At 42.3% G+C, this 115,739-nt stretch overlaps 1 protein-coding gene across 3 annotated transcripts; it reads left to right on the top strand.

Annotated features, from left to right (window-relative positions):
- The first annotated feature begins 9,513 nt into the window (after window positions 1-9,513).
- On the top strand, window positions 9,514-99,127 carry CLMN (calmin). Of its 3 annotated transcripts, none has more exons than XM_072986622.2 (13): window positions 9,514-9,821; window positions 60,256-60,317; window positions 65,495-65,590; window positions 68,840-68,923; window positions 74,924-75,016; window positions 78,841-79,031; window positions 82,693-82,886; window positions 84,769-84,851; window positions 88,145-89,401; window positions 91,463-91,650; window positions 92,614-92,674; window positions 97,188-97,249; window positions 98,924-99,127. In XM_072986622.2, the coding sequence occupies exons 1-13, from the start codon at window positions 9,740-9,742 to the stop codon at window positions 99,084-99,086; spliced, it is 2,616 nt and encodes an 871-aa protein (XP_072842723.2). In that variant the 5' UTR covers window positions 9,514-9,739; the 3' UTR covers window positions 99,087-99,127. The 3 variants fall into 3 exon arrangements, with proteins under 3 accessions (XP_072842723.2, XP_072842725.2, XP_072842724.2); XM_072986624.2 differs by having other exon boundaries at window positions 9,571-9,821; window positions 65,500-65,590; XM_072986623.2 differs by lacking the exons at window positions 9,514-9,821; window positions 60,256-60,317 and adding an exon at window positions 65,200-65,305.
- The last annotated feature ends 16,612 nt before the right edge of the window (window positions 99,128-115,739 follow it).

The following is a 115,739-nucleotide window of genomic DNA, read 5'->3' as shown; positions in this document are numbered from 1 at the left end:
CTCTTTAAATTCAGAGGCAGGGAAGGAACAATTGATTAGTCCTGGATAGACTGATAGTCACCCCAGCCAAACCTTCTAAAGGCAGCTTGGGAGACTTGCAATAACTCCAATGCATATCCCTGCATGAAGGGACTGCATGGAGCTCCTTCCTGGAAAAGGTTATCTTGGCTCACTCCTCATTTGGAACTCTACTTCTGTATGTCCCTGTGCACATGATGGCCCTTCTCATGCCTGGAAGCAGAGAGTAGGACAAAGTTGCTCTTGCTTAAAGTTATTAAGGATTTTTGTCCAAATTCTGTCTACACTCTATGCAGCATGACTGCATTCCATGTAGCCCTCCCGGATCATAAGAGCTGTATTAGTTAGAGAACAAACAGTACTCAGGTAGCACCAATACAGTCTGCAAACAATCTCCATTCTACGTATATTTGACAACAAACAGGTTATTTGGAAAAGTCCTTCAGGCTGTTCTGTTCCACAACTCTCTGGCAATTCCACACATTTCTGCTTAGAAATGATGTTCCTCTGAATATATGAGCTTAGGATTGCATCCAAAAATTATATAGCTAAATACACTAAAGAGTCTCTCTCACTGAATTTGACAGGGACTCCCTTCAAAGTGAACATCATTAGAACGACGCTGCGCCATTGCTTTCCATGAGGCTTTCATGGAACTCATTCCTAGCAGTCCCTTTTGTTGTGGCATCAGTAAAGTAGCAAGGAATCACACCCCCAAAGAATGTGACAGACTCCAGCCCATGCAAACTAACTAAGCATTAAGCCACATTAATCTTGATGGGTCTTACGTCCAAATGCATTCACACAGAAGCATGGTGCACATGGGCCTCTGATGCACTTGATCATGCATTAAGCACACACAGTCAAGACAGAAAAGCTTTAAACTGCACAATGAAATATTTATTTCAATTGCTACTGGGCATTACTTATTTAGCAGCGCTCAAGAAAAATCTTTTCCGCCCCCACCCCATGTGCTGTCCTCCACCACATTTGCAAAAGGATAGGGCTGCTTCTGAGGAACATTCCCCTTAAATCATAATTAGAAGCAATCTATATAATCTTATTCGCTCACTTGAGCTTCTCCCTCTGTTGTAACCACTCGGCTCCCTGGCTGGGATGTGTTGCCAGCAAAATGAATAAATAAATACATCCATAAATGAAGCAGACCACTTTAAGGAACTTTCTCATCTCCTGCCCTTGCCTGAAGTTAACACTGGACATTATGGGATCTGTGGTGCTAAGAAGATGCTGGGGCTGTCAACCACTGGGACAGGATACACATCAAATATGGTAGACATGCTTTTCGTTCATTTCTCTTTTGATTTATTTATTTGGCTTATATAATCATGTGCCTTCAAATCAACCTTTTCAAGTTTTTTCCAGGTAGAGAATTCTCAGACATGATTTACCATTCTATTCTTCTGGGGACTACACAGCTTGCCCAAGGCCACACAGGCTGACTCTACTCACAGGACACACCATGGGGAACTGAACTCCCCACCTCTGGCTCCACTGCCTCATTAGTGAACACCAACTACTCTGGGCACCTTACAAAATAAAACACAACAACCCCAACATGCTCTCTCAGCTTCCTTCCTTCTTTCTTTTTTATCCCACCTTTCTCCCAACAAAGGGTGTCAAGTCTGCTTACAAAATACTCGAAAGACAAACGCTGCTACAACAACAATGTATTAAAAGATTTAAGAAGCCATGAAACTTGTTGCATTAAAACAACTAAGGAACAACAACAACAAAAGTCTTAAATGCAAATTATGCAAAGGTTAAAAAGTAGATTGCCCCCAACCCACACCCACAAAAAAAGACCCTTTCTCTCTAGGCGGTTGAATCGTCCTCATCTGGGAGCAGCTACTGAAAATACCCTTCTTTGTGACCACCCACCAAGTCTGTGAGGGTGGCGGGACTGAGAGAGAGGCCTCCTCCAAAGATCTCAAAATCCAGGGAGGCTAACATGGGGAGATAGGGTGCTTTAGACAGCCTGGATCAAAGCTGTCTGAAGATGGCTTTATAGGTCATATCCAACACTTTCAATTGCGCCTGGAATGGAGTGGTCCTTGGTGAAGCAGTGGTAACAAGGAACGTTGGATCAACCGTGGTCAGCAGGCTAGCCAGAGCATCTTAGACCTGCTGAGGTTTCCAAACGCTTTCCAAAAGCAGTGTTTGGCAACAAATATGATGTTACAATAATCCAGTCAAGATGTACTGTAGCTAAGACAGTATTGCCTGTGTAACTATGTCAGATACCTCCTGGAATGGGCGCAGCTGGCACAGTTGCTTTAACTTTGCATACATTTTCCCAGACACTGCCAGCTTTAACTTTGCATACACTTTCCCAGACACTGCCAAGACTTGAGCACCCAGGCTTAGGGCTAAACCCAGGAGTACACCCAAGCAGTAAACCTGAGTGTTCAGAAAGAATATTTGTCTTACTGAGCAAAAACCACTGTCCAGCACGTTGCCAGGAAAGGAAGTATTCATCACCCTCCTTACCTCCTTAGCCAGTTCCCTACTGGCTGCTTTTACAAGCAAGGATTGACAAGGATCCAATCCAAATTTGATGGTTCTCACCTCTCAAGAATCTCATCCAACTGGAATTGATCCATTATAGCAGGGCAAACAACTGCCAAAGTTACATCCACAGGACCTGTGTCAATCACGGTATCTAAGTCAGAGCAATTTTCTCTGCAAAGTGTCATGTAGTTTTGCTGCAGATTTTTAACTTTTTGATTAAATTCCTTTAGCTGCACAACAGTGCAAGGATTCACAGAGCAGAATAGCTTCAAATTCCCCAGAGTAGTCAACTCCTTTTCTTATCATTTGGCCCTTACAAACATGACTGCTTTCAGCAACAGACTTCAGCAGACTCAAGAGAGGAAAAAAAGCACTGAGCAGAGAGGTGGGGATCTCTTTGAATTCAGAGGCATGAGGGAAGTATTTGGTTAGTGCTGTATAAATTTGAGTCACCTGGGTCCAGAGAGGTTCCTCTCAACCACACCTGCTCCAGGCATCATGCCAGGTTGTAAAAACATCAAGTTTCTTCACAGTGAGCGGTCCTGTAGTCTTGCATTATGAGCTTGTGGAGCAGAATGTGATATACCCTCAACCATTCAAAACAGCTCTGGTGGATGACTCTGTAGCCTTTCCTCATAAGGAAGGTGCCCCAGTCCAGTCATCATTTTAGTCTCTATCCTCTGCACCTTTTCCAGCTGCACTATGTCTTTTTTGAGGTGCAGCGACCAGAACTGTACACAATAGTCCAAGTGCAGCCTTATCATTAGAGAAGAATGATTTGTTTACTGCCAGGAAGTAAGCCTTCCAAAGGGTCTACTTGGTGTTTAGCAGCACCTAACTGATAGCCTGATCAGGCCTATCAAAAGAACCCAAGTTATACCGATTTCACAATTTTGTTTTATTTTGTACCAATGAGGAATCACTTTATTTCTTATCGCTTCAGCCTGTGTGAATGTTCCTCTTGAATTATTTCCTTTAAAAAAGAGTTGGGTTTCTGGGCTTGTACCCTTTTTAATTTAATTTTTATTTTAAAGATATATCGAAAAATCAGCATTAATGTATTGCTCAGAAGGAGACAGCTCGAAGGACACTGCCTTCTCCCCTCCCTTGCAGGTGAAATAAGGCTTGAGCAGAGACATTCCCTGATTTAAATTACAAAGAAAGGGGTCGGGTAAAGGAGGGAAGGGAAAGGTGGGGAGGGGAGAAGGCTCCAACCTCTCTATAGCATTGTCAATGTATCACTTTTGTTATTATTTTTAAAAGGGACAAGGGGAAGCTGACTGCCCCAAGAAACAATAGAAAAAATTAATCAATACAAAATTAAGAGCAGTGTATCCTCCCAACCTAGCAGTCTCCTGCCAACCTGGGAGTTCGAAAGCATGTAAAATGCAAGTAGATAAATAGGTACCAGCATGGTGGGAAGGCAACGGCGGTCCATGTCTAGTCACGCTGGCCACATGACCACGGAAAGCATCTATGGACAAACGCTAGCTCTACGTCTTGGCAATGGAGATGAGCACCACCCCCTAGAGTCGGACATGACTGGACAAATTGTCAAGGGGAACCTTTACCTTTACCTATCCTGCTATAATTATTCAAATAGGAAAAAATGAATCGATTCATGAATTGCCCAGAGTGGTCATATAGACCAGATGGGCAGGATACAAATCAAATCAAATCAAAAAATAAATACATAAAATTAAAAACAATCTGAATGCTCTTCCTGGCATATATGCCATGTGACTGGGAAAATAAATGTATGAGTACAACAGGTATGGAAAGAATTGGTATAACTGGAGTTCTTTTGGCAGGTGTGATTAAGCCGTGAGCTGCTACCCTGGACACTGATCTTGTCTCAGACTAAGCATGGACATCATCAGGACTCTCTTGATAGGCCTAGGAAATTCTACTTGAAATTTCAGGCAGCTGTTGCCAGTCAGAGTTGACAATACTGAGTTAGATGGACCCAAGTCCTGACTAAGGGTAAAGTTAGCCTCCTATGGTTCTAGGTAATGGCAGTGAATGAAACACACTGTTTGCTACATCAACAATTCTGTGCATCAACATGTCAGTCTGAAAGAGGCATGGAGAGATAGGGTGTACAACTGCCTCCTCCTCTGGCTAGCTCCCATACGGGCACAAAGGAAAGCACGGAAGGAGTGTTCAATATTGTTGACAGCAGGCAAGGCGAACTCAAGAATGGTCAGCTTGAATATGAACCTGAATGGAGTGCTGAGTTAGGTTCAATGGCTTAGGTTTTGTTGTGTGTGTTGTCTATAAAGCAAGTGGGGGATCTTTGGCCCCCCAAATGCTTGCACTACAATGCCCATAATTCCTCACCACCAGCTATACTAGTTGGGTTTTCAGAGAACTGAGGTCCAAACCATTTGCAGGGCTGTGATTGGGTTCTTTCTGTGTGGGGGGCGGACCCAGGGATTCGGCGGGAATAACCGCAGGAGTCGATGTAACGGTCAAAAACGGGTTTGTTTTATTAACTTTTTCATCAAGTAACTCTGGACCAAACGGGTCCGGCAACTCTTCATTCGTTAACAAGTTATATTTCTTGGGTTTTACCCCAGGCATTACATCTTTGGTTTTCACTATTTCTTCCCCCCAAAACGAGCGATTGCGTTCAGACTCGCGGCCGACGCAGTCAGAACTGAGCAGGAAGTCCTGCAACAAGGATGGACCACTACAGACCCCTCCAGCCTGGGTAGGAAAGGGCTGGCTCCACCAAGGGTTTCTCTGTCCATCATTGGGCGAGAAGCCGAACCCACTCCCGGTCTCCATCCCTTTGAGAACTCACAAGCTTCAACTTTGCTTATTTCTTTCGGTAGAGGCAACAGGCCATCTTCCTTCATTAAGTTTGGAAAATTCTTTACTAATGTTGCAATCTTCTCTCTCTCTACTCCCGTCTCTCTTGTTTGCGTACTCTTCTCTTCCTTTTCCCCCTCTGCCCCTTTCTCTCCCTTCTCCTCCTTTATAACCTCGTCCCATCTCCAGTCTCCTGACTCCTCCCCCCAGTCCTTTGTCCTCTCCGCTAAAAACACCTCTATCGCTCTATTAGTGCCTCCTTCTTCATCGTCCAGTTTGATCAATTCGCCCACAGCGCATCCCTCACTTTCTTCTTCTTTAGATGTCTGTGAGGACAGCTCACTTTCCTTCCTTCGCTCACAAGGGCAAGTCCTGGTCTATGGTAGTGTAACAATAACAACAGTGTTTGAACTGCAGAGCTCAAAGCGACTCTATGAATCACAGAGTCCAACCCCTGTCAAGGAGGCACAGGGGGAACTGAAATCTCAACCTTTGGCTCCACAGCCAGAGACCTAAGCCACTGAAATATCCAGCAGTTCATGTCTTGGGGAATAGTATATTCTACAGGTGATTTTGGTATTAACTATGAAAACGAACCCCCACCATTTAGTTTTAATATATGTTTCTTTTTCAGTGTCCAGTGTGAGATCATCTGTTCTTGACAAAAATCAGTGACACAGAGCTTTATTTTGCCAGGTTGTGATGTTCTGCACATGCTGCATATCTTGGCAGCAACACCCAACCAACCGGCAGGAAAGAGTGAACAGGGGCACCCAAGGCATTTCTAGCTATGTGTTCTAGAATTGGCTCTGTCAAGAGAGGCTGATCTCACCAGGCCACCCAGCTCACAGTCTCCGTTCCTGCCTTCTTCCCCATCCTCATGCATGTTTACATATGCTCATCCCAAACAGTAAAGGTAAAGGTAAAGGTTCCCCTTGACAATTTTTGTCCAGGCGTGTTCGACTCTAGGGGGCGGTGCTCATCCCTGTTTTCAAGCCATAGAGCCAGCGTTTTGTCCGAAGACAATCTTCCGTGGTCACATGGCCAGTGCGACTTAGACACGGAACACTGTTACCTTCCCACCGAAGTGGTCCCTATTTATCTACTCGCATTTGCATGCTTTCGAACCGCTAGGTTGGCGGGAGCTGGGACAAGTGACGGGCGCTCACTCCGTTGCGTGGATTCGATCTTACGACTGCTTGGTCTTCTGACCCTGCAGCACAGGCTTCTGCGGTTTAGCCCATAGCGCCACCACGTCCCTCCAAACAGAGCTAGGACATATTCCATTTTTGGTACACAACTCCCAGAAATCCCCAGGTTTGGGGATTATGGGAGCTGTCGTTCAAATAGTAATTTTTCCAAGGCCTGCACCCAAATATACATGCTTAAAAATGACTCGGATGCCATTTCCTTCCCCTGCTTTCCAGAAATTTAGCTTCTTCCCCTGATGACCCTGAGGAAGGAAGAAGAAAACGTCTGAAAACTTTGGGTCAAATTGAGGCTACCAGCAGCACTTAGCATGCATGCGGAAAGGGGAAGTGTGTTATCTGCTCTCTGTGATATCACAGATAATTCTGGGTTAATGCCCCCAATGCTCTCATGACATTCCACCCAGTGCTCCAAATAGGAACAAGAGTGCTACTGTGGGGAAATCTGCAAAGCAGCAAAATGTTGCACTTTGGATGCTGCTGAGAAATGATAATTGCTATTTTCTTGTTGCTCTCGGCAGTGATGGAATTTGGATTGCTTGCAAAAAATGATGTACGACAGCACATTCCTATAAGATAACAAAATCGTCATTTGGAAAAGCCTGAAGTCTTAAGAGGTCCCAGAACAGCACAAGTGATCTTCTCAATTAACAGTCATTTGATTGGGCCCTATAGAATTTGTGCTGAGCTTTAGATAGTGAGGATGGTTATGCTAGCAAAAGAAAATGGGGAAAAGAAAAGAAAAAAGAGTGACAGGAAGGCAAAATATTGTAGTACTTGCAAGACTAGCCAATTTATTTCAGTGTGAGTTTTCCTGCATCACAATCCACTTCTTTAGATACAGGAGTACAAATATGTATCACCTATATTTATTACCTAGTTGTGAGATTAATGTTTGTGTGAGGATGTACATACTACAGTGGACCCTCTACTTACGGAATTAATCCATATTGGAATGGTGGCTGCAAGTCGAAAAGTCTGTAGGTCGAATCTCCATTGACCTACAATGCATTGAAAACCGATTAATCCCATAACTGGCAGTTTTTATTCTAATTTTGTTCCATTTTGGTTTTTTTCTGGTCTGTAAGTCGATTCTCTGGCTGCAAGTCGAATCTAAATTTTGCGGCCAGAGAAGTCTGTAACTCGAAAAGTCTGTAAGTCGAGCCGTCTGTAAGTCGAGGGTCCACTGTAGTCAAGGTGACAATGGTTCCTTAACACATGGTGTTATCAAACTGTTAATTAGCAGATGCAAGATGGGGCTATTGCTGGTGAACTGGGGGCTAGAGGTTGGGAGTTCAGTTCTCCATTGTGCATCCTAGAAGGAGCCAGTCTGTGTAGCCTTGGGCAAGCCGCACAGTCCACAGATGCGTCCAGAAAAAAATGGTAAACCATTTCTGAGTACTGTCTGCCTAGAAAACCCTGAAAAAGATAGCCTTAAGTCAGAATTGACTTGACTGCACACTATTATTATTATTATTATCATCATCATCTAGGGTGATAAGGCAGGCAGACTTGGACGAAATCCAAGAGTTGCTTATGGAACAAAGATCAAGGTCTGCCAAGGGAGGCAACTATTTTATAACCATAAAATAGTGTAAAAAGATGAGTTATTGATGTATGTACTGATGATGATATTGCACGTTTATAAGGCTTATTATACCTGTGTACTGTATTTCATGGCTTACTGGGGGACTACGAGGCGATTCTCCCTGCAGAACCCATTAAACCGCTTCTGTCCTGTCACTGAATGCGCCCTAATAACCAGATCTGAAACTTTACATATGCTTCATACAAACGGCATGAAAAAGCAACAGATGATTAGAAATGAAACCGAGAAATGAAGGCAGTTAAGTAACAGAGGCCATCATCTCCCTCGCGCTACTTGTTAAAGGAAGGAGGGAGGCCCAGAACACGTCGTTCTGGAATTACCCAATGCACTCGAAGTCTTCTTCCGGGCATTTTTAGATATTCATTTTTTCCCTTCCTTTCCTCGTCTTTCTTTAACCCTGGACGCTCTCAGAGCCTACAGGTTGGAGCATTTAAAAAAAAAATCCTTTTTTTGCTCTTTCGCCCGAGCTGCCCGCTTCTTTTTCTCCTCCCTCTCTTCCCCACCCCCACCGGGTGGTTTTGTTGTCTTCTCTCCGTTCGATTCCAAGTCCCCACGCGGGAATATAGAGATCCTCCATCATCATCATCATCATCATCCTTTTCATGAGGCGCTCCTCCTCCTGATGTGTGTGTGTGGTGGGCTGATCATGTTAATCAGCGTTTCCGCTTGGCTTTAATTTATTTTTCGGCGCTTCCTCCTTCCCTCCCGTTCACCCACCTACCTCACAATTAGCACCTGAAAAACGATTAGTCAGATTATTATTTTTTATCTCCTAGCGTGTGGGGGGGGAAGGAAGGGCTGGCGGAGGCGAGGCTGGGCAGGCGAGGGAGGCGTGCGAAGGAGTGCCTGGTGGGAGCGTTACGCGCCCTGCTTCCCGGTAAACATTAACCCAGGTGCTGTTCGTGTGTGTGTGTGTGTGTGTGTGTGTACAGTACACGGGAGCCTCGTCGTCTCTCTCTGTGTAGGAGTCCCCTCCCCGGCGATCCCTACACAAACCTGCGCGGCGGCTGCGTCAGATCACAAGATGCAACTTCGCAACCGCCGGCTTCCCCTCCGCCCTTGCAAAACTTGAGCCCACCAAGAAAAGGGGGGGGCGGGTTCCCAGAAGCGTCCTGAGCTGTTCCCTCACCCTTTTAACTTTTTCATCTCCCCCCCCCCCTCGCACGCCTTCAGCCCTGTGCTGCTGTGTGAGTGTGGGGTGTTGCTTTTTTGACCCACCCTCCTCCTCCTACCATCCCTCCGTGCGCTCAGTGGCTCCGAGCGCGCAACCCCCCCCCCCCGCAGCCGCCGCCACCACCACCTTCTATCCTTAACGGCCAACTCTCCGCTCCCTCCGGCGGCTGGGCAAAGCCGTGCCTGACCTCCCTCCCTCCCAACCTCCCGCCCGCACCCCCTCCCCGCCTTGGCTGCTGTTTGGGTCTCTCTCTCGTCCGTGCGCTCTCCTACTGCTCCCCACGTCTGAGTGTATTCCGGAGTTGGGGGCGCGGAGGACTCCCCCCCCTTTTTTTTGCAGCCCTGGTCTTCCTGATCCCTTCCCCGCCACCTCTCTGCCCGATCCTTCATGGCTGGGAGCGAATGGGACTGGTTTCAGCGGGAGGAGCTGATCGGGCAGATTACGGATCTCCGAGTCCAAAATCTCCAAGGTAAAATAAAAATAAGATTGTATATGTAGGTTTATTTCTCTTTCTCTCCCCCCCCCTTTCCTGGTGTGTGTGTGTGTGTGTGTGTGTGTGTGTGTGTGTGTATGCGCGCGCGCCCTTATGTGCGCCTGGGGTACCCCCGACGAGCGCTCCTAACCCCCCTCCCGTTGGCTTCCAGATGGATTCGATTTGGGGACTTTAAACTCCGGCCTCTTTCCCTCCCTCCCCCCCCCCCTTGTCTTTTAATTCCGTCTGCATTTGAGCGCTGTTTCCTTTTCACTTGCTACTTTGATCTCTTGGGCTTGGAAGACCAAAAAAAAAAAAGTATGCCTTTTTTATATTTGTAGACTTAAGGATAAAATAGCTGCCACTGAAGCATGCAGAGGAATTACTGGAGGCATGATGTGTGTGTGTGTGTGTGTGGGGGAGCTGGTTCCATTGGCTGGAGATCTGTGGAGGCCAAAGATTTTGTTTCAGGTGACTTGCATTAATACATATATAAATACATGCATTTCAGTGATACTTAACTTGAAATATCTGTCCAAGATCTCCAGCTAATCCATCTCTCTCTCTCTCTCCCCCCTTGCTGTTACTCTTTGCAAGACTTCAGCATAGATCAGAGCATATTTGTGTACTGATCTGAGTTTTTTTTTAACTTAGAGAAGTTGAATCTGTTAAAAGCGAAGAGTAGCTAAAGCACAACATGAAAATTCTCCAAAGTGGTATAATGGATAGAAAGTAGATCAGAAAGTACTGTACCCATGGGTGCCAAGCAGTATAGCTATTTAAGGGATGAAGGCCACATATTCTCCACCCCTAAGGTGAGGCACTGGGCAATTTTGCACTGACCACCTGATGCCAAGTGGTTGCTGGGATATATTCGTGAAGGCTTTCACGGCCGGGATCTAATGGTTGTTGTGAGTTTTTCGGGCTCTTTGGCCGTGTTCTGAAGGTTGTTCTTCCTAACGTTTCGCCAGTCTCTGTGGCCGGCATCTTCAGAGGACAGCACTCTGTTGCTGGGATTCTTGAAAAGCATGCTGAACTACTTCTGATCAAGGTTGGTGCTCAAGCAGGGCATCACACTGATCCCTGGTGCATCGCTGCCCCATATCGCATTGAATCCAAGTTTCAGCACATATGATTAAACTGTGTCTTATGCTGTCTGTTTCTCTCCCCCATATGCTTTTTTACTTCTTGGACAAACTGTACATTGCTAAGTTCCTTGTAGGCAGGGAACCTGCATATAATTTGTAAATTCTTACTCATACAGATGATGCTCTATAATCAGTGATAATAATCAAGCTGGACTGTACATCATAGGTTTGTAAATTAAACATGTTGATTTGTGTGGTTTTTTAACACAAGACTGAAGTTCCTTGGCTCCTAGTGTAGCTGATCCACAAGTCTCAAATCTGTGATTTCAGTGGGGGTACCTGTCACAGAAAAGGCAGCAAAGGGTTCTGTAGCACCTTTAAGGTGACCATGTTTTGTTTTGGCATATGCGTCTGTGGACTAAAGCTCACTTCATCAGATACAACTAAAGGATGCCTCTCCAGAGGTTCTTCAGATGTTGCTTCGGAAGAAGTGCAGTGTCCAAAAGTTTATGCCAAATAAAACTTGGCAGTCTTACAGGTAGCACAAGACTCTTCAGAGATTCTTTTGATAGTCAGTCTCCTTTCCTCTCTTCTTTCTAAATGCCATCACAAATGTTAATATTTTCACTGGGTTAATAAAATAAATGTGCCAGTGGAGTTATGGAGAAAAAGCAAAGTTTTCTAAGATGTGATGGATTGTTCCTTACAGTCGAGGCCTTGTTTCTTCCTCCGCAGTCACATTGCTGAAGCATAATTTTGCATGCCTTTGTCTGGACGAGGAGAAAAATCCATTAAAAGTGCACCAACAGAAAACTCACTGTAGCATCAAGAGCCAGCATGGTGATAAGTGGATATGTATAGGCTGATTTCTGGCATGAATTCACACAAGTTGTTGTTCATGGAATGGCTGCAGAAGGGCTTAAAAACGCAAAACCATTTAATGCTGCATTCCTATTATACCTTTTAAAAGAGGCCTTTGTTGGAGGATGAGTGGAAGTCAGAATTAGTAACTTCTGGAAAATGGTTGTTTTGAACATGAATGGGAGAAGTAATGTGAAGACTGCAAATAGGAACATACAAATGGCATGTGCATATGTTTGTATCCATCCATGCCTTGCTTTCTGCAATATCTTTATTCCTGGATAGGAAGATAGGTGTGTGTGTGTGTGTGGGGGGGACTTACAGCTCCCAGAATCCCTTATGATTGTCCTTGTTGGCTGTGCCTTTTGCAATGTGAAGTTCAAAATGAATGAGGGAGCAAAAAGTTAGAACTATTTAGTTCTAACTTCGCAGCATTCCCCAGACTCACATTGTTCCTCATAAGGCTTGATTTCTATACCCTTTATCATCTTGGTTGCCAGTATCCTCCTCGGGGATTACTTCCAAGCTTGCAATGCATAGGATTGCACTGTAAGATGTTGGCCAACATCCAATTGCTTAGCATAATTGTGAGCCGCCCAGAGTAGACTATGTCTAGATGGGCGGCATATAAATGCAATAAATAAATGCAATAAATAAATATATATTGCATATAAATGCAATAAATAAATAAATAAAATAATAAATAAATAATAAATCACACTATTTATTTATTTATTTATTTATTTATTTATTTATTTATTTATTTATTTATTTAATTTATATGCCGCCCACTCTACCCAAAGGTCTACTAGAGTAGGTCCACTGAATCAATGAAGATTTTGTGAGGTTTCCATAAGTTCCATTAATTCAAATAAGCCTACTCTTAACTGCAACTTACTGTGCTAAAGTAAGTTGCAATTAGAGTAAGCCTATTTAAATCAACTGAATTTGTAGAGGAGTTGACTCACCAAAACGCCATTGATTCAGGGGGCGTACTCTATTGTGATTTACTACATTAAGCCACAGGGTTTTGACCATTCATTTATATAGTTCCTTTTCCTGAAAAAAGGAGAAGCCAGAACTGCATGGTAGAGCCCATCCTTTGCAAGTTTGCATACAGAGACACCTTGCTTCAGTCATTAGCTTCTCAAGATAGAATGGACCTGGAGAGTTGCTTGCTATTGTAGGCATCCTTCAGTCTTGAGAGACTATGGTAACGTGCTCTGGAACAGCGTCTGTGTGGCTAAGAAGGCCAATTCAAGAGTGACAATCCCTTCCACACTGAAGAGAAATACAATCTGTCCCCTCTCCAGCTCCCTGATTTTGCTGGTTTCGGGACTGCCTCTTTGCCTCGGCCTGCTGGACAAGTCGTGAATGGTGAATGGTGCTCATGGGGGTGGGGTGGGGAGGGTAGGAGATCTGTGTCCATGGCTCAGTCCTGGATAGGCCGCGGACTGCTGCCGGGTCGTGGACCGGGGGTTGGGGACCTGTGGTCTAGAGCAGTGATCCCCAACCTTGGGCCTCTAGATGTTCTTGGACTATAACTCCCAGAAGCCTTCACCACCACCTCTGCTGGCCAGGATTTCTGGGAGTTGAAGTCCAAGAACATCTGGAGGCCCAAGGTTGGGGACCACTGGTCTAGAGCAGTGGTCCCCAACCTTGGGCCTCCAGATGTTCTTGAACTCCAACTCCCAGAAATCCTGGCCCAACAGAGGGGGTAGTGAAGGCTTCTGGGAGTTGTAGTCCAAGAACATCTGGAGGCCCAAGGTTGGGGACCACTGGTCTAGAGAACATGGTAGCTGCTTTGCCAATGCATTTATCCAGCTCGATATCTTGAGAGAGTGTCAGAAATTGTTGAGCCAAGGTACACAAAATCATGAACAACCTCCAATTCTTGTGTAGAGATGGTAACAGAGGGAGGTGAGTCCACACCCTGGCCCATAACTTGTGTTTTCTTCAGGCTGATTGTTAATCCAAAATCTTGACAGGCCTTGCTAAAACGATTCATAAGATAGTTGCTTGCAGTCACTGTGGATATGGGGTGGGGAACATAGGGTCATCCAAATGTTGCTGGACTACAACTCCCATTGGCTCAAGTCAGCATGAGGGATGATGGAAGTTATCGTTCACCAAAATCTGGAATGGCGCACATTTCTGAATCCTGTTGTAGGTAATACTGAGCTGCACAATCAACAGTCTGACTCAGTGAAGGGAGTATCCTATATTCACATTTCTTTAGGATGTCCTTCTTTTAAGATTGAAAACTATTCAGACATGGTTGTTAACTGAAGGTATTTATATATCTTCAGGTGTAAAGGTGGCTTTTTGACCTTTGATCTAGTGCATGATGTAGTTTGACTTAAAGACTGGTGCTCCTCTATAAAATCTTTTGCTACATAAAAAGATAATCCTTATTTATGTAAGTACGGAACTGGAGGTCGCTTTACTCACATAATTACATGAATAATTCTTCCTCATTCATAGCTCAGTATTTTAAACAAATTTGGACATGATTATGGTTCTTGTTATTGCTGTTACTGTTTTATTTGATCATCTGGAGAAAAAGGAGGCAAGTTGAAAGCCTGTGATTTATTTATTTATTTTAATGAGGGGTATAGTTTAGAGCTACTTTCAGTTTTCTTCAAAAGCCTAAGCAAGTCAGATATTGTTCAGACATAACCATCCTGCTGTTGTTGTTATGTACTGTCTGATTTATGGCAACCTTAAAAGAGGTTTCAATGTTTGCGATAATTTTAAGGAGTAGGTTACCATTACATTCCCCTCCAGTGAATTTTAGGCCAAGCGGGGATTTGAACCGAGGTCTCCTCAGTCTTAGTCTAATACATCATAAATAATACATATAATACATCCTCAGTCATCCTAGGACAGTGGTTCCCAATCATGGGTTTCCAGATGTTCTTGGGCTAAGATTTCCAGAAGCCTTTGAAGCCATTATCACTGCCGTGCTGGCCAGGATTTCTGGGAGTTGTAATCTTAGAACATCTGGGGACCCAAAGTTGGAAACCACTGCCCTAGGATAATGGTTAAATAAATGGAAGCTTTATGTATCTCACAGGTCTTCTGAGGAATCTTGCTGATAATCCTGCTTAGTTCTAGATCAGAATTGTTTAATACAAATACATCAAAATTATTTGGCTTCATGGTTTTGTGGGGTTAGCAGTTTAAGAGTTCCTGTCTCAAATCTTGTTTTCCTACCCTAGTAGGCTGTTAGTTTGTTTCCTGAAAAGGCTGAAATATTTGTAAGTAAAAATAGATAAAGTTCTCGAAATAGATAAAAGTTGTCCTAGAGGAACAGGAAGTTGAGCAGCTTTCAACTTGAAATGTACTTACTTGAAGACAGGACCTACTGAATTGAGTGTGATCTCTTCCCAATGGCCATGTACTATATAGGGTTGGGCTATGGCTCTGAAATGTTAAAGATAATATTGACCTAATTGTTCTAATAGAACTAAGTTATTGAATTTATAAAATTAGATGTCCTTATCAAGCTGCATGCTAGCAACGCTGGGTATAATCTCAAAGACTCTTTCAAAGGTAAGGTAGGTGAGAGATTAAAGCAGTACTGTAATACCAAACCTTGGGTAACCCAAGTGTTCTTGGACTGCAATTCCAGAAGCCTTTTTTGCCACTAGCTGTGCTGGCTGGAGTTTCTGGGAGTTGCAGTACAGAACACCCGGGCTACGCAAGGTTGGGAACCAGTGGATTACTGGACCATATCCAGTGATATATGTGCATAATGCCAATACTGGAATAGATTTTTCCTCTCAAGTTCCCACCCCACACACCCCAAATTTGCTGTGGAGGGCTGGTGGACCCTGTAGAACAGATTGGGAGAAGCAATGTACAGAGTGAAGAAGAGAAAGCAGTGCTGTTGTATAAATATCATTTCCCAGATATATCGTTTTTCAGAATCATTCAGTCATCATGTTCCCTTGCTCTGCTGCCTAGGGAATTCTTGACTTATATTCAAAAAAATAAACCAAAAACCCCTACAAAACCTTGATATATAGAAGTTCCAGTCAGATGTCTAGTGACATGACACTGGGTAGAATCTGTATGAAAATAAATAGACATGGAGTTGTACACTGCCATGTACAAATCTTTTACCATCCTTCTCCTAGGCTTCCTTACAGGTGCTCATAACATCTTAAAAGATCTGAAACCAATCCAAGTTAAAATAACAGTAATCTATATAATTAAAAATGTAAAATAGGTAACAACAATACTTTAAAAACTGTATTAAAAACACAACTGAGAAAACCAACCAGTAAAATAATACTTATGAACCAAAAAGCAACCAAACACACGCTGGCAGAACACCAATAAAGTTGAAGATTATTTTAGTTCTTCCCTTAGAGGCTGATGGTTGAGGATAACATAAGAGCAACTCCAGGAAAAACAAATGTGGCGATTAGTTATGAACCATCAAACTGTTAACTGAGTGCAACCTACAGCTGGCCCAGAGCATCTGTTGGTTGGGCTTAGGATGCAAAATGCAAGTCATAATAGCAGACTTTGATTCAGGAAGTGGCTTGCTCAGAACTGGCAGTCCCGTTCCATGTTTGTTTGTTCAGACATTCCATTGAATTAACAGGGTTTGCCTGGGGCTATAGTCTTAACAGGCAGGGGTAGGGAATCTGCAGCCTTAAAAAGCAGGGGTAGGGAGTCTCTCCAGACCCCTCAGTTTTTGTCAGTCCAAGCTTAAACATGGTAAATAGGGATAGAGTTCATCAGGGATGGGAACTTGAGTCATGGGACTTGCTGTCAAGTAGGACTTCACTTGCACCAGTGACTCAACTTGGATTTGACTTGGGTTTTGACTTGGGTTCAACTTCTGACTCGGAAACCACCAACTCCTCCTTTTTTTTCTGGGGAAAAAAGCTTGTTTTTAATAGGGACTTGGACTTGGGACTTGGTATGAAAACTTGGACTTGGTACCAAGGACTTGGATGCAGACTTGGGACTCAGATCCAAAGACTTGCCTACATCTCTGGAGTTCATAGTCCAGCAATATCAGATGCACTAGAAGACGTGCTTGTTGAGCTTGGCCATCTAGGTGTGAAGTCAAACCATTAGACATAAAGCAAGCAAGCATTCATTCATTCATTCATTCATTCATTCATTCATTCATTCATTCATTTATTTATTTATTTATTTATTTATTTATTTATTTATTTATTTATTTATTAGATTTTTACCCCGCTCCTCTAGACAATGTCTACTCGGGGCAGCTTACATGGATAAAAGCACAACAGCCTTAAACAGTTTGGGACCTCGATACCTGGCAGATCGCCTTCTCCCATCCAGGTCTACTCGAATCACCCGACAAAGCTAGCAGGGACGGCTGAGGGACCTTACGCCAAGAGAGGTCTGGAAAGAAAGAACAAGAAACCGGGCCTTCTCGGCAGCGGCCCCTTGGCTGTGGAATACTCTACCAACAGAAATCCGCCTGGCTCCCTCGCTGGGTGTTTTTAAAAGCCATTTAAAAACTTGGCTCTTTATGCAGGCCTTCCCTCCAGTCAATTAACTGTTTCGTTCCTTTAATTTCCCATCTTGATAATGTATATATCCACTAGTTAGCTGGTTGTATTATTAGGTTTTAGTAAGTATATTATTCTATTGTATTTTATCATTTTTGTAAGCCGCCCCGAGTAGACTTTGTCTAGAGGGGCGGGGTATAAGTCTAAATAAAGTAAAGTAAAAGTGAAGTATAACATGTATAAAATCATTCGAAATACAGTTGTAACAATTAGTTCCAAACAACACATTACCAAGATAGCATGACTCAAGGAGAAAAGAGAAAAAATATAAAGAAATCACTTAATTGACTGGAGGGGAGGCCTGCTTGAATAGCCAAGTTTTTAACTGGCTTTTGGAAACACCCAGTGAGAGTGCCAGCCGAATTTCAGTTGGGAGGGTGTTCCACAGCATGGGAAGGTTACTTTTTTTGGTCCTCAGTCAGGATGGCTTGTGGGATTTTGTTTCCTCTGGGATTCTGAGCATTTGGTTTAGAGTAGCCTGAGCAAAATTTGGCTCATGATGTGATGAAAACAGGTGTCGTTTTAATGAATGGCTGTGGAGTGAATTGGGATTCCCAGTGTGATGTAGTGGGTAGAGTGGTAGACTAGGACTCTGGAGAACAGGCCTTGAATTCCTGCTCAGCCATGGAAACTCACTGGGGGAATGGAACTGGTAAAACCACTCCTTAAATATCTCACTTATCTTGAAATCCCTGTTAGGGTCGCTATAATTTGGTTCCAGCTTGAGGGCACAGAACGCACATGTACATGGAGTGACTCAAGGGAGAAAAGACATATTGATTGTACTCATTGCCTAGGCCTATACATTACCAAATACAAAAGCAAATTTGCATTGACTTCCATTATCATGTGTTTAGTACAAATAAAATATTTCCAGAAGAGTTATGTTTGCTTATATTCAACAAATCTGATTTGGCAGGGCCTGTGCCAACTAATGAAAAGGAAAGCATTGGTGTGTAGGGATGGAAAACCAATTTATTTAATGTTCCCTATCCTGTCTTTTTGTAATCAACAGTTGACATTAAGCTGAAGGATAGCCGTACCTTGAATTAAAATAATAAGGTTGGGATTATGTGCCATTATCATTAGGCACAGGGAATAAATGCTAATACGATGAGAAGGCATGCAAAGAAAATTGTTCCAACTGAGGTTATGCAATTTCTGCTTCCTAACAATTTCCACCGTTCTGAAGAATAAAACAAAGGTAGTTTTGTTTTATACTCACACCAATCCTGAACACACTTAACCAGGAAATAAGTCCCATTGAACTCAGTATAACTTGTTTAGGACGTTGCTACACAGAGACATGTGACTTGAAGAATCAATTCTTTGCACTCTTACTTGGGAGTAAGCCCTTCTGAATATAGTGTGACAGATTTCTGAATAAATATGCATAAGACGGTTTGGTTAATAGAGGAACGAACAGTCCTGTTTCTAAGGTGTCTAAATTTGAAAATGCAGTATCCTTCTCTAGTTATATGGTATAAACATGTACAGTATGGTGCAGAAGAATACAAAAAGACAACAGGTGCTAGCCAAGATGTGACACTGAGGCCACATTTCTAGTAGGGGATCATCAAGACACTCAGAGAATGGCTTATGTTACCAGTCAGATCATGTGGATTTTGCTTTGCCCCCATGTACAGCACTAAGCTTTTGCTTGCTAGCTTCTCTAAGACTTACACAGGAACCTGGATTCATACAAGACAAATACTAATATTTTCCAGGTTCTGATGGAACCAAGGAGCGTGTACCAGCACACTGCTCATTATGGGAAAGTTGGAATTCTCTATGGGTACTCACACTTTGGTCACTAGAAAGTAAGAGAATGTTGAACATGCTGTGTGGAATATTAGCATGTGAGTAAGTCTCTATTTTTTTTATTTGCAAGTTAGTGTGCAGGACCCCAGTTTGGATCTTCACTTCCTGTGGGCTGGGGACATTTCAGACCCCACAATCACTCTACACCTTAGCAACCCAACTTCAAGGAGCACCCCTCCCGCATTTGTAGCTACTGTATAAGAAGTGGAAGCAAATTTAGGGGATAAAACAACTTTGGAGTGTGCCTTAAACTCCCTGTATCTGTCCATAGTGTTCCTGATCTGGATCGAGGCCACACATGCTTTCATTTAGGTTAAAATGCTTGAGAAACTTGGTTTCACATTCTGTTTTTAACATAGTAGGTAGAGCTTGGCTGAAAGGAAGGAATGATAGAAAGGGCAAAACCAAGCTGCTGAATCAGTTACAGCAGTGGTAACTGACCAGCAGAATCAGGGTGTTAAAAAACAGGGCACTGGAAGAAGCTGAAGGGGGCCAGGGAGCAAAGTGCTGGGGGTGCTGGGGGTGGGGGGGAAATGGAGTTAGGACAAAACTGTACATGGCCAGAACCTGAGGTGGCCAGGAAAACTGAATACTGTATTACACTGATTTGAGATAACAGAATCATAGAGTGATTGTGCTGGAAGGGTCCAACTCCCTGCTCACTACAGGAATCTAAATCAAAGCAGATCTGATAGATCAGTGGTCCCCAACCTTGGGCCTCCAGATGTTCTTGGACTACAACTCCCAGAAGCCTTCACCACCACCTCCGCTGGCCAGGATTTCTGGGAGTTGAAGTCCAAGAACATCTGGAGGCCCAAGGTTGGGGACCACTGTGATAGATGGTTGTCTAGTTTTCTTTTGAATGTTTCCAGTGTCATTCAAGATAATAGGGTGGATTTGATTTAAATCACAATTTCAATTTTAAGAGTCCGATTTTTTGGATGATTTAAATTAAAAATGACTTTTTAATTTAAATTATCATTTAAATTGTGATTTAAATCAATTTGATTTTTTTTTAAAAAAAGCATTGGTTTTTATCCATCCTGCAGCAATATCATTTCATGCAGGCTTATCTGTTGCAGTGGTTTTCAAACTGTGTTCCTGGATTGGTTGGATGACATCCTGAAAACTTCAATGAGAAGCTTTCTAAATCAGAGTCCTGCTCTCAAGACCTTCTTACTTTGTTAATCTTCCCCATTCACCAAGTTTGGCTACAGGGCAGTGCTTGGTATACTCTAGGAGGTAATATTTACAGGTCAAGTGTCATGAAAGTGAGGTAAAATTCATCCTCCTCATTTTTGTAAGGAGACATTCCAAATACAGTATCTGCAACATTTGCTTCCTGTGACTTTTTCTTCGTTTAGCCTAATGGTAGGGCTGGTGCTAGGAGGAAGACTATCTTGAAAGTTTGCCCCAAATGTATAGGATTTGGATCTCAACTTGTAGGTATAGATAGAAAAAGACAAAACAGAGACATGATTTCAAACTCATGGGCTTACCTTAAATTGTTCTATCTATTTTGAAGAAACAGGATGTAACTCACTATTACCCTGGGTTTATATTTAGTGGGACAACCGAATGCTGCTCATTTATATCCTTGATATATTTGCCATGTTTGTGACCTCTGTGTTGTTTTGTGCCACTCAAGCCAGGAGTGATGAGCACATTAAAAATATTCTGCTGCATGCAACACTTCACACGGAAGGTCTTCTCGCAGATTTAGCAATTGCTTTTTCAGTCAAGGGGTGAGATTGGTATGCTTGGTTTTGTGAAGAGCAACCTTATAATACCAAGAAGGAAAAAAAGGAAACAAACAGTAAAACGGGAATATTACGAAGACTTTTGAAAGGAAATATTGATGCTAGTAGTGTGTGAGGCAGATTCCCCCTGTCTGTGCTGGCTTGTACATGAGGTGTTTACACTGGATCCCGCAAGTACCCACTGAACATGAGTTCAGTTTGCAGTGTTACTACTTTTAATTAAGCATCTTCTCACACAGCAACAGCTAGACTGTTTGCTATGGGTGTGTGTGTGTAATTCAGGGCTTGCAGCCTGGCAAGAAGGGGCTGTTTCTGCTGGAAAGGGTGATGACAGAAAGACTTAAAAGGCAAGTGAGAGCTTAGTGCAAGCCATTGATGCATTGTCTTTTGTTCAGTGGTTCTCAACCTTGGGTCCCCTGACGTTCTTGAGCTACAACCCCCAGAAACACTGACCAGCACCTCTGGTGGTGAAGTCTCCTTTAGTCCAAGAACATCTGGAGACTCAAGGTTGGGAATCACTATCCTAAATTATTGATTCCCAGATATATCGGTGTCTGCAAGTGCACACATGTGCATTTTGTCCCTAGAGTGTGCAAAAAAGCTCTTAAGGGTGGCTCAAGGCAGCAATTTTCGACTCAAGAAAGTTTTCTTAATGCGCTGGGGGAAAATTATGTGATTAGATACTGTACTAAAATGTAGAATTTCTCCATGTTTACATGTACTGTAAATTTTAAATTCTAAATTGAATTTTTTAAATGTTTAATTTTAAATTTAGAATTGGATTTTTTGAAAAATGGGACGATGGTAAAGAGACGTAGAGAAGTACAGGAGTTTCTTTAAAATAAAAAAAAGGGGGCATGCCACCAAGCAGCTTGGGGACCACTGCCTTAAATTGATGGTATCATATGATGTTCTCCTTTAGAGGGGATGCAATTAATTTGGCTGGATTTAATTCTGAACAGAGATGAGAAAAAAGTTACTTGTTTGGACTACAAGTCTGAGAATCATGCTGGCTGGGAAATGTTGAGAACTGTAGTTCACAAAGCTGACTCCCCCCTCCCCGATTCTTAATTATATACGGTATGTGTTGCTATTTACTCTCACGTTTCTTTGGTAACATTTTAGAAATTGATGCCTAAACTAAGGGAAGTGTTACTGTTCACATAAATCTGTGGGGCTGTAGATTCTTATTTAGGGATTTCCCAGTAGTATGTTATACACTGTTCTTCTTTAAATTCTGCCGTCTGCCATGAAGTCTTCTCTGTCCCTGTTGAAACTATACAGTGTATGTATAATAGCATTTGGGCTATTCTCTGTAATGCTTGCCTCCTCCCATCCTCTGTTTAAATTGAGATCGTAAGCACATTGGGGCAGGGCCCTGTGTCATACATTCAGTGGCAGCAGCGGCGGCGGCAGCTCCTTCCTGACCCAACTCAAGTGTGCTGGCTAATAAGATGACCCCCCCACTTGGAGGCATGTTTTTTGGGCCAAAAAAGTCATCTTATACACCGGCAAATACGGTAACTCTTCCCTAACTCCTGACTAACTGTCCTATATCATCACTAACTGAAGCCCTTATCTCCTGGCTAACTGAAATCCTAACTCTTAACTGATTTTAACTGTCCTCCATTCTCTTCTTATATTTCCTTGGTTCCGCCCTCCTGCTCATCCATTGGTTACTAAATCAGTGTTCCATTGTGATGGACAGGTGTGGTTTCTGGCCTGTCCATCACAGAGACTACTTACTCTCTTATGAGAGAAATCCTGCACTTGAAAAAATATGTGAAGTTTCCTTTTTTAAAAAAAGCTTTAATTTTTGTAAGTACATAATAGATTCAGGGTTGGGAAGTACATTTGTTCCATTTTCTTTTAACAAGTTTGGTCTTTAAAAACTTCTGCTGCATGTGGCTGCAAAATTACAGTAATTGCCTGTTTGAATAAAACATACACAGAAGGAAATGATTGATGAACGTGAAAAAGAAAAAAAAGCCTCTGTTAGTGGAAAAGTCTCTCTTTTCCTTTTTCAGAAATTGTATTGTTAAAGAAGAACCAAATTGAAAAAGGAGCTGCTTAGCTGCCTGCCATTTCATTTGGTATTTGTTTTATTCAGACACACCTGTGGCATGGCCAGCTCTGCTGAGATGCCTAGATACGCTTTTAGGGGAAGAACCAAACAAATCATCCCAGCTTTCTATGGCACAGAGGCTATTGGGTTCATTCAGAGAACCTTATTTTTTCAAATATTATTCATGGCTGACTTTTTTTTAAAAAACTGAGTTGGGCACAATGGAGTAGCAAGACTTAATGAAACTTACTTTGCTTAGGTGTGTACTTTCAGACAGTCCTTATTATGGTGTTATGCTAGAGAGCTATAATTAGGAATGACCTATTAGAGTTGTTTTTTAACAGTGCAGTGGTTCACAATCTTGGAGTCTTGATAGTCTTAGACCACTGGTTCTTAACCTTGGGTTACTCAGGAGTTTTGGACTGCAACTCCCAGAAGCCTTCACCACCAGCTGTCCTGACTGGGGTTTCTGGGAGTTGCAGTTCAAAAGCATCCGAGTAACAAAGGTTAAGAACCACTGGTCTTAGACTGTCATTTCCAGAAGTCCCCAAAAATGCCATCGGTTCCTTGCAAGTGTAACTAAGGGTCCTGAGTATTATAGTCCAAATACGCTTATTAGAGCCAAGGTTAGGCTATCCGATATAAATCTAGTTTTCGAATTGCGATGGAGACCTTTTTTCTTTTTCAAATTGGGAATGGATGTGTGTCCTCTGGAAAGGGAATGTCCCAAACTCAAGATCAAAACTCTTCTTAACATTACTTCTCAAAATATCAAATTTTAATAACCTTTTTCTGGGTCCAGAAATGAATGGTTTATGTTGCACTTGAAGCTAGTAACTTTTCTCAATAGGCACAAGGCAACACCTTGCTGCAGCCTCGTAGCATCTGCTACCTGAGTCATCTGCCTCACCTTGCCTCAAAATGGGGCCACCTTTGATGGTAAGGAAAGCAGAAGATAATGATTAAAAAAAAATCAGATATGTATTCTGATCATTGTGATTTTCTGTTACTATCCTGAGAAATATAAAAACTATGCTCACCAACTTCATATAATCTCAGTACTTTTCTAATGAAGCTTTTCAAGGTGGAAGAATTTAAATATAATGGAAGGGTTTATATTGACATGGAGATGTGAGGAATAAGTGTCCCGGGTGGATTGTAATTATTATGCCCTTTATAACCAGATTTTTGTAATCATTGATGGAATGTTGAGGCAGTTTCTCCCCTCATCCCACCCCGTCCGCCTTACTTTTTTAATAAGTGTGCTAGCCGTGGTCAATAGCAGTGAATTGAAAATTACTTTGAGGCCAATTAATGTTGCTGGCAAGCTAACAGGCATTTATTTTTAGACTTCTTTTCTGACCTATTTCAGGAATTTAGGACAAGCTGCAATATGCCCCTAAATACACGGGACTTGGAGAGGGCAGGCAATTAAACTTGTTCCTTAAAAAAAAAAAAAACTTACTGAAGTTTGTGATGATGGAGGTATTCCAAACCTATGGAGAAAATACTAAGGTACCTAGCTGAGATGACTGACGGAGATATAACCAGAATGCTGGTTATATCTCAGTCTGGAACCTTCCAGAAGTTTTGGCCTTCAACTTCATCCTTAGTCAAAATAATCAATAGGATTATAGGAGTTTCAGATGATGCCGCAAAGATGTTGAAGAATGTGTGCAGAGGAGGGTAACTGACCAGGATCATAAAAGCTCTGGAAACCAAGTCCTATGAAGAATGGTCGAGACAATGGACATGTTTAGTTTACAGAAGAAGGGCCTAGGAGGAACATCATATGGAAGATTATAGCAGGTTTGCTTGGCCCAGCTTCAGAGGTTAAGAGTCAAAGTAATGGGTCCAAGTTACAAGAGTGGTATTTTTGACTTAAAATTAGGAAGAACTTCCTGATTGTAAGAGCTATTCAACAGGAGAACAGACAGATTTGGGAAGTGGCAGATTCTGCTTCATTGAAGGTTCTTAAGTGAAGGCTGGATGGCCATCTGTCAAGCTTGCTTTAGTGGCAGATTTCCTGTTCCTACACAGAGGTGGACTCAGTGATGCTTGAGGCCTCTTCCACACCTACAGTTCTGTGATTTATGCCTTTCACCATATTTTATCCTTTTTGTTGCCTGAGTCAAACTTGGTGCAGTAGTAACTCCTGATCCCCTGTTGGGACCTTAGTATGACCGTCATGAGTCTTTTCAATGTTCACTGTGGTCCCGACCCAGTTAGCAAAAGAGTGAAATAGTTTCCCAAGAAATAGCTACATTCACCTATTTCAGCCTGGATAATAATAAAATAAAGTAAAATAAGAAGAGTTGTGGCACTTTTAAGAGTAACAGGTATTTAAGTGGTCGTATTGACCAGATAGGCGGGATATAAATTGAATGAATGAATGAATGAATGAATGAATGAATGAATGAATGAATGAATGAATGAATAAATAAATAAATAAATAAATAAATAAATAAATAAATAAATAAATAAATAAATAAATGTGATATATTAATGGACAACAATTCACATTCTCATAGAAATGTCAATTCACTGACGTTTCACACCAAAATAGAGGATCACAGATTTAATCTTCCTGAAATTAGTCTTCAGTGGAGGACTTGTGCTTTAGGACTATAAATCCCAGAATTCCCCATGGCCACCTCTTCAACTTGTCACAACTCTTTTGGATTTTTAAAATTATTATTATTTTTGCTGTACTTTAACAAGTCATTATTTTTCAGTGTAAGTTTTAGTCTAAAAAGGCTTAATCAAGATCAGGGGTATAGATCACAGGGGTGGATTAAAACCTCCTTACCCCTTCCATGATTCCAGTCTGGATTGGTCCCCTTGCTGCTCGTTATCTCTTTGAAATAATATTTGCTTTGTCTCTCAGTCTGAAACATCTGTAGGACACCGGATTCTAGTAAACACAGAACTTGCATGTCTAAGACCAGCAGTGGAAGAATGCCAGTTTTGGGGGGGGGGATTCAGAGAGTTGTAGCAAAAAAAGGAACTTCCCCAAGCTCTGGGTGAGAGTCGGGTTGTGACTAGATGCTTGTAGCCAGTATGCTCACCATCTCTGCTCCATGTCCCTTCCCTTCTCTTGTTGTATTTGTGCCCTTGATCCCTAGCATATGCCGCAGTGGATGAATGGACATCTGTAGAGATGGGCACGAACCAAACTAGGAACCGAAAAAACCCACCAACAGGGCTGGTTTGTGGTTTGGTGCAAGTCATTTTGCCACCTGCCTTGCTCCTGGCACCTCCCAACCTGGTCCTTCCACCTCCTCTTCCTCTGCCACTGCCATCTTCAGAGACAACTGGCTCAGCATTAGGTTCCCCTACCCCCAAGCACAAACTGGAAAAGCAAACCATCGGGTGGTTTGTTTTTCTGGGGGTGATTCATGTTCCATGGGTAACCATGAACTACCCTGATTCATTGTTTTTCCAGTTCGTGCCCATCTCTTGGCATCTGCTCAGCTTCTCTGTGAAAGTGCAGGGACGGGCAAAGCATGAGCAGCTGCTCCCTTCCCAAATGGGTAAAGCATGATTAATCCCCACAGATTCAGAAATCTTTTGCTGTTCACTTATGCAGCAGAAGTACAGAAGCATCAGCTGCCCACACACCACATGTATATATTATTAAAGGGCGCACATTTTGTTGTTCATTTTACTGAACTGACGAGTGGTGAGTTCTTCTAAAAATATCAGCTGTAGCTGCTAAAAAAACGGTGGTTGTCAAGGAGTAATGCATAAAACTCGTGACTCATGGTGGACTTTCCCCAGCATTTTCATATATAATTTAAGAACGGTGATGCACTTCATGCTTTACCCTATCATTGCAAAACTGAGAGATGATGCTTTTAGCAACATGGCCGCAAGTGTGCTTGTAGAGCACAATTAATTATCCCAGAAGAATGACTGTGCCCAGTTAGTTGACTTCATCCTGTCCTTAGTGTAAGTTCAAGGAGAGATGGAGACCATCTTTTAGAGTAAAATCAGTTGAACCCATAAGGAATGCTGTAAGACTATTAAAACGGACTGTCTTAAGTCTTGATAATGGCCATGACCTGTTATGACCTGGCAGATACTTGTTGTGATCATGCTGGATTGTCATTTTTGTGAGGAACATTTAATGCTACAATATGGAACAAAAGCTAGCTAAGATTTTGGTCATACCTTAACTAGGTTGGATGGTGGTTATTGCCAGTAGATGCCCTCCACACTGCTTCAGTAACATATCACATGGCAAAATTGCACTAGAGAATGGATTGCATGGCAAATCAATTGCATGTTATTTGCCATACAATCCGTGGTTGCCAGTAGTGGTGACAAGGGAGACAGCCTACCTGTCATGGCAATAATGTGAAGAACAGGTATCTGCGTATGTACACACCAGGGTGTTTGGATCAGTGATGGCTGGTGTTCCTTGTGAATGTTGAGGTGGAAGGCAGAGCAGCCAGCAGTTGGCAAAGTACTGCGTACTTTTTGCAGTTGGTTATATTGATTTAGCTTGCTGAAAGACTTGCCCACTAATCTGAGATCAGAGATGGACAGATTGTTTTTTTGGTTTTGGTTGTTTAAGTTGCAATACCAAGTTCCTCTGAGTTGGAGACTTATGTGAGAGACATGCATTTAAAGAATTCTGGTGTCTGGAGTGCGTTTTGAACAGAACTAAGAGTTGTTTTAGACAAGAGTCTGCTTCTAGTTACCCCACTGTCCCTTTACTTCAGAACACTTTGGGGCAAGTGAAAGGAGCCATTGTTTTGCTGCTGACATACAGCTGGAAGCAAGAAGTCCTTTCTGGGCAACTGCAAATCACCCAGATTTTGTTGTTGTTGTTTAGTCGGGTCCGACTCTTTGTGATCCCCGTGGACCAGAGCCCACCAGGCCCTCCTGTCTTCCACCGCCTCCTGAAGTTGGGTCATACTTAACAGTAGGTTCAGGTTCACTTTCTACATGCCAGCCCATCCTATATTCTGTAGCTAGCTGTAGTGTCTTCATTAGGAGCCCAGGTAGATCATGGGGAAAGTTATAGGTCAGTGAAAGTGCACATGCTTTTCAGGCTAAGGATCCCAAATCCATTCTATGGCAGGAGGCTGTCAGGGGCTTATCAGAGACTTTGGAAAGCTGCAGTCATTCAGCGTAGCTGACATTGTGCTGGATGGGCGGCCAGTTGAAGGCAGGAGTACACTTAGCACATCATGAGAAGCAGATCACCCTGAAGAGGTAAAAAGTCCTTACTTTTCCCTGAATAAGCTTGCCTTATCACCACACGTTGAAAATTATCTTGCTTTTGTTCTGTGGTCGGTCATTAGGAGGTAAGCACAGACTACGTTTCCAAGTTGTACAATTCCTTGTTTTTGAGTTCCCACTCACGCGTTTCCTTAACATTCTTTTTTCCACTACTTTCACTGCAAGAATATATTTATGCTCTGATTTTATTTAACAAAACGCATAGCGTTCTATGACAAAGACTCTTACAACTCAGGTTCTTTACAGTCATTAACACTTCTTAAGAGTGTTAAGATCTAGCCAGGGGGCCCTTTTGAAAGAGCCGTCCCTCAAGGAGGTAAGAGGGACGGCTTGCAGACAAAGGGCCTTTTCGGCAGCTGCCCCCAGACTATGGAATGCCCTCCCGACTGAAATTTGTCTGGCGCCGACACTGATGACATTTCGGCGCCAGGTCAAAACCTTCCTGTTCCAGAAGGCTTTTAACTGAAATAATATTAGCTGTGGGTCCGGTGGCAATTTTATATATATATTAATTGTATTTTAATTGTACATATCTTTATTGTATTTTAAATTCTGTAAGCCGCCCAGAGACCTTTGGGTAGTGTGGGCGGCATATAAATTAAACAAACAAATAAATAAATAAATAAATAATTGTGGTATAATCATAAAAGATTATAATCCGCCACAAAACAATTTTCCACAGTTCATGTAATTCCTACATACATTGCTTACACAATTTGTTTTCCAAATATTTCCAAAGGCTGATAGTTTGTGGCATTATAGTTGCCCTCAAAGGGCTGGTTGTATCTGTAAGACTATATAAATGTAAGAATGGGAGTGGGCAATAGCGAGGACTAGGTGTTGTATGCTGCTGAAGCGACTGAACTTTCTGACTCTTCGCTGCTTGGAATGCTGGGGTTAGAAGTCCTTCTGGGCAAATTCCCAGCATCCTTGCAGAGCATTGCAGATGACTGAGTAAGCACCTGCATATTCTATACTGCACAGTAGCAGGCAACACTGCGAGGGCCACATGAAATGGCTCAGCGGGCCGGATTCAGCCCATGGGCCTTGAGTTTGACACATATGCCTTATAGTGATCATGCCCGTTTCACAATCTTTCTTTGGAAACAATTTTTCAGATTGTAAATCTGCCCATTGGAGCCGTAATACAAGCCCAGTGCCAATATTTCAGTCTAACTAAAAACTTTATCAGACCAGAAATTGTGGCTCAAAAATTGGTACATACTCAGAAATATATTTCTGAAATATGTTTCAGTTGAAGTGAGAACTTAAAAATTGTATGGTCATGCATGGAGTTTTCTATATTTGTAAATTTCCTTGCTGTGGCCCCTGTATTGTGGATACATTTCCAAGTCAGGTTTGAAAGAATCTTGTTCCTGGAGGGAAAACGTTGTACATAATAGGAAGAAACAGGTCATATGTGGTTTGACCCTCACTTAGAGCAAGTCACGTTTGTATGTGTGTGAGTAAACTCATCTCTTCTCTGATCTTCTTGGCACAATGAATTGCTAATGTTAAACATGGTTGGCAGCTTTGATCCTTGAAGTAGGGGTTGGGAAACCTGTTTTGACCCATGGAACAAATGAGCTGTGGAAAAGCACATGGAGCATCAGAGTCTGAATCATTCAAGGCTGTATAACTGTGAGCATGTCTTCCCCTCGTGTGCTGTTTGGCTCCCACTCTCCCTCTCCTTCTGAACTTATGGGTTCTTGCTGCTGGCATTCCAGCCAGCATAACTACTGACCAGGTTGGCTAGGGAATTCTGGAAGTTGTAGTCTTAAAAAATAAAAAGCTCTCATTGCTCTGTATCACACATCAGCAAACACACGGTGAGCTTTGTCACACTTTCTGAATTGGAGAAGGCTAATGGTAGTTGAGATGGATAGCTCAGTGAGTTAAGAATCTGGCCGCAAAGCCAGAGGTTGGGAATCTCCATAATGCCTCTTGCAAGTAGGGCCAGCATTTCTGACCCTGGGCAAGCTGCACATCCCCAGAAGGGGATGATATACCACTTCTGAGTATTCTCTACCTAGACAGTCCTGAAAAGAGTTGTCTAGGGAGTCAGAATTGACTCATACATGTCATCATCCTCAATGATAGTTGAAGCCCTCTCAGCTGGTACCTTGAGGAACCAAAAGGCAAAACAGGATGGGCGTGCTGCCATTTATTTGGTTTCCTTATTAAGCAATATTGTACACGTGTTGTAGCAACAGAATTTCTTACACAGAGGATGGGGAGAAGGAAAGGTCTCAGCTGGAAGCTAGCCGGCAGGGCAATTAGCATGTAAACAGTTTGGAGCATTGCTGTTCATCTGGTTACTGCTCTAGAAGAGGAAACTGTGCTGCTTTTATTGTGGTTTGAGGCGATAACAGATAAATTACGATGAAGCCATAAATCAAAATAGTGGGAGAGGAGAGGGGGAGAAGAGTCTGGCACTTGCATGTTTAATTTTTTGTTTGTTTGTTTGTTTTCAACAAGACATGGAATTCCCCGACAGTCTAATCCCTTCTTAGCCACTTGGAGGTCCGAGAATAGCTGACATCTGGACACATCTGGAATCAGTTGATCTAGAAGGGGATACAAAAGGTTATCTAATCCCTCTTCTTATGCACAGAGAAAAGATCTAACTGACTAAAATTATCCCTCTGACATTGGCCCATATTATCATAGAAAAATGCAGCACACTAAAAATAAAAGCAGACTCAAGGGGACCGTGAGTGGAAAGCTGGGATAATCCAAGGTGAATCTGTGGCAGATTGACTTGTTAGGCATGCTACAAATAATGGATTGAATCCTGACCAAGTTAGTTCCACTTAAGTAATTTTTTTAATTCATTGAAAGTATTTCTTAATCACTTTTTTTTTGCTCACAGCTGATGTGATATACAATGAAATAAATTACTTTTCAAAAAGTCACTTCAAAAATAAATTTTAAAGTTGGTTTAAAAAAACTAAAGGCCCTGTGGATTAATTGTTTTGGCCATCTGCCTGAAGCTCTGCTTGAGAATGGAGCCAGCCTGACTTTTTATAGGAGGAAATTCTCCAGTTAGGATGCTGATATTGGCAAAGCCCTGCCTTGAATAACTTTTAGCAGAGCCTCTTGGAGTGATGGGACATGCTACCTGGCTTCTGCTGAAGAACTCAACTTCTGGAGAGATTCACACATGAGAACATGATACTGTATTCCAGATGGCCTGCCCCAAGTTGTTTAGGGCTTTGTAGATCAAAGTTTGTTTGTTCAGTCTTTTAGCCGTCAGACTCTTCGTGACCCCATGGACCAGAGCATGCCAGGCCCTCCTATCTTCCACCACCTTCCGGAGTTGTGTCAAATTCATGTTGGTTGCTTCGATGACACTGTCCAACCATCTCATCCTCGGTCGTCCCCTTCTCCTCTTGCCTTCACACTTTCCCAACATCAAAGTCTTTTCCAAGGAGTCTTCTCTTCCCATGAGATGGCCAAAGTACTGGAGCCTCAGCTTCGGGATCTGTCCTTCCAATGAGCACTCGGGGTTGATTTCCTTTAGAATTGATAGGTTTGTTCTCTTTGCAGTCCAGGGAACTCTCAAGAGTCTCCTCCAGCACCACAATTCAAAGGCATCAATTCTTCGGCGGTCAGCTTTCTTTATGGTCCAGCTCTCACTTCCATACAACACTACAGGAAAAACCATAGCTTTGACTATTCGGACTTTTGTTGGCAAGGTGATGTCTCTGCTTTTTAAGATGCTGTCAAGGTTTGTCATTGCTTTCCTCCCAAGAAGCAGGGGTCTTTTAATTTCGGGGCTGCTGTCTCCATCTGCAGTGATCATGGAGCCCAAGAAAGTAAAATCTGTCACTGCCTCCATATCTTCCCCTTCTATTTCCCAGGAGATGATGGGACCAGTGGCCATGATCTTAGTTTTTTTTGATGTTGAGTTTCAGACCGTTTTTTGCACTCTCGTCTTTCACCCTCATTACAAGGTTCTTTAATTCCTCCTCACTTTCCGCCATCAGAGTGGTATCATCTGCATATCGGAGGTTGTTGATATTTCTTCCTGCAATCTTAATTCCAGTTTGGGATTCCTCCAGTCCAGCCTTCCGCATGATGTATTCTGCATATAAGTTAAATAAGCAGGGTGACAATATACAGCCTTGTCGTACTCCTTTCCCAATTTTGAACCAATCCGTTGTTCCATATCCAGTTCTAACTGTTGCTTCCTGTCCCACATATAGGTTTCTCAGGAGATGGATAAGGTGGTCAGGCACGCCCATTTCTTTTAGGACTTGCCATAGTTTGCTGTGGTCCACACAGTCAAAGGCTTTTGCATAGTCAATGAAGCAGAAGTAGATGTTTTTCTGGAACTCTCTGGCTTTCTCCATAATCCAGCGCATGTTGGCAATTTGGTCTCGAGTTCCTCTGCCCCTTCGGAATCCCGCTTGTACTTCTGGGAATTCTCGGTCCACATACTGCTGAAGCCTACCTTGTATGATTTTGAGCGTAACCTTGCTGGCGTGTGAGATGAGTGCAATTGTCCGGTAGTTGGAGCATTCTTTGGCACTGCCCTTCTTTGGTATTGGGATGTAGACTGATCTTTTCCAGTCCTCTGGCCACTGTTGAGTTTTCCAAACGTGCTGGCATATGGAGTGTAGCACCTTAACAGCATCATCCTTTAAGATTTTAAATAGTTCGACTGGAATGCCATCACCTCCACTGGCCTTGTTGTTAGCCTGGCTTTCTAAGGCCCGTAAATTGTGCCCAGAAGGAGATTGGAAGTAAATGGGGCTGTTCCAGGGTTGGAGATATATGGATGGTTAAGTGCCTGTGGGCATTTTTAAATGGTCGCTCCTTATAGAACTTGTGGTTGTCTAACTGAGAGGTAATTAAGTCATGGATCACTGCAGTGTATGTCGAAGTGGTTTCACTGTTGTGTTAGATGAAGCTTCAGCAGTCCCTTATTCTTCTGTGAACTGTTCTTAATTCCTATTGATTTCAGTGGAAGCTAACTCACTCAGAATCCAACTCTGTATCTCTCATATGGTTATTTTGGAAGAGACTTTGTGTATATTTCAACATTTGTGTGCGCGCATTCATTTACCACTACCATTGACACGTCCTTCTCTCCATCATCCTCTTTGTGGAAATGGATACATTACAGATACTGTGGGATTGGAAGCCAAAAAATCTTTTAGTGCTCCAGAGATATGGTTCACAGTTTTGCTTCACAGTTTTGAACCACATCTCTGTAGCACTAAAGACTTTTGCTTGCTTCGTGATGACCAATCACAAAACAAAGCAAGCTAATTCGCAAACAGTGGGTGATGCAAAAAAAAAAGAAAAAAAAGAAAAGAAAACCTCTGCTGTCACAATCAGATGTTTCCAGCATTTAAGAAAGTCCTTCTTCTAACCATAGACTCTGTGTTATGTATAGTTGACTTTGCTCTCCTATTCAAAAAAAATTGTTTCAGGTTTTTGCTATTTGTTCTGTGTGATAAAAAGTGTTTATATACGACCCGCAGGGCTAAAAGACAGATATATATGTGTATATAACTCATTTCAAGGTAACTTAGTGCTGTTTCATATTGACTGTGATGTTTAGAGAGTCCGCAGCACCTGTGAAAGACAAGCTAGTCCATCTTTATGTGTTTTTCTTTGCTGCTTTTCAAAGTATTAGGCTGTGGCAGCCCTGGAGCCTTCTATTTTAAATATAGTAGTTGTCCTCTCATAATAAATAAATGTATGCTTCTGCAACTGACATGCTATTTGGGTCTACAGATGTTAAGCGGAACGAAATTAAGCTGGCGGTTTCCTAACTTGGGGCCTCAGATGTTTTTGGACTGAAAGCTTCAGAAGCTCCAATAATTGGCTGTGCTGGCCAGGGCTTCTGGAATTTGTAGTTCAAGGACCTCTAGGGCTCCAAGTTTGAGGATTTTTGGCCTTCAGTAAAATTGGAATTTTTGTGGGTGGCTTCAGCCAGGAAATCTGTGTGGATCTAAAAAGCTACAAGGGGAAGAACTGTGTTTTGGAGTGGAAGTGGAGGAATAAGGTTTGCAAAAGTTAATTTTCCAAGCTCTAGAAAAAGTAGTTGAGTGTCCTTGTGCATCCATGCATCTGTGCATGAGCAAACTCTCTCTCTCTCTCTCCCAATCTCTCTCACCAACTTCCTCTTTATACAAGGTCTTGCTCCTTATTCACTCCCAATTCCACTTTCCCTCTCTGCTTCTAAATAATTGCAGATCCAAATTTTGCTGTTTCAGAAGTGAAGCTGAATTTAAAGACTTAAGTTAATGGGAACACCAAAGACCTTGACTCAACTTTGATCTGAGTTACTGTGAACAGTGGTGGGGGCAGCAGGGGCAAGTCATCTTAACCCACGTGTTGGATCATGTTGTAAAATATTTATATAGCAATGTTGGTATGTCTAGCTCTCTTTCTTGCTCCAGTTCTAAATTCAATTTTCCAAATGGATGCTCATGTCTAATATGTGATTAAATGGTGCTTGTTGTTACCGTTGATTGTTGGGTTCTAAATTCTGAATTGCTAGCACTTTTGAAACCTGTTTCACAGAAGAAAAACTTGCTTCACATCTGCAGGTCACACGTGTTTGGTTGATGCACATACAAAAGGCAGCTCTAAATAAAACATGATAGAAACCAATTTTAGATTGAGCTGCTTTTCTGTTTCTCCTTCAGAATCACCGAAGAGTTAACAGCCATAAAGAACAAAATAACCGTGGGTCCATAAGTAAAACCAAGTTCAAAATTGAATAATGCTTGTATTTTAACTACTAATAAAAACTACCTATGTGCCATTAAAATGTCAAAAAGTGGCACTTAAGTTTTCCATGCTTTGGAGTTTTCCCTTATTGGCTGTTGTGTTTTTTGTTAACTCCAAGATGAAGATATTTATTTATTGGAATTCTATACCACCTGATTAGTGGAAAACACTACTTGAGGCAGTATACTTAGAGAAAATACAAGATCTCTATCACCCACCATCCTATCACCCAAATTACAGAGATAGCTGGCTCTTTGATGAGAAAGGATGTTAACAGTTCCCTCTTTGAAGGGCTGCCAGAGGACATACCTGTTTCTGAAGCTTATTTGAAAGGTTATCCATTCCAGGTCTGATTGAAAGATAAAGAACCATAAGGATCACAGACCTCAAAGTGCCGATCCACTGTTAATACCTGAGACTATACAGGTCACCAGGTCACTGTCTTCCCACTCAGGTGACACGGATTGGAGTTTTGTTCAAACTGATTTTAAAAATCAGTTCTAGGTTTGTGACTCAATGTACAATTTAGCACCTGTAATTTTATGAAAATCTTCACATGTAAGCGATTACCCTAATTTGGTATCAGAGTTTGTACAAGCTGTTTTGGACTGTAATTCCCAGAAGTCTTTGTGACGGGTGGCGGGGATTGTGGGAGTCAGTATTTTATAATCAAGGCAGTCAGAAAAACAGACACACACACACCCCACACATACACCTGTAAGGTCCCTAGCATGCAAATAGTCTGCTCTTGTGCCTGTATTCTTATTGCCCCCCTCCCCTCCACGTTAAATGTTAACTGCCTTTTTTTCCTAAAAGGAGTCATACAAAGTTCTTAAAATCAAGTGTATGCACACACCACCTAGTTCCACTCGACTGAATTACATTTAGGTGCAATTTGCATGTAAAAGGAAGGAAAAAAAGTTCCTTGCTGCAAAACCCGAGTTCAAATTCTACCCCTGTTACACCTCCTTCCCCCTCCCCCCTTTTTACCCTTGGCACAGCCCAAATACAAATGTCCTCTGATAATAGGTTTGAAACACCCTGGGCTCAGACTTTCTCACAAAGGCAACGCCATCTGTAACAATTTGATTTTCTCTGGCAGTAATTCATACCTTGGGATCAGAATTTTTAAAGAATCTCAACAAGCAAGGCCTTGCTGTGTAATGCTGCTGTCATCTTGCCAGCAGTCACTTGTTTGAGCAAAAGTGCTTTGGGTTTGCTAGGATCTGGAGCTCTCAGGACGTCGACTTTTCCATAAGCAAGTTGGAAAGAAACAAAAGCCAGGGCTAGATTGATCTGGGCAGGTCTAATTTCAAGCTGAGCAAGGTTGTCAGGCTAGATTACGGGAAATCTCAGGAAGCATTCCAGGGATCAGAGTTAAACTTTGGGTCTGGCTGTGTTTAGCTTATCTGTTCACATTACTGGAAAATGCAGGGTTTTCAAACTTTCAACGAACAGCACACTTCACAGACCTGTAATTTAAAACTTTGATTGAACCAAGCTAATCTTTGCATAGAACGGTTGGATTCAATCATGCTGAACCACAAGACGTGAATATAATGCCGAAGGTTCTGCTCTGCTTCTGATACCGAATTGGCTACACTTTTCTCCTTTCTCCCCCACTTTTAAAAACTTATTATTTGGCGTCAAGACGAAATTTGATAGCTTTGCAATTGCACAAATTTTCCAAAGTTACTTTTTTGGGGGGCTATAACTCTTAGATCCACTTAGCTAGGGAGTTATCAGTCTGATTGTAGACAGCAGATTGTATAGACCAGTATTTACCAACTTGGGAGTTGTGATCCCCAAGGGCTTGGGTGGGCAAAGGGTTTTCTGGGGGATTGCAGGTTGCCTTATATGTGTTGTAGCCTTTGACCTTTCAGAGCGGGACATTAAAATTAGTACGTATGTTTATATATGAGAAACAAGCCCTTTCGGGTGGAGAAAGAAACCTTAACTTTTGGAGAAGGGATTACCCCATTAAAAATGCCTTCTTTTTTTGCAAACGCGGGAGAAGGGGTCACAGGTTATTTGTCTATTATAAAAGACGATTGTGTCTTGAAGAAGATCAGGGACCATTCATATAAACCATGGCACAATTTTGCCTAGGATAGCTGCGTTGTGTTTATGGTTCCAGTTCCATTGGCTGGATTCCTGGGACAAACTGCCGTGTTCAAGGTAGCTAGTATTCCCTCTGATTATCCCATTAACCTGTTCCCATGGCTGGATTTGGTGCCTTAGCAATTAGGGTTGCAAAATAGTCCTGCGTTTGCTTTCCACTGGCCAAGAACAGAGTCGTCGTCTAGTCGTTTAGTCGTGCCCGACTCTTCGTGACCCCATGGACCAGAGCACGCCAGGCCCTCCTATCTTCCACTGCCTCCCGTAGTTGTGTCAATTTCATGTTGGTTGCTTCGCAGACACTGTCTAGCCATCTCATCCTCTGTCGTCCCCTTCTCCTCTTGCCGTCACACTTTCCTAACATCCAGGTCTTTTCCAGGGAGTCTTCTCTTCCCATGAGATGGCCAAAGTATTGGAGCGTCAGCTTCAGGATCTGTCCTTCCAGTGAACACTCAGGGTTGATTTCCTTTAGAATTGATAGGTTTGTTCTCCTTGCAGTCCAGGGGACTCTCAAGAGCCTCCTCCAGCACCACAATTCAAAGGCATCCATTCTTTGGCAATCTGCTTTCTTTATGGTCCAGCTCTCACTTCCATACATCACGACAGGAAAAGCCATAGCTTTGACTGTGCGGACTTTTGTTGGCAAGGTGATGTCTCTGCTTTTTAAGATGCTGTCTAGGTTTGTCATCGCTTTCCTGCCAAGAAGCAGGCATCTTTTAATTTCGGGGCTGTTGTCTCCATCTGCAGTGATCATGAAGCCCAAGAAAGTAAAGTCTGTCACTGCCTCCATATCTTCCCCTTCAATTTCCCAGGAGGTGATGGAACCAGTGGCCATGTTCTTAGTCTTTTCTTAGTCTTTTCCTAGTACAGAGTACTGTACGCTAAATTCAAGGCACGTGGTTCAATAAGATCCCATGGCCATAACAATCAGTTGTCTTCTGCTGCTTGAGGGAGCACCGCTTTGAAAAACATGGCACACATATTAGTGTGACCTTCAGGAAGAGTTCACACATTATGGAGAGATGAACATAGGTGTTCCATCTGGGGCACACGGAGCAGTAAATTAGGGCTCTCTCCCTTTGTTTATATCCTTTGTTTCAATGTAAGGCAATGAGGGAGAGAAATGGTGAATGAGCTTGTGGCCTTCTGTCTACCGAGCTTGGGAACAATTCAGTCGACGTTGCCAGGGTGGATTTTCAAACTGACACTCCTTGCCAGACTTGACAGCCCTCATTTTGAGGCCTCATTTTGACACCACACAGGGCTATACAGTGTGGTGTAATGGACAGAGTTATGGATTAGGACGCTGGAGACCAGGGGTCGAATCCCCACCTGGATATGGAAACTCCCTGGCGGAGCAGAACTGGTAAAACCATTCCTTCCATATCTCACTTATCTTGAAAGTGCCATTAAGGTTGCTATAAGTTGGTCTGAATTTGACAGCTCATAACTACCCTGTTTCCTCAAAAATAAGACAGGGTCTTATATTAATTTTTGCTCCAAAAATCCATTAGGGCTTCTTTTCAGGGGATTTTTTTTCATGTACAACAATCTACATTTATTCAAATAGACATGTCATCTTTTTCCGGTTGCTGCACAGTGTTGGAGGGCAGAGCTTCACTTCACTGAGGCTTATTTTTGGGGTACGGTTATATTACGAGCATCCTGAAAAATCATACTAGGGCTTATTTTCCGGTTAGGTTTTATTTTAAGGGAAACAGGGTAACTGTAGATATCTAACCATAATTTTTGGAACTCTTCTGATTTTTTCATTTGTTTGTTTGTTTTTGTTTTTCTTTTTCTTTTCCCCTTCTTTAATCTGATGCAGCTTGATGAAGACCTATACAGAACTATACAGGCTGAAAGATAACTTTTACAATTTTTAGTACAGTAGGACCCCTGTATCCGTGGGGGATCAGTTCCAAGCCGCCCTGTGGACACTGAAAAGTACGGATTATAGCTAACATAGTCTCAGGGCTCTCCTGGGCCTGTAATTTTCATCTCGTTCTCTGTGATAAAGGTAAAGGTTCCCCTTGACAATTTTTGTCCAGTCGTGTTCGACTCTAGGGGGCGGTGCTCTTCTCCGTTTCCAAGCCATAGAGCCAGCGTTTTGTCCGAAGACAATCTTCCGTGGTCACATGGCCAGTGCGACTTAGACACGGAACGCTGTTACCTTCCCACCGAGCTGGTCCCTATTTATCTACTTGCATTTGCATGCTTTAGAACTGCTCGGTTGGCGGGAGCTGGGACAAGCGACGGGAGCTCACTCCGTTGTGTGGATTCGATCTTACGACTGCTTGGTCTTCTGACCCTGCAGCACAGGCTTCTGCGGTTTAGACCGCAGCGCCACCATGTTCCCTTGTGATTAAGAGCCGAGTTGAAATCTTACCTTTCTTCAACGTACTGAAAACTACCATTTCCTTGTTTGCCTGGGAGTATTGAGAAAGGGACTAAATGGAAAGCAGAAACAGTGGGAGGTGGGAAACCTCCCCCAGGAGGCAGTTTGGCTTAGGTTAGCTCCCTTCCTCCTGCCTCACTAGCCAATCCAGCTCTAGAAGGAAGCTGCCTCAAGCTGCCCGGACTAGGTGAAATGGCCGTGGCTTGCCAATATAACATAAGGTTTGGTTCCCTCAAGTGGCCGGTCTGCTAGTTACATCTTGAAAATATGTATTTGTAGGTACTGTACAGTACTTTATTTTCTTTTGACATTTTCAGACCATGGATAAATGAATCAGCGGATATTGATCCAGCAGATACAGGGGGTGTGTTGTAGTCTAGTAGAAGTATCACCTATCCTTGCCTTTGGATTGAGATATCCATGTTTATCTCATTTCCTTCTTACATTTCTAAACATGTAAAGATTTCTAAATCTCTTGGGCATAAAACTAAAACAAGACAGGAAACTTGTGGTCAAGGAGAATTTGTTTGATTGCAGTTCCCAACAGCCTTAACTAGCATAGTCAAAGGTAAAGAAAGCTGAAAGTTACAGCCCATCAGGCCTCAAGACATTTTGCTGCCTGAAGCAGACCAACAAACAAAGACGACCTCATATTAAGGCCAATCATGTTCCTTTCCTTCCTTTATTTGTTATATTTCTATGCTTTCTTTCCTCCAATAAGCTTGGGGTGGTGGCACACATAGCTGCCTTCCACTTTTTGTCACAACAATCTTGGGAGGTAGATCAAGCTGAGAAAAACTGACTGGCCCCAAGTTACCCATTGAGTTTCTTTCTTAAGTGAGGATTACAACTCAGATTTCCTAAAACTCTGTCCACCATTGTAACAACTTTACTGCATGGGCTTTCTTGAGACAGAAAATGCTCTCTGAAAAAAAAAACACATGCTCACAATGAATTAAATAATTTACAGAGTGCTTCCCTTTCAATATATCCTAATTCTGCTGCCGAAGATATGTGAGCATTGCAATCCCATGATGTTACAAGGCAAACAAAGTGCTTCTTCATTTAAATGAGACTGGAATAGCAGAAACAGTTAAGAAACAATTTGGTCATGAGTAGTTGTTGTTTTTAGCCTAAGAGGGCTGAAGCCTTCAGATTTTTCTAGGTCTGCACATGTTGCCCACCCCCATAATTTTCGGATAATGCCATATCAGCCTGGCAATTGTATGTATGCCACGTGGGCTTCTGTTTCCTTGTGAAACTTGTTAATTGCACACCTAGAGGATTTTTCTAAAAGCTTGTTCTCTTTGTGTTCATCAGAAGTGCCTCCAAAGCTTAATTCATTTTGCTGAATTCCCATCCCCATGCCACCCCCGCTTCTTGATCAGCTTTTGCTGTATTAATCAGTTGGTGTACATTTGCAGAACATTGTAAGAACTTTGAGGGATGTGCCAATCTAAACATGCAATAGCTGCCCAAGGCTTTGGAGGTGGGAGCAGCTCTTCACAGTGATATAAAGATTCCAGTGCATGTGAGTTGCATACAGAGAGAACCAGAACAGGGGAACAAGTGCGTGTGTTCACATGTGTGCATGCGTGCGCATTTGTCCATGTTTGTTTGAATGTTGCTATCCTATTTAGATAGTTATTTGTGTGTATATCGGTGTGTAGCTTATGTACCAAATAATTTCAGACTCCCATTGAAAACCTAGCAAAATAACTACTGTATTGTTGAAGTCGACGCTTGAACTACTGCTGCTGAACAAACAAAGTGATGATCAAAGTATCGATACAAAGGCATTTACTTTATATGAAGCAAGAAATGCTTGATGTTCCAGCTAGATTCCAGAAAGGAAGAGGCACTCACAATCATATTGGAAATATCTGCTGGCTACTGGAGAAAGCACCAAAGAAATTCAGAAGAAGATCAGTCTATGTTTTATATACAGTGAAGCCTTTCATTGAAAACTATGGGTTGTTCTGAAAAAAAGGGTAAATAAAACTGTAAAATGCTTAAATAAGCCCCTGTTTGCCTATCCTGGTAACAGTTTCCATCTAGTTGGTCTGACAGATTGCCTAGAGGCAATGCAGAGATAAAGCTGAGTTGTCTCTCACTTGCCATCTCATACGCTTACCGTCACTTATCTTCACTTGTCCCGTTTAAAGAACTCGGCTGTGAGAACTTGAATCTCGGTTGCTCTTATAGTGTATTTGACTAGTAAACGATCTGCATTAAAACATAAAATGGCGGAGGCAAGAGTAAGGAAGCAAGCTGAATGTGTTTGATGTCCCTTAGGATTTGTTGGACCGTGGTACATCTTGTAATAGGTCCCTTTTAATGAGCAAGTATCTGTAGGGACTAAAACCTCCTTTGGATCTTTAGGGCTCAGGGCGATGTGTTGCTGCCTGGCAACCTGATTCCTGAGCATCTCATGGGAATCTGTAGTTCTGATCAGTGCAACAGATGGAAGAACTGGGAGATTTTATAAGGCTTGTGCTAGGACCTCGGAACAGCTCTGGAAAGAAGCATTGGCCATGCCCATGTCCAGTCATGAGTGTCCAATGGCTTCTGAGGTGGGCAAAAGCTTTTCAAAATTCCCACACCATGTTTTTTTTAAAGGGTCCAATGAAGCATTTATAGGGTGATAATTTCAGAGCATTGAGAGTTAGCAGGAGGGCTAAGATTAAGGTTTAATATATGCATTTTGTATTTCCTGACCACAGTGAGAATTCCAGTGTCCGTCCCAAGTGAGGTCAGTCCCCTGATAACCGGACTATGTATGTCATTTCTGCTTCTCAGCATCATAGTTTGCTGGAAAATGGCATGGGGATTTTTTTTTTCATTCCAACAGATTGCACAGGCCGGGACTGAAAAATATCTAACCAAAAATGCGATTAGATCTGTTGTGACAGTTTGTGTCTCACAGGCATTTTTCGCCTTAAAAGCAACAACTATACATAGCTATTGGGTGAAGCTCAGAGATATTGTTTACAGGGTTTCTGGTGACAATGCTCCAGAATTCTTACACGGTAAGTCGAGTGATGTAAAGACGTCGAAGCAAAATGTGACTCAGAGGGATTAAAATGTCTTATCAAGGAAAAAGGAGGGAAGGCGATAGGATTAAAGAGAAGTGTGAATGAAATAATCAAGAGGGCAAGGAATCTGGAAATGATGGTCAGGATCCTGCTGAAGAACACTGGGGCAAAAAGACCCTCTTGTGACATAACTTAGGATCTCTGGTCTGCACAAGGGTTGCCTTTTGTTGTTGTTGTTTAGTCGTTTAGTCATGTCCGACTCTTTGTGACCCCATGGACAAGAGCACGCCCGGCCCTCCTGTCTTCCACTGCCTCCCGGAGTTTGGTCAAATTCATGTTGGTAGCTTCAATGACACTGTCCAACCATCTCGTCCTCTGTCGTCCCCTTCTCCTCCTGCCTTCAAACTTTCCCAACATCAGGGTCTTTTCCAAGGAGTCTTCTCTTCTCATGAGGTGGCCAAAGTATAGGAGCCTCAGCTTCAGGATCTGTCCTTCCACTGAGAACTCCCAAAAGTACAAGCTGGATTCCAAAGGGGCAGAGGAACTAGAGACCAAATTGCTAACATGCGCTGGATTATGGAGACAGCTAGAGAGGCAGTGACAGATTTTACTTTCTTGGGCTCCATGATCACTGCATATGGAAACAGCAGCCATTAAATTAAAAGACGCCTGCTTCTTGGGAGAAAAGTGATGACAAACCTTGACAGCATCTTAAAAAGCAGAGATAACACCTTGCCAACAAAAGTCGGAATAGTCAAAGCTATGGTTTTTCCTGTAGTGATGTATGGAAGTGTGAGCTGGACCATAAAGAAAGCAGACCGCCGAAGAATTGATGCCTTTGAATTGTGGTGCTGAAGGAGGCTCTTGAGAGTCCCCTGGACTGCAAGGAGAAAAAAACTATCAATTCTAAAGGAAATCAACCCTGAGTGCTTCACATGAATTTGACCCAACTCCGGGAGGCAGTGGAAGACAGGAGGGCCTGCCGTGCTCTGGTCCATGGGGTCACAAAGAGTCGGACACGACTAAACAACAACAACAGTTGTCCTATGATTTTAATGTAAGATGGCAGTTTTTTTCCTCAATGTAATTTAATATAATAATAATCATCTTAGAGTTTCAGAGCTTGGAAGAGGCCACTTTGGATCATGGAGTCCAACCCCTGTCAAGAAAGCACAGTGGGAGAATCAAACTCCCAACCTCTGGCTCCACAGCCAGAGACCTAAAGCACTGAGCTATCCAGCAGTCCCAATTTTGATTTAATTGTTGCGGATATTCTTGTCAGCTGCCTTCAACACTTTGAAGCATTTTAAAGTGGAATGTTTAAATATTTTAAATTAATTTAAATATTTTAAATTAAGAGAGGGCAAGAAGAAGCCTTTGATCCAGAAGAAATCTTGATTTACTGATTATCTTGTAGTAAATAATTACAAACTTCTTCCCATAACCAGGCAGGAAGGCAGGTTCATGGCTTTTCAATTTGCAAATTAGTGATAGGCGAGCAGACTAGCAATTATTTCTTTGGAATAGCTTACTTCTGAGTATTCGCTTTCTTCACTTTTGTTTCTTTCCCACTTTTCCATAGATCACTTGCAGTAGGATGCTCTTAATCAAATTTACTCTGTGGCCGACTAATTGCACAATGATACCTGTTTGATGGACTGTAATACTTTAAAATAATATTTTCAGATTCTCAAAGTGCAATTCTATGCAAATTTACTGAGGAATAAGTTCAGTGGGATTTACTTACAGAGTAAATAATACTTGTGCTTCTTTGTTTGAAGAATGGCGTGGGGGGGTCATATTCAATCCACAGCTTCTTTAGTGTAAGATGGCGGACTTCTTCTTCTTTTTAAGCATTCCACAGTGACTTTAAAGCCACAACTCAAATGCAGCCTGCATCTTTCCTTACGTAGATCTAAGATAACATACCTGGCCAAATCCATCTGCCATGAACTTTTAGGACTCTTAAGTTCTTTGCACTAATGACGAGACAATGGTGCAAGCCTGAGGAAGCGGATATCTTGGTCCACAAAAGCTAGCAATGGTATGATTAGAAGTATACTTGGACTTCACTGATGATTCATTCTTCAATGCATGATCGTGGGGAGAAAAATGTAATTCATGCATCCACAAAAATCTGTTTAAATACTTGTTCCCCTACTAGAGAGCTTAAAATGTTAGGAAACTTCCCCTAATAGCTGCTGAATTTTACAGCCTGAAACATAGTCACCTGCCTACCCACCCCTTTATCACACACAGTGTAGTCATGTCCAAAGCACCGAGGATCAAATAAGAATAAATATTGCTCATTCCATCCCAAAAATGTGACGAGGGCTCCCTGTTGAAAATCCTAACATGTTTCACATAGCTCATGTTCCAGAATGCAGAAAGTCCAAGAAGATAAGTGCTGTAAATGATTTGCCTAAGTTCAGAGTGTTCCTGACTTGCAGGTTGGACTAATAACCAAATGAAATTTCACTCTTGAAAGTGTGTAGATAAAGCTATAGAATCTAAAACCTGTGATGGTCCGAACTTTCTCTTTATGGTTCACATAGTAAGAGAGCAGTTAGCAGTTACATTACTCTCTGCGCACCTCCCCTTCAGCATTAGTACAATATAATATTACATTTGCATCAACCCTGGTTTGAGACTAGAGCTTGGAAAATAAACCATTAGACCTCCTAGAATTCCCCAGTTGGCATGGTCACTAGCAATGGTGATTAGGGGATCCTGGGAGTTGTAGTAAAACAAACCTCCCACCCTTCTCTAAGCTCTGTCAATTACACATTTCCAAAGAAAGGGCAAGGCAAGACAAGCTTGTGTGGAGCTTCACTGTGTTTAGGGGATATCCATTAGGTACATGTTTATGCAAAGGAAGGGTTTAAAACTGCTTAATACTTGCAAACTGCAGGTTACTAGCCAATCCTCTGCTCAAATTAAGTGGCTGTCCTAAAATGAAAATGAAATTTTAATAAATGAATATGAAAATTTTCCCCTGCCTTCGTCCATTTGCCCATTGTTAAGCATTTCAACCTTTGTCTCACCTTTGCATTTGTGTGAATAACCTCTGTTGGAAACAGATGATGTCCTCAGTGGGGCTGGTACAGGAGATATTTTCATTGGGTTGTTATTGAATAATTAAGTAGTTAAATTGTTCAAATCACCTGTGGCCAGATTCTGTCAATAAATTTCATTTTTAGGACATAAGGCATAGATGATCGATGGCATGGGACTTTGGTCTCCTGTGCGTACTTTATAGTCTAAAGCAGTGGTTCTTAACCTTTGTTACTCAGATGTTTTTGAACTGCAATTCCCAGAAACCCCAGCCAGCACAGCTGGTGGTGAAGGCTTCTGGGAGTTGCAGTCCAAAAACGCCTGAGTAACCCAAGGTTAAGAATCAGTGGAGTATTCTCAATCAAATAGTAAGTGCAACTCAGTTCAGAATTTCATTTTCTGGTCAACGATTACTTTCCCTGGCAGATGGCCAAGGGGCCTGGAATTTTGCTTGACTCGTGGATCAAATTTAATGCTTCTTTTCTGAACTTACAAAACATTTCACTCTAGTTTGGCTTTTCTAAAAATGCTGAAGCAAAGGAAGAAATCGAGAGTTTCATGACACTAATGCTGGATTCTCTGTCTCTTTATCAATCTCAGTTTAAGAAACAAAACTAATCTAGCTTCCTGCATTTTTCCCCAGAGGGACCAAGACAAAAAGATTATTTACTCACAGCTTGTGAATAGCTTTACTGAGAGCCATTGACACATTATATTGTTTTTGAGACTACAGTATAGTTTAAAATGTGAAAAGAAATATGAATGTGACATACCGTACAAGGATTTTGCCAACATGTGTCAAGAAGCTAGAGTTAGCTGCTGACCTGGATTACATTTCTATCCTGCCTCTCCCAGTGAGCTCAAGACAGTGGCTGAAATCCTGTTGCTTAATGTACTAAGTTGCTATAGAGTTAGGCCATCAAATCAGTGTGGATTTGGTGAGTCAACTCCTCTGTAAGTTTCATTTATTCAAATAGGCCTACTCTAGTTGTGACATACTTTAGTGTAGTAAGCCACAACTAGAGTAAGCTCATTTGGATCAATAGAATTTACAGAGGAGTTGACTCATCAAGTCCTTACTGATTTGATAGGCCTACTCTAGCAAAATTTAATACACTAAGCAGCAGGATTTCAGCCACTGTATGTGGCTCCACTCATTTTATCTTCACATCTGCCCTGCAAAGTACAGTGGTGCCTCGCATTATGACGTTAATTCGTTCCAGTGAAATCGCTGTAGAACAAAAACATCGTAAAGCGAAATAAAAAAGCCCATAGAAACGCATTAAAACCCGTTTAATGCGTTCCGATGAGCTGGAAACTCACCGTCCAGCAAAGATCCTCCATAGGGCGGCCATTTTCGCTGCCTGTGCAGCGAGGAATCTGTCCCAGAAAACAGCAGGGGGCCATTTTGTTTACCTGGCGGCCACTTTGAAACCGCCGATCAGCTGTCTGAAAATCATCGTTTTGCAAAGAATCAGTTCCCGAAGCAGGGAACAGATCATCGCAAAGCGAAATTCCCCCATAGGAAACATCGTAAAGTTCGTCGTAATGCGGTTTTGTTGTTAAACGGAGCGATCGTAAAGCGAGGCACCACTGTAGATGAAAATTAGAGAGAATGAGTGGTCCTCTTCTACTTGCTGATATTCATGGCTCAATTCTCATGGTTCAAACCTCCCAGTGGGGACTTGAGTTTGAACTCATCAAGTCTCAGGCTAACTACTACACTAAACTAGTGAAGCCAGACAAAGGTGGCTTAATACGTTCTGGTATTCTAGATAGAAAATCTAAATGCACTGGATTTTTTGTAATAACTTTATAGTGATGTATCAATAAAACCACCTACATAACCCTAACAGTGAGGTAGGCTTCCAGGGCAGGTCTTTGTGATGTTTAAAAGTTATTGGCTATGCTTGAAATAACATTGTTTATCCTACCTTTAGTTCTCTGCTGTAGCTTCTTATTTGAGAATGGCATGGTGCTTTTCGCCATAATCAATTAGATAAAAGATGGTCCCATTGAGAACAGCTGTATAACTTAACCCAGAGAAGGTTATAGCAGAAACTGGCATGGTTGTGTTTAAAGGAAAATAGTAATAGACTTTAAAATATGTAGTAGGCTGACAGTAGTCAAAAACAAAACTGAAATAGAACAACAGCTGTATTTTTAAAAAGAAACTTTAAGCAAAATGGATTGCTACATGTGGACAGCAAAACCAACAACCAGACAATCTTAAATGCCTTACAGACTAGCAGATTTGATTTGGCATTAGGTTTTGTGGACTACAGGCCATTTCTTCAGATGCAAGTATAACCGCGAGCATAACGACACTATAAGACTGTTAAATAATCCTTAAAATCCTTACATTTCAGGGTAGATAAAACTGAATGATTTTTTAAAAATCAAATTGATTTAAATCGCCATTTAAATTTTAAAAATGGATTTTTAAAATTTAAATTCTCAAAATATTTTTATTTAAATAGTGATTTAAATCAAATCCACCCTTTTATATTTCACATTCCACATGTCCCCACATGTGTCTCTCCACTGAGGTTGTACTCTGTGCCATCCTTGAAATGGTGTGCCTGATTAAATCTGCCAAGATTTAAGGTGTCACAAGATTTATCTGATTTTGGCTACAAACCAACACAGCTTTCCCTCTGAATTTTTTCGGAAAACGTGGACCTCTTCTGACAGCAGTTTGTTGCAATGAGGCAACACTGTGTAGTGAAGCATCAGCAAAGTTTTTGCAAGGAGACTGTTGGGAGAGGGAGCCCTTGTTAATGGGAACAGAGCAGCTGAGAAAGCAATTTAAAAATAAAAATTAAAATCTTTACTCTCTTGCTGTAGTCCAGAGGAAAAACCCTTTCCTTGAAGGTCCTTCCTTGTATTGGGGAAGTCAATCTTCTCACCAAAACAACAAAGCTCTGAAAAGTTCCTTTTTGCACTACGACTCCTGGAATCGTGTAGTCAATACGTCCATTGACTGTGATGGTTGACAGGTTGGGAATTGTCACCCTGAGAAAGAAAAAGTATATAAATTGCTATGTGTGGTTGGTCCTGAATCGTGTGTGAGATGACGACCAGGGAGAATATTCTTTCTTTTGGACTGGTCAAAAATTTCTGTCTAATGTTCTTTAAACTGTTAAAAACACAGAATTTTGTACAGCAGAAATAAAAACAAGTTTTGCAGCACCTTAAAGTTGGATTTATTTCACCTGTGAGCTTTTGTAGATCACTTCCTCCAGCACATTTGGTGATGTGTGTGCTGTCAAGTCTATTGTGACTTATGGTGGCCCTTTCCAAGGTTTTCAAGGTGGACAGTACTCAGAAGTGCTTTACGATTCCCTTCCTGTGGGGGCATCTTGAGACTGGGCAGCTTTCTGAAGCCTACTCAGGCTTCCAGGATGCACAAAGGGGAATCAAACTTTGTACCTCTGTCTAACTCACTGAGCTACCCAATCAGCCGGACATACAGTACGTATTTAGATCAGTTTTATACACAGAAGGTACATTGTGTAGGTCTGGGAACTGACTGAATTTGAGAAAGAGGGTGACAATTATGTTAGTAATGGGCATTTAGAATGAAAGCGCCCAAATAATGGTCGGGGGAAGTGCTGATTACATAGATATCCTGGTGTCAACAATTAGATAATTGTGCTGAGTTGGCATCATGTCCAAGGAGAACTGTTTAGGTAACTCTTTAAAACTGATAGAACTTCTTAGACAAGATGTCACAACTCCTACGTTTGTATTTCTGCTATTCATGTCTGAAACAGATTAACACAGGTGCCTTGTTGAAAAATACATAATTAGGTGGACTCAAACTGATGTAGGAAAAGCCTCTCATCAGAAATGTTAAAAAAAACGGAGGTTAGGTTAGCCGGAAGTATTTACTAGAAACTTGCTTTTCTCACATCCTCTGGTACAATTTGCTATCTGCTCTTCTAACCTGTGATGAATCATCTCTCTGTAACCTAATAGTAACTTTCAGCTTTCAGTCTTCGTTAGCATGAGGACCAATATAAAAACGAATCGGGATATTTTGTTGAGTATCCTTGATTTGTGAGATATTCATTGCTTCGTATTCTCGGAGTCCAGAGACCCCGACGAATACGAAGCAACAGGTATAACTTTTATATTTGTCCCTTTGTTCAGTATCTGCTTATGCCCCTGCAGATCAGCGTATGCCTCCTTGGGGGCATAAGCAGAGAGGGATTTTCCGTTTGGTTGGCTTGCTAAAGCCTGCCCAAAGGGAATCCCACCCTTGGGGCTGCAGGACGGTTTGGGTTCCACTTTTCCTCCTCTTCCTATGTTCCTGTAGTATAGGAAGATGAGGGGGAGAGGGATTAAAGCGATCCCCCAGCCCTCCTGCGTTTGCAAAGACAGCAGGGATGGGGGAATTGCTTCTGTCAGGCAACACTCCTCTTCCTATCCCCGCCGGGGCATAGGAAGAGGAGCAAAGGGGGACCCAAGCAACCCCACCCCAGCTGCCTTTGCAAAGGCAGCTGGGCTGGGGGATCACTTTGATCCCTTTTCCCTTTGTCGTCATATGCCACACAACATAGGAAGGCGGGGGTTTCTTCATTTTTTTAAGATGAGCTGTTTTAAGATGAGCTGTCTTTTAAAACAAGACCCGATGAACTGACAAATTGATTCCTTGTTTGTCAGGTCACTGAGGGGCAATTTGTGGGTTGTGGGTTGTCAGGTTTGGCACCAAAATGGTGCTTCATCCCCATCTCTAGTCTTTATTTTAATGAACTATGCTCCTGTTTTACAGTTACTGTAACTCTGAAATATGCAATAAATACACATACTACAGTTTTCGTACAGGAGGCAGTGGAAGATAGGAGGGCCTGGCATGCTGTGGTCCATGGGGTCATGAAGAGTCAGACACGACTAAACGAATGAACGAATGAAAACAGTTTTCAGCTATCTACACACTTGGTATTTTGTTTGTGTTTGGTCTCAATAATTATACTGTAAGCTTTAATGCCCCTTAAGCTTTTTAAAAAGATCATTATGGTAACAGAACACCAGTTGTCCTATAAATGTACATACCAGAAAAAAAATTGGCTTTTTGTTTCTATTATGGTGAGATCTTGGTTTTGTGAGGGAGTGACTGATATAAGATGTGAAAGTTTAAGAATTTCTGCTTCAGAGTAAATGGTGGTAATTTCTTATCTTTTTGCATGGTGCTTTGGATCTCAGCATGTTCTGGCGTGGCACAGAGGACATTTTAACTTTCTTTTTACAATAAGAGTGCAAATAGATGGCCATATTGTCCCAGCCTGAGTCATGCGAAATCATGCTAGGATCACTCTGAAGTGTGATGTGTAATTTGGGAGCAAGGCCAGGTGATTTTGGGGCAAGAAAGCACACGACACCTCAAGAGATCTTATTTGGCCCTTCCTCCCTATAGAGGCGACTCCCAATGTGGTGTAGTGAGCTATCTGGGGCAGTGCAGTAATTGTGCCTATGAGTGTTATGGAGAATCAAAAACCAGAATCGCCGTCTACTTCTGCATGATCTGTTTGTATGAAGGAGAACATCTGGAGAATCTGTGCACATATGTGATATTTGTCTATAAACAGGGCACTGTTTTGACAAGGCCGGCTCCGTCATTAGGCCTAATGCAGCTGTGATCTCAGACATCAAATTTTTGATTATTAGGAAAGAGTAGGCCATTGTTAATTATTTATTACAATAATATTTTTACTGCCAGAAAAGAGGAGAGGCAATTGTCAGATTTCCTGTCTCGTGTGCCAAAATAACTGGGCCAGCCTAATACACTAATGCACCTTGAGTCTGGAGGAGTGTGGGAAGCTCTCTTTCCAATTTTGCCTCAGGCAGCAAAATATTTTGCCTGGCGCTGCCTATGTAGTGGAAGGGAATCGCGCCTGTGTTGATTCTGGAGTGGGGCACAATTTGACAAATCTTGACCAATAAAGGTTTCACAGTACTCTGCTTACACCAGTTTCTTTTCTGTGGTACAAAAAGAGGATCTGTATAAGGAAACTTTCTGAACTGTGTCGTGGGCCTAGGCGGTTTAGTTAACGTTTCTGTTAGTGTTTTTAACTCAACGTTTATTGTTTGTGTAATATATGTTTTAACTTGTTTTTAAACTGCCCAGAATAGTGCTGTTGCGTTAATGGGGCAGTACATACATACATACATACATACATACATACATACATACATACATACATACATACATACATACATACATACATACATACATACATACATACATACATACATAAAAAATTCCTATATCTCATTGTACACAATTGCATTGGTTGTTGAATTGTGAGTCCTGCCATCTTAAGAAAGCGTGATTAATGGTTGGCAACGACAGGAGTTGTAGTCAGTGTTGAGGAAGACGGTGTTGAGAAAGAGAACAATATTTAGCCTTAATGGCTGAATGTTTTCCACTTCACCCCCTCTTCCAGTAAAACTAGAGCAAAATGCCAGAGCTGAGAGTTGGGAGAGATGGTGCATTTGTTGCTGAGAATGATGTACAAATCAGAGTGAGCAAGCTCATAACTTGTGCGATTTAAGCTTGGCAGACTTAAGGAATTAAAAAACAACAACCATGGGGCGAAGTTATTTTTCAATTAAATTAGGCTTTACTGTTCTAATCCCACTAGAACAAGAAGGGCTATTTTTAGTAAATAACATCATTTTATTAAGTGGCTAGCAAAGCCAATGCAAATCCAGGAGGTCTTTTATTGTTTTGAAGTCCTACTCAATTAAAATGGCAATTTTTGAAGATTCTTCGGGTGGTACAAAATGGTACATCCTGCCCTTGCAGAAAAAGCTGAGCCCCCCCCCCCCCAATCCTTCCAAAGCTGTATCATCATACTTCTGAATAACGTGTGGGTCAGTTTTAGGAGCCTGCTTATATGTATACCTACATGGTTCACATAAATGGTGTCCCTTCTATGGACACTAATTCTGTTAAAATACATTTCCCTTAAATATGTGAAGGGGGAAATCAGATGAGGATATAACTTAATATTGGCTTTGCTTTTTGTGTGTTTTGGTTCACCCTATTTTCCGGCACCCACATGTGTTTTAAGTTAGAGCGATCTATCCTGCCCCTTTGGCAAGGTGTTCTGCTCCTTTCTGGCACAGCGCTTGAGCTGCAGGTGATTGGGAGTGGCTGAGTGTGCTCCATCCCATTCTGCAGTCTGTGTGGTTGTCTAATTCACTCCCCAGTAGAGCTGTGGGTGGCATTCTCTTTTGTGCCAACCTTGCTGTAGCAAAATGTTCTGTGACATCTTAAAAGACTTAAGTTCATCCTAATAGGGTGTTTAAAGTATATGAGGTTTACCATAACTATCCCCAGCAAGGTTCCCTCTTAGGTGTGCAACTGCGTGAGTGCATGCTACTCTCCTCCGTGCAGCTTTCTTCCTCTTCCGTGCACTCACACCGATCTTTTCCAGCCCCTTTCGTTCCAGTCACAAAGGAACCCCACACAGAGGAACACAGTTGTGCACATGGGGGGGGTGGAGCCCCACCCAGCAGTGCTGAACTTAGAGGAAACATCGATCCCCAGTGAATTTTCAAGGCCAAATGGGGATTTAAACACAGGTCCCCTGAGTCGTAGTCTAGCACACCCTAACTTCTGCACCGCATCACCCATCTTATTACAACATAGGATGTAATAAATTGCAGCCTTTAACATCCTCCAGGTCACTGTAATTTTTGACTTGTGTCTAGAGACGGGCACTGTCATGATCTTCATGTGGCCCATGCTTGTTTCACGAAACTAGGAGCTCACCCTATGTGCCCCTCAGCTGCCACCAGTTGATTTCATCAACCATACCTATTATTAATAATTGAGGTCCAGGCCATATGTCATTTTAAAAGAACCAAATAGAAATTGTTTATCGATACAGGTGTTGACAGAACAAGCAATGATGTGAACTCTTAAACAAGCATTCTTCTTTATCCTTCTCAACCACCACTCCCCCGCTCAAACTCTAAAACCCTCTCTAAGTCTCTTCAACTCCCTAACACAGCGGTCCCCAACCTTCTTCGGTCCGCGGACCAGCTGGGGAAGGTGGGGCACCCCTGCGCTCATGCGCATGCGTGAACAAGCATGTGCACTTTCTTGCACAGGCGCCCGCGCAGTCATATGCATGTGCAAATGACAGTGCGGCGCTCACACGGGCACAGTTGCACTCGTGTGCATGCGCAAACTGGCACTGTGCTTGTCTGGGCACACACGCACTCATGCACACAGACAACTGCAGCGCAGCACTCACACGGGTGTGCTGGAGCACGTGTGCAGCCGCAAACGGGCTGTGTGGGCATACATGCGTGCGGGGGGGGGCAGGAGGTCTGTCTCGGCGGCCCGGTCCGGCTCAGGCCATGGACTGGCACTGGGCCGTGGACAGGTGGGGGGGCTTGGGGACCTCTGCCCTAACACACACTCTATCTCTCTATCCAAACTCCCCCCCACCTGCTGAGTCTCTTATATCTTGTGACTCCGCCCTTCCAGCACTCCCATTGGTCTATGCAGATGGCATATGAATATTCAGGACCTGGGCGGACGCCACAGACACAAACCAAATTGCAAACCAGAAAACCTGACAAACCAGGCTCGTTTGCAGTTCGGTTTGTGACCTGGTTCGGAGGTTCCATTTTGCTGAAACAAAATGAAACACCAAATTCCCCCCCCCCCCGAGCTTCGTTTTACTTCAGCAAAACGGGATGCCCAGCCCCGTTCCCTCTGCCCCCATCACTTCCCTCGCTGTTCCTGTTGCCGCTGCTGCTCCTCCTCCTCTTGCACCGCTGCTGCCTCCACTGCCAGCCTCAAAGGCAGTGGTCCTGGCTTCCCTGTTAGGAGCGCATTAGGAGTGCATTGGGCGGCAGGCTCAGGCTCAGAGGCAGCTGCTGGCTTGCGGCAGGGAAGCCGGGCTCACTGCCTCTGAGGATGGAGTAGTAGTTGTGGTGGCAGCAGCAGGAGCAGGTAGGGAGGCTTTTGAAAATCTTGCTCCCATGCTCAGCGCTTGTAAACTCAACTCTGTGGCTTCTTTTAGTAAGCTACTCCATCTAGCGCTTGGCCTTCCTCTTTTCCTGCTACCTTCCACCTTTCCCAACATTATTGTCTTTTCCAGAGAATCCTGCTTTCTTATGATGTGCCGAAAGTAGGAAAGCCTCAGCTTCAACAGTTTTGCCTCCAGAGATAGTTCATAGTTTGGTTTTATTTTTTGATTTGTCATCAGGAAGTAAACACAGGCTTCATTTGAACTGTGCATGTGCAGTTGTAAAGGAATTCATCTCTGGAGGGATAACCTCAGATCACATTCTAATTGCTAAAATGATCTTTTATCTTGTTTTGATCCAAGTTTACTTTTTACTGGACAGTTAGGAAATGTTAGGGTTTTTTGACTGCAACTCGTGAACTTTCCAAGCTAGTTTGGGCTCTGTGAATGGTAGCCCATAGCCCTATTTTTTTTCCAGGTTTTTTTTTCCTGTTGAACCATCCTGCAGAGGCATGTTATGTAAATACTGTTTGGACATGCTGAGGTTCTAGAATGTCGATGAACCATTGTTACTTGCTTGCATGCACTGCTCAAGGGGTTCTGAAGCCTGAATGCATAGACTGGACATGCAATGAGAGATCTCAGTGTGCTATCTCAAATTTATGAGTTGAAAGTAAGAGTTAAAGCTAGTTTGAAATAAGTTCAAAGAGAGTGTGACTCGGCCATTGCCAATGCATTGATGAGTGGGCTAATAATTTTGAGTATATGGTAAATCCTAATTTTGACCAGCTGAAGTTTCCTATAGAGTAATACCTATATTACTCTATAGTAATACTGTATAGGTATTACTATATTGCTATATATTCTCTGGGAGGCTGTAGTCTTCAAAATATATCTGAAGGGCAACTATATGCACTAAGCAACACCAGGAGGACTGGATTGGGGCTATCATAGTGCTCCTTGGCCAACGAACCCCCTTGGCTTGGTTGGCCAAGAGGATTGTTAGCCTTCCATCTATTTTGAATAACATCTTATGCAAACTAAGCATTGGCATGCCTGCTGGTGTATCTGAGAGCTGAAGTTGAAACATATAGAGCAGTGGTCCCCAACCTTGGGCCTCCAGATGTTCTTGGACAACAACTCCCAGAAGCCTTCACCACCACCTCTGCTGGCCAGGATTTCTGGGAGTTGAAGTCCAGGAACATCTGGAGGCCCAAGTTGGGGACCACTGATATAGAGGACCAGACATTCCTCGGTGTCATTGTCATTCACCTCCTCCTTCATCTTACATTTGTATCCCACCTTATTGCTTTCAAAGCCACTTCAGCAGTAAGAAATGGAAACTTAGAAGTTTGTTTCTCAAACAAGAGAGATAGCTTGCAAGTTGTGTTCACCATATCAAAAGAAACTATGCTTCTCAACTGTTGAGCATTTGGAAAGCCAGCAAGCAAGGGACATGTTGAGGTAGTAGCTTTAGCCTAGATTTCTTGCTCCAGTGGTGCCAGGTGATGGGCTTCATATTTTATTATCTGGGTTAATTATCTTTCATTCTATTCATTATCTGGGTTAATTTCCCCTAGGGGTTCAGAAACAAGGAGACATTAGGGTACCAAGAGACAAAACCAAGAGCAGTGTTGGGAGGCACCATTATTCACCACTTGCTTAGGTCTAGGGTGGGAACAGTTGACTTTGGCATATCTGTGCAAAAAACACACGCACACACTCAAAATCTGGAAATGGCTAGAATGCACTTCCAGTTTTGAAAAATTGGTATTTGGGGTACTTAAATCATGTGGCCTGAATTCATATCAACCCCCAAGTTGTTCATCTCTGCCTTACCATGACCTACTATCATGCAATGGAGTAAGATAACTACATGCTTCTCGCAGAGTCACCAGTTGAAATCCTCCAACACTTTATAGTATCCAGATTCCTTGCCCTTTGTTCACAGAAACCTGCAGCCATGTGCAAACAAGGTTCATCAGCCTGCAGCATCTTTGTCTCTTCCAGAATGATGGATGAATAAGTATCTCTGAACCTTTATTTAAGCTCTAACTTCTTGAAGGCACCTTTGAAATTTTCAGCATCTGGAGCCTGACAACTCTGCCCATGGTCAAAACTTTCTCTGTTCTAAAAAGCTTTTGTGTGCTATGTTCTGGTATTACTGCTGATTCACACGAACTTGTAGTTGTTCCTTAATCTACTATTGTTATTGGTTTAGTTTATGTTTATAGAGTTATTTTATTTGCTAAGCCATTTCCCCTCTTTTGAGATACTCTACGCAGCTGCATAGGTCTTAAATAAAGCAGCTCTGCTTTTCATTGCTACTTCATTGTTCCTACTTCTGCACTGGTCGCCATCCATCAGCTGGACTATAACTTAAATAACGTGCTTTGAAATGGACACAAAATATGAATTTGTACATTGACTCTGAAATTTGACTTTTGACCCCAACATTCCCTAAACCGAGGGAACGAACCCTTTGCTACCACAAACAGAATCATTCCTTAGAAGTTACCTTCCTTTGGGATCATCTGTCCAAAGTTACCTGACAACAGTGGGTGGAGCCATAGCCACGGGTTGGGATGGCCCCTAAAGGTGGGCGGGATTGCTGTATCCCATTTCTCTTTCTGCTACCTCCTCTCTCTGTGTGTATGTATCTCACACTCAGATACACACACACACCTTTCTTTTCCACCTCATTCTCTCTTGCTCTTTTCTTGTTCTCATTCCCTTTTTTACCTGCCAAGCAAGCCGTCTTGGAAAACACAGATCACTCTTAGTAGAGGACTCAGATGATTTTACGGAGAGGACATTTAAAATAAGGTCCTAATGTGGTTGGAAGGTGTAGCGGATAGCCTAGACGTCATCTGTCCGTCACTGCGGAACCTTGATGGGAGAGCCAATAGAGAGACCAGAAGGCGGGGCCAGAGAAGAGTTTGAGGGGTCAGGAAGAAGGAGAGAGGGGTTGCTGAAAAGAGGGTTAGATTGCTGGAGGCTTGGGAATTGGACCAGGAGGGTCAGAGACAGATAGGGAGAGTTAAAAGAGTGATTTGAATGAACCAAACCTTGTTTAATATATGTGATTCACTTCCTGTGATTTATACTGCAGTTCCCAACTGAATATTAACCCTACCCTGTTCAATAAACTGATTGTGTTTGGCAGCATAACTGTTCAGTACAGTGGTGCCTCGCATAGCGCTATGTGAAAACATCGCTGAACGGATCAAGAAAACCCATTGGATCACATTAAACATCGTTTAATGCGTTCCAAATGGGCCGAAAACTCACAGTTCAGCGATGTTTTCCTATGGCCGGCAGCCATTTTCGCGCCCTCCCCTCGCTTACCAAGGGTGCGAAAACGCTGCGCGCGGCCATTTCGGGGCTTCCGGTGGCCATTTTGGAGCCACTGAACAGCTGATCCGCGGGTTGCAAAGTGAAGGTCGGTAAGCGTTTCGCTTACCGACCTTCGCTATGCGAGTTTCGCCCATTGGTGCCATCGCTTTGCGATCGCAGTTGCGATCGAAAAAAACCCCTCGCTATGGGGATTCGTCGTTCTATGGTGCGCTTGTTAAGCGAGGCGCCACTGTACTTAATTGATGTTAAAGAAATAACATCTGGTGGCAGCATGAAGAGGAGGAAGGAGTGTGAGCCTTTGTGAGGAAGAAATAAAACAGGGGCCGCAAGGGTGAATGGCACAGAAGGCCACAGGTTGTCCACTCCTGCCTTAAGCTACTCTGAACCCTAGAACCTCTTCCCGTCCTTGAGACTTGATTACAGCAGTATGAGAAGAAACGCAAGGCATGGGAGATGTTTCTCATATTGAGTTCCTGTTGTCCTTATGGAGCCTAAAGTGAAGTTAAAACCAAAACCAGACCATTCTCTTTTACTGCTTATATTATTGAATTTTAGCGTGTGTTACTGCTTCCTGGCACAAAGCCATGGGGTTGGTGAACAGGCCTGGCCGTATGCAGTGTGTAATTATGGTATTTATAATCCTGTTACTGCTCTCTAGATGCCTAGAAAAACACAACTCAGATCCAGTAAACTGGATGCATGCGGGTAGCAAAGTTAAGGCAGGACTTATGTTATTTCATTTTATTTTTATTTTATTTTCTAGCTACACCTTTTCACAAGGGTAGGTGCAAAGAAAACATGTCCGTTCGGTTTTATGGAAACTGTATAATATTTATGGAGTCTGTACGAGACTTACAAATTGAAATGGCTCATAGTGGGAGTTCTACAAACCATGAGGTGGGAAAAGAAAGGGAAAGTGGGATATATTCTATAGACCTAGATATAAATAATATTTCTAGGCTGCCTTTAAGAACAAAGTGCTCTACTTTTTATTTAATTAAAAAACAAAACAATCTATTTTAAAAACTTAAAATTGCAAAAATAAAATTGGCAAGCGGAAGCGAAAAAAGCAATCAACCCAGGCAGTATATTAACCGGCTGGTCAAAGGAGATCTTTTTTTAATGCCTTTGATGACTTTTCGAAGTTAGTTGAATAGTTTCTAGGAAAAGTCTTAAGTGTGTCAGCGCCCTGATTCTGGTATTACTGTACTGTATTTCTAATCCGCTGCTAGATGTGTTCAATTGATTTCATGGCTATATCATTGTAGAGAGTGCCTCAAATAGAACATTTGAATGTTATTCAAGGGCAACAGATACTAGTTCTTCATGTTGTTTTTATTGGCTGAAACCCTGTTGTGCAACTGTACTCTGCGTAATGCTGATTGTGTCATCAACCGCAATGATTTTGGAAATTTAAAACTTGTGATTCCCACCTGCCCCGCCAAAGGTTCTGAGGCTCTCTCCGGATCCTTTCATTTTTGGAAAGTTGTGGGATGAGGGAGAGTGTTTAATTCCTGAAATTTGCTACCACCAGCATGATCAGCCTTATACTGCATAAAGTTTCACAGCAGGTTTTTAGCCATAGTATATCACGGTATAGTCGCTAGAGATGGGGAGAGGTATTTGAGAGACTTTTTCTTCACCAGTGTAAGTTGAGTGGCTTTGGGTAATGTATATCTTAATTTAGGGGGGAGGTGCTAACAAAGTATCTTGGGATAATTCCACTTGTGATTTTTTTTTTTTACCTTTTAAGTGCCAGATCAGTTCACCTAAGTCTTTGATGTTGCTTTAACAGCTTTTGCTAGGAGTTGCTGCTCTTCTCTTTGTGCTTTTACTGTATGTTCTGTTTTCTGATCTGCTTTATATTTTATCCTTTAAAAAAAAACACCATGAAGCTCCTTTGAAATTTTGAAGTAAAAAAAAGGAGTATAAATGTCAGAAAACCTGACTCCTTTTCCCATGTCACCAATCCTGATTTTTTCTATATGTCTGCTATTTCTTCTTAAACAATCTTAGAAGTAATATGGGATCATGCATTTCTGCATAGTTTTCTTTGTAGCATTTGTTTGTTTATTGCACTTTAATCCCATCTTTCACCTGTGTGTGTTTATGTGTCTGTCTTTCTGCATGCATGCAGGAGAGCACACTCAGATTTTACTGCTTCTGTTCTTAATTTATTTGATAGATTGTATGAATCATAATTTAAATTGGTAGTAGTAAAGTAAAACTAGATACTGTTCCTTTGTATATGGAGGGTTACTTTTGAACAGGGGCTTCCCCCTCTTGAAATAACTTTGTATTCTATTCCTTTCTTTTCTAGTGGAGAGGCAAAATGTCCAAAAAAGGACTTTTACCAGATGGATGAATCTACATCTGGAAAAGGTAATCCTGTTAAACAAGTAACATTTTTACCGACATTCCTGCTTTCGGGGGAGCCACCATCATCTGCCACCCCACAGGCACTGGAGGAGAGACAGTGTGCTGTGCTGCTGCCAGCTGCCTGCCTTCCTGGGGGGGAGAGAGTTTGGCTTGGACTCCCTCAGCCTTGCTACTTCTGGCTGCTCCACCCCCTCCTCAACACCAGCCACCTGGCTCGGGGGGAGAAGGGGCTTTACAAGGGGTTTTATTGTGATTGGGTTGTCAGTTGCCATCAGGTTGAGTAAGTAGAGACCCACAGTGGGTCTGAGGGAATAGGAAGGGGGGAGGGCGTTGGAGGGGGCAGCCATTGAGGTGGTGCTGGGTAGAGGAAAGAATGGCGGTGGGGGTAGAACATGCCCGCGTAGGAGAAGAGAGGTTAGATATCTTACATCTGTCCCCTCTTCTCGTCCTACCCCCAACCAGATGGTATCAGGTGACCATATCAGCAAACCCTCGAGCCACACGGTGCTGTTGAGGAACACCAGGTTGGTACAGAATAAGACTGCCCTCACCCAGGATGTAATTCTGGATGAGGGGGCTGACCTGGCATGCATTACTGAGACCTGGGTGGGAGAGGACGGTGGTGTCCCTCTCTCCCAGCTGTGTCCGCCTGGGTACTCAGTCCAGCACCAATGTCGCTCGGAGGGTCGGGGAGGGGGAGTGGCTATAGTCTATAGGAGTTGTATCTCCTTGACCAGGCTTCCTCTCCCTTTGAGAGGAGGTCTTGAGGACCTGTATTGTGTGTTGGTCTTACAAGACCGCCCACCCTACTGTGTACCAACGGTCTCCCTGCCTGAGCTGACAGAGGTAGCCTCAGACCTGGTGTTGAGGACTCCCAGGCTGTTGGTGCTGGGGGACCTCAACATTCATGCCGAGGCTGCCTTGACTGGAGCGGCTCAGGACTTCATGGCCGCCATGACAACCATGGGGCTGTCTCAATGTGTCATTGGCCCGACATATGAGAAGGGCCATACCTTGGATCTGGTTTTCTCAACGGGACTGGAAGATGGTGGTTTGGATGTGGAGGGGCTGGTTGTGACCCTATTCTCATGGTCAGACCACTTCCTGGTCAAGTTTAGTTTCTCTGCAAGGGTGGGGGATCTATTAAGATGATTTGCCCTTGGAGACTAATGGATCCGGATGGTTTCCTGAATACTCTGGGGGATTATCCATCTGATATGGTCATTGCTCCTGTCGAAGCTCAGGTCACCCTATGGAATAGGGAGATGACCCGAGCAGTTGGCACAATTGTGCTTAAGCGCCCTCTCCCTGCATGCAGAACCTGGACAGCTCCTTGGTATATATCTGAACTGCAGGCGATGAAGTGAGAGAGGAGACAGCTGGAGCGCAGGTGGAAGATATCCTGCTGGGAGTCTGATCGAACATGACTTAGAGTCCATTATCAGGCTATTTCATGGCAATATGGTTGGCAAAACGGCAGTATTTCGCTATCTGTATTGTTTCTTTAGAATGTCACCCAGTATAGCTGTTTTGGGTGGTCCAGGATCTTCGATCTTCTTCAACCAGGAAATCCGGTGGTGGTCCCAAATCGCTCATCAGCTCTCTGTGATATGTTTGCCATTCACTTTGATGGGAAAATTGCTCAGATTTGCAGTGGATTTGACTGCACCATTAGTGCAGAATCAGAGGATGTGTCCAGTGTGCCATGCTTAAGTCAGGTATTAATGGATGAATTTCAGTTGTTGAGACCCGAGGATGTGGACAGGGTGCTTGGATCTGCCCGTTCTACCAACACTCCACTCAACCCTCCAGGGGGCCATGAATGCCTCTTTGAGAGAGGGAGTGGTCCCTACCGCCAATTCGGCCACTCCTAAAAAAGACTAACTTGGACCAGGGCTGGTGGTTAACTACCAACTAGTGGCGAACATCCCTTATTTGGGCAAGGTGTTCGAGCGGGTTATGGCTGGGCAACAGCAGGCGCTGCTGGATGAAATAAATTTTCAATATCCATTTCAGTCAGGTTTCAGGCCGGGCTTTGGTATGGAGACATTTGACCCTGTACAGTGATTACCTTTGCCAGGAGAGAGACAGGGAGAGTGTGACCCTGTTGATACTCCTCGACCTCTCAGCCGCTTTCGACAACATCGACCATGGTGTCCTTCTGGATAGTCTGGCTGGGTTGGGAGTCGAGCGGCACCACCGTAACGTGGTGCCACTCCTTCCTAGCTGACCGTATCCAGAGAGTGGTGCTGGGGGACAGTTGCTCTGCCCCATGGCATTTATGTCACGGGGTTCCTCAGGGCTCGATACTGTCCCCCATGCTGTTTAACATCTACATGGAACTGCTGGGAGAGGTCATCAAGAGGTTTGGGTTGAGGGAGTCGGCCATATGTTGATGACACTCAGCTCTACCTCTCGTTTTCCACCAATCTAGGTGAGGCAGTTTCTGTGCTGAACTCATGTCTGGACATGATAATGGATGAGGTTTAATAAATTGAAACTCAATCCAGACAAGACGGAAGTGCTGTTAGTGGGTGCTTCATCGGACAGGCTAGAGGGTTATTTCCCTGCCTTGAATGGGGTTGCACTCCTCCTAAGGGACAGGCTCTACAGCCTGGGGGTGTTCCTGAACCCCGGTCTAACTCTGGAAGCTGAGGTGAACTCGGTGGCCAGAGGCACCGACCTTCAGCTGCGGAAATTATACCAGCTACGGCCCTACCTGGACAAGCAGAGTCTCGTGACAGTTACACGTGCACTGGTAACATCCTGTATAGATTACTGCAATGCTCTATACATGGGGCTGCCTTTGAAGACGATCCGGTAACTGCAACTGGTTCAGAATCGAGCTGCGCAGCTGGTCAGTTGTGGGTCTACTAGGGAACAGATCAGGCTGATTCTGTTCGAATTATATTGGCTATCAGTTGCTACCCAGCCCCAATTCAAAGTTTTTGTTTTGACGTATAAAGCCCTAAATGGCTTGGGTCCTGGATACCTGAAGGACCGCCTCCTTCCATATGAACCTACCCAGCAGCTAAGATCTAGCCAGGGAGCCCTTTTGAAAGAGCCGCCCCTCAAGGATGTAAGAGGGATGGTTTGTAGACAAAGGGCCTTTTCGGCAGCTGCCCCCAGACTATGGAATGCCATAGTTCTCTGGCGCCAACGCTGATGACAGGTCAAAACTTTCCTGTTCCAGAAGGCTTTTAATTGAAATAATATCAAAGTGGGTCCTGATGGCAATTTTTAGAGTATATATTTTAATTGAATTTTAATTGTTTTATATTTTTATTGTACTTAAACTGTTGTAAGCCACCCAGAGACTTTTGGGTAGTGTGGGCGGCATATGAGATAAACAAACAAACAAACAAACAAACAAACAAAGTCCAATTAATTTTTATAATATTTAACCCAACACTTAGCCATGAATAAGAAGTTTATTTTAGTGATGATCTAGAAAACTTTCTTCCAAACCTCATGTGGGCATATTATGTCAGGGGATGTGCCTATGCCTCTGATACTGTTCTATTCTTAGCTTTCTTGCATGCAAACATTTTGCAGCTGGGACTCCTGTACACAGCCAGCCAGTCTCCCCCATATGGCTCAGGAGCTGGCTGTAGAAGCATTTCTGCACCCATCTATCTGAACCTCTCCCCCACTGGGGATGATAATAGAGACTGGAAATAATTGTGAGAATTCTCTGGTTCCATCGTTTGCTTAGAATTCAAAAGCAAATAACATAGGAGGGACTGTCCTGAATATCAGGGGATGGAGTTTTTAGGGAGAGGTGTGTACTCTGCAGAGTGGAACATACCAATGCACTAGAAATTCCCCTTGTTTAATATTACTAAATTACTTAGTGTTGACAAAAGAGGCACTGAGACAGAATCCATTAACCTCTGCAAGATCATACACCCATAACACAAGAGTGAGAGGCAAGGAGTGCTTTTTTTGTTGTTGGTTGGTTGATTGATTGGTTTGGGTTGAGATTTCCACAATTTGTGCAAAATGCCTCTGCAGAAACTAATTTCTGTTCCCTTTTGAAGGAAGGCACACACAACAAGCATGGAAGGATTGATTGATCAGAAGAAAGAAACTACCCATCCCTTCCTTCTAATATTTAAAATTCCATGCCACAAGGCTCTAACTATCCCATAATCTGTACGATTGCGTAAGATGGATGACAGTAGTTGCAGCAAAAACCCTAATTCAGATCAGCGAAATTTATTTTACAGGCAAGGAGAAAAACACTTCTCATTACCAATTGTGAGAACAAAACATCCTTATTTTAATGCAACCGTAAAAAATGGAAGTGTCGTTTTCAGTATGGGGAAATATAGAAGCTGAAGTTAAATGACAGTAGATACAGAATATACCATTTGCAACAATTCCGTTAAAATTTCAAAGTATTGAAAATATGTCTTTCACATTAACCGTCCTTTAAGATCATACAATCATTTTCTAATTGCTGAGAAAATTTTATTAATACCTGTAGTAGAGCAGGTATTAATATATAGATAGATAGGTATGTAAGTAATTAGTGGCCAAAATTCACTTCCATATACTGTGGGCTTTCATTGGTCATTAAACTTTTCTGTTCAACTCCCTCCAGGTTCCGACCTTTCCTTGGGATGTCTTTTTGACTTGGGGAAGCATTTTGGAGCCTCAGGATGGGGCAGAAAGCCTTTAATGCCCCATTAAATATCAGGATTAGGACTATTGGTGGTGATTTTCTGGCATTAAAGGCCCCCTCTCTCCTGAGGCACTGAAAGGCTTCCTCAGCACAAAAGGAAACTTTGGGTGGGTGGATCTGAAATAAAATATTGTTAATGACCAATAAAAGCCTGTGGCTTATGATGCCATCAGCTTGTGCAGATTTTGTCCATTGAATTTAAACCAAAATCAAGAGAAAGGAACTTCTTCGTCAATTCTAATTCAGCAGCTTCATGTTAAAGCTTCTTCTTGAAGTCCCTTTGTTGAAGGAAGACCACTTGAAGGTCAGTGATAAAAGTGTCCTGATTGAATGAAATATCCTTCCACTGTTGCCTGAATTCTTCCATTTCTTGAGTCAGGTGTGTGTCCATTTATTGTTGTTGAATTAACCTGTTTGGCCTAAGCTAGAATACTGTTGGGAGACAATATATATTCTGTTTGTGTTCCTCAATGCTGCCTCCCTTTCTTCACAGTGCAGCCCCCCTCTGGAAGTGAAAGATTTGTTGGTAGATATTAAAGATGGCAAAATTTTGATGGCTTTACTGGAAGTTCTGTCTGGACAAAATCTGGTATGTATAAAATGCAGCCATAAAGAACAATTGAAAAGAACTGTCTTTTACATAAGTGGGGTAGAACTGTGTAGATTTCTCCCCCCCCCCCAGGCCTCCATCAGAAACATATTTCATGCCAGACAGCTGCAACCATTTTGTAACTACATGTGTATTGTAGTTACATGCAATTAAATTGAAACTGCAGCAGGCACTAAGGATCAGGCTATATTGCCAAGCCCATCATTCCTACGTTTTCTTTCAACTAGAGAAAGCAGTCCAAAAAATTGTGTTTTTGGACTGCAACCCCCAGAATTCACCAAGATTAGCTTCCCAGAGTGAATTGTCATTCAAAAAAGACAGATCTGCTCACCTCTGATTTCCAGTTTAGAATTAAGCTGATCCAAAAAAACTTTCCACAACTTCGTGTTCTCCTGATGTGTTGGACTACAATTCCTATCATCATCCAGCAGCATGACTAATGGTTTTAAGGTTTCACTGGCAATGCAGGTCAATATCCACAAGCTTTTAAAATTCCTCTTCCCATCCATTCATTCAGTGGTTTTTCTTCAGCAAATCTCCATCAGTGGATACAGTTGAAACGAATCTCAGACAGGTTAGGATCTTCATCGGGTGGACAAATGGGCTGTCCACATGCAGCCCCTACTAGTTGTTTTACCCTCCCCACCAGTCTCCTGATGCTGGTGCCTTTGTTGCTATTGCTGCTGAGTTTCAGTGCTGCAGCAGCCAATTCTATTTAATTTTAAAACAAGATGCACAGGACACAGATACTTTGTGCCTTGTTTTAAAACTGTTTGGTGTCAGAGATGGAGAGGCAACCTTTACCTGGCTAGGCTAAGATGTATTGCTACTAGTATTTATATATTCCTCTGCCTTTGCATGTGCTCATCAAACACAGATGGATGTTCTATTCAAACTTAGTGTTGCTAAGGAAAAGTGTACCTGTAAAAGTTGAGTAGGTTCTGGTTAGTAGAAAAACAGTTCAGAACTTTGGACTTCTAAATGTTTAAGCGAAGTGGTGAAGATTTTTGTTGTTGCACTGCCAATTTGCTGCTGAAATTCAATGATGAGGTCAAAAAATTGATAATGTAGTAGCTAATGCAGCCCCAGTTTGGTTCAGAAGAGCAGTGCGTTCACCTGGAAGTTGCCAATCCTGTTGTAAATGGTATATCAAGTTAAAGAATCAGTATAATGGATAGAGGTAAGAATATAGATATAGAAATCAACCTCCTCACAACAAATCAGCTCTTCCATGGTTGATCAGCAGTTAGTTATGAAAAATTGTTGGAACTTTACTAATTCTGTTTTTGAAAAGAAAAATAGCTGTGATCTACTCTACAATGGCTTGGTGGGCACAGTGCATATCCAGCCATCCCTACTGTAATGACTTCAGCCCTCACTTGCCTAATGATGTCCATATAGATGAGTTGCTCTTTGCTTGCTGGAATGAATGAAAGAGTGCACCAGGTGTATATCATATATGATTTAATGGCCATTGGGAAGGAGAAGAAAATGCCTCTAGGAAGCCTTATTTTCATTTACTATTTTCCTAGCTCCTGGGTGGGGATTAATGGTGGTAGAAGATATGAAAGAATGAATGAATGTTTAAGAGAGAGATGAGTAGAGAGACAAATACTCTTAGACGTGTTTGGGTATAGATTGAGATGTTAAGATTAGGTTTTTTGGTTAAATCAAAGGCTAAATGATAGGTCATTAGGAAATCTGTGTTAGAGATTATTGTACCTATACGCTAGATGTACTACTTCAAATAAAACTTATACAAAGAGTGAATGAGTCCTATAAAGTAATACTAAAAACCTTTCCCAATTTGTCCCAGTTTTGATCATCCAAATTTTTAAATTAGCTTTCCAACCCATTGCAATTTAATCCTTTACAAAAGTAAAAGCAATTTTGGTCCTTAAACATCTCTTATTTTCTGGTATTGGCTATCACATAAACAACCATTTGGGTTCCTGGGCATCAGCTCAAACAAGATGGAAAGGGAAGAAAAATAAATCTTTTAGAAGGTTTCTAGTTTTTGGAACCAGTGGTGAAAATATTACTTCAAGTTTAGAGTTCAACAAGCAGATGAAACGGCAGTCTCCCCCCCCCCCACTGAGGTTTAAGCTGTCTTGCAAAAGTACAGTGGGTCAGTGGTGAGTCTTATTGTCACAAAAGAGTAGCAGGGTTGAAAAATTACACATTAAGAGAAGAACAGTGGAAGGAAACTGTAGGTGTTCCAAGTGTGTAGAGACAACAGTGTAAAGGTGCCCATTGGATGGATGACTGTGTAATAACAGGGTAGGATCCTAGGAGAGAAGTCCCTTTGTAGTAATAAAAATGGGAGAGAGGGCTGTGAAATTTTCGACCTTGTGTGCCAGAATGACATTGACCAGAGTCCTGCATAAAGCAGATGGACCATGGAAATATACCATATTTTTCCATGTATAAGAGTATACTTTTGTCTAAAATCTTTAGACTAAAAATTGAGGGTTGTCTTATACACGGAAGTAAGCTGTGGTGAGAACAAAAAGAAGTGGAGGGGAAATCAGGGATCAAAGCGATTCTGCAGTACTTTTATTCCTTTCCTCCTACACTTGCTAAGCCCCACTTAGATTTCTTAATTTTGGATTAGAAAAGTGGGGCGGCATCTTATACATGGGGGTGTCTTATACACGGAAAAATATGGTAGATGCTTATATTATGTTTATATTGTTCCGTAGACAGTTAATCTTTCTGCACATTGTGTGAATGATTATTTTCTGTGTGGGGTTCCTCCACAGCTGCACATGTTGTGTTACTCAGACACAGGTCAAAGTGAGAGCTGGTGTTCGTCCCTTGCCTCATTGGACAATGTGGAGTTCATGAGAAATTACTGGCAACCCACTGCTTATTTGGAGACATCAGCTGAAGTCACCACTGGTTAAGAAAATCTGGGACCCAAAGGAGCTTTTAATTAGAGCTACCTTGCTGCCTGCAGAATTCTGGGAATTGCAATCCAGAAATAAAAATTTCCGGGGCAGTGGTTCCCAAACTTAGGTCCCCAGATGTTCTTGGACTATATCTCCCAGAAATCTTGGCCAGTATAACTAGTGGTGAACACTTCTGGGAGTTTTAGTCCAAAAACACCTGGGAACCCAAGATTGCAAACAACTGCTAGGGCATAGGTCTGGTTTGGGGGCTTTTATTCTCCATACCACTAATGATTTATCTTGTCTGTACGTACTCTACCCGGTAATTGTTTTTCAGATGCAGGAATATAAGCCTTCTACCCATCGTATTTTTCGTCTGAACAATATTGCAAAAGCCCTTAAATTTTTGGAAGACAGCAATGTAAGTAATATGAAAACAGAAAACCTAATCTTCACTTTATCCGGTTTATCATTGCAAAAGGGGAAAAATGTCATATGCCTAAAATAAGGATGTGTAAACGAATGGAATTAAGCCCTATTTATTGCTGAGTCTAAAAAGCTGTATAAAACATGTTCCTAGGAAAAGAATGATTTTTGAAATGTTGTAATGTAATGGTTTCAGTGGAATTAAAGGATCAGAAACCAAGTATTAAAAGGGAAAAAAAAAGGAAAAGTTTGTTCTTGGCAGACTCCAAGCAACCAAACTTGAATTACTTTGAAGGATTGTGACTTGAGTCATCTGTGTTTTGTATGTGTGTGTTTCTTTCAGAAAAAGTCTTTTTGGCATTGTGAATTTTATATTACTCTGTTAAAGTATAACAGGAGCCCATCTTACGTTCCTTCAAAAAAGAAAAAACTCAACAAAACCAGAGAAATTTTTTAAAAAAACACCCTCTGAAAACCTGAATTTGATGGTCTAGACCACTGGTTCTTAACCTTGGGTTACTCAGGAGTTTTGGACTGCAACTCCCAGAAGCCTTCATCACCAACTGTGCTGGCTGGGGTTTCTGGGAGTTGCAGTTCAAAAGCATCTGAGTAACAAAGGTTAAGAACCACTGGTCTAGACCAGCCATTCTGAACAGAAAGCCATATGGCTTTCTGAGCCCTCATTGGAGCTCCTGGTACATTTGAAGGGGGCCACGGACCGGACACAGTTCTTCACACACCATCTGACAAGGTTTGTTATATGACTTGTACAATCCTGATTTGGCCTGTATTTCTTTCATACTGTGTTCATGGCTGTGGCCAAAAAAAGGTTGAGAATGGCTGGTCTAGACTTGCGTGAATTTTGGACATTTGAGATTTCAGGGTACACAATTCCTCAAGCTGCACTGGCATTGCCGTTCCGAGTGCATTTGCGCTGAGTGCAAAAGAAATGGGACAGGAAGGCAGGACTGTTGCTTTGGAATCTCATGTGAAGATTACGTGAGTTAGTGGTTCTGGTGTCTGACTAGAAATTAGAAAATTCTGATTCCTTCCCTCTCCCTCATACTCCCCAAGGTTCCATTGGGATTCCCTTCCTTGTGGGGAAGGCTGTGGGGTCTGTGGGACATGTGAAAGGTAATTAACTTTTCCTTCCCACTTCCATGTCTCTTAAGAAGCCTCTCCCTACCCCATACAGAAAACATGATGGACGTTTTCTGGAATTAGAGAGAAGTGATTGCTAGACAACTCCATGTGTGAATGGGAAGGGGGCTGAAATTGGATCATTGTGGACTGCCACAATGGCTCCTGCTGTCAAAGAGAGAGAGAGAATGAATGAATGAATGAATGAATGAATGAATGAATGAATGAATTCCTGCTGCTATTACGGTTGCTTCTGAAATTTGGAGGGTTTACAACAACTCTCTGGCATAGGAGACTGCATGATACCTCCACCAATTTTTGGCACTGCATATTTATCAGCATGTTTATCAGCCACTGCACATGGCTAGACAGAAATACAACCTGAGGCATCATGGCCACATGCAGCCCATGGACTGTGAGTTGCCCACCCCTGCCCTATATGTGCTGTTTATTTCCAGTGGGGAAACAGTTTGGTAGGCAAGTTGAATAAAATGAACCTTGGAGCCTTGGTTACTTAGCTTTACTATAAATTACCACACTGCCTCACAGGAGTGTCTGACAAATTGTTGTTGTTTTCCTTCATAAGCTGTTGGTGAGTTCTGTATAAGCCTTTGGCGACATCATGTTCAAGCTTTCATTCTGTTGCTAAGGGGCTTCTTATGTCATAGTGAGGGCCCTCACCTTGCCTTAAGCTTATTTATGTAAGGGGAAGTTTTCCTCAGGCACGCAGATGGAGTGATTTCGCCTTTCTCTCCAGCCCTCTTCTGAGGGTGGTGTCCACAATCAAGTACATGACTCACTAAGAAGAATTAAGAAGTATGTAAAGGTACAGTATAGTAGTATATCTAGGCTATCTGGGCCCATCATGAGAGAACAAGCCTCACTAGAAAAGACAGCAGTGCTTGGAAAAGATGAAAACAGCATGAGAAGAGAGGAAGACCAAATATAAAATAGATGGGCTGAATAAAGGAAGCCACGGCCTTGAGTTGACAGGACCAGAGCAGGGGTGTAAATGAAAGAATATTTTGGATTCACTAGTGCAGAGGGTTGCACCAGGGCAGAAGTAACTTAAGGGCAAACAACAAAGTTTATCTAGGGTGGTGATTAGAGATGTGCACGAATTAAAAATTCCTTAAAAATCGCTACTTTGTCAATTTATATAAGTATTCTTTCCTGATGAATAAAAATTAACAAATTTTTAGTGATTTTTGATTCATCAATTCAAGAGTCAGACACTTTTCCTGGCTCTCCTCTATAGTCCTTCCGAGTTTGGTGAAGATTGGGTTTCGGGCATCCAGGTTATATACCCACAAAGTGCCCTTTGGCAGCTGGCTTGTGGCCCTGCTGGCATTTCTCCCAAGTTCCCTCACCTGCTAAAGGGCACTTTCCTGGGGAACCCACTTGTAGGATTGCAACTGCCATCATTACCAGCTGGCATAACCAACGGTGAGGAATGATGGGAATTACAGGGAGTTTGAATATCTGAAGATTCACTTGTTCCTCCTTTCTGTTCTAAAAGGAAGGGAGCCCCTGGCTTTTTGGCAGCGATGTGGCTAGGAGCCATTTAGCAGTGCAGCATCTCTTCCTGTAGCTATTGAAGGGTGTCTTTCATGCTAATACTGAATTTCAGCAATCCATGCCTGGTAACTGCAGGAAGAGCTGAGCAAGACGAGAGTGGTTATGTAACTAGCAAGCTATATGTGCTACAGTGAAGCACTTAATTAAAATAAAAATTAAAACGAGAAGAAGAAAGTGTCTAGAAGTAGGCGAAAGATTCTGGTAATCGTATAGTTGTATTTTTTCTCTCTCAGCCAGACAACACAAGGGCAGTGACATCTTAGTGGGCTGCACATAATTTGTTGTCAGTCGTTAATTAAAGGCTTCCTTTTTCCATCTCATTACAATTTAACCAAATGCAAGACAGAAGGGTGGTGAGGAGAAAAGGGTTTTCCTTGTTCCTAGGCTGTGGGGAGTTTAAATATTAAACCAGACAGGGAAAGATGGAGAGGGGCTACTATCGTACATAACAGAGTTAATAAGGTTATGTGGCCTGTTAATAAGCGCTGCATCATGGGGCTGTCTTTTTCTTTTTCTTTTCAGTATCCTGGGTGGTTTGTGTGTATCTGTGTCTGTAATCTATCTAGGGGCTGCCCATGGTGGTGGTATGAGGGGCTGAAATTAGTGATGAAGAGGACCATGCCCTTTGCAGTATTCTTTCTTTCTTTCTTTCTTTCTTTCTTTCTTTCTTTCTTTCTTTCTTTATTTCTTTCTTACTTACTTACTTACTTACTTACTTACTTACTTACTTACTTACTTACTTACTTACTTACTTACTTACTTACTTACTACCTCCCTACTACACCATTTTCTCTCTCCATCTTCCTGTCCCTTCCCTCTCTCCCCAGCTGGCAGAGTATAATGCAGAGAAGGTTCTCATGGGCTCCATGCCTCCCCACAAGCCCTACACCAGTTTCGCTTTAATTTGGAAAAAAAATCACCCCAAACATTTTTGAGGGCCTCATAGATCCCAGTTCTCTTCCACTCACCTCAGTTTTTTTAAAAAAAGTATCTATGTATACGGTATTTATATAGAGATGTGTCAGGGAGAGAGAATAGGATGCAGGGGGGCTTTTTTCAATTAAAGACAAAACCCTTCACATTTTATATAAGAGGATTATGGGGGTATCATGAGAGGGGATATGGCCTCCATCATCCAGAGATGTGTGGGTGTGACCAATGGCCCTCTGAAGGTTGCCTATCACAGATTGGTGTTTTGAAGGCCTGAACTATTGCTTGCAGAGATATTTTAAAATAAGTCTCACAGCCATATGCATCAGTTTGCCCACGTTGCTCTGTGTCAAGGGTGGAATTGTGTACACCATGCACGTTGGCCTCCCGAGGCTTCAGTGTGGCCCCCAGACCTATCCCAACATTGAAAAAAAGTGGCCAATTGTAGCTCCCACCCCATCCCGCCCCAAAGCCTTCTGGAAGTGCACATGGCCATTTAAAAGCAATGTTTAACCTTGTTTTGGGCCTGAAATAGCTTTTCCCAGATGCAGAAGGGACAAGTGCACCTCGCCAAGGTTGGGGAGAGTGAAAATGGAGTTGGCGTGCTGATGCCGCCCCTGCTTTGCATACTTACATGATCTCTCTTTACATATTCTGTATTATTATATGCTGCCTTCCCCAATATGGCCTCCTCCAGATTTACTGGACTACAACTCCCATCATCCCCAGCAAACCATATATTCAGATGGAACTGCTTTAGAAAACAACAAGCATCATAGCCCATTACCAAGTGTTAATGCTGTCACTGGCTGCAGCAGAAACCCAGTGTTTCCTCCTTGACTGGTATGCCCAGAGTGGTGGTATTTATCATATGGAGTTTCTTGCATCGTCATCCATCCATCCATTTGATATGGTCTTTGAAACCCTAACTATTGTCCGAATCTTAATCGTGCCGATATAAGCCATGTAAAAATCCGTGCAATAAATATGGAGAAGGAAATATCATGTTAGCTGAGTCTAGGAAAGAGGCTCTGTTAACTAAGATTTTTTTTTCCTCATCCCAGTTTGTATCAAACGTGATTTCACGTTTTCAAACGCCTACAAAATCAAATGGCACCTCAAATGAATAATGGCCACTGATCTACACGTAACATGTGCTAGAAGATACATGATAACTCTCACTTCAATAGAAAAGCCTCAAATAGGCATCATATAATCAAATCATGGGATAAAAAGAGTAAATTACCATTTTAAAAATGCAAAGAATTGAGGTTGAGACTAGTAATTATACTAATACTGTACATAGCAGACATGCATGTTTTTCATTCTCTCCTGTCCAAATGTAAGATCAGGAGATTTTGATTTCCATGTTTTCTATGCTTAAAAACACATGAATGTTGCCATGTTCATTTCAGCCACATGAATCATAAAATCCGTGTCCTGAAAAGTCCTGACAGTGAGGCTTTTAAAACTCATTAGATGCATTTTGCTTTCATGGCTCAAGACTGATATTGGCATGTGGTCCGAAAGATCTGGACAGAGTTAAGAGAAGTATTTTTTGTGGATTACAACTCCCAGAATCCTCATCTACCAGAACTACAAATTACCAGAATCTACCATCCAGCAAGGCTTCCAGTTCCATAGAGGCTCGCCATGGTTTATACCAGGATTACTTTATAGCAGTATCTGGAGAAGCCAGGAGCCATGCTAGCTGAGGGATTCTGGAACTTATAGTCCAAATACGTTAGTTTTCCTATGTTTGGTAACATTGCTATGCCCAGACATCACTGGAAGATAGCAGATTGTTTAGTAACATGGAGATCCTCATATTGCTCGAGGGTCAACATAAGTACCAGTTTTTAGGTGCAGCATTATTTAATACACTCTTTATTAAATGTATTATTTCCCCTGCTATTTGGACTTCTTGTTTCTTCTGTTCTAGCATTTTTATCCTGTAGGGACTTACTAAAGCCTTTGAGAATACTTACTAAATTGTTTAATCTTTTCATATATTTATTTTTTGCACAATATTTAGCTTGTTTGTTTTAATTTAAATTGTTGTAGTGATGGTTGTGAGTCATTGTGGTATAATGGATAGAGTGACAGACTAGGATTCAGTAGACTTGGTTTTAAATCCTTGCTTGGCCATAGAAACTCACAGGCAGAAGGGCATGGTCTCTGGATATAATGGGAGCTAGAGTACAACACATATGGCCAAATTGGGTAAATCCAGTTTATACCTTTCTTTAAGACATCTTAAAGGTACAGTCTGTAATTAAAGCTGCATTCTTGTGTATTTATTTATTTTCAAACTTCCTTTTAAAGCTCCCAAACTTCTTTTCTCTAGGTAAAGCTGGTTAGCATTGATGCAGCTGAAATAGCAGATGGAAACTCTTCTATGATACTGGGCCTGATATGGAACATAATCCTGTTTTTTCAGGTAGAAACAAAAACATTGCTGTAATTGCTTCTTATGTATTCCATCAGAATTTTTCAGTTTTAGTGTATTATAGTTTTGTCAAATATATGCAGCTCTTTTATTTTCCCAAATTAACAGCACTGCATAATCTGGACAAATAGTATACAGCGGTGCCTCGCTTTATGATCGCTCCGTTTAACGACGAAACCGCATTACGGCAAACTTTTTGAGATCACTTTTGCGATCACTTTACAATGTTTCCTATGGGGGAATTTTGCTTTGCTATGATCGGTTCCCTGCTTCGGGAACCGATTCTTCGCAAAACAATGATTTTCGGACAGCTGATTGGCGGTTTCAAAATGGCCACCAGGTAAACAAAATGGCCCCCCGCTGTTTTCTGGGATGGATTCTTTGCTGCACAGGGAGCGAAAATGGCCGCCCTATGGAGGATCTTCGCTGGACGGTGAGTTTCCAGCCCATCAGAACGCATTAAACGGGTTTTAATGCGTTTCTATGGGCTTTTTAAGTTCGCTTTACGACGTTTTCGTTCTACAGCGATTTCACTGGAACGAATTAACATCGCCATGCGAGGCACCACTGTACCTGATCCTTGTTACACTTTTCTTTCTTCCCCTCTTCGTAGTCTGCTTCTCTCCATTGCTCTCAGATGACTTGAGTCCAGGCCAGCTTGTGTTCACTTGGCTTATGTTCAAATCCAAGATCACAAGATCTTGCTTTCCATTTCTTAAGCACATGCTGAAATTGTATGAACGTTGCTCTGTACATTTAACAGCTCAGATTTTGAGATCTGTGTCCTTAACAAGTCCTGACAGCCATGCCCTTAGACAAGTGTCGCTTTCATGACCAAGGCTTGAAACTGAGCCTTAAAATGACAAGAACTGAATGAAATCAGCAAATGTTTTGACATGCCCCTAAAGCACTGTAGGTACAAATGAAATCCACCCAGTTCTCCCAATGGTTCAGATACTAAGAGAGTTATATTGGGCTAGAGTGCTTATCTAACCAACCACTCTCTTCCCTGTGCAGATTCTGCCAGCTGCTCCACAGCCAGACTTAAGTTGTGGTTTAGAATTCCATTTTTTACTTCTTGGGACATGGGGGATGTTTCCAGGCAGGATTTGAAAGCTGGGTTTCAAAACCTTTGGTTATAGCAAAACTGGTTCCCCCCCCTTTTTTTTTTAAATTATCTGCATGGTGTAGAACATCTCATGAGTAACTTGCATTGATCTTCATTGTGGATTTGATCCTTTTCTGGGGAGGGGGGGGAGGGAAGCAATGCAGTTGCTCTTAGCTCCCTGTGATGCACCTTTTGAGGGTTGGGGAATTTGCTAAACAGAATGGACAAGGGCGCAGGGGGCTGCAGTACAAGTGGGACTGCAAAAATCAGGTTCCCCCCCCCCCCTTTACATAAACTCTTTGCTTTAAAGGCATCATATACTCCTATATCTTCACTAGTTTATTTATGTGTTTCTTCAATTCTTATACTGCCCAATTAGTGCAAAGCACTACTCTGGGTGGTTAACAATCAATGAATCCAACAATAAAACAGTAGCACCCTAACAAATGAAAGTCAAATCAGCTGAAACAATAGAAGACGGGCACCAAGGGAACAGAATCTTGGCATTTGCTAGACTTTTTAGATATCAACTTGCAGAATGATTCAGATCATATATTCACCTAGGCAACTGGAATTTGGCCTCCCTCAAATTCTGTATTTGCTGTACAGTGGAACCTCTGCTTACTTATCTTCTGTCAAATAAACAAAATCAAACTTGAATGGCCTATATTTTCTTCTTCAGTGAGGCACTGATCCAGATTGTACATTAAATCTAGTGAACACAGCAGTGCATCTTCCATTCAGGAGCCTTCTGAGACTGTGCCTCTTATGTAAGACCAACATAAGTATAACAAACAACCACATAGTCCCCATGGTGCGGTGGTTAAACTGCAGTGCTGCAGTCAAGCTTCTGTTCATGACCTGAGTTTGATCTTGGCTGATTCAGGTAGCTGGATCAAGGTTGACTCAGCCTTCCATCCTACTGAGATCAGTAAATGGAATACCCCACTTACTGGAAGGCAAGTTGTTACTTGCATAATTATGTTGTAAACCAATCACAGAGCACTCTAGCACTGTGAGGCAGTATATAAGTCAAAACAACAACATATTCACCAACCGTGAGATAGTTTTGTTTTAGTAAATAGCAGCAGAGAAGGTAAGGGGATTCCAGATTGGGATGGCAGCTTCATGGAAAAATAAATTTACTCTTTGCCCTGAATGTGGTCCCAGCCTGAACCTCTCCAGGTGCTATTTGCTCAATGAAAAAAAAAAATCTGTGCCACTGCTAGTTGGTTAATTGTCAACGCATTTAAATTGCCCCATAATCTTCCTTCAAATGTGAACTGCATTTTCAGAAGGCATCATAGAAGTCTGCAAGCCAGAAAATGCAAAAGGACAGCTTACCCAAATTTAGGTTCGGGAGCAGATCTCAAAAAAGTTACTTTTTTAAAACTATAAGTCCTGATGACCATGTTGGCCAAGGGATCCTGGAAGAGGTGGTCCAAAAAAGTAACATTTCAAGATGTGGTTGGCAGTCAAATCTGTGATCCTCCTGCGTGTTTTTGATCTCCTAACCATGAATAGGAGGTCAAGATATTTAACCTGCACTGCTCCCAAGTGTTCTCTAATGCTGGAAACAGATTCCTATCATAGGTTCAATTTCTGCTTGGGCCCCAGACCGTGCCTCCTTCTGGCCATCTGTATCTCTTCCAAGCATTCTTAGGGTTTTCTGTCTGCCACTTTATACCTCTCCATAGAGTGTTTCTCTGCTATGTTCCAGATGTCTGTTCTCTCTATAGTCTACGAGGAAATTAGTGTTATACAAAACTCTAACCTGAGTCCTTTGGGGTCCTGTTTTAATGAACTTCCAGGGGGGTAGCTGTGTTCTTCTGCTCCAACAAATACCACCCAGGTTGGGATCCTGCAGTTCTCCTGAGCAGAAATCAGCTTATAGGCTGCTGCTGGAGGAAAGAGGGAAGGTGATTTTTACTGATTCCTTCTTCTCCCCAAATCTTGCTGTTGCTCCACTGTAGAGAATCTTTAAAGTACAGTGGTGCCCTGCTTAACGATTACCCCGCTCCACAATGAAATCGCTTCAGGACGATGTTTTTGCGATTGCTTTTACAATCGCAAAATGATGTTTAAATCGGAAAAAACGCTTTACGACGATCGGTTCCCTGCTTCGGGAACTGATTTTTTGCTTAACGACAATCAGAAAACAGCTGATTGTCGGGTTTCAAAATGGCTCCCTGCTGTGTTAAGGACGGATTCCTCACATTACAGGCACCAGAAAATGGCTGCCCTATGGAGGATCTTCGCTGGATGGTGAGGTATTTCGCCCATTAGAACGCATTAACTGGTTTTTAATGCATTCCAATGGTTTTTTTACTTTTGCCTGACAATGATTTCATTGTACAGTGATTTTGCTGGAACAGATTATCGTCGTCACGCGAGGCACCACTGTATAGGAGATAACATGAAAAGGACCTTCAGGAGGACTTGCCAAAAACCACTTTCCCATCACTCAGCAGGAGCCAATATGCTGTGGTAGTGAACCACTTTCTTGTAGGTACTCTCAGAGGGCATGAAATTAGCCCTGAATGAACTCTGTGTTTAACACAGAGCTATCCATTGACTGAGCTTTTGTGATGTAGAAGAGCATCCGCTTGCCTGAAGGGCAAGTTGCTTGTCCTGTAGGCAGTGTGTGCGGGATGATGGATTCTCTGTTCTTTGCTCCTGGCTCTGACTGTCTGTCTTTTTGTGTCAGATTAAGGAACTTACTGGCAACCTCAATAGGAACTCCTCCTCTTCCAGCCTGTCATCAGGGCCCAGTGGCCCCGATTCGGACACCTCTTATCCCAGCACGCCTAATGTCGAAAGAAGCATGTCTGTTTCTGTGAAGGATCAACGAAAAGCCATCAAGGCCCTTTTAACCTGGGTTCAAAGGAAAACGAGGAAGTAAGTTGTTTTCCTCTACTCTTCTTGAGTCATAGAGGCGTTGTGCTCATTTGGAACGGTAAACCGTGTTGCTGGTCAGGCATGGTGGGGTTGGGGGGTCTCTTTGTGTTATGTGCAAAGAAATGCAGAGAGGGATCTAGTGTAAGTAACAGGACAAGCTGCCTGCTATCATCCAGAACACTGGACTTCATGGCCGGCCGGCCTCTTTCTTCTTCTTATATGAACTTGTTCTAGGAGAAATTGAAAACTTGGAAAATGACTGGTTTTGTACTACAACTCCCAGAATTTCCCAGTTACTGCCATACTCATAGGGAGATTTCTAGGAGTTATAGTAAAAAATGTAACTTTTCAAGCTCTGAATTTTCTCTGTAATATACTTTTCTCTCTGCACACTTTCCTGGGAATGTAGTGAGATGATGTACATATTGCTAGAAAAGAACAGGGTTGCCAGTTATTTGTTGTTTCTGTTCTTGACAGAGATGCATAATTTGCCCATCACAAAACTGATGAGTCTTTTCCACCACCCTATGTCTCCTTCCCATTAAGCAAAATTAAATTACATTAAAAGCCCAAGCTGTGTTCTGATTCCCTCTGGGAGCTCCTCTCAGTTGAAGACTCTTTTTTTGCATTCACGTATACATCTCGCAACACAGAGGCAAGGGGTTGTAACAGTTATATTTTAAAAGGAAATTGTTGCATTGCACGTTACTGCTACTAACCTGATGAAGTGGTACAGTCGTGCCCCGCTTAACGATTACCCTGTATAACGAATCCGCTTCACGAAAATGTTTTTGTGATCATAATTGCGATCGCAAACTGATGTTTTAAATGGGGTTTTTTCGCTTTGCGAAGATCGGTTCCCGATTCTTCGCATTACGATGATCAAAACAGCTGATTGTCTGGTTTTCAAAATGGCCGCCGGGTGCTCAAAATGGCTCCCCGCGGTGTTTTTGGATGGATTCCTTGCTCTACAGGCACCGAAAATGGCCACCCCTATGGAGGATCTTCGCTGGATGGTGAGTTATTCAGCCCATTGGAATGCATTGAACGATTTTCAGTGCATTTCAATGGGCTTTTTAATTTCGCTTTACGATGTTTTTGCTCTACAGCCATTTCGCTGGAACGAATTAACGTTGTTAAGCGAGGCAGCACTGTATTTTAATCCACGAAAGCTCATGAATTGTATGATGACTTTTAGTGATCCATAAAGGTATTGTCTATTTTTTGCATTTGTATTTTATTTTATTTGAATCACTCAGCTAACCCAGACTTCATTTTTTCTTGGTCACTCTAGCTACAAGAGTAATTTGTTGAGTTGTATATCTAATTCTCTCTTTGTGTTATGAAAATACAAAGGGAAAAACTAAAGAACAATTCCCTTGCATCTTAAAACTGATAATAGTAACTGTGTGCCATTAAGTCAATTTCAACTTAGGCCAATTCCAACTTATTTTTCTAGGTAGCGAGAGGTACTTTACCATTCCCTTCTTGTAGAAGTACCCTGTGCAGCTTGCTGAAGGCTACACAGCTTAATTTTTCTCCCTAGAGACCTACTAAGAATTCAGACTCCCAACTTCTGGCTCTCCAGCCAGATACCTAATTCACTAAGTGTAAAATCAGAAAAACTCCTGCAGAAATGCTTTCAAAAACACATTTAAACACCCTTGTAAAGTGACTTTCGAAAGCAGCTAGGTTTTGCTTCACATGCCTAAAAAGTAACTTTTGGAATTATATCATGGCTTACTTTGAAAGAAACTAGCCAAATTACTTGTAACCAATTACTTTTGAGCTCCGTACAAAGGTCATTCTTTGTTGCAAACAAGGCTGATCCAAGACATTTTTGTTGCCTTGTTTCTCCATTCTGTATACAAAGGCAAACTAGGCTAACAATAAGACATCTACAGTTGAAGACAGCAAGTTTGTGCTGGAGGTACAAGAAAGGCTGTGTTTATCACACAGCACTGTTCTCCATCATTTTGCTGCCAATCCCTAAGGCTCGCCCACTGCTGCCTGAGCCGACCACCTCACCCTGCTTGATACCAGCCCTGGTTATTCTGGAGTGAGCAGCAGCAGCCTTCCCAGTTGAGATGTAACTCTGTTGAAGGATATAAATAGCAGCCGGAAAAGATGAGCAAGGCACAAAGGATGATAGAAAAGCACCCGGAAAGGGAAGGAGACTTTGCTGGAGTGTGCGTGTAAGATTTATTTTGCAGCATTATAGAATTGTGCAGATGTGATCCTGTAACTGCTTATGCTTTAGTTTATTAAGATATTTACATAGAGCATGTCTTATGGTAATTATGGCCCATTTCATGCAGGCTTCCACAATTTTTAAATGTCCAAAAATTGTAACTACCAAAACTTAATATGTTGTTTTTGGAATATAAGCCAGATGATGTTTCTGGATGGAAAACTGCATGGCCGACTTTCTACCTTTAATCGTCTCTTTAAGAATCCAGAGCGACTTGTTAGGAAGGAATGCTTAAAGGCCATTGACCTCAACACACAGTCCCCATAACAATACTATGTACATTATATATACACTATATATACTCCATAGTTGTAGCACAGTGCTACCAAAGGTACAGGGTCAGTCCTGCAACTAGGCAAAGTGAGGCAGCTATACAGGATATCATGAAAAGGCAAGAAATTGGTTTTTTTTACGATGTACAGTGGTGCCCCGCTTGATGATTACCTCATTAGATGAGGAAATCGCTTAACGATGAAGTTTTTGCGATCGCTTTTGCGATCACAAAACGATGTTTTGATAGGGAAAATTGTTTCACGATGATCAGTTCCCTGCTTCGGGAACCGATTTTTCACTTAACAACGATGAAAACAGCTGATCGTCAGGGTTTCAAAATGGCCACCCACTGTGTAAAATGGCTCCCCGCTGTGCTTTAGGATGGATTCCTCGCTTTATAGACAACGGAAAATGGCCGCCCTATGGAGGATCTTCGCTGGACGCTGAGGTAATTCGCCCACTGGAATGCATTGAACTGGTTTTCAATGCATTTCAATGGGATTTTTACTTTCGCTTGACGACGATTTCGTTCTACAGCGATTTTGCTGGAACAGATTATCCTCATCAAGCGAGGCACCACTGTACCTCGACTCAGATGAGTGTGCAAGCACCATTTTATTTGCCTGTTCCTCCAAACATGCCCAAACATAGGACTGCCATGTTGTTCTTCGGGAAGCCTCTCTTAAGTGTGTATCCATTGTTGTTGCTTAGTCATTTAGTCGTGTCCGACTCTTCGTGATCCCGTGGACCAGAGCATGCCAGGCCCTCCTGACTTCCACTGCCTCCCTTAAATCTCATGCTATTGATGTTAACTTCTGTTGGTCATTGTTTACGTAGAGAGGCATTTGTCATGCAAATAAGCTTTCTGACAGGTGTACAGTATATTCACCTGAAAGGTTGACAGCAGGAAGATCCATGTATGAAAATGTTGCCCCCTTGGTTTGTTAACCAATCTGTATGTAGTGCCTTCCATGAGCAAAGCCTTTCTGTCCATAAAGTAAATCCTGGATCCACCCCTTCATCTGCTGCATTTTCTAAATTTAGGAAGTTATTTTGCTGCAATAGTGTTCCATGTTACAAGGAATGTGTGTCTCTTGATGTTCCATGTGCGATTTTTTTTTAACTCCCTGGCTTTAGGTATGGTGTTGCAGTTCAGGACTTTGCCAGCAGTTGGCGAAGCGGTCTTGCATTTTTGGCTGTAATCAAAGCAATCAATTCCAGCTTGGTGGATATGAAGCAAGCTTTGGAGAAGACGCCCCAGGAAAATTTGGAAGATGCATTCAGTATAGCACAAGTCCATCTGGATATTCCAAGGCTCCTGGAGCCAGAAGGTACTCTGGCCATTTGAAAATGTCTTCAACATGCATTTCAGGCTTACAGGTTGTATAGGCTACGGTACAAGCACTGTCTCTGCCGTGTCTTGAAATATGACTACCCCGAGTTGATTTATACTGTTATTTCCAGTACAACAGTCAGAGGATACGAAATTATTTGACCCATAAGAGGAATATTTTCATCTCTTTAATGTTGTGACTGACTGTTGCAGTGCTCAGGTAGATAAAGGGAAGCTTTAAAAAAAAGAGACTCAGATAAATGATTATGAAATTGATAAGCAAATATACTTCTCTGTTTACCATGGTGTGCATAAAAGTGTCCCTCTGATAAATGTCTTCTCATTTATTTTTGGAAGTCATGGTTTGTGAATTCTCCTCTTGTTAAAATAAATGCCAGAGATCCATTTTGTAAAAAAATCAAATAAGTATGAGTAAGAGTGTCTGTGTAGATATAAATATACACATATGCAATGCTGTAATATAGCTTAGTTCCCTTGTGTATTTTCTGTGTCACATGCTCCATGTTCATATATATGTGTGTGCTCGGTCTGAAATGCATTTTAGAAAGAGTAAATGGATTACATATATGTGTGTAAACATTGTGTGCTGCAGTATACATGTTGTTGTTGTTTTTGCCTAAGGGTGTCTCCAGCATATGTCGAGCAAAGAGCTACTAGCTGGTGTAAACTGGATCTGACTGTTGAACTGAGTGAAGTCTGACTGACTTTCAGTTAATTGGAAGCCTCCTGTCCCCCCGTTTCAGGTTCCGAGGCTCTCAACGGTTGCTGGGGAAGCCTTAGGAGCCTTGGGACAGTGGTGGGGAATCTTTAATAGTTAAAAATGTCCAGATCACTGGCACACCAACAACAATCTGGTGGAAAATTCTGACGAATAAAGGCTCCCCTCCCTGTCTCAGGGCCCCCAAAGGTTTCCCCAGGACAAAGGGGAGCCTTAGGTAGTCTCTGAACCTGAATCAGAGGAAAAGAACAGTTTTCAGTTAATTATTTCTGGCACCTGGATCCAGTTTCCACTGACATAAGTACGCCAACAGGGTTTTGCTATTGAGTTATATACAGCAGTGCCCTTCCATGGTAGGAGTGCTTCCATTCTTGGAAGGGTTCCGTATCTAATATTGGCCTCCATTGGGTTGCCTTGAAGCCTCCATACCTCACTGTTCCAGAAGCCCCTCCAGCTCCCAAGCTACTTTACCAAGAAGGTGAAGCAGTATAAAATAACATCATCCTCTGTTAGCAGATATTTTCTTTAGATCAAAAGGCCTTCTGCGTATGGTTAATCTCCTGTGGATTCAGTGATTTGCTTTTCAGGTTTTGTGTTCTGTGATCAGTCTCTTTTGCTTTAGCACTTTCTTACCTTAAACTGCATTATAGGAAGACTCCCCCTACCCACAGGATCAGTATCCGCTGATTCACTTTACTGCTGCCTGAAAATACTAAATCGGAACCCCCCAGAAATACTGTATTTCCAGGGTGTATTTACCAGAACTGGCCACTAAAAGGAAGCCAGAGCTCATGCAATGTGTAGTGTTCAATAGTTTGTGTTTTCCAGCATCCTGGGAGAGCTTGGACTGGTCCCCTGTGGGTACCACAGTCCTCTTGTACGCATCGTCTTACTATACCAGGCCCTTCCACACTAACCTGGTCTATTCAAGACGTGTTGGGTGCTGGCATTGTGGTTTGTAGACCAACACATTCAGAGGGCACGAGGTTGGAGGAAATAATGCCAGAGGTAGAGCCACCCTTAATGGGATACAAGTGGTGTGTCATTAAATGAAGTAAACGTGTTTTTGAAGATTCACATTGAGAGAGAGCAGCTTTTACAAACATTAGCAAATGAGACGATGCTTGCGATTTCTCTCTAGATGTCATGGTTGAGTCACCTGATGAACAGTCCATTATGACTTACGTGGCACAATTTTTGGAACATTTCCCAGAACTGGAAGGGGTATGTGTTTTCATTTACTTCACTTAATTTCCCCCCGACTATGGGGTGTTTATGTTGTATCAATCTTAGTGATTACAGTATTTGCAATCAAGCCATTTAGAAACTAAGACAGGCTGATCTACACTTTCTTCTCTTCTTGCAGTATTCTTCCCCAGTTTGCCAGCTAAGAGTTTTAATGTTATTTGACATTTAAAACTGCCCTTAGGAATGCTCTGAGACATACTAAAAATATGACTTAGCCTATCCTAGGAGCAATGGTGAAGTGACAAATTCTGAAATTCCAACAAGAACTCTCTGCCAAGGAGAGTCCAAGAATATAGGCTGATACTTTGCTCAATAGCAAAAACAAACTGACTTAAAAAACACAACAGTTCTTGCCTTTTTCATCTCTGCCACAAGCAGGTCTTTTGTAAAGCTAGTGATTCTTAACTGCTCATTCAAGAATAAGCCATGCTGAAATAGTATTACAGGATAGCTCAAAATTATCTATTGTTGCTGGGAACATTGTCTTTTCTTTCTACTATGGGAATTACAGCCCAAATTAAGAGCAGCGAGGATAAAGGGCTGCAGTGTTAGGATGCCATTGTCCTTGCCAGTCGATAAATCCTGCCACTTCACTCCTATGTTTTACATGTAGAAAATTCCTAGTTCAATTTCTCATCTCTCCAGCTAAAAATACATAAAGAAGTAGCTCGTAGGAAAAAACTGCCTGGGACCCTGGAAATGTGCTTCCATTTATGGCAGACAACATTGACACAGATGATGAATTGTAGGGGTCTTCCTTCCTTCCTTCCTTCCCTCCCTCCCTCCCTCCCATCCCCTTCTTCTTCTGCTTCTTCTTCACTCCAAATCTCAGAATTCTGCAAGAATTCCACGGAATTCCAATGACTGAAGCTGCCTTCTATGCCTTCGTTTCCTGCTCCTGTGATTCCTGGGAGGAAGCTACAGCATCCTCCAGATGAGTGGAATCAAGGTGTTTGCAGAAGAGGATTGTGGTTTTTTGGACTGGAAAACTCAGAATTTTGGCAGGGAAATTCTTGCAGAATTCTGAGACTTAAAGTCCAGAAAACATAAACGGCGCTTTCTTTGGCTGGCCTATAAGGCAGCATTCTATTCCTCTTTGACATCCTATGCAATATACAGCATCACCATCACCACCCAGTTCCCTTCCTTTGTCCCCTTGAATAAGTTGGACTCTTCCCCAGTACCTCAGTTGCCAAGCAGGTACTTATTTGGATGAGAGACTTCCAAGGGTCTCCAGTTAGGGCTAGAAAAGAATCCTGTCCCAAATGCTGACACGTGACTGACAGTAAGAGTAGATAATATTGGTGAGATGAACCAACGCTTTGACTCCTTACAAGCAGCTGCCTACATTCTCGTGTCTCTTTTCCCTTTAATGTGTTCCTCTAACCCAGTGGTTCCCAACCTTGGGTCCCCAGACATTTTTGGACTGCAACTCCCAGAAGCCCTAGCCAGCACAGTAGGCATCCTTCAGTCTCAAGAGACTATGGTAACGTGCTCTGAACAGAGGTCTTGGAACAGTGTCTAGTGTGGCTGAGAAGGCCAATCCGAGAGTGACAATCTCTTCCACACTGAAGGCAACTACAATCTGTCCCCTGTCCAGCTCCCTGATTTTGCTGCTTTTGTGACTTCCTCTTTGCCTCAGCCTGCTGGACAAGGGTCTCTTCAAAATGGGAGAGGCCATGATGCACTGCCTGCCTCCAGCTGAACACTCAGATGTCAAGCCTTCCCAACAGAAAACCCTTGACGATCTTTTTTCTTATTCTGTTCTTTATTTTTATTTTTTATTTACGTTTCTGCTGTAAAGTCTTAAAATTACATTGTTGTTTTTACTGTAAGCCGCCTAGAGTGGTCTAATATGATCAGATAGGCGGGATAGAAATAAAATAAATAAATAAATAAATAAATAAATATGCTGATGTGCAGCCAGCGCAGCTAGTGGTGAAGGCTTCTGGGAATTGCAGCCCAAGAACATCTGGGGACCCAGGGTTGGGAACCACTGCTCTGAGTGATAAAGGGCTGAAGAAAATGTCAGGACTTTATAACGCATCGTAGGGGGTCCTAATTCTGGCTATGGAGATGAGGAGACCACATGAGTGTTTGGCTGCCACTACGACCTAATGCAGAGGGTACAAAATGCTGCTAATGGCTAGTTTTGTGGGGGTTATAACATGTCAGAGTGTGGCTGTTGTAGGCCCTGTTTATATTTTCACACTTAAATACAGCAGTCAAACCGTAAAGACACAGGCCTTCTATTTGGCTTCCGTTTTCTGTGGACTACAGTCCACAGACATTTCTGCCAGATTATAATGTCTTCGTTTTTTAAATTATATAACATTAGATTTTGCTGCTAACCTGGTTACCCTTCTCCTACCAGGACTTAAAAATATACATGCATGTGCGTTCACGCACGCACACACATACACAGAGAGAGAGAGTGTAGCCTGTTTCATGTATTTTTAGAAGTTTTAGGAAACAACTGGAGTATCCTAACATGACATGAGAAGTAAAATTGGAATTTCCCTTTTTAAAAGCCAAAAATTACATATATACACTTTTTAAGCACATGGGAATGAGTGATATAATACCGGAAAAAGTCCCTTCTTAGAATAGAGAAAGTTAAATCCAGGAGTAAAGCCCACCTACCCACCCACTCCAGCAGCAGTATTGGAACCCAACCATGGGGTAGCCAGCCCACACTAGTTCCGGTCAACCCTGTGATCTAGAGAACAAACAACACACCTCCACTCTCCCAAATCAGAGCCATTTAGAGGTGCCCTTGTGATTTTGAATTCCCAGACTCTAATCCAGTCCCGGTCAGTTGTAACTGAATCAATTTGTTTGTACAGAACTTCCTATTTATGTAGAGTGCTGATCATTATTATTAGCCTAGCTTGATGGCAGGATGGAATAATTGCTACAGCTTGTTTGCTATCAAACCCAGTTGGAGGTGCCTATTTCTTGGAAATGACTGCCTTCTCTTGTATTAATCTGCCTGGGCAATAAGTAAAGATCTTCAAAGGTGGCCCTTGTATAAGAAAAAGGATTGTTTATGATCAACAAGATTATTTTTTTAAGTGGTTGAAATAATTTTGTTGGAATGATAATTAGATTTTAAGGTTTTTTTTTTAGAAATTACAGAATGTTTATGCGCAGTGCACTATCCTGAAATCCTCTCTGGGGTGAAGGTGCAGTTTATAGCATTGGGAATGAATATTTGTGTCCAACTGTCCTATTTGTGATTGTCTATTATTTTATATAATGTCATACAGGAGGATTTTTCTGATCCAGACAAGGAGTTTCTGGCTGAAACTACTTACGCCCATATGACTGAAACACCCGGGGAAGAGAAAGAAAGGAAGGTTTTAATTCTGAGTGAAAACGGGGAATACACCCATACTGGCCATCTAGACAGAAGCCAGTCACCACCTCCAAAAGTTCATATTCTTGGAGATCAGGAGAAGCAACATTTTCACATGGCAAATGAAGAACTTGGTAACCATTTCGACCGGTCATTATCTGATCATTCAGAGACATTGACAGAACAACCCAAGAGACCTAGCTCCTTGCCAATAACAGAACCTGCTGGTTTACAGACCAGTTCTACCACTGATGTTTTTGCCAAAAATGTGAATGGACCTGAAAAGAATCAACAAAGCATGAGTGATCAACCAAAGGAGAGTGATGTCCTTCCTCCAACCATGCTTATGTACCGCAGACATTCTGTGGATCAGATTGACTCTCAGGACTTTACTGGGCCCAAGCCATCCAGTGAAACAAAAGGGTCGCCAGAGAGGAGGACTCGATCTTTACCATGGACTTCACGTCCACATAAAAGTGTACCTCAGCCTCTGACGAAAGAACTTGGATATCCAGTTCCAGATTCTCAAGAAGAAGAGGAAGCTCATAAATATATATTGGAAATCTTGCACCAGGAAATAGCTAAGCTTCCGGAAAAATGCAAGGAAGCAGAGCACACTTTGGGGGGAAAGGAAGTGCATGCTACTGATCAGAAAATGGATGGGTCTGATTCCAGGGATACTTTTGAAGCCTCTTGTCCATCTGAACATTTATCCTTTCCAGTCAGAAACACTCCCAAGAGTCTGGATATTACCAATGAAGATGGGCCCAAGGCTACGGCGATGCCAAATTCTTCGAAAGTTTCTGTAATTCCACATGACCTTTTCTATTATCCTCACTATGATGTTCCCATATCAGCAGTGTTGGATGCCTTTGCTAACCCAAGCCCAGACTTAGATCCAGACCCTTCCCTTGAAGAAAACAACAAAATCTGCACCAAGCTCCTAGCGAATTGTTTAGCTGAAAAAGAGCCCGTTGAGCAGTCAGGTCCAAACACCAACGGGAAGGCTACGCCAGCAGGCACGGAAGGCCTGGAAAAGCAGACAAAAGACACTCATAAAAAGTCTTCCAATAACAAGTCGGCTGTGGTAGGAAAGGATATGGAGCCTAAAGCAAACAGCCATCCTGCCTCTGCTCAGAAGGATTCTACTCATCCAGATATCCCTGTGGTAAGGTTTTGTTTTGTTTTTTGTTATTTTTTGTTGTTGTTGTTTTGCATTTACATGTCTGCTCCCTAACATATAAACTTACATTACACGGTGTTCAAATAATTGCTAAGAGAAGCTTATACCCACCCACCCCATTTCGGGGCTTCCGGCAGCGTTTTCGCGCGCTCCCCTTGCTTACCAAGGGCGCGAAAACACTGCGCCCCGGCCCCTTTCGGCTGTTCCGGCGGCCATTTTGGACCCGACGGACAGCTGATGGCAGCCATTTTGGCGCCCTCGTTGTGCGAGGGGAGGGCGCAAAAATGGCTGCCGGCCCCTGGGAAACATCGCACAACAGTGAGTATTCTATGGCATTGGAATGCATTAAACGCTGTTTAATGCGTTCCAATGCCTTTTTGTGTTCCGTAGTGCGATGTTTCCCACAGCGAAGGTTAATTCGGAACGGATTAACCTCGCTGTGCGGGGCACCACTGTACCTATATCCTCTTGCCAGGTTGTATTCTCCCCTAGCTACTGTTGTAGTTGCCCAAAGTAGCATAGGTGGGAAGCAGTTTTTAAGACTACAATTTCCAGAATTCTGTATCTAGCATGGCCACTGCCATGCTACTTATGGGTTTCCATGAGTAGTACTTAGAAACGTGAAGGCTCCATAAAAGTGGGCTGGGGGGGACAGAAAAAAAATCCTGCTTTTTTCATCCTTTTGTAAGGCAAATTCTCTTTCTCTCCCTCCCCCGAAGTGGAGGCATCAAATCCAAGATGCATTTTTATAGCTAGTGGGTTTTGTCCATTTTCTTCAGAGAAGCATATGGGGGACTTGCTTTCTTGTAGGTTACAACACATATATGCTGCCGCAGTTTGGAAATTTCTCATAAGTAGACACCATATTCACAATTTTTCTTGTAATGACTAAGGCTTTATGTTTTTTTTTTCATTAATATTACAGATAGTTCAGTTCTACATGCTCAGTTAAGTTAGGAATGAAAAGTTTATGTTTGATATAAAAATGAGTATTGCATATAGTCCAGTTCTCGTATTCCAAATTTGTGTTATTCCCCCCTCCTATGGGGTAAAAAAAGAGCTTTTTGCATAGCTTCAACATTGTTAGGATTGTACTGTACGTCTCTTAATTACAGTCCCAACAAGTAATATTTTCTGTCTCTGCATAGGGGTATTATCAGCATTGGGCAAATGCTCAATTTGGTCTACACTGGGCTGACCTGAAATACTGTCCCTTGTTTACCTCTGTGGCCAGAATCCTACTGGTTTTTGTGTAAGGTCTTCATAGCTTGCTGTGGCTAATTGTTGAGGTATTGGAGCATATCCCAGTAACATGCGCAGTCATGCTCCCAGTAGTGCAATTGAAATATGATACAGACCTTGTCAGCTAGCTGCAGCAGATTTATGCAAACACCAGTAGACTCCAGTCTGCATATATAATGGTTAGTGTCTGAAATTTGATTGCTATATACAAGGTTTGGGACCTATGGGATATATACAAGGTTTGCTGTTGATGGCAACCATGAGTATATGTCATTCAAGAGGCACAATGTGTAGAGCAGGGATAGGTAACTTATCACCCTGTAGATTTTGGGCTGAAGCTCTGATGATTCTTCACACATGGTTAGGATGTCTGATGGGAGTTGTATTCTAGCGGTATTTGGAATAGGACACGTTATGTACATCTGGCATAGATGGAAGTATATCCATGCCTCTAGACATAATTCCAGTGGGTTGCAGCTACCTCCAATGTTCTTGTATCAGTATGGCTGGAGAAGCTGTTGTGACAAACTTCTATGGGGGAAGATGTCCAACGGACCTTGATCATTGCACTCCCAGGTGGGCTGGTCCCAGGGAGTGCTACGTAGAGCTGTGTCAGAGAGTCAGGCAAATCAGTTGTGGGAGAGCTGAAGTTAAATACCTACACACCTATAAGGAAACAACAAATAAATAAGCATAGTGGGTGCACCAAAGAGTAGAAGAAAAGCTGTGTTGGGACCTGGGCTTCTGATGAACTTTTGCAAAATCTACATTATTAAAAGTGCTTTTTAATTTTTCTTGGAATAGATTGTAGTAAACCAGTTTGATAGAACAGCTGAAGAAAGAAAGCTGTCAGAAGAAAGAAGTAAAAAGAAAGAAAAAAGGAAGAATAGAGCAATTGTCCAAGGAGAAAACACTCAGAACCCAAAAATTGGCTCTACCCGGTTATTCGATAAGCCAGAAGAGGAACCTACAGACCATCAGGGACCTTCAAGGTGCTTTCTGCTTCTTTGCTTCCTAACCACAAAACCTGTCTTGCCACTTTCCTTGTCCAGTTTCCAAGCAAAGCTTATTTATCTGACACATCCCATATTTCATGGGCCTTTTTGGCTCCAATCCTGGACAGCCGCTGCACAGGCGGAGGAGAAGTGCTCAAGTGGCCAGATACATTTGGGAAGAACGGTATCTGGCCAGAATGTAAGCAGTTTTTGCATCCTACTTTTTTCAGCAGAAGAGATTTAATTGCGTGCGTCTGTAACTCTTCCAGTGAATTCAGTGGGCCTCCAAAGTGCTTATGTTGTAACAGCAGCAGATCACCCAGCACGATCTACAAACTGCTGCACTTTCAAAACCTCCAAAATACTCCTTAATGCACATGCGTTTCCTTCTTTCTCCAGTGACTTCATTGTAGCTTTCCAGGATGGAGGTTTTTGTCTTTTTGTAAGAAATGTAGCAGTCTTGTGAAGGGCAGGAGGTAGAACTTGTTCAACTGCTACAGACCTGGGCAACTTAATGACCTGGCAAGGTAAATGCAGTGTTGTGGACTGCCAGCACCTCAGCAACCAGAGATTTTTCAAGGTTTTCTGGTGGGGTGCCATTTCTGACTTAATGTAAAAATGTAAGAAGAGCCTGTTGTGTCAGACTAACAACCTATTTAGAGCAACCTTATTTTCACACGGTTGCCCAAGCAGAGGCCTACAAAAAGCCCGGTAATATTGTTTGAGTGCAACCATGTCCTCCATCTCAGGCTCTCTAGCAGTTGATCTACATGCCGCCTCTGGTACTGGACTTTGAAGGCTGTGTTAGACCATCTCAATTAACATGTGGGCAAGAGAAAATGGCAGCCACGTTCCAACAAGTTTGGGGGAGGGCATGCCAAGATGGGGATGGTTATTTTAAAGGATGTGTTGCAAAAGTATATATCTGTTACTTATACTTTGATTTCTGATGCTTTCCAGAATCAGCCACAGTGATCCCAATGTTGTATTCCAAAGGAATGTTCATGATTCCACCAGTAAGGTAAATAGTTATTTATTTGTTTATTTCCACTTTGTAATTTCAGTTCCTCCTGATAGTTGTCTACAATAAAGTTAGCTTTAAATACCACTGGAAATCTTCCTAGCTCCCTCCTTGATATTTTTTTTAAAGCTGCTTAAAACACTTCTGTTTGGACAGACTTTTCAGAATCATCTAGGGTTGCCAGATACATGTGTCCGAAAAGGAGGACATAGAAAGCCGAAAAGGAGGACAAAGGAGGACATATGGGGGGGCGGGCTCTGTGCACAGGGTGGGGTGGGGGCATGTCACTTTTGGAATTAGGGATTGGGGAAAATAGCTCTTTGATCATGGGGCAATACCATAACCATTCAACCTACTCAGTCTTGAAAGGTCAAGCCTGGGAAAGTTACATTTTTTGGACTACAAAACTCAGAATCCACTGGCCACTGTGTTTTCTTGTTTTAAAAAATGTTTAAAAGATAAAAACAAAACAAATCTACATATACACTTACTGGGCTCCCAAGACCAATGGAGACCATCTATTCCTTCCTTTAATGGAGACCCATCCCCCTCGTTTTACTTATTGATTTTTTATTTTAATAAAAGCATAGTAAAGTGAAATAAAAAGTTTAAAAAGTTGTGTGACAGATTTGAAACACTTTATAAAAACCAGGGAAAAAAAACAGAAGGCGTGGATTTCTCTCAGCTTGAGAAATGCAAAGGGTGGAGAAAAGGGATTTGCACGTACGCACGCACGCACGCACGCACGCACGCACACACACACACACACACACACACACATTTTCTCCACCCTTTGTAATTTCTCAAGCTGAGAGAAATCAGCTTGTGTGTGTGTGTATGTGTGTATTCCAGCTCCCACAAGCATGGGGGATAACTCTGCATGTGCTCCTGGACCTGGAAATGCACTCTGCACATGCCTCAGAATCAGGGGGATCAGGGCAAAAGGGGGGATAAAAGTGCCTCCTGTTCCCCGGCTTTAGGAGGAAGGAGATACCGGACCGGACCCTATTTCCCTGGCTTTGAACCACCACCACCCCAAACCCCAGAACAGCCTCCCCTCCGGCAGGCAAGCAAGTGCATTCACTTCACTCCTGTCCGTTTCCATCCATCCATTCATCTCTCTCGCACCTTCCTGCCTTATTCAGCTCTGGGCAGAAGCAGCCATCCACAAGCCGGGGATTGATTGCCCGGGGCTGTAGAACAATCAAGCCATCTTATCTCCGATCTCTGAAAGAATCAGAGGATTTACAAGTGCTGCAACCAAGGAAGTAACAGGAAAAGTTTCGGCTGCAGGGGGAGGGGGAGGGGTGGAGGTACAAAAGCCGGACATTTTAAGGTTTTTTAGTTTTGTCTGCCGGATGAATGACATGATCCTGAAAAGTAGGACATGTCCTCCTTTTGCCGGACGTCTGGCAAGCCTAGACTCAGCCAACTCAAGATCCGTGAGAGTATCAGCATTTTTATATTTATTGTTGTCTGTTTTTAGTTTGTTTAAATCCTTGTTATTTAATTTAAGTTAGTTTATTTGGAGCACTTTGTTATATTTCGTCTGTGTTTTGTTGCGTTGCAACTGCCCAGAGTGACAGCTGGTCAGATGGGCAGTAGAATGAATGAATGAATGAATGAATGAATGAATGAATGAATGAATGAATGAATGAATGAATGAATGAATGAATGAATGAATGAATGAATGAATGAATGAATGTTTGGGCAAGCAAGTGATTTTTGGTGTAATATGATAAATTGTACAACATGGTTCTGCCTTTATTGAGCTTCTGGTGTGTGGTTGAAACTATTTTTACTGGATTTTTTACATGATTTTAAATGTCATATTTGATTATATTTTCCTGGTGGTCAAAAAGCAACTTCTAATATCCCCCCCCCCCCCAAATATCTTATTCCCAAGTAAATGGGTATGGGATGATCTCACACAGCCAATAGTGAGGAGATTTGGGCCCAGCCCACACAGTGAGGAATGTTGGGATTTGCAGTTCAGGAACGTCTAGAGGGCCGCACTTTGCCCAGGTCTAGAAAGTCGTTCCACATGTCTGTCTGTTTCTCTCATAAGTTAAGCGTATGTTTTGCCTTTGCATACTTGGTTTTGTTCAGTAAATAGCAGCCAGAAACCCGTGGTGGCTGGTGCGCATGGTGGTTGCTAGGGTAGGGTAGAATACACAGCAGGTGTGATAGCGGTTCGAGCCAGAGGTGACCTGCAAAACCAGGGGTGGATGTAGATCTTCATGTGCACCTGCACACAGAGAGACATACACTCTTATCCACTCATCCAAGCAGTCGGGCAAGCAAGTATTCACGTATTCACTGGACAAAAGGAGGCATGCAGGTGTGAGCTGGCTGGAAGCAGTCTGGATCTGCAGTGAGGCAGTGCATCATTTGGCCTAATGGGTGCCCTCCACTGCTAGAGAGGGGGGAGCAGTCTGGACTAGGATCCCAGTGGGGACGCAGCATTAAATCCTCTTTCCCTCTAGTATTCTGTTAAGATCTTAGTCCTAATTTCTTGCCTCTCCTTGCAGCGGTATTTAGTAAGTAAGCAAACAGCAATCGTTCAAGGGCCGTTATACATGACTGCTGTTGCATCTCGCTTGGCCCTTCACAGGGTGAAACTTTGGATGTGGCTGAGGATGCTGCCCAGTGCAGCTCCGGATACAGAACAGGAATGGGGAGCACATGGTCCTCCAGGGGTTGTTGGAGTGCAGCCTCTAACATCCCACACTGTTGCCCGTGCTCTCCAGCGACATCTCTAGAGGGCCACAGAGCGGCCACCTTGGTAGTCAGAGAGGAGAACTTGTCTTATTTTCAGACTGTTCGGGCCGGATTAACCAATGCCCCATTCGGAGCTAAAACTTGAGCAATGTTTGGGTCATGAGTTGCATGTGACTCCTGGATGCCTCCTAATCTCCTCCCCATAAGTTCCCTCCCAGAATCTTCTGAAAGACACCGTTTGCCATTTTTGTGTCATTTTGCTAAGGCCCAACCTGTTTGAAGGCCCCTCCCCACAAAAAGGCCTTAAGATAGAAATAATTGGCCAGTCACTTCATGTTTTAAAAAAGGCTTTTTCTAGACTGGAACAGTTGTGGGGGGGGGATGAAATTTCATAGAAACGGCAAACCATGTCCCCCAAGGCCAAAAAAAAGGGGGGGGCAATTTTGGACAATGGGTCCCAGAGGATTGGGATGGTTGGGATTTGAACCTCTTAGAAAAAGCACCCAGCAGTGCAAGCTGATGGTGCAGGGGAATTTTCCATCTTGGTCTTGTCAATGGAGGTCAAATGTACCAGCGTCGTTGATGATAATTTTATATAATGGAAATGTGGATACTGCATTTGACAAAATGAAGTCTCTGGGTCACATATGGCCCTCATCACCCCAAATGCAGTTCCCTGAGCTTCTTCCAGCTCTCCCCCTGCCCGGACAAGGGAAAAAAAAATCTTTTTAACAAGAAAAAGCAAATATTACCTCAGAAAGTATGGGAAGATTATTTGCCCTTTAAAAGCAGAGCTGGAAGTTGGGAGTTCAATCCCCCACTGTGGCTCCTGTGAGTAGAGCTAGCCTGGGTGGCCTTGGGCAAGCTGCACACTGTCTCAGGGCGCCCTCCCGCGAAGAAGGGGATGGTAAACCACTTCCGAGTACTCTCAGTCTAGAAAACCCTGAAAAAGGTTGCCGTAAATCAGAATTAAGTTGATGGTGCAAGATTATTGTTAAAGGCTATTTAAGGACCTCCTGGGCTTATTTCAGGACAGAAGTAGTTTTGTATTTTTGATTTTTCTTTTAAGCCAAAGAAGTGGCAAGTGACAGTTTGGTCCAAGATAACATTTAAAGATCATTGCCAAGACTTCAGGGGTCCGTCTTTGCTATTATTTCAACGCTTGTTTTCTCCTGGGGTTGCTGGTAGTGTTGGTGGATGTCAGTGATGCAGTAAGACTGTAAAGGCCCCCTTTTATCCTCAGAATGTGGCCAATTTTGGTAAACTGACTGCAGAGAAACCGAAGCTGTTTAGGTCCCTTGTGCCTTGCTTTCTTCTGTCTGCTGGAGGGTTAATTGCAGGAAGTTCACGCTCGTTCCAGACAGGAGTGATTGGTCACGAAAATATCTTCCTTTGCAGCATTTTCCACAAAGAAACTTAACAATTAGCAAGAGGTCTCAGAAGCATTAGCACCTACTAATTAGGAAATGCCTAGAAAAAATCACATCACATTTGAATGGCTTTGGAAGTGACCAAGTAAGACCTTTCACAATAGCAGGACAGATGTTCAGTGCTCCGTTTGAAGTCTGTATAAATGGTGCACTTCCAGAGGGAAGTCTCAACACCCATTTTGATGTATGTGTTTTGTAATGCCTTGGAAAATGAAATGCCCATGCAGTCCTCAGCTTCATGACAGAGGTTGAGCAGTATAGATGGGAACAGATTGACCTAATGGGATATATAGATGGGAAATATTTGCTGTGTTGGATATTTCACAGTGCAAGTCACTCATTATGTACTTACACATTAACAGGAAAGCAATGGTACTGATGTACAGAACAACACGGCCACAAATGAAAGCACAAGTTCTGTCAGGTAGGTATTCTGCATTCCTTTTTGTATTTTGAGCCTTAGATGGATGACAAGATTTGGCTTGTTGGGAAGCCTCATTCGCCACATTTCAGTACAAATGTAGCTTGCTCTTTCCAAAGCTAAGGTCTGGATGAGGAAAAGTTACCGTATTTTTCACAACATAAGACGCACTTTTCCCCCACAAAACAGGGGGGTGGAAAGTCTGTGCGTCTTATGGAGCGAAGAAAACAGTTTATATTTTCCTGTTTTCTTCTCCTAAAAAATTGGTGCGTCTTATGGAAAGGTGCGTCTTATGGAGCGAAAAATACGGTAACTGTGGATGGTGCTGATTGGCTAGCACCCACAACGCAACCAGGAAGTCTTTCAGCCCAATCCCAAGAGTTGATCTACAGCTGTCTTCCTTAGAAACAGCTACACCTACCTGTGCTTCTCATAAAACAACAAAGGTGGGCAGTTGTGTGACACGTGGGGACAATAATCACCAAAGCTGATGGCCAGTACAGTTGTTCAATGCACATACGTCATGCACAAAATGAAGTGGCAACTAACCGAAATTCATGATGCTGGTAACCTACTGCAACATTTTTTAGATATTGCTGTGCTTCCATTCAGTTCAGAACTCCTGATGGTGCAAAACAGTTCTTTTCTGAACATACAGCTGCTTAATCCCCGTAGGTTCTCACCCTCAAGTGAAGCCTGCCGTGAAGACGCAACTTTGTTTGCAAACTTTGACATTGTGCATGATGATGATGATGACAACAGTGCTCTTGTGGAGCCTTATTTGTGTGCATCATGCTTTACAGAATACAAGGTTCCTGCCCCAAAGTGCATACAATCTAAAATTCAAGGTAGGGAAAACAAGGAGTTTAAGAAAAAGCAAGGGTGAGCATAATATGCAGTTGTTTTAGTGAGAACTTAGACTTGATTGCAATATAGCCTGAGAACCAGAGAACATGCCTTAACAATAACAACATTCCATGTTTCTCTTGCCTTCTTGTTCTCTCCCTTCCTGTTATGTGTGTATATGCACACAAGTCGCATGCACAACACACAAACACCAACTCTTAATTTGGATTGTAGGTTCACCAGGACAGCAGCTTGCCTTTTTTGTTTCCTCCATGAAACACCACATACGCTTATATTATATCCTGTAAACAGCAGTAGTTGTCCCATGTTTTGATGCTCTGCATTATTTATTTATGTATTTATCACTGTTTTTTCCGCCAAACACAGAAGGAGATGTAAAAACATTTTTGTGTATAGGACCGTAGATAAAGATGGTCATTACAGAGGGCAAACAGCCAAACAGAAGACCCCACTGTGGAAGAATAGTAGATGAAAGAAACAATTAACTTTTTCTGCAAACAGTAAACCCATCTGCAGACCAAATCAAGCAGTGAAACAGAGAAGCAAAGCGCACGTTGCAATAAATTTCAGTTAAATGATTACATTTGCTACTAGAAGCCCAGATAGGTAGGATCAGTTTGCCAGGGAACAGAAAGAATGGTAGCAGAGGTGTCAGGTGTGTGTCTTCTTTAGGAAGATATTCCACAATGAGGTGGAACCGGAGATTAAAATCATCCATAATGCTCACACATTTAAGCTCTTCAGGAAGGGCACTTGGGAATCAAACTAATAACCGGTCCACTTGCAATCTCTTTCTTTCATTCTTTGTAGGAAAAGGAAAGACACTGAAAAGAAAGAAGTCCCGGAAAAACCTACTCCCCATAGCACCACTTCACGGACAGAGCAACCTGAGCTCTTTTACTTCATTGTTTTCCTCTGGATCCTCGTCTACTGCTTGTTGCTCCTTCCTCAGCTTGTTGGCAGTACCCTTTGATCTCTGTGAGTGAGTCAGATTAATAAAGGATAGCAGCTTGATTTTCCTCCCTGTTTATGCAACCCTAAATCCGTTTCTTCAGGAAGACAGAGGAGAAGAGCTGGATCAAGCCGCACAGAGGTTCCCTAGTCCAATTTGTACACCACTTTGGGCTTTGGAATAGATCCTGATCGGGTCCAGAGCAATTTGTACCTCATCCATTTCACCTTCTGTCCTGAATTTGAATCGGTTTATAAATCTCCCATCGGCTTGCATTGGAAAAGCAAAGTAGCTGTAACTTCCTTGTCTTTGCACCAATGTACGTGCAATTTGGAGTCTTCGTAGTGAACCTCTAATTTCACTCAGGAAGCTTCAGAATTGGAATCCTAGCAGGGCCCTATTTGTTTCATTTTGCTCTGGAACAGAATCTGGCCTTTCTGCTTCAATCCAGACTGTGTGTGAATAGATCCAAATCAAACCAGTTTTATTAGTGATTCATGATTTCTGTGACTCAACTCCAGGGCAAAGCCTGATTAAGAACATAAAAAAAGAATGTGCTGGATGTGACCAAAGGTTTTCAAGGCCAGCGTTTTTTTCCCCCTGTAATAGCCAGCCAGATAGGTCTGTGGAAGGGCAATAGCACGTCCCTGCTCATGTTCTCAAGCAACGAAGCTCTGATACTAAAGAGAGGGTGGCCATATGCAAAAGAAGGCAGGCTTCTTTTATGTTCAATTAATAGTTGAACAAAAAAGGAAATTTCAGCAAGTGCAGCTTTTAATATAAGTTATAATAATAATTGTGTGTCGTCAAGTCAATTTTGTCGTACGGCGACCCTTTCCAGAGTCTTCCAGGTAGCGAGTACTCAGAAGTGGTTTGCCATTCCTTTCTTCTGGGGGGGTACCCTGGGACTGTGCAGTTTGACCAAGCCTACATAGGCTGGCTTTTCTTCCTGGAGGTGCATTGGAGAATTCAACTCCGAACCTCTGGCTCTGCAGCCAGATACTTAAACCACTGAGCTATCCAGCCAGTGTTAATTGTGTGCTGTCAATTCAATTCTGACTTATGGCGACCCTTTCTGGGATTTTCTAGGCAGAAAATAGTTTTACCATTCTCTTCTTTGGGAGGCATCCTGGGACGGTGCAGTTTGCACAAGGCCACCCAGGCTGGCTGTTCTGGAATGCACAGTGGGGGAATTGAACTCCCAGCCTCTGGCTCCAGAGCCAGATACTTAACTCACAGAAGTATCGCAACAACCAATATAAGCTATAGCTGCCAAAATTTCCTTGAACTCCTTCCACTTTTTCATCCAGTCACCCTCAGTATAGCCATGAGTATCATTAGCCATATCTTCTATGAATCTATTGTTCTCTCCTTTTAAAGCTGCAAACTTTTAAAGCTATCTGTATGTTTTGTGAAACTGGCCTTGGTTATCCTGAATCTTCCACTTGCAGTTTTATTGGATAACCCTGGACTCTACTATTATAAGAGATGGAGAAAAAACATCTAACCCATTTCTGCTATACCATGCATATTTTTATAGGTCTCTGTCATTTTCGGTACCTTTCCTTGCTTTTCTAAACTTTAAAACAAAAAACCTACCACCAAAAAAACAGACCTTATACTCTTTCTTCCAAGGGTTCTGAATTCATTCCAAGGGGTTCTTAACTATTTTACTGTTGTGCCCTGTTATATTATGAAAGCTCAGACATCTGACTTTGTGTACATATGTTAATATATTTATATATTGATAGACAGACATATAGCGAACAAAGTCATTGAGTGAATGACAATATTTGCAATTTTTGTATGATTGTGCCTTGCTTTGTAGGGCTCTATATGAAATGAATAAGTCTTTTAGGGGGGAATCATAGATTTAGAGTCTTCAGAAGTCATTGCTATAATTTAAATTATCTACAATCATAAAATCTGACAATTACATGCACATACTTTTTAAAGTATTGCCTTCCTTGTAGAAATATAAATGGAAGAAGTTTCCTCCTTTTTACTAATTGAAATATAAAGTGACTTTCTAAAATTAATATCTGACATATGAAGGTGGAACCAAGCTAACTTACACCAGAAAAACTTGGAGCAGCAACAGAGCAGGTGCCTCAGAAATATGTAATATGACTTAGAATCAGAGTTTAGCCCTCCTGATGTTAGTATATGCAAGATGTAGGTGGAGAAAGAACCCTGATCATTTTTGGTAGAAATTTGGATTAAAAAATACTGTTAGGAATATTCCAGTGTCTTGGAATTTGACCATAGGAAGAGGAGATGAAGGCCGCCCACATGTTAAAATAATATGATTCTGTGTTCTATAGATCCACTCAAGAAAGGGTCATTAACTCAAAGTTAATAGAAACAGCAAAAATTCCAGTCGGTAGTTCTTTTGAGATAATCACAAAGGACATTATTTACAGAGATGGGAACAGAGATGGGGAAACTGTAGTTACACTGGCTCTATTGGGAACTGTAGTCCAAAAAAGTAACTTTTCCCATGCACCATACTTCCCAATTCCTTTCCCTTCCCACAACACACATTTGCTCCTTGTATTGCCATGCCCCTAAGCATAAGCCAAAGCAGCAACTGGTTGATGTTTGCTCAGAATGAAGCCATACTGGGATGAGAAAATAGGAAATAATGTATGCTGCTGGATCAGTCGAGTACTCTTTGAGTCAAACATCAGCTGCAGGTAGTTAGATACTTTTGGATATCATAAAGATGGAGGGTGAAGGCAACGTTTTCTTTGTCCTGTATATCTGAAACTATGTAAATGTAATATATTTAATCACTGCTTAGACACTGGTTCTCCATGTATTTTGCCTGTCCTTTTTAAAAACAAAACAAAACATTAAGCTACAATGAAGTAAGGCCAATACATGCCTTCTATTTGCCTTTTTTCATTGACCAATTCGTCCATCTATCAAACAGTGTAAGATGAGTCTGCTTCCATTTTGTTCAGGTACTTTTCATTATGTCATGCGAGCTGGACATCCATATACTTGAATAATGCCAAATAGCAGCTTTGCAGGACTGGAATCGGTCTTCCTTCTCTAGCCTTCTTTAAGTTGGATCCTCCCTTCCCTCCTTCCTTAGCTGCTCTGTTGGAACAGGTCCCATGTTTCCAACACTGGAATTCCCTTTAATTGATACCCAGACAGATTTCTGTGTTTATAGATCCAATATGTGTTTCAGCTATACCAGTACAACACAGTGGATAACTCCATGTACAGACGACTGCCTGTAGCAAGGGTGGGGAAAGTGCAGCTTCCCAAATAATGTTGGATTGTAACTCCCAGGCAGGAGTAGATCTGTTGTGAAACTAACGAAGCTTAAGCTTCAGGTCCCCTAGTCCCAGAGGGGGCCCGGACATGCCTTTAGCCCGCTTTTATAAAATGTGGTGATCTGTCATGGAACAGCCCCATTGAAGGTGATAATAGTGGTTACCCAGACCTTGTTGCTGGTTGTGAAGGGGCCCTCACAATAGTTAAAGTTTTAAATGCAGATCTGCCGGTGCTCCCAGCATTCTTCCCCTTTGGCTATGTTGACTAGGCTGCTCGGAGGTGTAGGCCAACAACATCTTTAAAAGCCCACTTTATCAGAACCTAAATCCCAGTCTGTAGGCTCAGATCATGAAATCAGATGTGGGTTACCCTACTTCCCTGCACTTCCCGGCAACTGCAGGACTATACTGATGCCCATGGCACTTTGTAACTGAAGCCTGAATCGTGATACAGTGGTGCCTCGCTTAACGACGATAATCTGTTCCAGGAAAATCGCCGTTAAGCAAAAATATCGTAAAGCAAAAAAAAAAAAACCATTGAAATGCATTGAAACCCCTTCAATGCATTCCAATGGGGTCAAAACTCACCGTCCAGCGAAGATCCTCCATAGGGCAGCCGTTTTCGCTGCCTGTCTTGCGAGGAATCCGTCCCAGAAAACAGCGGGGAGCCATTTTGTTTACCCGGCGACCATTTTGAAACTGCCGATCAGCTGTTTTAAAATTGTCATTTTGCAAAGAATCGGTTCCTGAAGCAGGGAACCGATCATTGTAAAGCGAAAAAAACCCATTTAGACCATCGTGATGCAGTTTCGTCGTAATGCGGGGCAATCGTAAAACGAGGCACGACTGTATACAGAACAGGGTCATAAAATGATCTGCTCCACATCAGGTGGCAGGTTACACTTGGAGAGAGGCACAGTATTCAAAACTGTGTGTACTTAATTTTGTTTATATAAAATATTTTTACTTGGCTTTTCAACCAAACGGGCCCTGAAAGCATTTGCACGGGATCAGTACAGAGGGAAGACAGTCCCTGTCCCCTGTCTATAAAATACAGTACAAAAGGGATGAGTAGAGTGGAAGAAAAGAAGCAAGATCACCATTTTTTATTACAGACTGTTTGTGACAACGGGCGCGGTGATTGTTGTTTGGCTGTCAGGTGAGAAGTTGAGGGAGAGCCAAAAACAGCACCTACTCTCTCAACAGAACTAAAGGAACAGCCTTCTCTTTTCTCCCTTTATTTATAAACACAGCCCTGTGTTTAAGATAATATCCCTGCAAGCAGAAGATCAGCAAAGTAAAGAACTGGCCGGGTTTGAGCTTCTCTCCTGGATATGCTTTTTGTCTTTATTTTGTTCAGACCACTTTTGAATGGGGGAGCAGGCAGAAGGCATGCAGGCTGAAATGGTTCGTTCAACATTACCACCTGCTGGAAGAGGCAAGGCCAGAGAGATGCCACTGGGAAGTTCCTGTATCTTTTCAGATACAGTAAAGTAGTTGTCTCAGAGTTAACAGAAGCTCACAGAAAATAATTTTGAAACTCTCTCAGCATTTGTTTTTTTCATCCCCAAACCACCTGAATAAATATCATTTCTCCCTCAATCCCATTAACTGCTTTACATTTAGTCTCCCTGCTGCCCCCTGTGAAAGACAATAGCCAGCCGCCTCCTTTGCTTTCAGTATCAAATTAACTCTCCAGGAAGTGGCCTCTTTGCTTATGACATAATATGGTTATTTTGTCATGGGCACTTCTGTTTCTGGCAGTCATCCTGATCGCCAAGAAAAATTGCTTGGATCCATTCCTTCTTGAGAGCTTTTTCCAAGGCTGGCCGTGCATTTTGATGTTTCTTTTAAAAATCCAAAGTCCTCTCTAGAAAGAGCAGCATGACACCTCTGAAGCTGTTTTGTCTCGCCGCTTGATGCTGCTGATAGCCTTCCAAAAAGGTTCTTTTGCTAGGAGAACTGGGCTGGGCTGGATATTATTATCATTATCCCTCTCCCTTTCCAGCTCAGTGCTTACCAAAGAGCTATTCAAGCAGCAGAGTGCTCAGATTAAACCTTGCACCATCTACAGCTGCTACCCAAACATTATTTAGTTGATAGAACAAGCAGGTTGGCAGAACAGCATTTCTTGTGTCTCTTGAGCTGAGGAGAGATGAAAAATTTTGCTGTATTTATGGAGAGGGAGGATGATTTGACATCAGCAGCATTGTATGTCACTTATCCCAGATTCTCTTTCCTACATCTGTTGCTGTGCTTTTGAGAATGATGATGTGCAAGGCCACGGAGAGGCGGTTCCTTGTAGCTTTTCCAATTGAGCAGCCTTGTGTCCCCTTTTGGAACAGATGGTCCACCATACAGTATCAAGAGCTATCAGGACAAATCTCCTTTGGTGCAGTGGTTAAACTGTAGTACTGCAGTCAAGCCTTTGCTTATGATCTGAGTTCGACCTTGAGGGATTCGAGGTTGACTCAGCCTTCCATACTTCAGGGGTCAGTAAAATGAGTACCCAGCTAACTGGGGAGTGAATTATTCCTTGCATAATTATGTTGTAAATCGCCCAAAGAGTGCTCTAGCTCTATATGGCAGTATATTTGGTAAGTCAAAACAATATTAATAGGAGTAAGAACAGTAATAATTTTGAAAATGTTATCCATTTGAAAAGCTGCCTTGTCCAGGTTTGACTTAAAGATAAAGAACCATACAGGAAGTCAAGGATCTTAATAGTTGGTCATATAAAGTTGGCATCTGTATAGTACACTCAGCAGGCAGACAGATCACACGGTAAGGGTCTTTCCCAGACAATTGAGATACGTTGTAAGAAAATTTTAGCCTTGATGCCTCCAAGTAATATATACCTTATGTTCAAAACTAATGCATGCCTCACTCATAATGTAGACTTATAATAGACCTTCCTTCAAAGAGATCTAATACTGTAATTTATTTATATAGGCCATAGTGTCGTTGAGTCTAGACTCATAAAGAGAGTATGGCTTAATAAGAAGCTGACAGCATATACCAAGATCCAAGTCTATAGAGCCTGTGTCCTAGGTACACTCCTGTACTGCAGTGAGTCCTGGACCCTTTGTGGACGGCAGGAGAGGAAGCTGAACACGTTCCATATGCTTTTGTTTCCGACGCATTTTTGGTATCACCTGGCAGGACAAAGTTCCAAAGAGAGTAGTCTTAGAATGAGCTGGAATTTTTAACATGTATACATTACTGAAACTGTGACATCTACATTGGCTTGGGCATGTTGTGAGAATGGCTGATGGTCAGATTCCAAAAGATTTCCTGTATGGAGAATTAGTGCAGGGAAATCGCCCCAGAGGTAGACCACAGTTGCAATACAAGGATATCTGTAAATGGGATCTGAAGGCCTTAAGAATGGACCTCAACATATGGGAAACCTTAACATCTGAACGTTCAAGCCTGGAGGCAGGCGTTGCATCATGGCCTCTCCCATTTTGAAGAGACCCTTGTCCAGCAGGCTGAGGCAGAGGCAGTCCCAAAACCAGAAAAATCAGGGAGCAGAACTGGGGACAGATTGCGTTTGTCTTCAGTGTGGAAGGGATTGTCACTCTCGAATTGGCCTTCTCAGCCACACTAGACACTGTTCCAAGACCTCTATTCAGAGCACGTTACCATAGGCTCTCGAGAATGAAGGATGCCTAATCAGTGTTGTTGAATTGTTGTGCATGTCTAATTGCCAGACAGATCACTGAATAACTATCGTATTGCAATTGCTTGGTTAAATATTTTTAGAATTTCTAAGTTCTTTCCTCTGGATTTCAAAGGGAGAAAATCAATTTTTTTACAGTCAAATGAGTAATGTGTTTATTTTAAATTTCCTCTTCCATGTCTTGTTAACTCAGTTATCATATTGGGAAATCAATGTGGTACCCCCGGCCTGAACTAGAATCAGGAGGACATAGATTTAAATTCCCACTCAGATGTGCTTTTGGATGTCATCCACTGTGGGACCAACAATCATTTGCTATCTCACAAACCCAACCTACCTTACAAAACTCTTGTGAGGACAAAATGGGCATTTATTCCTTCATTTAAACATTCATTCATTTAAACTGTTCTCTTCCCTGCTCTTTCTTCATGAAAAAGGTGCTCAACATGGCTAGCAATACTAAAACCAATTTTCATTAACATATCACGGAAAGGCTAATCAGCCAAAACATAAAAACCCAGGAGATGGAGTGGTTAATCCTCCTTCAGTCACAGACCTCTTCACTTGCCAAAAGTCTGCATTAAAACAAACAAACAAACAAACAAACAAACACACACACACACACACACACACACACACACACACACACACACACACACACACACACACACACACACACAAATATATCTTTACTTGCTGTTGGAAGGACAACAGAGAGCTTGCCAACTCGACTTCCCACAGCAGGAAACTCTATAGCGTGATCTGGCTGCAGCAGCCCAGAAAGCCTACTCTCATGTCTTCACCTGAGATATTTATATATTTACATCTCTCCTTTCCTTCAGTGAATTCAGGGTGCATGGTTTTCTCCCTCCCCAGCCCTGTGAGGCAGATCAGATTAAAAGAGTGTGACTAGCTCAGGGTCACCCAGGAGGGGATTTGAATCCAGATCTCAAGTCATAGTCCAACTATCTAGCCACCTACCATGCTGCCTGTGTTTCTTTGATGATGATAGAATTAAGATGAAAACTCTCATTCAAGATCTGAAAACTGAGGCAGGCATCTAAGCTGCCTGTGAACATCTTGGAGAAAAGGTGGGCTTTAAAAATAAGAAACAGGATGTGAGGGCGATCTGGCTGTGACATCTGTCACCCCACTGATTTGGCTGATCTGGCTAGCCTGGCTAGATGGGTGTCCCCTTCCTCCCTCACTGCTCCATGTGTGTCCCTCTCAAAGCTGCGCGCTCAGTGAAAGAGGGTGACCATCCCAGGTAGAAGGAGTGTACCGTTCTTCGGTCAAGGGTATATAATAAGAAACATACAGTAATAAGTAGAACAAAACTTTTCTGTACAGAAATAGTCAATACTTTACCATTTCCCCCATCATTGTACAGTTCATTTTATATGGGCTGTAATTATACTCTATGTACTCATTAGGGAATAAGTCTTATTGAGCTTAATAGGACTCATGGATAAATCTGCATAGAATTGTGCCATTAATCCTAATGGTAATCTGAGTGTGAAAATTGCTAGTAAAATTTGGCTTATTCAGGTTTCTCTGGGGAGAGGGGAGTATGTTTGCATATTTTTGAGAGAAAGAGAAAAAGAAATGACAATCTGAAATATGGTTATTAGAGGATTTATTTTTAAAGCACATAAATAAGTGAGCACATTATGTACATCTGGTATATTTTGCTGGTCAGATCTGTACACTGAATACTTGCACTGAGTCTCCAAGACTTACAATGCTTTTTTTTTCTTTTGTAAAGTAAATAAAATATTTTCTGTATAGTTGGAATAAAGATCAAAGAGAATGGTGGTTGTCTTTTGATATTTAGTAATAATGTAAAAGAGAGAGAGAAATAGAAGGAGCAACAACGATCAGCTTAATTCTTTATTTCCGAATGCCTCCAATTTTCAAATAAATAGGTGGAATTCTGTACTAAATCAAATCTTGTCTGTATACTTCCCTCTGAGAAATACCACGGTGCAGATATGAGGCTGAATTGTTTTTCAAGGCATCTTTGATAACAAGCAGAAATAACTAGAGAAGAGGCGAATATTTGTGCATGTGGATTGCAAAGTACTGGTCCATATTTTTGTCTCTGTGCCCCACTGTACTTAACCATATCTGTGCTTAAGAAGCACAGATTATTCCTCTGTCTGTTCCATCTACCTGTCCCTCCCGGCGTTCTTTGGATTATCACCTGTGTGGTGACATCTAGACTGAAAAGTTTCCAGAATATACCCAGAATATGTGATCCATTGAATTGCCGAAGTCCTTTCTTAACTTTCTAAAGTTACGCTGTATCCTTCAGCAGCACTTGGTTGTTGGCTGGTAAAAACCATACACCTGCGTCCAATTGTTTGTTCTGGTTAGAGCACATAATGCTGAATGAATGGGAATTTGGTAAGCCAGCCGTGATGTAAGTCCCATTGATTCCGTGGGCCTGCACAATTTGGGACTAACAATTGGATTTAAGCCATACAATATTTCCAGCTCATGCCGGGTGCATCGTTTTCACAGCTAGAAGAATTATATCCTGGGAGGCAACTGAAGGAGAGGGAACAGCTGTTCAGCTCTGCCCAGTGGGAGTTTTGTCAGAACACATGGTGCTATTTTGTCTCGTTGGCTTGGGCACATTTTGCATTCTCAGGCATTTCAAACGTTAAAGGCAGCAACGAGATTTTTTTTTCTTCAGCAATAACCAGAGGAGAAGGAACAAGTCTATATACAAACGCTTTAGATTCTTATCAAAGCAGCCATTTTTTCACTGCAGAGAAGCTTCGGTTAAAAGCCAAGGTGAGGAATTACAGCCTCATACTAAAAGTGAACAGAAGGAAAGAGATGTATTCTTTATGGCCATCTCCTTTCTTCCCTGTGGAAACAGAAGCAGAACCTTCATTTAAAGATACCCTCCTACCAATAATACTACTGTGCATGCTATTCCAAGAATCCCATTGGGTTTCAATTTGGTTCCTATGCAGCTGTGTCTTGTTTCACCCATGCCCTAATCCAAGGGTGTGCAACTATGGGCCTCCACATATTTTAGTATACAGCTCCTTCTGCCATGCACAAGGAATTGCAGTTCACCAGCATCTGGAGGGCCACAAGTTGCCCATTGTTGGCCTATTCCATATTCTTTGGGCTTGCAAGACTCATTGGTGTGCCTTACCTCTAGATCAGCTGGGCTGAAGACAGCAGCCCAGCTCAAGTTGCATATCCGCCCCCTCTCCGCCTGAAAAAAGAGCATCTTTACCATATAAACAAAGGTTCAAAATCTGCACAGGGTGGCAATTTTTCAGCCTTATGGCAGCTTCTGCACAACTGTTTACTTTTACTCTTTCCAGACCCAAATGTTATTTTTATTCAATATGTTTTGGATTCTTTGTATGCTTAATATACAATAAAACTGAAATGCATTCTGGGAGCCTCGTGGTGCAGTGATGAAACTGCAGTACTGAAGCCAAAACTCTGCTTATGACCAGAGTTCAGTTCCAGGTAGCTGGCTTAAGGTTCACTCGGCCTTCCATCTTTCCAAGGTTAGTAAACTGAATACCAGGCGGGGAGGGGGACTGCAATATATAGCCTGCATAACTAAATTGTAAACCACCCAGTGCTTTAAGTGCTATGGGGGGGATATAAGCAGCACACTTATGCTTTCTGTGCTTACAGACACTGATAATACATTATTCTCTGTACCTCCATAAATGGAGACTATGTCAACTCTTGCAATGACAAATCTCTCGCGTGGGCATTTTTCTTCCTCTTGCGATGAGTAGGCATGTCTATCTACTTAAATATAGCATAAAAATATTTCACAAGGGGTAAATGTGTTAGGCTGTTGCAGCAGCACAACAAAGGGTTGCGGCATCTTATTGTATTTGGCACAAGCTATTTAGAATATAGCCTACTTCTTTAGTAAATAGACATTTATACATAAGAATTTATATACTAAGAATCATTTAATAATCCTGTATAGTTGTGGTGGGTAACAAGATAAGCAGGTTTAGATATAAATGGTAGAAAATACATTGTTCTGTCTAAGGGACAGTAATTGCTCCATCTTGGGGGGGGGGTCACTTAATGCTGGAAGAACATGAGATTCTACTGACAGTTTACTGAGATTGCAGCAAACATCTCTGTAAAGCCCACTTCTCTTCCCCTTAAGAGTGACACTTCTCTTTAAGAAATCTTACAAAAAGAAAAACTGAAGAAAAATATGTGTGTAAAGAAAAATACAGAAATGTATTTCCCTGCAGGAACTTCTTAACTGGAGTTCTTCCCCCCTTCCTCCCTTTCTTTGAAGAACTAAACGATTGCTAATTGAAAGTTTCAGAACTCTGATCATAGACATCAACTGCAAATAATGGGAAGTACTAAACTGTCTCTTATATAAATAAAACCAATTCTGAATACAGACAGTCCTTGCTTTCAGTGCTGGAAAAGGACCTGTAAATCATGGGGAAAAGGCATGATAAGAAGCAAGACAAGGGAATCACATGGATGGTGGGAGAAAATGCCAGTAACATCAATGCCAAACAAATACTGTACTCTGCTGGAAGAGTCTAAGGACAACAGAGCTTTAAATGCCTTTGGTTAATTAATGCTGAACTGAGCTTGTTCTGTTTTGCGAGCTTCATTTATGCAAAAGTGATGTAACATTAAAACAAAGAGCACATTAGTTCTTGTATATCTCAGCCTTTTCCCAAACTAGTTAAGTCTGAGTTGGACATCAGATTTCACAGTGCTGTAAGTGAGGCAATCTGGAATGGCAAGAGCTGCTGCTTTTTAAACATACCAGCAGCCAAAATAAATACAGGTTACCAATTTCATCTGCTGCCTTTCCTTTCTCCTTTGAAGAAACAGTTTTAAAAAATGAGTCAAGAACAGGCCTTCTGATACCCGGACATTTCTATACATATGTGCTGAGAATGTAAATAAATTCTGCCCTGTCCTAGCTTTCTCGTGGATACAACCAGAATATCTGAGGAGTAGGTTTGAAATTGATTAGGATAAGCAATTAGGTAGGTCTGTTTCCTAGTGGTTATGAAATTGAATGGAAGGGTTAGGATCTGTAGCTAAATTTAGGTAGATTAAGATAGCAATCTGCTTGCCACAGGCTGCAGGCAACCACAAACCACCTCTACCACTCCCATAATAGATGCTAAATGGGTGTTGAGATGCACTCTAAAATGTAAAGAGAAAGGGTGTGTGGCTAAGTCACACTCTGCAGACAATGAACTGCATGAACCAACAAGCACTAGCTCCTTATACGTGTGCACTATCAGGAATTTGCTGATGTTGGAAAAGCACTGATTGGCAGTGCAAGTACAGTGACTTGAGAACTTAATCCATATTAGAAGGCGGTTCTCAAGTCAAAAAGTTTGCAGGTCAAATCTGCAATTTCCATAGGAATGCATTGAAAACCATTTGATCCGTATCTGCTCTTTTCCGTCCATAGAAACTAATGGGAAGCTGCTATTCCGCCTTCGACCACTAGAGGGGGATATTTTGTTTCTTTTTTTCTTAGGTCAAGAAAGGTTCAGGGGAGGCAGGGAAAATACAGTCCAGGTAGGACAGTACCAGGCAGTCTGAAGACTGTCTCCCAATCCACTCTCTAAACACTGGGAGGAGTGAGGAAGCAGACAGGCACCCTTTTCACTGGCCAACAGTTAACTGAAAGTTCAAATTTTGCACTTTCCCTGCCTCCCACGTGGTTTTTTTTCAGTTCGTAACTCAAATCTAAGTATGTAAGTCAAGTCAATATTTTCCTATGAGAGTGGTTCTTAAGTCAAAATGTTCTTAACTCGAGCCGTTCTTAAGTCAAGACCCCACTGTACTAACAGTTCTGTAAGGAAACACTCCAGGTCACATATTCCTGGTCCATGTAGTCCATTAAGGCCAGGTCTGCTTGTCAATGGCTATCCAGTAGAGACATTTCACATCAGCTACCATTTAACCCATTTTCAAATGAGAAATATTAGCAATTAAACTGGAGATCTTCAAATGCAAAATATTGTGTGCATTCTGAAGATCTCCAGTTTAATTGCTGCTGTTTCCCACTTATCTTCTACATCAGTGGTTCTTAACGTGGGCGATAATGCCCCCCAGGGGGTGATTTCATTTTTCAGGGGGGCGGTAAAAAGAAAAGGGGCAGTGTGGGGGCGCTGGAGCAAAAGGGGGCGGTAGGGGGGCGCTGGAGCAAGCCAAACCTGTGAAGATGGCTGCAGCCTTTTTACAGTGTACATGAATATATATTTTCCTCCAATTTTAATTTAGTTTCAGACTTTTTGTCTTGAAATTTTTAGTTCCTGCATTTGTTTTTATGCCCTTTTTATATTTCTTTTTGCGTCTTAAAATTCACTTGCAACTAAATCATTAAATGTTACTTTTTGGGGGGCATTTCATTTTCTTGGAATTTAATTTTGTTTTCAGGGATCATTGGATTTAAGTGTAATAAATAAATAAATAAATAAATAAATAAATAAATAAATAAATAAATAAATAAATAAATAAATAAATAAATAAATAAATAAATAAATAAATAAGATATCATCACCGTGGGGAGGGGGGCGATGATAACTTCCTCAATGGCTCAAGGGGGCGTTTCTTTCAAAAAGGTTAAGAACCACTGTTCTACATTACCAGTCAGCTACACTACCTCTCCAGTACTACAGAACTCTGTGTGATAATGTTCATTATATTTCATACATACCCTTAATTTGTGGCATATATTGAATCTTCTATATATTTTTACACATCCTGAGAATTCAGACTCTCTTTTATAACTTGACCTATTGGATGTTACCAGTTCCTCTCCCCCCCCCTGCACTGATGAGTAGTGGGTCTCCATGGTTAAGGGCAGTCGTTTTTCTCAGCAAGGAACTACATTAAAAGAAGATGCTTCTGTCAGTGTGTGAGACAGGAGGCGAGAGGGGTATCCCACTCGCCGGAGAGCCGTCCCTCCTCCATACCGAATAGAAGGAGATACAGACTCAGTCTATCCCAGTGCCCAGAAAGACAGAGAGAGCAGTGAGGGACAGGAACAGATGAGCTAGAAGAGGAGATGCAAAGACTCATTATTGAAAGGGCTCAGGGAGAAATGGCGGGAAAAGAGTAGAAGAAGAGGGTAGAGTCTGAGGCGGGAACAGCTGAGATAAAAAGGAAGGAGGAGCAGTTATCACCAGACTGGGAATGGGTATGGATGGAAAACCCCTGGACTGGGGCTTGGGAGAGCCTAAGGGTGCCCAAGGAAGAGGTTGATTATTGGAGAAGAAGGGGGATTCCCCCAGACCGCCATATTGGGGAGAGGCTGAGGCAAGAGAGTGGAGAAGGAGGCTTAGAGAAGAAAAGGAGAAAGTGGAGAGAGAAAAGAAAGATTAGAATGGAGAATAAACTAGATGAGGAGGAAGGGTTACAGGGAGGATCCTGGAAGGACCCTACACCAGAAGGATATCCCATGTGGAATGACAGCCAGGATGACGAGACCTTGCCCTTGTTGGAAGGTGAGATGGGACAGACAAAAGCCGACAACCTCTTTACAGACTGGCCGGGCCCGTGGAATTCCTGTGAGAGAAACCCGTTCTTAAGTGACGATTGGAAACCCCTTCAAAACCCATTGTCGGAAGGAGAAAAGCGTTGGAATCATGTTATGGTGACTTGCTAAATACTCCAATAAATATTTCACCTGTTTCGAAACAACAAAAACTTCCTGATTTCTTTGAAGCAAGTAGAGGGATTTCATTTGTCTAAGAGGAATATTGATTCTTTCCCCACAAGTCCTAGGGTTACTGTGATGATTAGTCATCATGATCTTATAACTGCAGAGCTAGAAGGGATAATCGAGTCCAGCCCCTGTCAATGAAGCACAGTGGGAAACTGAACTGCCAAACTCTGGCTAAAATGAGTTGAAATGTTATGTGAGATGTTTTGAACACTGAATATATGACACCAATGCAAACTGTCACCATGGTAGTTCTTTTAAGAGTACATACATTTTTCCACAGAGACTGGAGCACTTGCTTTAAATAATCTCTTTTATAGATGAGAAGCAAATTTAGATTCAACGCTTTCTACTACAAGTGAGAAGAAAGGCATGTCCTTATTTTTCCACCATTTCCTATGAAAACGACAGGCTGATTTCAAATAGGGTAGCCCACCAGATATTCCTGAGCAGCCCTTCCCACCTTTTCAAATACTGAGGAATGCTGAGAATTGCAGTCCAACATCATCTGAAGGGTCACACTTTGCCTGACACTGTCTCAAACAATTAAAAAAATTATCTTTAATTTTTCTTATTCTTTGAATAATTGAGACTCTATGTTTAGTAATAAAAAGTTTGCCTTTTAACATAGAAGTAGTGAACAATGGAATCCAAAGAAACTTGCTATTATTGGTGGCCTGATTAGAAAACAGAATTTTTCATTCTGGGAGTTTGTGCCATTTCTGCTCCATCTGTAGATACGGCACTGGAATTATAGGAGCTATAAGACAACTGAGGAAAGGGGCTAAGTCATCTCATGAAATGAAAAAGAGAATGGGCTACTATAATATAGTAGATGGAAACAGCTGTCATTGCCTTCCTTACCCCCACAAACACACCCATTTATGTATCAAGTTTTCAGAAGCAGAAAACAAAAACACCAACAAATCTAGAACTTTCTAAAGACTAGTTATCTCTTTTTCCATCTCTGGAGTTCTGATTATTCCAGATTTTTCTGTGGACCTTGAAGAGGAGGCAAGAGGCTCAAGTTCTCTGCAAGACTAGGCTGAGGAACAGAACCCACTCCAGTGATCAGGCAGAATTGGATCAATTGTTCTATGCAGTTGAGCCACCTGAACAATTGGCAATCAGAAGTGTATTAAAAATATGTCGGGATAAATCATGGCAACAAATTGCAGCTAATTAATGAGTTGCCACTCATATTTCTGGCTGTGTACTAGTTGCACAACTTGGCTTTGTGAGAAGCATCTCATTAATTGGTGGCGATTTTCCACCATATGACTTGTGCAGCTACATTTATTCCAGCATAAATCCCGAGTACGATTCTAGCCATAGTAAATGCCCTCTCACTCCCAGAAGTACCTAAAGCTACAACCAATCCTATGTGATGGCAGGGGATTCATAGCTAAATTCACCCCACACAGCTGCACTGGGTATGAAACTCGCAACATCGTATCTTCTCCAAATACCATGTCAAATACAGTATACACAAGAGTTGCATTTGGCTGATTGTCCTTTGTCCAGCACATAATGCATTTTGTCACTCTCTAATATGAACAAATTGAGTCCTGATTAGAGATGGGCACAAACCTCAGTCTGGAGGTTCATGCTGCTTCCCCACCCACCTCCTCATCTGAGTGGGGGGCTGCTGGAGGAGGGAATAAGGTGTTCCTGCAAAGACAGGACAAATGCCTGACTAGAACAGCAGCGTGCACTGGTTGGTGAATGAAGAATTGCGGGTGGGGTGGGGAATAAGGGAACATAGGGCACTTGTGTTGCCGGGCCAACAAAGCAGCACAAACCTTGGGCTTGTGCCCATTTCTAGCCCTGATGCTGTGGATGAGATAGTGTTCGATAAAGGTGATGTCAGAACAGGTATGAGAACAGAACTGGCATCTAGGCCTATCGATCTATTATGCAGACATTTGTTGCTGGTGGAATCTCATTACGAGGTTTAATTATATCACCAGTGGTTTCAGTTG

Source organism: Pogona vitticeps, chromosome 1 (assembly GCF_051106095.1).
Source record: "Pogona vitticeps strain Pit_001003342236 chromosome 1, PviZW2.1, whole genome shotgun sequence".
In the NCBI taxonomy this organism is placed as follows: Eukaryota; Metazoa; Chordata; class Lepidosauria; order Squamata; family Agamidae; genus Pogona; species Pogona vitticeps.
The sequence above is the reverse complement of the archived record's forward strand: the minus strand, read 5'-3'. Positions and strand labels throughout refer to the sequence as shown.

What these genes read in the sequence shown, in the direction of transcription:
- CLMN (XM_072986622.2), top strand. Translation starts at nt 9,740, where the DNA reads ATGGCTGGGAGCGAATGGGACTGGTTTCAGCGGGAGGAGCTGATCGGG. An exon ending in AAGGCTCCTGGAGCCAGAAG is followed by an intron (nt 82,887 to 84,768) that starts GTACTCTGGCCA and finishes ATTTCTCTCTAG; the next exon opens with ATGTCATGGTTGAGTCACCT. An exon ending in ATTTCCCAGAACTGGAAGGG is followed by an intron (nt 84,852 to 88,144) that starts GTATGTGTTTTC and finishes AATGTCATACAG; the next exon opens with GAGGATTTTTCTGATCCAGA.